We start from the raw sequence: 118,047 nt of genomic DNA on the forward strand, positions 1-118,047 counted from the left end.
AGCTATAGGCTAGAAGCAAATATTCATAAATCATGTATCTAATGAAGGACTTGTCTTCAGAATATAGTTTAAAAACTTACTGGAAAAATAACCAGGCCTGAACTGCTCACCCACTAGGATTGCACATTCACCAGAGAAGAGTGATGGTCAGAGGAAAGAATTTCTTCCAAGAAGCCAGCACCTTGGACCAACAGGTTTGGCTAAACACAAAATGTGCTCTTTCCAACTAACTAGCCGGCCCTAGGGGTTTCTAAAAGCGACTGGGATAGTGGCACAGTATGGTTGGAGATAAGACAATAAGTCTATTCAGTTGATAATTATGCAGATGCGCAGGCTTTGTTCTGAAGACGAAGGGGTCCATCCGGCTCAGGGCCTGGGCCAGGTGCTGGCCAGGTGCTGGACTGTGGGGCTAGGCTGCAGGTTGGGAGCTGGCCAGCCACTCCAAACTATTGCTGTGCTGCAAGCTTCTGAAATTCTTATTCAAATGTTACTGTTCACCAGACTTGGAGCAGGTAATTCACAATATCTGTAGTTGATTTTTTCGTTCGTTCTTTCTTTTTTTTAGATAGATTACTTTACTTGAAAGCAGAATTGCTGAGAGATCTTCCATCTACTCGTTCACTCCTCAATTGGCCATGACAACCAGAACTGCTGATCCAATGACAAGGTACTTTTTCCGGGTCGCCCATGGAGGGGGCTAGGGCCCAAGCTGGAGGTCTCACTACACAACTCCAGCCCCAGTAGCTGGTGTTTTTATATAAGATACAAAAAGAAGGGAAAGGTAATGAAGATTCTTTATTATGATTATACTAACTCCGTAAGAAAACAACCAACCAATAGAATGAACAAGATATTTTTTTTGCATACTAGATATTTTTAAATACATTTCTGACATGAAAAAAAAAAAGATCTTGTTAGGATTTATTTTATTTTCATTTAAAATGCAGAATTACAGACAGAGAAATTTTCTTTCTGTTGGATCACGCCCCAAATAGCCACAACGGCCAGAGTTGAGGCAGTCCAAAGCGAGAAGCCAGGTGGTCCTTCCAGGTCTCCCACGTGGGCACAGGGGCCAAGGAGTTGAACAATTTTCCGCTGCTTGCCCAGTTAGACTAGCAGGGAGCTGGTTCAGAAGTGGAGCAGCCAGGACTCCAATATCTGCGCAATGGAGTCCATAAAGGTTATGCCAGTTCATAGCGTCACCAGCATGGTGTGACCCCAAGCATTTTGCTATGAAATTGCAGAAATAACAAGCACTATTTTAACTACCAGGCCAAATGCCTGTGCTGGCTTGCATTATTAAAAAAAAAAAAAAAAAAAGTTATGTTGACAACAGCACTGTTGCACAGTGGGTTAAGCTGCTGCCTGCAATGGTGGCATCCCATACTGGGATGCCAGTTCCCCAGTCCTGGTTGTTCCATTTCTGATCCAGTTCCCTGCTAGTCTACTTGGGAAAGCAGCAGAAGATGGTCCCAAGTATTTGGGCACCTGCCATTGGCATACATGACCCTGATGGAGTCGCTGGAGTTTGACTTTGGCCTGGCACAAATATCTTCTACCAGCAGAAGAAAGGAGGTGGAAAGTTCTCCCACCTTCTCTCTCAGTCTCTTCATCTCTCTGTCACTTGACTTTCAAAGAAATAATTCTTTATAACAATAACAGAAGAAAGTACTTATTGAATACTTCATTAGCTGAGCGTTAGGCTGAGTGAAACAGAAGTGTCTCCAGGATGATCATTCTGCTGAAGGCGCTGTCACCCTGACCTTGTATCAGCGTGAAGAGGCTGACACCCTGTGCTGCAAATCACATGCCTGTGCAAACTGAAGAGCACAACCCAATGCATAAAATGTTTAAAACCCCAGTGCCATATACCCTAGACCCTAGGCGACTTTTTTTCTCCTGCAGACACCTGACCTCCTCTGGCCTTCCATGGAAGCGGTCCTGGGCTGTCTTCTGTGAGGAAGTGGTCAGACTCTCCCAACAATAAAGCCTTTTACTAGACTGAGCTGTGTCTGAGCACCTCCCAACCTAACACTTAGTACTTTGCTATGTAAGCAACCAACAGTGCCTCTTGCCCTGCTCAAACCATTCTCTAAACCTACTCATGTCTTGCTTAGATTTTCTTAGTTTTTAGTTGTTGCTATGCTGTCATAGCTTGATTAAACATTCTTTTTCTTTCTGGAAACAAATTTATGCAACTATGTTTCACAATAATTATATTTCAAAAATTATATTTGAAAAAATATATAGTTCAAATACAATTCAATTATACTTCAAAAACACTTAGAGCATACAGTTTAATGGCTTTCAATATATTAACAAAGTTCTGTAACCACCATCACAACCAATTTTAGAACATTTTATCATAGCAAAAAGCAATTCTGGAGCAATTAGCAGTCATTCCTCATTCTACCCCAAATCCACAAACCCTAGGCAACCAACCACTAATGTACTTTCTGTCTCCATAGATTTTTTTTTAAAGATTTATTTCTTTTTATCAGAAAGACAAATTTACAGAAAGGAGAGACAGAAAGAAAAAGGTACCATCTGCTGGTTCAGTCCCCAAATGGCCACAATGGCCAGAGCTGAGCCGATCCAAAACCAGGAGCTCTTCTGGGTCTCCCACACAGGTGCAGAGTCCCAAAGCCTTGGATCATCCTCTACTGCTTTCCCAGGCCATGAGCAGGGAGCTGGATGGGAAGTGGAACAGCTGGGACACGAACCAGTGCCTGTATGAGATGAGGGCACTTGCAGACAGGATTTTAGGCAGTTGGGCTATTGCACCAACCCTGTCTATAGATTGTTGAGCACTTTACATAAATGGAATCAGTATAGATTGTGATCTATGACTGGATTCTTAGCATATTTTCAGAATTCATCCATGTTGTAGCATGCATCAGTACTTTCTTCCTTTTAACACAAAATAATCTATAGTTTGATATGCCTGGATTGGCAATTCAATGGAGAGAGACCAGATTACTCAACAAATAGCATTAGCAGAATTGGACATTCATATGCAAAACGGTCAACCTAGATCTTAATCTCACACCTTCTCTAAAATTTAACACAAATAGATTTGATAGCTAAATGAAAACCTTAAAACTGTAAACCTTTTTAAAAAACAGGAGAAAATAGTCATCATTGGTGTGTAGGTGAAAGTTTCATAGACATGGCATCAAAAGTATGATCCATTAAAACAAAAAGTAAGAAAACTGCCCCATTTTAAAACTGGGCAAGGATTTGGTGTTTGGTAAGGCACTAAAGGCCCACAAACACTCCTGTGTCCCATATCAGTGTCTGAGATCAAGTTCTACTTCCAGCTCCCAATTCTACTTCCTGCTGGTGGTGACCCTGTGAGGCAGCAGTGATGGCCCAAGTAGCTAGGTCTGTGCCATCCATGTGCCACCCTGGGTTGAATTCCTGGCACCCCTCTGTAGCCCAGTCTAATCTCAACCATTCTGGGTATTTGAGAGTGAAACAGAAGATGAGATTAGTCACTTTCTCTCTCTCTCGTGCTTTCTCTCTCTCGTGCTCTCTCAAATAATATATATGTTAAAAATGGACGAAAGCTTAAAAAGTACAACTCAATAGTTTCAGTCCTGAGTGTCACACAAACGATCACAGCGACTTCATTTGCAATGTCCAAACCTTGGAATAAACAGAATGGCCCCTAACAGTTGAAAGTTAAACGTATCGGGCTCGGCAGCGTGGCCTAGTGGCTAAGGTCCTCGCCTTGATCTCATATGGCCGCTGGTTCTAATCCCGGCAGCTCCACTTCCTCTCTATCTCTCCTCCTCTCAGTATATCTGACTTTGTAATAAAAATAAAATAAATCTTTAAAAAAAAAAAAGAAAGTTAAACGTATCATGATATAGCATATCCTGGAACAAATACTCAGCAATAAAAAGCAAAGAACTATTGATGCGTGTAACAATGTGGATGGTACGCTGAATGGAAAAGGCCGATCTCCAAATGTCTCATACTGTGTAAGTCCATTTACGCAGTATTCTCCAAAAAACAAAAGTATACAGACAGGAAACAGGTGACTGCTTTCCCAGGGGTTAGGGATGCTTGGGGGAGGTGTGTGAGTGTGACTATCAAGTGATAGTGGAAGGGAGATAATTTTGATGATAAAATAGTTCTGTATCTGTTTGCTGAGTTAGTTACATAAAGCTACACACATGACAATTTGACACAGAACTGCGCACACACACACACACACACACACACACACATTCTACTGTAATTGCTGCTTTTGGCATTATTCTGTAACTTTGTAAGGTAGAACCCTTAGGGAAAAGTGTAGGAAGGATACCCGAGACTTTCCATCTTGCTCTGAATGTGCAATTATTTCATAATAAGAAGGGTTTTTTTTTTATGGTAAAACACTTGAAGAGACATTCCACCAAGCGAGAATTCCAGACGGCAAAAAAAGCACATGAAAAAATGTTCAGCATCATGAGCCAGGAAGGAGGGAAATGCCAATCAACAGCTTAATGAAATACCAAGACACACCTATCAGAATGGTGAAGACCAAAATTACCGGCAATACCGACAAGACACTGTCAGTTGGAATACTAAAATGGTACAGATACTCTGAAAAATAACTTGGCAATATTTGATACAGTTAAATATAACATACCATATGGCCCAGCAATCCCCACTGCAGGCACAGACCCTAGAGAAGTGAATATCTATATTTATCCAAAAATCTGTACGTGAACATTCACAGCAGCCCTATTTATAGATGACAAAAAACTAGAAACAAATGTCTCATCTGGTTCATGAATGGACAAGTAGATGTTGCCACATCTGCACAATAGAGTTCCACTTAACTTTACAATGGAAATATTGTTACATACAACATGCATGGATGTCGAAGGAAGGGGGCGCTGTAGCACAGCAAGTTAAGCTGCTGCTTGGGTCGACTGTATCTCTACATCAGTGTATCTGGGTTTGAGTCTTGCTTCTGATCCAAATTCCTGCTAATGCACGCTTTGGAAGGAAGCAGATCATGACCCTAGTGCTTGGGTGACTGCCATCCGAGTCAGGAACTTGGATGGAGTTCCAGGCTCCTGGCTTTGGCCCAGCCCAGCTCTAAGCCGTTGCAGGCATTTGAGGAAGGGAACAATGAGTGGCTAGAAAATCTCTCTCTCTCTGTCTCTCATTCTGCCTTTCAAATAAATTAATCTTTTCTTTTTTAATAATATGACTTCTATTTGATTTATAAAAATTGGTGTAGCAATTCCTTTTATTAAAATGGCAGCCCTGTAAGAATGAGATAACGAGTTCAGTTGTAACAGCTTATGATGATGACAATTATTTCATTGATTAAAGGAAAGGCACGTGTTCATGATGTTGTTCTAAGGATACAAACGTACCACATACAATGGAGTCAGTTCATTAGCTGAGCAATGCACATTGGAGCTCAAAGCAGTGTCTGTTTCAGCCTTTAACTAGCAATCCAATCTGTATTGTTTTCAAATAAGTCATCCTTGTCAGTATCAGAAAGTATCACATACTTCCAAGAATATGCCTTTTCTTCAGTTTTCTAAGCTAAAGAAGAAAATCTGATCTTTGCTTCAATGCTCTGGATAAGAGGGTCCCTGGGCCACACCAGCTTCACTTTTCACCAGGACATCAGAGGGGATGCTCAGTCAAATGTATAAAAAACATTGGGCCCAGCGCGGTGGCCCAGCAGCTAAAGTACTCAACTTGAACGCTCCGGGATCCCATATGGGCACTGGTTCTAATCCCGGCAGCCCCGCTCCCCATCCAGCTCCCTGCCTGTGGCCTGGGAAAGCAGTCGAGGACGGCCCAAAGCCTTGGAACCCTGCACCTGCATGGGAGACCCGGAAAAAGCTCCTGGCTCCTGGCTTCAGATCGGCTCAGCTCCAACCATTGCGGCCGCTTGGGGAGTGAATCAGCGGATGAAGATCTTCCTCTGTCCCTCCTCTCTGTGTATCTGACTTTGCAATACAAATTTTTTTAAAAATCTAAAAAAAACCCAAGGCGGGTAGGCATTATTGTGCAGTGGGCTAAGTGCTGCTTGCAACGCTCACATCCCAGCTTAGAGTGCCTGGTTCAAATCCTGGCTACTCTGTGCTTCTGATCTAGCTTTTTCCTAATACATCCTGGGAGACAACAGGCTCGGGGACTTTGCTGGTTGCCACTCCTGTGGGAGACCCACTTGGAGACCTTGGCTAACTGGCTTCTGCTTAGCCAAGCCCCAGTGACTGCGGCAATTTGGGGAGTAAACCAGATGATGAATGATCTTTCTCTCTCTCCCCTTTTCCCTCCTTCCCTCACCTCCTGTCTTACTCTCCATTTTCCTCTTCCCTGTCACCTTGGTTTTTTTTAATTAATTGTATTTTTTATATTGATTACATGGTTAATCAGCGTGGGAAGGGTCGAGGTTGAGGGAAAACTATGTGAACTCCTTGTTTCCAATTTTGCTACTTTTTTCTTTTTATTTCTGGGGGAAAGGGAGAGAAAAAGGGGGAAGCCACACATGACTTTCCAAATGTCCCAGTACGCAGGGATGACGAACCGCCATCTTTTATCAACCCTGAGTCTCAATGTGTACATATTCCGACAGTTCTGCCCAAGTGATCTTGTGTTCAAACACATACACACACACACACACACACACACACACACACAGGCAGTGCATGGTATAGTAAGCTAACCCACTGCTTGCAGCACTAAATTCCCATGTGAGTCCTAGTTCAACTCCTGGTTGCTCCACTTCCCATGCAGTTCCCTGTTAATGAACTTGAGAAAGCAGTGAGGATGACTCAAATGCTTGGGCCACTGCACCCATGTGGAAGACCTAGGGAAGGCTCCAGCCTTTGCAACCATTTGCGAGTGAACCAGCACATGGAAGATCTCTGTTTTTGCTTCTCTCTGAAACTCTACTTTTCAAATAAAAAACTTGAAAAAATTGTATACATATATATCCCAAAGCAGTCAATCTAAACTTTAAAAACATAAAATAATTGCTTGATGATGTTACTTGAGACACTGGCACACTAACTTTAGGTTGAATTTGTGAATTATTTGGACATCTTCATTCTGCGATATTTTTCATTCTCTTCAATAAAGCCACTGATCTCATAATTTTAAGCCAGAGACAACTTTCATGTCATTTAATTGGAAGGTATTAGGCAATACAAAATATTTGAAACTAGGTTGATTTACAAATTAATTCTTTAAAAGATATTTTTTAAAAGATTTATTTATTTTTTATTACAAAATCAGATATACAGAGAGGAGGAGAGACAGAGAGGAAGATCTTCTGTCCAATGATTCACTCCCCAAGTGAGCCGCAATGGCCGGTGCTGCATCTATCCGAAGCCCAGAACCTGGAACCTCCTCTGGGTCTCCCACGCGGGTGCAGGGTCCCAAAACAGTGGGCTGTCCTCTACTGCTTTCCCAGGCCACAAGCAGGGAACTGGATGGGAAGTGAAGCTGCCGGGATTAGAACCGGCGCCCATTTGGGATCCCGGCGTGTTCAAGGCGAGGACTTTAGCCACTACACTATTGTGCCAGGCCCAAAGCAATTCTTTTTTAGAAGATTTATTTACTTTTTATTGGAAAGTCAGATATACAGAGAGGAGAGACAAAAATATTCCCTCTGCTGATTCATTCCCCAGGTGGCCGCAACAGTCACAGCTGAACTGATCTGAAGCCATGAGCCTGGAGTTTGCTCAGGGTCTGCCACGTGGGTGTCACAGTCCAAGGAACTTGGGCAATCCTCTACTGCTTTCCCAGGCTGTTAGCAGGGAGCTAGATGGGAAGTGGAGCAGCGGGATACGAACCTGATTTTACATGAGACACCGGAGTTTTCAGGTGTAGGATTAGCCAATTGAGTCATCACACCTGCACCATAAATTATTTTTAAAATAATTTGTTTATTCATTTAAAAATGTTAAACAGAAGGAGAGAAATTCCACCTGCTCATTCACTCTCCAGATGACTACAGCAACCAGAGCTGAGCCAGGCCAAAGCCAGGAGCCAGGAGCTACATCACAGTCTCCCACGTGGGTGGCAGGAGCTACCCTCTGCTATTTTTCCCATACCATTAACAGGGAACTGTATTGCATGTGGAGCAATGAGGCCTTTAACTGGTACACATATTGGATGCCACTGTTACAGGTACAGCTTTACCTACCACACAACTACAGCCTCAAGACTTATTTAGGAATGTACATGCATTTTACATATCTTCAATGTAAGAATTCCTTCTATGTCTTTCCTACATTAAATATAATGATGAAAGAAGCATGTCCCCTACTTTTTAAAATGGCGGCTCAGAATTTAAGGCATTGGTTAATCCTGTTTTATTGTTGCTAAGTTTTTTTTTTTTTTTAAGATTTATCTTATTTTTATTGGAAAACCAGAAATATGGAGAGAAGGAGAGAGATCTTGCATCTGCTGATTCACTCCCCAAGCGGCTGCAATGGCTGGAGCTGAGCTGATCTCCCACACGGGTACAGGGTCCCAAGGCTTTGGGCCATCCTTGACTGCTTTCCCAGGCCACAAGCAGGGAGCTGGATGGGAAGTGGAGCTGCCGGGATTAGAACCAGTGCCCATATGGGATCCCAGGGCATGTGAAAAGCGAGGACTTTAGCTGCTAGGCTACCAAGCCAGGCCCTCTTGTAAAGTTTTCAAAAGTTACTTTCAGTTAACAAGCAGCAGTTAAATTCCCACATTTGGAGTAGTATTGAATTATGCAGTGCACTAGGAATTTTTTTTAAAGTTTCGAAATGCACGATTTTGAACACTTACGGATTCAAAGACAAAAGCCATAAAGTTATTTGTGGAGAAATTTAAGATGTCCCTTGATTGTTGAAGTAAGTCTCAGGGTAAGAATAGTGTGTGTGGAGGAGGGTTTGAAATATCCAAAGACCAACATTATACTTTCAAAAATGGAAAAGCTCTATTTCAGTTGCTGAGAATTCTAATTTGTACATCATAACAGATTTTTAACTGTATGTTTTTACAATTGAATATATATATATACTTTTTTTTTTAAAGATTTTTTTTTTTTTTAATTACAAAGTCAGATATACTGAGAGGAGGAGAGATAGAGAGGAAGTGGAGCTGCCGGGATTAGAACCAGCAGCCATATGGGATCAAGGCAAGGACCTTAGCCACTAGGCCACGCCGCCAAGCCCAATATATATATATATATACTTACAAATCAGTTTATGGTACAAAGGAACTGTTATTTGGATTTCTGAGTGGTTTTTTTAAGGGTTATTTTATTTATTTGGAAGACAGAGTTACAGACTGAAAAAAAGAGAGAGAAAAACAAAGAGAGATCTTGGTATCTGCTCGTGTACCCCTTAAATGGCCACAAAGCCCAGGACTAGGCTATGCTGAAGCCTGAAGCTTCTTCAGGTTCTCCCATATGGGTGCAGGGGCCCAAGGACTTGAGCCATCCTCCACTGCTTGCCCCGTTCATAAAAAGAGAGCTGGATAGGAGATGGAGCAGCATATAGGATGCCAGCACTGCAGACAGTGGCTTAACCAACTATGCCAACAGCACGATCCCCTTCTAGTTTCAAACATATAATGTTAGGCTGTTTATTTGAGATCTCTCTCTCTCTCTCGCTCTCTCGCTCTGTCTTTGTAGAGGGATTTATTGCTTCAAACTTCCCTCTTGAACTTCTCTCTTTAAAAAAAAAATATTTATTGATTTTTTTACTGGAAAGGCAGATATACAGAGAAAAGGACATACAGGGAGAAAGATCTTCTATGTACTGATTCAATCCCCAACTGGCTGCAACAACCGGAGCTGAGCCAATCTGAAGCCAGGAGCCAGGAACTTCTTCCAGGTCTTGAACTGGATCCCAAATCAAAGTTCTGGTTAGGAGTCTTTGCTACCCTGTTTCTGATCTGGTTTTCTGCTAATGTGCTTGGAAAGGCAGTGGAGGATGGCGCAAGTAATTGGGCCTCAGTCACCCATATAGGAGCCTGGCTGGAGTTCCTAGCACCTGGCTTTGCCTTTTTTTTTTTTTTTTAAAGATTTTTTATTGTTATTGGAAAGCCAGATATACAGAGAGGAGGAGAGACAGACAGGAAGATCTTCTGTGCGATGTTTCACTCCCCAAGTGAGCCGCAACGGGCCGGTGCGCGCCCATCCGAAGGCGGGAATCAGGAACCTCTTCCAGGTCTCCCACGCGGGTGCAGGGTCTCAAAGCTTTGGGCTGTCCTCTACTGCTTTCCCAGGCCACAAGCAGGGAGCTGGATGGGAAGTGGAGCTGCCAGGATTAGAACCGGCGCCCATATGGGATCCCTGGGCGTTCAAGGCGAGGACTTAAGCCGCTAGGCCACGCCGCCGGGCCCGGCTTTGCTGGTTTTAACAACCCACTGCTGTGCCATTTGGGAAGCGAACCACCAGGTGGCAAGCCTCTCTTTCCATTCCTTCCTCTTTCTGTTGTTCCATATTTCACATAAGTAATAAATAGACCTTTTGGAAAACTTCTGAACTTCAAAGATACTACTAAAAAAAAAAAAAAAAAAGCAAGAAACTAGGAGAAAATATTTGTAAATGCAATGTTTTGATAGAAGAATTGGGGATTCCAAATATACAAACAGCTCTTACAACTTCATAACAAAAAATCCACTTTTAAATTTTTAAGAATTATTTATTTTTATTGGAAAGGCAGATGTACAGAGAGCAGAGACAGAGAGGAAGATCTTCCATCCAATGTTTCACTCCCCAAGCAGCCACAACGGCTGGAGCTGAGCTGATCCGAAGCCAGCTGCGAGGATCTCTTCCGGGTCTCCCACGCAGGTGCAGGGTCCCAAGGCTTTGGGCCATCCTCGACTGCTTTCCCAGACCACAAGCAGGGAGCTGGATGGGAAGTGGAGCCGAATAGGACACGAACGAGCGCCCATATGGGTTTCCCAGTGCTTGCAGGGTGGGCATTTAGCCACTGGGCAACTGTATCAGACCCTAAAAAGCAATCCAGGTTTATCAATGGACAAAAACTTGGCCTTTTCCCTTTACCTACACAGGACAATGATATGCTAACAAAATAGCCAGAGACTCACAATGTAATACTCAAAAAACGGAAGTTACAGTCCAACCTGATTAATCACACCAAATACAAGGACAATCGTAACAGTTGGCGACACTAAGTGACTCAAATGCCAGACTTTTCTGACATGAATTGTGTGTGTGTGTGTGTATTTAAGATTTATTTTGTTTTTATTGGAAAGTCAGATATACAGAGCTCCCTGCTTGTGGCCTTGGAAAGCAATGGAGGACAGCCCAAAACCTTGGGCTCTGCACCCATGTGGGAGACCCGAAGAAGCTCCTGGTTCCTGGTTTGGGGTCAGCTCTGGCTGTTGCAACCACTTGGGGAGTGAACCAGAAGATCCTTTCTGTGTCATCTGCTTTTCCAAGAGAAAAAAAAAGAATAAATCTTTTTCCAAAAAATCCTGTTATCTCCTAAATAAAAACTACATTCACCCTCTCCCAAATACCTCAAGAGCCTCATTCCATTACTATTGCAATTCAAAGTGCAACCAAGACACCAGGAGGTGGCCATATGGGATCCTAGGGCTTATAAGGAAGGATTAGCCAATTGAGCCAGAGCCCTGGGTCCTGCTCCACTGCTGATCTGGCTCCCTGTTAATCCACCTGGAAGAACAGCAGCAGAGGCTCCAGTTAAGTGCTTGGGTCCCTTCCATCTGTGTGCATCTCCTGGCTGCTGGCTTTGTCCTTGCCCAGCCCTGGCTGTTGTGAGCATTTGGGGTGGGAATCAAATGGAGGGAAAATCTTCTTGTCTCTCCTCTCCTCTGCCTTTCAAATAAACAAATATATTTTATTTTATTTCTTTTTTAAAGGCCAACTAGTTATGAAACTCCCTCAGATTTCCCAACTTGGAAGTGATCCCACGTGACTCGTCGTTCTGCCCTCTAAACTCCTGGCTCTGCTCCCTACCATATCAGTTCCTCCCTCTGAGTCTCAGCTTTTTTATGTCAAAGTTACAGTGTGTTTATAGCTGAGTGGTTTTATCAATCCTCCTGCTGCCACAAAAATTCTGGGGATTAGACAGTATCCTTTCGCTTGAAACTGTTTCTTTCAGGTCAGCCTGGCAGCGTTTCTGCTGATAGAAACTTTCTCAAGAAGTTTGCAGCCTCTGTGTGCTTGCTCTAAGAATTTACTCCGTCAAATGGAAACTATGTTCACAAATCTGCTTGAGTTCATGCCTTTTCTGAGGCTGCTACCCAGAGGTAGCTAAGGGACACACCTTTGAGCTTCTAGGAAGCTAGCTGAAATAAAATGATCTTGGGGGTGGGCTAAGGTGAGGAGCAAGGTGCACACTGTAGCAGCTATATAATCCACCTGGAATCACTGGCCTCCCAGCCCTGGCTGCTTAGGGCCTGGGAAGGCAGTACAGGATGACTCAGGTCTTTTGGCCCCTGAACCCACCTGAGAGACCTGGAGGAAGCTCCTGGCTCCTGGTTTTGGATCAGCTCAACTCTGGCCATTGTGGCCATTTGGGCAGTGAATCAGCAGATGGAAGATCTTTCTCTCTGTGGCTCCTTCGCTCTGTAAATCTGCCTTTCCAATTCTGTATCATGCTCCACAAAATTTTGTTTAAATTGGGCTCCAAAGACACTCCCACATTTTGACTTATTTTTTTAAAGACTTGTCCATTTTTTAAAGATTTGTTTATTTTTATTAGAAAATCAGGGCCCAGCGGCGTGGCCTAGCGGCTGAGGTCCTCGCCTTGAACGCCCCAGGATCCCATATGGGCGCCGGTTCTAATCCCGGCAGCTCCACTTCCCATCCAGCTCCCTGCTTGTGGCCTGGGAAAGCAGTTGAGGACGGCCCAATGCATTGGGACCCTGTACCCGTGTGGGAGACCTGGAAGAGGTTCCTGGTTCCCGGCTTCAGATTGGCACAGCACCGGGTGTTGCGGCTCACTTGGGGAATGAAACATCGCACAGAAGATCTTCCTGTCTGTCTCTCCTCCTCTCTGTATATTTGACTTTGTAATAAAATAAATAAATCTTTAAAAAAAATAAAAAGAAAATCAGTTATACAGAGAGAAGTGACAGAGTGGAAGATCTTCCATCCCCAAGTGGCTGTAATGGCCGGAGCTGAGTCGATTCAAAGCCATGAGCCAAGAGCTTCTTCTGGGTCTCACGCGCAGGGCAGGGTCCCAAGGCTTTGGGCCGTCCTCGACTGCTTTCCCGGGCTACAAGCACGGAGCTGGATGGGAAGCGGGGTCGCCAGGATTAGATCCGGCAACCATATGGGATCCCGGGGTGTTCAAGGCGAGGGCTTTAGCTGCTAGGCCACTGCACCGGGCCCTGAATGGCAGATTTACACAGAGAAGGAGAGACAGAGAGCTAAATCTTCCATCCACTGGTTCATTCCGCAAATGGGGACAAGAGCCAGAGAGCTAAGTTGATCCTAAGCCAGGAGCCAGGAGCTTATTCTGGGTCTCCCATGCAGGTGCAGGGTCCCGAGGCATTGGACCATTCTCTACTTCTTTCCCAGACCACAGGCAGGGAGCTGGATGGGAAGTGGAGCAGCTGGGTTATGATCCAGCACCCATATGAGATCCTGGTGGATGCAAGGCAAGGATTTAGCCACCAGGCTAATGCGTTGGGCCGCGTTACATTTTTAACATACTTGGTGGTTTGAAGCCTACAGTGCATCAATGGCTTTTTCGTCCTTCTGACTAGTGCATGAGCCTTAAAATCCCCTCCTTCCCATTTTACATACTATGGCCAGTATTTTTTTTTTCAATTTTATTTTATAGCCAGTGTTTTAATTGTACTTTGTTTTTCATACACGCAAAGGAATCGTTATTGTCATTGTTTTCATAGTTCATGGCTCTTTTCACACAGTGACGTGTTTGCCAGTTGCTTTCCCACTTGTTTACCAATTGCTACTCAGCATCGCTGCTTGCATCCTCCACTGTCCTTCAGGATTCAAGATCTTGCCAAAGTGTCCTTGGGGTGACAGGCTATGAGTGATAAGTTCCTTCCACCTGTGTCTGGCAATGTCTTCATGTGGCCCTTGTGTTGAATACAAAACGTAGTCCCTTGGTGTGGCAGCTATGCAAATCTGCCACTCAGCTCTCTTGCTACAGGAAGTAGAATTGACAGATGGCCTCAGCTGCTGCTCTCTGTATCTTTCACCACGTTAGCATGGAGACCACACTTTGCACAGTGTATGCCTGACAGAAATAAGAAGGTGGGCCCGTTGCTGCAAGACATGTTACTCCTGGAATGGGCTGTTTGGCTTCAGCACAGCCCAGCAGCTGCCTGAATTTTTTTTTTTTTTAGCCCCACACAGCAGTCTTCAGCTCTGCCTAGGCAACCCTGTTTTCCCAGGTATGACCCCTGCAGGGTGACCCCCAAGCTTTTCCTGTCTCCTGGGGTTGGCTCCTCTTTTGCCTTCTAATCATTTTCCCCCACCAGCCCACGTGCACCAAATCCCACCTTAGTTTTTGCTTGTCAGAAGATACATGGTTTGTAAATTCAATAAACACAAAGCGTGTGCATTCCCACTGGTCTCCACATCTGTTGTTCCTTCCTCCACCATGTGCAAACAGGCACACAGCTTCCTGCCCCCACCATTCTTTTTTCTTTCTTTCTTTTTTTTTTTTTTTGGTGTACCCTTTGTGATGGAGATGCGCATGAACCCAAGGTCTTTTTTTTTTTCCTTTTTCTTACACAAAGAAGCAGTGAGCTGCAAACACTGTTCTGTGACTTGTGTATTTTACCTCTTAAACTTGTTGAGATCTATTTTTTTTAAATTTTAATACTTATTACAAAAGTGGGGGGTTGCAGACCCATGTGGGCCTCTGATTAGGATGGAGAGGGATGGGTGGGGGAGAGAGATGGGTGAGAATAAAGGTTTGGTTCCCCTTCTGTGTTCGTGGAGGGGGCAGGGTGGATGATAGGGAAGGGGAGAAAGTGAGAGTCCTTGCTTTCAGATTACATCAGCACCTGGGGACGGAGTTTGATGTCGCCTTGGAGACCCCGTTATGGAAACGAGTGCAGAGAGTCCTCAAAAAAATTAAAAATAGGGCCCGGCGGCATGGCGTGGCCTAGCGGCTAAAGTCCTCGCCTTGAACGCCCCGGGATCCCATACGGGCGCCGGTTCTTTTTTTTTTTTTAAGATTTATTTTATTTTATTTTATTTTATTTTTTAAAAGATTTATTCATTTTTATTACAGCCAGATATACAGAGAGGAGGAGAGACAGAGAGGAAGATCTTCTGTCCAATGATTCACTCCCCAAGTGAGCCGCAACGGCAGGTGCGCGCCAATCCGATGCCAGGAACCTGGAACCTCTTCCGGGTCTCCCACGCGGGTGCAGGGTCCCAATGCATTGGGGCGTCCTCGACTGCTTTCCCAGGCCACAAGCAGGGAGCTGGATGGGAAGTGGAGCTGCCGGGATTAGAACCGGCGCCCATATGGGATCCAGAGGCGCGTTCAAGGTGAGGACTTCAGCTGCTAGGCCACGCCGCTGGGTCCCAAATGCCTTATTTTTAAAATCCCTACATTACCATGGTTACTTTCTATTAATTGTTCTTTTTCTCCTGGATTTTTACTTGTCTGAAATATACTGATGTTATATATTCTCTTTCAAAGTGCGTTCTATTATCTTCGTTTTTTTTATTATTTTTATTTTAACTATTGAGTTTTATGATACAATTCTGCAGAGTCTGGGTATCTTTGGTTTTGATACAGGGAAACTAGCCAGGGAGTTCGGGTCAGTGAGCTGGATTTTCTCTCATCTGCCACCTTCCCATGCTGCAGTGTGTCTCATCCAGGTCCAGGAAGGAGTAGATGTCACGATGGCCACATTGGAAGTGAAATTCCAATGCAAAGTACCCTGAAAATCCCAGAGGGCTTAGCCGTGCTAAATCCCACCCTGGTTGTGTATTCAATTAAGGCATCACCTTCCACTGTAGCAGAGCCTGGTAATACGGGGCAGGCCCTTCTTTTGCTCTTGAGAGTACTGGAGCATCCTTGTTGGGCATCTCTGCATGTAAGATGGCCTACATTCACACATGAATGTATGCTCTCTCTGTGTCTCTGAAATAAATCTTGCGCTCACTCGTACACTGTGTTATGCCTGAACCCAGCATAAAGATTATGATACCTAGGCCTAAAACCATTTGGGGCAGTGGGGTCTAAACCTCCCACTTCCTCTAGCTGTTGGTTTCTGCGTGCACTGGGCTGTTTTGTAGTGTAGTGAGGTTTCATATGAAGAGTGGCAAGGTGTTGATTTTCCTATGTGAATTCAGTGCAACAGGGGCTCTTTGCATTTTCCTTTGCCCAGTCTATCCATTAGGGTTCAGTGTGGAGACAGAAGCCACGTCCATCATTTGAATATTAATTACTACCTACAAAGGTGATCACTGTCAGTATACAAGAAATATCCACAGAACAGAGGAATAGCATTGGAAGGAGCAGCTTCAGAGCGGAGGGACAGGATCGGAGGCAAAGAAAAAGAAAACCTGAGCCCTTGTGTCTTGCCTTCAGGCAGGCTGAGATTCAGACCTGGCTAGAGAGAGGGTGGTGGCTGCCCTGGGATGGTAGCAAAGCCACAGCTGATCCACAACTGGCAGGCCAGGGCCAAGGAGATGAAGCAGCTGCTCACTGGGTGTATTGGTGTGCAAGGAGATGCCTGTTTAGGTACCAAGAAAAATCACAAGAAAGTGTGTGCCACTGCTGGCCAGGATTGGACCCTGTTCCTGGGACTGCGGTGAGGACTGCCGAACTTTGAGGGGGCCATTGAAGTCTCCCTCACACCATACAGCCAGGCAGAGAAAATACACTGAGCCTGACGGAGAAGCTCCTCTCAGCCACGCTGTGCAGTGTTCCTTCAGCACCCTCACCTGACAAAGTATGACATTGCGCTATCTGGCAAAAAAATTAAAAAAAAAAAAAAAAAAGAAGAAGAAGAAGAAAAGAAAAAAGAAAAAGAGAGAAAAGGGAGATGTGTATAAGGACCAAGCAGGGCGAAGGGTGGATTTGCAGCTGTGAGACAACAAACAGATCATCAGCACATGAGCTTCTCCAGGAACCACCGATGACCCAGGACCAATGTTTCCGGTGCTTTTATAATGTATGGCTACACGTGTGAACCATAAGCGGCTGCTCCCAGGGTGCACCGTCAGCAGAAGCTGGGTCCCCAGTGCAGACGGGACTTGAACCCAGTTTCACTGACACGCAAGGCGGGCATCCGTAGCAGTCCTAACTCCTGTACTAAATACTTGCCCCATGCAAAAATAATAATAATAATGTTATTTGTAAGATTATTATTTTTTTAATTTGAAAGGCAGAATTACAAAACAAAGAGAAAAATCTTTCATCAGCTAGTTCACTCCCCCGAGTTGGGCAAGTCAGAAGCTAGGAGCCAGGAGCTTCTTCTGGGTTTCCCACATGGGTGCAGGGGCCCATGCACTTGAGCCATCCTCTGCTGCTTCCTCAGGCATCCTAGCAGGGAGCTGAATAGGAAATAGAGCAGCTTTGACTTGGAAAGGCACTCGTGGGGGATGCTGGCGCAACAGGCGGAGATTCAGCTTGCTATGCCTTAGCAGTGGCTCCGCCTGTGTTTTATAGCTTGAGATTACTAAACCCCACGGGTAGTATATATTTGGACTTCAGTCTCAGAAGAGGAATCTTCTTGAGATATGGTTTTTGATTTTTCAGGGGAGACTCTTGCTCCTCAAAGTTTTTAATAGAGTGCTGCCTACCTAGAGAGCAGGTCCCCCTCCTATGCAGTATGGTTACATAGCTGAACAAGCTCTGTTAAGAAATCCTAAAGAAATACTGTAGCTATGCAATAGATGAATTCGCAAACCTAAGTAGAATTTATCATTACTAACCACTTCAAAGTCATTACACTGAACAAAAATCTAAGGCAGGATAACTGAGTCTCTCAAGGAAGCATAAGCACAAAACCACGAATAACCATTAAAGGAAGTTAGCAAACTCCAAAAACAGAGGAAATAGCTAGCATAGCAAACAAGATTTTGAAATTAAGTGTAAAATGCCCAGAGATTATTTTACACAGAAAATATCTGAAGATAACGATAAGGCTAGAGTTTTGCGGGCCGGTAATGTGGTGTATAAGTTAAGCCTCTGCCTACAGCGTCAGCATCCCTTATGAATGCCAGCTTAAGCCCTGGCTGCTGCACTTCTGATCCAGCTCCCTGCTAATGCCTGGGAAAGTAGGGAAGAATGGCCCAGGTCCCGGCACGCCCATGGAAGTCCCTGAAGAAGCTCCCGGCTCCTGGCTGTAGACTAGCCCAGTTCTGGCTATTGCAGCTATTTGGGCCATGGGTGAACATCAGTGGATGTAGAGCTGTCTCTTTGTATCTCCTTCTCTAGTTATAACTACCCTTCAAATAAAAAAAAGCTATCTTAAAAAAAACAAAAAACAAAAAACAAACCTAGAACTTTCAGAAATAGAGGTAAGGGGCCCAGCACAATAGCCTAGCAGCTAAAGACCTTGCCTTAACCGTGCCAGGATTCCATATGGGTGTTGGTTCTAATCCTGGCAGCCCCACTTCCCATCCAGCTCCCTGCTTGTGACCTGGGAAAGCAGTCAAGGAAAGTACAAAGCCTTGGGACCCTGCACCCGTGTGGGAGATCCAGAAGAGGCTCCTGGCTCCTCGTTTCAGACTGGTGCAGCTCTGGGTGTTGCAGCCACTTGGGGAATGAATCATTGGACAGAAGATCTTCCTCTTTGTCTCTCCAACTCTCTGTAAATCTGACTTTCCAATAAAAAAATAAACCTTTCCTTTTTAAAAAGAATAAAAGCAGTTTCCAGGTCACTAGTGACTTCTGAGAGCATAGATGAGTTTTACAAAAACCCTCACCTAGATACTTCCACATAAAATTAGTATTATCTTATAATCATAGGAAAAAAAACTGCTCACTTGTAGAGTAAAGCTGCCAATAATGGAAGCAATAAGATAGCATCTTGAAAAATCTGAGATAAAATTATTTTGACCCTAGAATTGTATACTCAGCTTCACTAATATTCAACCTTGAAAGTTAGTTGAAAACATTTTTGCTTGGCAGGACGTCCAAATTGTTTTTTCTAGACCCTGAGAATTGAAAAATAACTCAGCACTCGGATAGTGTAATCTATGTTTGAAAACTATACTAATGCACTGTCACTTTTTCTTTAGCATGCAGTAGCAACAGTAAATGGGGTTTAGAAAGCAGTAATAAAGTGGGATATGTGGTCTCATTTTCATTGAAAAATTTTATTTGTATAAAGTCATAGAAAACAAGAGAGGTAGTTATAACAAGGCGTTAAAAGTGCTTATTTCTTATTTTCACATGACACGAGGAATGTCAGTACATGTAACATGTTTTCCCCCGGAGGGGGGGGAAAGTTAAACTGAGAGAGCTTGCATGCACACAGGGCCAGGTAAACATCAATGGGCTTGGGCACTTTGGGTAGCAAGGTGGCAATCTCTGTGTGCACCATGTTCCTGCTGTGAGGGTGACATGACACAGACAGGAGCAATTCTCTACTCCCACCGTTACTTCACCTTGGTTGAAGCTTTCTTCTTGCTGGGTCCCACCATGCTCTTGATTTGGGCTAAGAGCTGGCAGATATCCAGCAGCAGCAAGAGCCCCAGACAGATGATGGTCGGGATGCAGGTGCTCAGGGGCTCCTGCAGACACATCAAAGTGAAGACAGCTCCGATCATGAGCAGGGTCAAGATCAATTTACTGATTTCTTGAAGTATCGGTGAGCCCACGACCAGCAGGAACCCGGATAGCAGTTCCAGCCAACCCATAGCTTCCCAATAGCTCAGGGGATCTGCCTGGTGGCTGATCAAGTGTGACGGGAACACCTCGGTGAACTGCTTGATCAGGGCTTCCAGGTGCTCTAACTCCACCGGCGGCATCCACATAATCTTGGTTGTCCCGGTGAACATGAAGAAGCCACCCAGCAGAACATGCAGCGTGACCAGCGTGGGTCCCATGGCTCTTCTTGGCCTCTGGGACTTTGTCTTTCAAAGAAGAAGAAAAAGTAAAAAAAAAATAATCAAGAGAGAAGTGAAAGGAAAATAAATATAAGTAAACATTGCTGCAATCTTAAAAGAAGCAACACTGGGCCCCGTATGATGATTCAATGGTTAAATATTTCCCCGGCATATGCTGGGATCCCATTTGGGTACCAGTTTGTGTTCTAGCTGCTGAACTTCCCTTACGGCTCCCTGCTTGTGGCCTGGGAAAGCAGTCGAGGATGGCCCAAAGCCTGGGAACCTGGCACCTGTGTGGGAGATCTCGAAGAGGCTTCAGGCTTTGGATCAGCTCAGCTCTGGCCATTGTGGCCACTTGGGGAGTGAATCAGTGGATGGAAGATCTTTCTTTCTCTCCATAAATCTGATGTATCTTTACAATAAAAAAATAAACAAATACATTTTAAAAAAAAGCAGCAACACCACCACTCTAACTCAATTCCTCTGCAATTTCAGAATGTAAGGGGTGGGCCCGGCACGGTAGCCTAGTGGCTAAAGTCCTTACCTTGTATACTCCGAGATCCCATATGGCCGCCGCTTCTAATCCTGGTGGTCCCACTTCCCATCTAGCTCCCAGCTTGCAGCCTGGGAAAGCAGTTGAGGAAGGCACAGAGCCTTGGGACCCTGCACCCACGTGGGAGACCCGGAAGAAGCTCCAGGCTCCTGGCTTCAGGTTGACTAAGCTCTGGCCGTTGAGGCCACTTGGGGAGTGAATCATCAGATGGAAGATTTACCTGACTTTCTATTGAAAATAAAGATAAAATTTTTTTTAAAAAATTGCAGACTGTTAGGGACATAGGTAGAGTGAAGCCAATGAATGCTAAAGTCCTTTCTTTTATTGTGTAGGATGTGGAAAAATGAGATATTCATTAATCCTAAATGTCAATGAAAATGTCAATAATGTATCAAAACAACTATATGACAGAAACACATCAACTCAGCAAATTATGTGTGCCATTTACATTTACATGAAAGCTGTTATACCTATTTGAGAATGGTCCCAATATTCTTTGGACCTTCAATATCAATTTGAAAAAGCGGTCTGCTGAAAGGGAAGTTTTTAGCTTAGTGATTCATCGCTTCTTGGCCTTTTGGCTAAGGTCAAGTGTAGCCTAGTGATTTAGACACTGGTTGAGACACCTGTGTTTGGACTCCCTACGGTAGGTACCTGCTTCTGGCTCCTGATGGGAGAATCCTGCTCATTCAAACCATGGGAGGAAGCATTAAGGATCTGAGTTTCTACCATCCATCCTAGATTGTTTCTTGCTCCCAGTCGCAGCCTAGCCCAGTCCAGGTCATTGTATGTATCTGTAACACGACACAGCAGACGGAAACTCTGTCTCTTAAATAAAAATTCTAAAAAGGCTGTGGGAAAAGTAAAAGCTCAGGGCTGGGTGGCATCGTGGCTCAAAGGATTAAAATGGAAACATTGTCAACGCCTATCAGAGTGTTTGATTCCTGGCTGCTCTGCTTCTAATCTAGCTCCCTGCTAATCCTCCTGAGGAGGCAGTGGAAGACAGCCCAAACGCTAGGGCCTGAGACCCAATTGAATCTGCGCTCTTGGCTTTGGCCTGGTCCAGCCCCAGCTGTTACAGCCTTTTAGGAAGCAAAAGAGTGGATCTTTTTTTCTCTGTCACACTGCCTTTCAAATACATGAATAAATTCTAATATAAGAAGCTAGCATTTATTAAGCAATTTCTATGTGCCAAAACTGTGCACATTTTGTATTTGATCTTGTCATTTGTCATTTGATTTGGTTTCAACCTAATGAAACAGCTATATGAAATAGCAGAAAGGGTTATTATTCCTACTTGTGTTTTACTGGTGAGAAAAGAGTGCTGTAGTCTAGGTAAATTACTTGTCTTAGGAGTTCAGACAATGATTTCAGAGCTCTTTATCATGTACTCTTTTGCTACCATGTAACAGAGCCTTATTCATTTCTTCGAAATCAGAATACCAAGTCATTGGGTAAGTAAAGGAAGGGAAGAGAGTGGACTAGAGGAGAATAAGATGCTCTTCCTACCTTAATTTACTCATTTTCAGCCTATTATGAAAAAAGCAGTATGGCATACTTTCGTGAATGGATTTTGACATGTAGAGTTCCTGGAGTTGGATCTTCATTCATTCTAGTCCTTACCAGCTGAGTGCTCTTGAACAAAGTGCTAAATCTTTCTATTTATTTATTTATTTATTTTTACAGATTTATTTTTTAATTTTTTATTGGAAAGTCAGATATACAGAGAGGAGGAGAGAAAGTTATACCATTTGTTGATTCACTCCCAAGCGGCCGCAATGGCTAGAGCTTAGCCAATCTGAAGCCAGGAGCCTGGAACCTCTTCCTTCAGGTCTCCCACGCAGGTGCAGGGTCCCAAGGCTTTGGGTCGTCCTCAACTGCTTTCCCAGGCCACAAGCAGGAGAGCTGGATGGGGAGCGGGGCTGCCGGGATTAGAACAGATGCTGACTTAAGACCCTGGCACGTGCAAGGCGAGGACTTTAGGTGCTAGGTTACCACACTGGGCCCTGTATTTTATGTTTTAAAGACTTATGATCCAAAGCTGGGAGTCTGGAGTTTCTTTCAGATCTTCCACATGTGTGCAGGGTCCTAAGAACCCAGGTCATCCTTCGCTGCTTTCTTAGGCCATAAGCTGAGAGCTGGATGGGAAGTGGAGCAGCTGGTACACGAACCAACACCCATATGGGATGCTGGTGCCACAGAGTGGAGGGGTTAGTTTGTTGGACCACAGTACCAACCCCTGCTAAGTGTTTCTAAGCTCTGATTTCAATGGCCATAGAATGGAAACATTAGTATCTACCTCACTGAGTAGTTGTGCTGCCTGCTGCTAAATGTTTCTAAGTTCTGGTTTCAATAGCCATAGAATGGAAACATTAGTAGCTCCCTCACTGAGTAGCTGTGTGACCCCTGCTAAATGCTTCTAAGCTCTGGTTTCACCAGCCATTGAATGGAAACAGTATCTAATTCTCTGAGTAGTTGTGAAGATTGCCATACTCTTGTGAAACACTTGAAGTTGTTGTTACTTAAGACAAAGGTAACCTGCCTTGCCAGTTGATTGATGACTTTTATATAGGGAGATTAGGAAAACTTTCCTGTAAGAGGTAATATTTGAGCTAAGTTGTGGGGAACAACTTGTTTAATGTGTAGAGATGGGGCATAGGTTCGTTCCAGCTAAGAGCATGAGGAAATGTATGGACACCTGAAATCAAATTGGGTCACATGGTACAGTAGACTAAAGCAAGTAAAACTTACACAACGGCTTTGATTTGTACTTTGCAAGATAAATGATATTCTGACTCCCTACAAACTACTTGGATTTCCTCCCTAATATTGCTATCCTGTGCTCCACTGAAAAGTGTTCTGTATGTTTTCGTAATCTAACCTGAGGTCTGTTCACAGCTGTTTCCATGCCCACCTGGTCTCCAATATAGGAGCTAGCAATAAATAAATGAATAAATAAATAAATAAATAAATAAATAAATAAATAAATAAATAAATAAATAAAATAAAAGAAAGAAAGAAAGAAAGAAAAGAAAAAAGCCTTCCCAGCTGCCCTTGCAGTAGTCCTCTGTTGGAGGGCTTCTGGGAAAGGTTTGCTTTACAATGAAAGAACAAATATCCTGTGACAATTTCTTATCCCACTGCTATGTCTGGAGTTGCAGCAATCATCTTGTGCTCATGAAATTGTTAAACATTTCTTCTGAGGTCAGGATTTGGACTGAACACCTGCACTGGACCAAGCAGGCCAAACCAGTATGGAGTTTAATTACAGTAACTGAGCTTTGATTGGTTGCAGGAGGCTCTGTAGCCAATGAACTCATTAGGCTCTAAACAAGAACTACTCACACTGTAACTAGCTGACAAAATGAGGCTGCAGCCATGTGAGCTGTTTTCCTACAAATGCTGTCTGATCACTCTGTTGACTATTGTTCTCAGAATGCCCTGATTCTGGGAGCTACCCAATTTGTGATTCCTTGATTCCTTCCTTCACCCCGTTTTTTTTTTTTTTTTTTTGTAGCTTTAATAAACTGTACTGACTTTAACTGGTCTAAGGAATTTTCCACTTAACAAATTTATACAGCAGAAGATTTGGATATAGCTGAGACCCCAGCAGCCACAAATCTCCAGACACCTTATTAAGCAAGCAAAAAAATGAACGTACTATCCACTGTGAGCCAGCTTTCCTGTCCTGGTGGCCCAAATCACTCCTGAAACAATGGGAGATACTGAAGACATAAAGCAGAAATGCTTTCATTTGGGCAGGACTTTGTTTGTTCTTTTTTTTTTTTTTTTTTATCCCCAAGTCAGAACCCACAGTCCTAATGATTTTGAAACACAATCTAGTATTTGGCTGACGTCAGCCTTGGACTGGGAAAATCTGTAAACAGGCTCTGACAACTTCATACCAGAGACAGGAGGGCTAATATTCAGTGCCATGACTCATCAATATAGGTTTCTGTGTGGTCTCTTAAATCTATTTATTATTTGTTCTGTCTGAAAGCATGTTCTGTCGTCAAAGAGAAAATGCTTTGGCATTAAATAATGACCCTACAATGTCAGAATAATTGGATGCAACATCCATAAAGAGGATAAGGGAATTCATCATGATACAACTGTTACTCTGCTGCCAGATATAAGCAATGTAGTATAAGTTTCTGCAGTGGAAAAAAATTTACACAATGATTCCAGAAGAGGATAAATGATTAACTTAGTGTCAAATTTCAAGGTACAGATTCATTCATATGTATTTTTTCATATCTTGGTGGCCTTCACAGTTCAATCATTTAAATTCAATACAAGAAATATAATTTCAATTGTTTGGTTTGGCACAAAGATAAAACTTTGAAAAATTAAGAAAACATAAATGAAATTGCTGAAGAACTGACTTCACAATATTTAGCAATTGTGGGCTCCTTAGTTTTAATGAATACGCTGCTATGCCACTGTCCATTTCTTGATAGTACCTAAGTCAACAATCTTGATAATATTTAGAAGAGGTAATTTTGACATGTTTCATAAATATCAATGCAAAACTAAAGCTACAATTCATATTGTTCGAGAAGCATTGTTTTGTTTCAATTTTAACTTAGAAAATGGTACTTAGTAACAGTAAGCTCCTAAATTTGCATAGCAATACATGTGACATTTGTCCACTTTCTATGAAGAAAGAAAGGAAGAAAGAGGCACTTCACTTCCTTAGGGCTAATTATTTCTTGTTCAAAAATTTCTACAAATTAGGGTTGGCATTTGGCCTAGCAGTTAAGATGTCAGGATGTCTGCATCTCAGGTCAGAATATCTGTTTTCCATCCCTGGCTGTAACTCCATCTTCCTTCTAATGCACACCCTGGGAGGCAGTGATGATAGCTCAAGCAGCTGGGATCCTACCACCCATGTGGGAGACCTCGATTGAGTTTCTGGATCTCAGCTGTGGCCGCAGTCCAGCTTAGGCTACTGTTGGCATGCAGGGAGTGAACCAGGAATGGTAGTGTTGGATGTTCTCTCTCTCTTTCTCAAGTAACTAAAATAGTCACAATAATGAAAATCACAAAGATCTCTAGAGGCTTGAGGCTTTGGCTGGAGATTTTATCTCCACAATTGTGACAGAACTAATTACATGGCAAAGGCAGAAAGCACATGCACCAAAAACAGCCTCAGTTGTGTTTTTAGTTTCCCTACAAAGGCTGGTTTAAAAGTCAAGGCAGAGGGATGTTAGCCCAGTCACTAAGATGTCTGTGTCCTACATCAGAACATCTGGACTGGATTCCCAGCTCTGGCGTATTGTCTCTATCTTCCTGCTAATACAGACACTAGGAAGCAGCAGTGATGGTTCACGTAATTTGGTTCATATCACGCACGTGGGAAACCTATATTCAATTCATGGCTACTGGCTCCAGCCTGGGGCTTGGCTTGAGCTGTTGCACAAATCTTGGGAGTGAACCAGTGGTTAGGAGCTCACTCTTGTCTTTCTGCTTTGCCAATAAAACCATATATAATGTAAAAGTAGTTCAAAGGATAAGTAAAAGTTAATTTATTTCTGCCTGGAGAAAACGAACATCTCTAGTTGATGTGTTGTTAATCAGCACTAGCAAAATAGGAGAGAGTGGAATCTTCTCTTGGGGGATAGCACAATTAATTTATAAGGACACACTCAAAATTACATGGGGAGTGAAGGACATAGAACAGTGAGGACATCAACCGATTCCAGTACCTTTTGATTCATCTGTTAAAGTATACAGAGTCCATCCCTGGCTGACAAGAAAAGTGAAGCCTAGAGAGAAAATAACTTTGTAGATAGCTATTGTACCAGTCTGTGTTAAAACAGGAGTTTCTTTCCTTTAGCCTGGGAAGTGCACATTCATTACAATCTACATAATTTACACATAAGTAATTTAGGAAGACTGGACTTTCCATTCATCAGTTTTCTGTAACTCCCTTTTCATTCTTCTGTAACTATCTTCACGTTGGGAAACAAAAGAACTGTCACAATAATTTTCAGTTACTTAAATGTGGAGAATGCCAAATAAAATCTAATGACTCTATTATTCTTCCTTTTTACTAATTTGTAAAAGTTCTTATTTATGGCAACCAAAGAAACAAAGAGAGGTCTCCAATCTGAGGATTCACCTCTGAAATGCCTGCAATAATCATGGCTAGGCTAGGCCAAAGCCAGGAATGCAGAACTTGATCCAAGTCTCCCACTTATAGAATAGGAACTCTAGTATTTTAGCCATCACCTGCTTTCCCTCAAGGAGTACATTAGCAGGAAGCAGGAATGCAGAGCAGAGTGAGATGTGAGCATCCTAGGTGGTGGCTTCATTACTGTGCTAAATGCCTGCCCCTGTTCCTCCCCCGTTTATGCTGAAGCAGCAAATCTTTTGACGCCAATCCAGGAAATCCAAAGACAGTTTAGGTAGAAAAGCTATCTCAGTTTTATTATTTCATGGTCTGGATCTGACAAGGCCAAGAAAAAGTCAAGAATTGTGAGAAGACAGATGGCATTAACAGAGCTTTAAAAATCTAACATGTAGCAGAACATTTTAAAACCACACTAAGTAACAGTGATTTTTTTTTAGGAACTTAAAAATGAGAAACTGTTGTCAGGATTATGCCAGAGTTTTCCAAATATACAAGAAAAGGAATATTTTTTTGACTTATTAAATAGGTCCTAAGACATTTAAACAGGTCACCACAGGAACTTGTTATCTAGGTTTAGAATTACTCAGTTTTTCAAAAAGAAAACTCAAATTTAGCTTTTACTTTTTGTATATCACCTACGCAATACTTTTCAGCCAAATATTTATAAGCCTTTTAAAATAAACAGGCCTACACATTGAATATACCTTTATCATTATACTTTTAATTAATCTTAATGTTATTTTACAAGTGAAAATTCACAAAACAAAATTAACTGAAGTATCAAATTCAGTGGCATTTAGTACATCAACAATGTTGTGAATTGTGCAAAAACTTCTCAAATTCACACAGGTTTTCAGAATACTTATTTTCCTTTTGAAGAACTCAAATTCTGGATATTGGAACCTTACAAGATATATGATTTACAAACATTTTATTATATCCTATAAGTTATTTGTTTTTCACCTTTTTTGTAGTGTCCTTTGGTATACAGAAGTTTCTAGATTTAATGTCTGATTTATCTCTTTTACTACTGAACTTTTGGTGTCATATCTAAGAATCTGTTACCAAATCTAAGATATCCTCATATTTTCTTCTAAAACTTTAGTAAAGGTCTAAATTAAAGTTTTAAAGTCAATATCTAATTGTCTAGCACCATTTGTTGAAGAGACATTTTTTTTCCCCTCATCAAGTGATCTTGGCACTCTGATCTACACTTAACCGGCCATAGAATATGGGATCATTTCTGGACTCCGGATGCTATGCCATGAATCTATACTTGTATGTTGCTGTTTGCCTGTCCAGTGATATTTCAAAATGAGTTTTGTTTATGCTTGTATTATCTGAGACAAGTGGCTCCTGAAGTCTCTGTTGTGTTAGCTTGCTAGTCAGTTTTGATAGTGTTTTCTGAAACACCTAGAGGCAGAAACAGGAGAAGAAGGAAGAGAAAAAAAAATAAAGGCCACATCTCTCCATCTCTCATTCTTTGCACATGGGTTCTGTTTTGCGGCACTCCGTCAGTGCTCAGCCGGCCATTTACCGAGCCTGGAGGCCAATCTGTAGTGAACGTTTAGGGTCTCCTCAGCTCTAGGCATGCAAGAGGCATGTGGCAGAGGTTCATACAGGAGCTTTACAAGTCCTTCCCCCTCCTGATAACTCCTTTGCCAATCTTATCTTTCCCAAGTTTGCTAACCAATTTACTGTCTTGACTGTGTCCTGTGCCCTAGGCTGCCATAGCCAATATTTGAAATGCTTTTGGCAAAAACTTCTGGGGAAACTACCTCAGCCCTAGGCACATTCTGGGTTGGATGAAACAAAGCAAAGCCTCATGCCAGCCCTTTAAAGAGCTGCTGGATGAGCCGAAATACCTAACAAGTATTGGGGAGGTGGTGCATGGTGCCCTACTTGGGACCAGCCAGTGCACTAGGAATGTGATGGCCATCCTCCCCATGAAGTGTGGGGCACTGGAGGTGGTTCTCCTATCTCAACACAGCAGCTTTTTGCTTCACTGACCCTTCCCCTGGCTGGTATGTTTGACTAGATTCCAGAGATCTGTAAAAGGTGATTTGGACAGGTGCATTAGTTTCTTTTGCGGAGAGACACAGTTACGCAGTTTTGCTGATGTCATCTTTAATATACTTTTGATTTTAATGTGTTTGGACATAAATATGTGGTTATGTTAAGAAAGGATAACATGGGGCCTGGCACAATGGCTCAATTGGTTAATCCTCCCTCTGCAAGGGCCTGGATCCCATGTGGGCACAGATTCATGTCCTGGCTGCTCCACTTCCCATCCAGCTCTCTGTTTGTGGTGTGGCAAGGCAGTAATGGATGGCCCAAAGCCTTGGGACCCTGAACCTGTGTGGGAGACCTGGGGGAGACTCATGGCTCCTGGCTTCACTTTGGCTCAGTTCTGGCTGCTGTGGCCATTTGGGGAGTGGACCAGTGGATGGAAGATCTTTCTCTCTGTCCCTCTTTTTCTCTGTAAATCTGCCTTTCCAATGAAAATCAATAAATGTTTCAAATGAATGAATGTAAATGACCCATTTATTAATTAAAGCCAGAAAGCTAAGCACCGTGCTTGGTGCTGCGATATCAGCGAGACAGACTTGTACACAGGACAGGAGAAGACAGAACGCCAATCAGTAATTAGGTGAATAAATGCTTGACTTAAAGCTTTGAGATGACAATGATGCCAATATTTATAGATCAGTTGTTGTTTTAAACCCTTGGCAAATGTTAACTCAGTCATTCTTTGCCATCACCCTGAGCTGAACACTATTGGTACACTTGAAGAAAATGAAATGTAGAGAACTAACTTACCCAGGACAGCTGATGGTATGTGGAAGGGCGAGGATGTCAATCTTGGCAGTCTGCTTTCAGGGGCTATGCTGCAGGGCGAGGTGGGGTGGGCAGGTGGGGAGGGGAGATGATTAACATTATGGTTAAAAGCAATGTTTTGTCAATCCATTTTGTTTCCCTCCTGGGCACTAAGAAAATGGTATTTCCCAGGTCCCTGGTGTGACTCATTTGGGTAATGGAATAAGGGTGGACATAAACAAATCTGAAGTGATGGCTTTCTGAGTGACAGTCGCCCCTCCTCAATCAGGTGTGCCTTCATTGAGCCTTGTGAGCCACAGAAATAAACTCTGTGTTGAGTTGCTGAGATTTTAGGGTTAGGGTGAGCTGGAATATACTATATTATCAACAGTATACATCTTAAAATTATAAAACAGTTCAAAATCAGTGACAGTCCTATCTCTCTAAATTTCCAAGTTCTTTAAATTGTTGTATTTCCTTTCGGCATTTCTTCAAGAAATCTATGAATATAACTATGTTCATCTATGGTACAGAGAACTCTAATTCATCTGAAGAGTTACGCAGAAATATAGTAATTGGTACCGGTGCGATAGTGTAGCTAAAGTCCTCGCCTTGAATGCACTGGGATCCCATATGGGCGCCGGTTCTAATCCCGGCCGCCCTGCTTCCCATTCAGCTCCCTGCCTGTGGCCTGGGAAAGCAGTCGAGGACGGCCCAAAGCCTTGGGACCCTGCACCTGTGTGGGAAACCTTTGGATTGGCTTGGCTCCAGCGGTTGCAGCCGCTTGGGGAATGAACCATCAGACAGGGGATCTTTCTCTCTGTCTCTCCTCCTCTCTGTATATCTGCCTTTCCAGTGAAAATAGATAAATCTTTTAAAAATAGAGAAAAAAATTAATAATAATAAAAAATACAGTAATTTACTTATCCTTCCTTCTAGTTGAGAGACTGTTAGGTTTTTTTTTCTTTTTCTTTTTTTGCTTCTATAAACAATGCTGCCATGGGCTACCTTGTAAATGCTTAACACAACAGAGAAAGGCCTCTGAGGGCTTTCTCATTTCAGCTGATTCTTGAAAAATAAGTCAGCCCTGTAGGGGCCAGGAAAAATATTTCAAGTATGTGGGACAATGGACAAGTCACAGGGTGGGAAGGAATGGCATGTTCTAGACCTACTGAGTTACAGTAAGTCAGGATGGGAGTAGGATGAGATGGGTGCACTTGGCAGCAGGAAAGGACCACTGTGCTAAAAATGTCTTTGGGGACCACAGGGATAAGTGTGAGCTTATTTTTGACTCAAAGCTGTTGAAGTATTTTCATCTGTTTCTAGATGGGTGAAACCATGCCCACAGCACTGTGATTTCTTTTTCTCAAATTCACCATGAATGTATCACCTGTTGAATGGATACAGTCATTGTTTTGCTCTCAATTCTGGAGGAACTGATGGCAGGATTTTAGAGAAAATGAAAAATTTCCAGTTCTTTTTCTTGCCTCTTTTCCAAGAAAAAAAGAAAGAATTTATTTATTTATTTGAGTCATTGTTACACAGCAGGGAGGTAGAGATCTTCTATTTGCTGGTTCACTCTCCAAATGGCCCCAATGACCGGAACTGGGCTAGGCTAGACTGAGAAGCCAGGAATCTCTCCTGGTCTCCCAACAGGGGTACAGGGGCCCAAGCATTTGGGTCAGCTTTCACTGCTTCCCCAGGCACATGAGCAGGGAGTATATTGAAAGCAGAGCAGCTGGGATTCCAATTGGTGTCCATATGGGATACCAGCACCGCAGGTGGCCGTTCCCAGCTATATCACAAGTCACAGCACTGGCCCCTTCCCTGCCCTTTTGTGTCTGAGGGTAGCTGTATATTTAAAAATGAAACCAGAGATAGCATATTTTTCCAACAAAGGACCTTGCACCCCTGTGGGAGACCTGCAAGGGACTCCTGGCTTCTGATCTGCTCAGCTCTGGCCACTGTAGCCATTTGGGGAGTGAATGAGCAATGGCAGATTCTCTGTCTGTCCCTCTCTTTGTAAATCTGCCTTTCCAATATAAATAAATTAATCTTTAAAAAGGAATTATTATATTGATCCAGCAATCCCACTGCTAGCTATATATGCGAGGATTTGAAGTCATGCTGCAAAGATGTCTGCATCCCCAATTATATTCCAACATTTTTCAATGTAGCCAGGATATGACAGTCACCTAAGAGCTCATGAAGAGATGAATGGATTTAAAAAGGTGACATACAAGTGTATACACAATGGAATACTATCCAGCCTTATCAAAGGAGGAAAGACTGTCACTCAGGACAACATGGATGATTCTGGAGAACACTAGTAAAATTAGTCAGGCACGGGAAGCTAAAAACCACATGTTACATGTTGGGTGTTACAACACTGAACTTGTAGTAGAGGGTACTAGGATAGTTAGGAAAAACTGGAAGGGATGGGGCTAACAGGGAAAGGAGAAATGCTTTCAAAGGATACAGTTTCAGATCAACAGCCTGGTGACTATACTGAACTCTACACTGCATATTTCAAAATCGCTAAGGACGGTTCTAAAAATGATTTCTTTTCATTGGAAACACAGAATTACAGAGGAGAGAGAGAGATTTTTCCATCCACGAGTTCACTCCCCAAATGGCTGCAGTCACCAGCACTGAGCTGATTCTAAGCCAGGAACCAGGAGTTTCTGGGTCTCCCATGTGGGTGCAGGGTTCCAAGACTTTGGGTTGTCCTCTACTGCCTTCCCAAGGCATGCCCAGGGAGCTGGATGTGAAGTAGGGCATCCTGTACTTGCAGTGGCACCTGTGAGGGATGCCAGCACTGCTGAGCCATGTGTTACCAAGATTTAAAATATTTCCATCACAAAGAAGTCTGGATGTGGGGTTAGCCTGTGGGATAGCAGATAATGCTGTCCCTGTACCGCCTGTGGCTTCTCCCCTTCAGATCCAGTTCCCTATTAACACAGGGAAAATGAAGCAGAGGATCCCCCCCTCCCCTCCCCACCCCCTCAGGTTTGGGTTCATACCACCCATATGGGAGACTCAAATGAAGCTCCTGACTCAGGTCTGGTTTAGCCTAGGACAGCATTTGCCACCATTTGGGGAATGAACCAAGGAACGGAAGATCCCTTTCTCTCCCTCTGTAATTCTTTCAAAATTAATACATCTTTGAAAAAAAAAAAAAGCCCAAGGAAGTAAGAATGTGAGATAAGATACAGTAGCGCATTTTGCACCTGTCACTAAGTATCCTCCTCCCCCTCAAGTGTACTTACAAATAGAAAGGTCAATTGCAAAGTTAAGAAAATGTTCTTCCCTGAGGTAGTTTGCAGAGGATTGCCAGTCCCTGCCCCGCAGCAAAGTCCCTCAGGAGATACAAACAATGCCAATGATGGGATTGTGTGTAAATGTGCTTTAGAAGCACAAAAGAGGGGGAAAATGCTTACAAGCTTTCAGGAACAGTTATTGACAAGGGACAACGGGGAGTGTCCTAGCCTTTAAAGAGCAGCACCAGCACCTCTTTCCAGAGTCAGAAGGCTGAAACCGCCAAATGGTCGCTGCATAGGGGAAGTGCCTGGGACCCAAAGCCAGACTTTCCAGCAGATCTGTCTGAATATCTGTCGGATGGCAGCCACTGTTTGTCAGAACACCCCGGGGGCTTACAAAGTGCCAGCCTAGCCAGAGGATCGCCATTTGGAAAGAGGGGGCAAAGTCTTCCACGGCGGGCGGGGGAGTGGGAGGGGGAGGCATAGAAAGCTCTAGAAGGACAGGGCGATTCATCTGCGTGGAGGGACTAAAACGGAGTGGATTTGGGCGGGATGGGAATGAGATTAACACACACCCAGCTCGCCTGAAAGTTTAGTCTGCCGGTAGCGTTGTCCCTACCCCAATCCTATTTTCTCTCCCTGCCTCCCCTTTTTTCCCACAGTTTAAAAAAAAAGAAAGAAAGGGAGGGGGAGGACTGCGTCGTACGTCCTCCCACGCAAGACGCCGGGGACGTCTGTCTGTGGGAAGGGCAAAGGCTTGAGAAATCACCCGTGGCGAGGCCACTACGGTTTCTTCGCGATTCCAAAGCCACCAGAACTCACGAACACTTAGGGAAGGTTCCCCCCACACACTCCGCCTCTCCGTGGGACCCGTACCCCACTTTCGAGATCGCTGATCGATCCCTCAGGGATAATCGTGACCTTTACAAACGCCTGGGAGGCAGGGAGGGGCTCGGGCGGCGGCGCGGTCAGGGCGGGGCAGCGGGTGACGTCCACGGTGACGAATCGCTCGGTCCTCACCCCGTTTCCGGCGGCTCGCGGGGCGCTCTTCCGTTCACCCCCCTTCCCCCGTCCCCCCCGAATGCCGGCCCCCGCCCCACCCCCCACCTCCACCCTCCGCGAACACTACCGCGCGGGGCGACCGGGCGAACCGGCTCGGGTTGCTCTCGAGAGGCCCCTCTGCGGAGTCTCTCTTTCCGCTGTGCCTAACGACTTCCGCTTTTGCGCCCGTCAACATGGAGACGGCGGCTGCGGGACCGAGCGGCCTCTGAGCAGTCGCGGAGGCGCAGCGCTGCCGGGCTGCGGCCACTCGGCTTCCCCGCCCTCCGTGCCTCCCCCGCCCCTCGCCTCCATCCCCGAGGCCAGGGGCTAGGCGATCCATGGGGGCGGGCCTCTGCGGGCGGAGCGCGGCTTCCTGTTCTGAAGCTTCCCGGCGGTAGGCGGCGGCTCCACTGCCCGCGCCCCGCCGCAGAAGGCGCGGTGACCGACTGCCCGGGAGGCTCCAGGGCTACATCTCGTGCCGCTGCACCGATCCTAGCCCTTTGCCGCCATGGCCCCGGTACAGCTGGAGAATCACCAGCTGGTCCCGCCCGGAGGCGGCGGCGGTAGCGGCGGCGGCGGGGGCAGCGGTGGCCCGGCTTCAGCGCCTGCTCCTCCTCCTCCCGGAGCCGCCGTGGCGGCTGCTGCTGCAGCTGCAGCTAGCCCTGGCTATCGACTGAGCACTCTGATCGAATTTCTGCTTCACCGGGCCTACTCAGAGCTCTTGGTGTTAACGGATCTGTAAGTGCCGCGAAACCCCAGCCTGCTTCCCAGCCATCTCTTCCCGCGCAACCGATTGAGAGGTTTGCGCCTCCCTCCCTACCGTGTTTCTCCCCGGCGCGGCTTAGTCGAGAATTTCGGAACTCAAGGGGTTCGTTCAGTGGAGGTGGCTGAAAAGCTTTGTATTGGAGGGGCTTTCTGGCGTGCAGGCAACGGAGACCTGTTCATTTGGCGTGTTGCTAACACTTGGGTTGAAAATTGTCTTTGGGATTTTCATCCGACTTGGAACCTTTTAAGCTTCCAACATTACAGTTCAGGGTTTAAGAATATTCCACATTTAGAATGAAAAGAAAATCCCAAAGACATGCATTCAGTCTTACAGCCTCTTGACAATATGTTTTGAATGTAGGGTGTGTAATTGCTTCTAAGTTTCAACCTAGGAGATGGTGTATAAAATAACGCAACATTGTATGTTTAAGTACTTTCTTTCCTAGAAGATGGTAAGAGTTGCAAGTCCTCTTGTCGTGTGTATCAAATATTTTTTTTGTAGCCAATCTGTTGTTGTAGGGAGTTTGTAAATTACTTAGTTACCTGTGAAGTGCCTTAGGGCCTGGTTAGGGTGTTAATCCCTCCAGAATATGAACAGAATATACTAATGCTTTTCAGTATATGAAGAAAAGGCTCTGTAAAATTTGGGGGCTGCGTTTTGCACGTTATAAGTCAGGTTCAGAATTAAAATTTAGTCTAGATTAATTTTCTTCCCTAATGGTAAGATTGCAGATCAGGGGTCTTTGTCGAAAAACAGCAGTATGCAAAAATTAGACTGTTCAGTGTCACAGTAATGGTTGCTGGAGACTTAAAATAGTTGCAGGTGACTCCAAAAATTAAAATAGCTTCCATTTCTCTAAACCATTCTTAATGTTGATGTACTGTACTTTACTGAATGAGACAGACATAAATAAGCCCGCCTCTGTCTAATGAGAAATTTAAATAGCTTTCATCACTGAAATGATTTTAGTGGTACACATCTCTGTACTGTTCATTGTTGAGTCTTACAAGAACCTAAGAGTGTCCATGAGAAAGTTTCATGTGTGTGAAGGTAGGTCACCTACCCTGAATAGAGCTATGGGAAAAACATGTTGAGAACTGCTGCTGTTAATGATTGTGGTAATTAGTTTTTCCATAAAGGATTTGTAGAAATTTCTTGAATAATGTTGTGTTAACACTTTAGGATGTGGCTTATGAAGAGAGAAACATCTGTTTTATTATCAGAGGAGAAGTATTAGTTCCATGCCTTTCCATGATTTTGATTTCTATATACCATATAGGAGTATACACACAGTTCATGTACTTTAAAAAGGTTAATGGAAAAACATAATTAAAAGATGAATTTTGAAATCACAATGCTTCTTTTAAAAAAGAAGTTTCTGTTTTTATTGGAAAGTCAGATTTACAGGGTGAAGGAGAGACAGAGAAAGATCCTTTCTCTGGTGGTTCACTCCCCAAGTAGCCACAGTGGCTGGGGCTAAGCCAATCTGAAACCAGGAGCCAGGAGCTTCTTCTGGGTCTCCCAAATGGATGTGGGGGTCCCAAGGCTTTGGGCCGTCCTCCACTGCTTTCCCAGGCCACTAGCAGGGAGCTAGATGGGAAGTGGAGCAGCTGGGACACGAACTGGTGCCCATTTGGGTTCCTGGCACATGCGAGTCTAGGACCTAGCCACTAGGCTACCATGTTGGGCATGCTGCTGTTTTCATACTACACATTTTTCATGGACTTTCTAAGATGCATGCATTTTCAGTATGTTTTCTTCTTCATTCCAATTTCTATATCCAATTGCCTGTATTTTATTATTGAATGGGTGTTTCAACCTCTGTAGCCCAGAACCAAACTCCTGATTCGTCTCAACACTGTTTCTCCCCCAAAAGCCACCTTTCCCATCTCAAAACAGCATGAAGCTACTTCAAAATGTTTGTGGAAAAATTGAATTAAAAGATATTTTATTGTGGTTTAGAAACATTTTGAAATCCATGCAGAATGTTTTTGTAGCATGCATTTTCTCTGAGGTTTTTTTTTTTTTTTTATTTACTTTTATTGGAAAGTCAGATTTACAGAGAGGAGACACAGAATGAAACATCTTCCATCTGCTGGTTTATTCTCCAAGTGGCCGTGACAGCCAGAGCTGAGCCTATCTGAAGCCAGGAGCTTCTTCTAGGTCTCCCACACAGGTGCAGGACCCCCAAAGCTTTGGACTGTCCTCCACTGCTTTTCCAGCGCACAAGCAGGGAACTGGATGGGAAGTGGAGCAGCCGGGACATGAACTGATGCCTATATGGGGTCCTGGCACTTTGCAAGGGGAAGGATTAACCAATTGAGCCAATGACCTGGGCCCCATTTAGGCTTCTTTACTCAGAACTCTCTTATAGCACACAATCTTGCTTAGAAACATTTTATATTCACTTGTATGTACTGTGACCATAAAAGTTATGATCCAAACCAGAACTTTTTTGTGAAGACGGTGCTGTTAATAATGTTGGTTCAACATGAATAAACTGGAACTACTTCGGGCAAACCAGGACATGTAACCATCTTAGTGTTGAAACTGTATGTGATGTGTGCCTAATCGACCTTACTTTTTAAATTTGAAGTCCTGATAGTCTCTTCCTCACTTCTCTTCCACCTTCACTGCCCTTCTTGATGTTTTTGATAGTGTCTGCCACATTCCCACCTTAGAGCTTTCTTGCTCTTCCATTTTCCCTACAGCACTGATTGCCACCTGACATGATTAGTAAATTGTGCCCTATCCCTCATTAGGGTTAAGTTCTGTTAGGACTGGGGTTCTGACTTGTTTGCTATTTTCCCTGGCACATACTTGGAGGTTAACTAGATGCTTATTGACTGAATATATGAATGAACAAATTTTTAGGGCTGTCCTGTAAATCTTTAACAAATTAATGCTTTGGATAAATAGGTATATAAATGAACCTTCCTCACTTTTAGTTTATGGTAACCAAAATTAATTTAGGAATGTACTATGAAAGTTCTTAAGTAGTCTGCTTTTCGTTGTTTCAGGTAGAATCCCCGAAAGTTAACTTTTTCATGTAGAGCTAGTATTGTAGGTAAGCTTTTTATAAGAGTTTCTTAGGGACATGGTTAGTTATTTCAGCTTGTGGTGCTTGTCTGTGGACTATTGAATTTGAAATTTAAGTGCTTTGGTTTTGGTCTCAGATTTGCTTTTTTTTTTTTTTTCCTTCTGCTTATTCAACTTTGCCCTCCCCTAAACATACATGCTTTCATTTTATTTTCTGGGGAAAAAAATAGCAACTTAGTTAAATATCAAATTCCAGGATCTCAGTCATGTAAACTCATTGTACTTCAGTATAACCAAGTTTCTGTGCCTTACTTCTTCTAAACATTTGCGTTTTAGGTTTGTTTGTTGTTTTTAACCTCAAATGATAGGCTTTTTTTTTTTAACCTAAAAAAGATTTGCTTATTTATTTGAAAGGCAGAGTGACAGATCTTCCATCCACTGGTTCATTTCCCAAATGGTTGCAACAGCCTGAGCTGGGCGAGGCTGAAGCCATGAACTCCATTTGAGTCTCCCATCTAAGTAAGTGGCAGGAACTCAAGAACTATAGCCATCAGCCACTGCTTCATTAGCAGGGAACTGGATCACATGCTGAGTAGCTGGGACTCAAACTTGCACTCTTAACCTGCTGTGCCACAATGCCTGCCCTGGATTTTGCATAAAGGGGTTTTATTTATTAATTTTTATTTTATTTTTGATATTGTTTACATAGTCGAGAGGAATGCACACCCATGTGCTTCTCTGATTAGGGTGGGGAGAATTAAGTGTGAAGGAAGGATGGGTGGTGCAAATGTTTCGGTTTTTTTCTCCTCTGCAGAAGGGGTTGGGGAGTCTCCCCCCTCTGCTTTTCAAACTACATCAGCGCCTGGTGATAAGGAACAGTCCTTTAGTGACACCTTAGAGACCCTATGTGGGGAAAAGGGTTCCGAGGGTGTTACTGGAGTGGATTTGATAGTTCTGAGATGCTGTCAGCTTCATTGCACCAGGGTTAAGAAAATCTTTCCAAGATCTATTGGTTGACCAAGTCAACTTCAATGTGCATCCATAGACCAGGAACATGCTGCAAGGGTTAGGCAGGAGAACTGTCCAACCTGTTCTGCTTTTCATCCTCTGATGAGGCACTTGACATTCCCTGCTGGCCTAGATGAACTGGCTGTCATGTCCCCTGTGTGCATCTGGGTGTGCTGTCCACTGCACAGGCATCAGCAACTGATGAGGCGCAGTTCTTATACATGCACTCCAAGGTTGGAGCCCATACCTATCATTCAAGAAGTAATAGTTTGGAGTAGGGAGGCGGAATAAAGAGTGTTGTTCAGACTGTTGAGATGTGGACCATGGAGCAATAGTTAACAAAATGTGGTGATTCAGCAGGCAGATCAGACCTTTCTAAGCATCAGTGGGTATGTTAATGTTATTAGGGAGAAGTTGACATTGGTTGCTGACGATTAATACTAGAAAGCCAGCCAAAATATTAAACTGGAGCTATTTAAGCAAGGGTAGATGTTCAGCCAAGCAGTTAACATGCTCCCTTTTCGCATTGTACTCTTGGGATTCCATTGGCAAAGCCAGCTTCTGCCCATGCAGATCCTGAGAGGCAGCAGTGATGGCTTCAATGATTGGGTTCCTGCCACCCAAATGGGAGACCTGGGTTGAGTTCCTGGATCCCAGTTTCAGCCCTGGCCATTGCAAGCACTTGGGGAGTGAACCAGAAGATGGAAGGAAGCTCTATCTCTGTTTCTCAAATAATATATACAAATTTAAAAGTAATGTATCTTTCCATTTAACCACCATGCAAATTGTAATTACTGTAAAAACCCTTGTCTGACACTGGCCCCTTTGTGTAATTAGCTTCCAGTTTTATCCACAATAACAAAACAGAGATTATTACTTCGAAGTAAGATATGTGTTGGATTTGAGGAGGCTGGTACTCCTTTGAAGACTAAGAGGATGTTTTCTCAGAATTTCTGTAACAGCATGCTGCTGTGAGACTTGGGCTTTTTCAATGTTTGTGGCTCATGCAGTATCTTTTGAAGTATTTTCAATGGAGAGAAATATTCCTTTGCTGATTTTTCCTTTACAGCTGTTTTGCTGGAAGCTCATTAAAAAGTAGGTAGCATCTTCTAGTAACCATTTACTCAGGTTTTTTTTTTTTTTAATGCTGATATGTGGGTCAAAGGAATATTGTCATGCCTTTATGAAAGCATACATATATTTAATTAATATATTATTTTTTTCTTAGATTGCCAAGGAAATCTGATGTGGAAAGGTATGAAAAGCTTTCAATTTGTGTTTTTACTGATGTTTCTTTGAATGTTGATGTGTGAATATGATTAGTGTGGGCTAGGGTGATTGTAAGAAGCACCAGGAAAATGCAGTTGACTCTTAACAATACTTCTGGAGTGAGACCAGTTCTGGACCTTCTATTCTGTGAACTTTGATTGAATGACTAACTGGGTCAAGCCCTGAGGGGTATAGGAAGATGTATACATTTGTAGTGGAAAAAGCTGAGAAGCAGGCTGGCTTTCAAAAGTTGGTAACTAATTTACCAGCTTGTTAGAATGTTGCTAGTAAATATCTTTAGAGGGCTGGCTGGTGTTTGCCTATTGCTGTTACTGTTTTACAGTTGAGAAAATTTTGGTTCAGCTGGAGGTTGAGGCTGAAGACTTAACACTGGTATGATTTTGTAAGCCAAAGGAACAAGCTAAAATAAGACTTCAAAGAGATCATGCGATTGAAATTTATAGTAATGACTGTCTACAAGCTATTTGGCTCTCTCGTTGACACTATGGCTTCTTGATTTTCCCCCCCTCAATACCAAGCCACTGGGAAGGCTTTTAGCATTACTGGTGGCTACACTCCTGCCAAGCCTAAGTGACCTTTTTGATAGAATTAGACAGAAGCCAGAAAGTTAGAGATGGAAGAGATAATTGAAATAAGCTTGTTTTATGGTATAATTGTTCAGTTTTTTTTTTTCCTCCCTCCCCGACTGGGAGGAAAGTGTAACTTCGGGTTTGTTCTTTTGCCTGAGGCGGCTGCTAGATGTTAATATTCCGTTTAACACTTCTGTTGTGTCTCAGTCTCACCCATGCTATGCTGTTTTATCCATTACAGTCTTCCACGGACATTGGAACAGTCGTTATATTGCCCCTAGTCAGGTTGCTGGCTCATGTCTGAGGAAGTCCTGCAGGTTGTTTGTGGGCTGCCTACACTCTCCACAGGAGCTGGGCTCTGCTCTGTAGCCTTCAGCCAGCATTGTACTTCAGCAGGAATTTTTATTTTACCACGCTGCATTGTGGTGGTGTTGGTGAGACAGAGTTGGCTTGGATCAATAGGTCATTGAATAGCTGTGCTAAGATTAGTAGGTCGGAGTCCACGGAGAGGGAGTTTGCGTAGTATCCTTCACCAGTCCTGACCTGTGGAATGTTGTCTTCGGTTCCTCAAGGTAAACCATGAGGTGTAATGATGATCAGTTTTGCAGTTGCTGTGAAGTTGACAAATCTAGCTGAAACACTGGTTGACAGCCTCAAACTTGTAGTCAGGCTTTTAAGGCTCTGTGAGGAAAGGTTCTTATAAGATCAAAATGGGCCATTGTTTTTATAGCAAGGCTTAAGCTTCAAGCTTTGGTCAAGGTCTGTATTCATTCCTTTCCCTTACCAAAAGCATCACTAATTACTAGTTTCAGTTATGAAATTCATATTCTTAACCCCTAATTTGATCCTGTCTATGACTTTGTTAATGTCCATATATCCATGTATTGAGTATATTTTAAGTAAGCTACTTTTATTGTATGTGGTAAGCTACTTTTATAAAATTAATTTAAAAAATATTCATTGCTAGAATATACAGTTGGATTTGTTACTGAGATAAAAAAATAAAACATGCAGATGGTACGAAAGACGTGACAGTAATTCCTACTTAGAAGTGTTTTAGGTGGGTCATTTTGTTGTGGTTATAAGCAAAGGTTAATTTGGTTTTAAGTTCAGATGAAGTAGCTTGTGAAAGACTGTCTGATATTTTGGTCCATTGACAGTTATTTTATTTTATAGGAAAATAGAAATAGTGCAGTTTGCAAGCCGAACACGCCAACTGTTCGTTCGGTTATTAGCTTTAGTAAAATGGGCTGATAATGCTGGCAAAGTGGAAAAATGTGCGGTGAGTTCAACTTTTAACTTTACTTTGTATAAAATAGCTTTTGGAATGTTAATTATAACATAAATATATGTTATGTAAATATGGTTTCCAATTATAGCTTTAACTCATTTGTGATTTGATGATATTACTTATGTAAGTATTCCTATTTCTGTATAATAAGGTATAAAAAATTTCTAGGGAAACAATATTTATGGTTGCCGGCTGAAAAAGACATCATAACACAGAGAGACTTGACATAGGAGACTGGAACACAGAAGGAAAGTGGTTTGTTTCTGTAGGCTTTCATAGAATTTGCAAGGTTCTCTCCTTTAGTTTTGCTTATTGATTCCTGAAAATCCTGTGAAAATGACAATGAATATTTTTCTTGTATCTTATAGGTGAGAAAAGATAAGGTTCCTAGAAAATTCAGGCCTTGTTGAAGGTCACGGACCTTATGGACCTTATCTGATAACACCGTTTGTGTGTGTGCTTGTTCATGTACTCATTCTCTAAATCTCTGTTGAGCACAGGCTGTAGGGCCTGGCAGGTGGCTGCTTGCATAGGAGAAAGTCACTGCAAACATGCATTCTTTTGACATTGAATCACTGAAGTTTATTTATTTTTATTGGAAAGGCAGATTTACAGAGAGACAGATTCTTTTGTTTCACTTTGTAAGTGGCCACAACGGCCAGAGTTGAGCTGATCCAAAACCAGGAGCCTGGAGCTTCTTTTGGGTCTCCCCTATGGGTGCAGGGGTCCAAGAACTTGGGCCTTTTTTCACTGCCATTTCAAGAGTGTTAGCAAGGAGCTGGATCAGAAGTGGAGCAGCCGGGACTCAAACTGGTTCCCCTATGGGATGCCAACATTATAGGTAGAAACGTAAACTATAAAACCATGGTGCTGGCCCCTGAATCATTTTTCTCTTAAGTTTTTTTGTTCTTCACTTCATTTTCCATTTTTTTAAAAGATTCATTTATTTTTATTGGAAAGTCAAATATACATAGAGGAGGAAAGACAGAGAAGAAGATCTTCCATCTGTTGATTCACTCCCCAAGCGGCTGCAATGGTGGGAGCTGAGCCGATCCAAAACTAGGAGCCTGGAACCTCTTCTGGGTCTCCCACAGAGGTACAGGTTCCCAAGGTTTTGGGCTGTCCTTGACTGCTTTCCTAGGCCACAAGCAAAGAACTGGATTGGAAGTGGAACTACTAGGACATGAAACAGTGTCCATATGGGATCCCAGCATATGCAAGGTGAGGATGTTAGCCACTAGGCTACCACGCCAGACCTTGACTCATTCTTTTGAAGTCAAAGAAGTGACGTGCAAGGAAGTGTACCAGAGTTGTTAAAATCTACCAAAATAATTTTTTTCCTTTTAACTGTTTATTTGTTTATTTATTTGAAAAGCAGAGTAACAGAGAGGAAGAGAAAGAGAGAGGCTTTCCATCTGCTAATTTGCTCCCCAAGTGGCCCCAACAGTCAAGGCTGGGCCAAGCTAAAGCTAGGACACAGGAACTCTATCTGGGTCTCCCACATGGGTGGTAGGGGCCCAAGCATTTGGACCGTCTTCCTCTGCCTTAAGTAGGAAACCAAGTCGAAAGTTAACCAGCTATGATTTTTTTTTATTAATTATTTTGCATTATGTGACAGTTTCATAGGCTCTGGGAATCCCCCTACCCCTCCCAACGCCCCTCCCCCCGGTGGATTCCTCCACCTTGATGCAGTATTACAGTTCAAATTCAATCAAGATTCTTTCCTTGCAAACGTATACCAAGCATAGAGTCCAGCTACTTATTGTCCAGATGGGTTGAACAGTTTCTTGGGGAGACCATTTCTGGTCTGAAGTTAGAGCTTAACCAGCTATGATTTGAACCTGTGCTCTGGTGTGAGAAGCTGGGGCTGCAAGTGTTGGTTTAACCAGCTTTGCCACAATGCTGACTCCCCCGTCCCCAGGATTTGAATGTATGTTCAAGGAGCATTAAAGAGGAAAAGCATCAGTTTGGTTCTTGTGTTAGCTCACTGACCTTGTAACTTGGAGGCTGGTGTGTTAATAGATGAGACGCACAATTATTCCTGTTCACCCCAGTTTCCTTTTTTTAAAAGTTTACTTATTTGAGAGGAAGAGAGAGACTCCATCCACTCATGCACTCATCTAATGACCACAGCAGCCAGGACTGGGCCAGGCCAAAAGCAGGAGCCTGGAACTACATATAGGTCTCTCCCGGGAGTGGCAGGGCTGTATGTTAGCAGGAAGCTAATTTGGAAGTGAAGGTGAGACTTGCTGCTAGGTACTCTGATGGAGGATGTGAGTTTAGCTCGCTGTGCCACCGTGCCTGCAGCCTTCATCCGTGTTTGGTGAGAATGGGATCCAGTCAGACAGATTAGAATTATTATCACAGAATGAATCAATTAAAAATGTAAAAGAATTCTAAAGGAGAGTATTATTAGCTACTAATAGCTGGATTGTGAATACTTTAAAAAAGAAAGAATATGGCCCAGTGCGGTAGCCTAGTGTCTGAAGTCCTTGCCTTACACACGCCAGGATCCCATATGGGCACTGGTTCTAATCCTGGTGGCTCCACTTCCCATCCAGCTCCCTGCTGGGAAAGCTGACAAGGACGGCCCAAAGCCTTGGGACCCTGCACCCGTGCAGGAGACCTGGAAGAGGCTTCTGGCTCCTGACTTTGGATCTGCTTTGTTCTGGCCATTGCGGCCACTTGGAGAGTGAATCATCGGATGGAAGATCTTCTCTGTATCCCCTTCTCTCTGTATATCTGACTTTCCAATACAAAAAAAAAAATCTTAAAAAAAAAATGAATATGAGGTGGGCATCATGGCACAGTGGCCTGAATTGCCTCATGGGATGCTTGCTCAGTGCTGCTTCTAGTTTCAAGCTTCTTTGCTTCTGATTCAGCTTCCTGCTAATGCACTCAGAAAGGGAATGAATGAGGCCTCTGCCAGTCACATGGGAGACCCAAGTGGAATTCCAGGCTACTGGCTCCGGCCTGACCAAACCTTGACTGTTGTGGGTGTCTGGGGAGTGAACTAGCAAATGGGAGATCTCCCCCCGCCACCACTAGTTACTTTGGCTTTTATTATTATTTTTTTAAAGATTTATTTATTTTTATTGGAAAGGCAGATATACAGATAGGAGGAGAGACAGAGAGGAAGATCTTCCGTCCAGTGATTTACTCCCCAAGTGGCTGCAGCTGCCAGAGCTGCGCCCATCCGAATCCAGGAGCCCGGATCCTCTTCTGCATCTCCCACACAGGTGCAGGGTCCCAAGGCCTTGGGCTGTCCTCGACTGCTTTTCCAGGCCACAAGCAGGGAGCTGGATGGGAAGCGGGGCTGCCGGGATTAGAACCAGCGCCCTTACGGGATCCCAGTTTGAGCAAGGAGAGAACTTAATGTGCTAGGCCACTGTGCTGGGCCCTACTTTGCATTTCAAATGAAAAAATTAATCTTTTGAAAGAAAAGGGACATGGTGATGATCAGAAACCTACTTAGACTCATTAATAAGGTACTCAAAACTAAAGTTTTATCTTAGGTATATAAGTTGAAGAAATGTAGCTTAAGTTAGTGTATTATGAGTTCAGCAGGGTAGCTTAGAAAGGGTTTCATTAATGATCCATATTTTTTCTTAAAGATTGATTTATTTTTATTACAAAGTCAGATATACAGAGAGGGGGAGAGACAGAGAGGAAGATCTTCCGTCCAATGATTCACTCCCTATGTGTGCTCAACGGCCGGTGCTGCACCGGTCTGAAGCCGGGAACCAGGAGCCTCTTCCGGATCTCCCACACAGGTGCAGGGTCCCAAAGCCCTGGGCCGTCCTCAACTGCTTTCCTAGGCCACAAGCAGGGAGCTGGATGGGAAGTGGAGCTGCCGGGATCAGAACCGGTGCCCACATGGGATCCTGGGGCGTTCAAGGCGAGGACCTCAGCTGCTAGGCCACGCCGCCGGGCCTGATCCATGTTTTTTTAAAAAAAGATTTTATTTTACTTTTATTTGAAAGGTAAAATTTACAGGTAGAGGGCTCGGCAGTGTGGCCTGGTGGCTAAGGTCCTCGCCTTGATCCCATATGGCCGCTGGTTCTAATCCTGGCAGCTCCACTTCCTCTCTATCTCTCCTCCTCTCAGTATATCTGACTTTGTAATAAAAATTAAAAAAAAAAATTTACAGATAGAGAAGGAGAGACACACAGAGAACTTCCATTCACCAGACAGCTGCGGTAGTTGGAATTGGGCTGATCAGAAGCCAGCAGGCAGGAGCCTGGAGCTTGTTCTGGGTGTCCAATGTGGGTGCAGGGGCCTAGGTATTTGCACCATCCTGTACTGCTTTCCCAGGCAAATAGCAGAAAGTTGGATTGGAAGTAGAGCAGCCAGGAGTGGGACAGAAGTCTATATGGGATACCAGCACTGCAGGCAGTGGCTTTACTTGCTACGCCATGTTGCTAATCCCAAAGACCTATGTTCAAGGTGGAGCAGTGTGGACTAGATTAGCTGTGGCCTCCCCATAGGGTTGGTGCAAGTCTTCCTGGATAAAATTGTTTGGTACTGCTGGAGTTTGGTGCTTACTGACTTTGGTCAGAAAACGTTTTTACGGTGAGCTGAATGATGGGAGAGCTGGGCTAGCCTTTATCACAGATGAATACCTGGATATACTCTGGTTTCTCTTCAGATCGTGTAAATCTTTCGCCTTTTACAGATGAATACCTGGGTTTAGTTCTGACTCCAGCTATATGCTGATGCAGAACCCAGGAGTCAGCATTGATGGCTCAAGGAGTTGGGCTTGAAGGGGAGGCTTCGACTGAGGTCCTGGCTTTGGCGCCCTGGTTTCTGTGGATTGAACCAAGGAGTGGGACCCCTCTATATGTCTGTTTCTCTGCCTCTTTAAATTTAAAAGTAAACATATTGGGACCAAGGCAATCTAGGTTCAGGAGTCTCTGCCATTAATTATTTCATTATCAATTAGGTCTAGAAATCTCTATGAGTAAAAAGTATTTTATTGTGTTTACTTTTCCTAACTTTTGGTATTTTATATATACTGTTTGAGATGGAAAAATGAATTGGAAAACCCTTTAAAGTAATAAAAAGTACTTTGTTAATGTCAAATGCAAATGTATTAAATATTGTCTTTCTGCAAGCTCCTGCAAAGTTTTTGAAGAAATATTTTAAAATATGGTAGAATTACTTTAATTCACGCCAGAGATTACTTTGAATAAATGGTAATGAGTGCAGGTAGTTTTCAAATTCAAGGCTGCTTAATACTTTTACCCTTGCTTTGAAGATGATCTCAAGCTTTTTAGACCAGCAAGCCATCCTGTTTGTGGACACTGCTGACCGTCTGGCCTCATTAGCTAGAGATGCTTTGGTCCATGCACGCCTGCCTAGTTTTGCCATTCCATATGCCATTGATGTGCTTACTACCGGGTCTTACCCACGGCTGCCAACCTGCATTAGGGTAAGTGCTTTGTCTCAGTATTCTTAAAAGCTGAAACGGCTTTGGTATTGGATTCTACTGTATCAGGAAGCCCAGTAAAAGACATTTTTAAGACGAATAGTTTGTACAGTTCACTTTTTTTCCGCTACAACCCAGATGGCAGGTTTTTTGATAGGTTGGGGCTAGGATGTGAGTTGTGTTCCTTTTTTTGGTTTGTGAGCAGACGGGAATGTAACAACCTATTATGTCCCTTTGTCCTGTATATAGGACACCTAAAAAGACAAATTGAGCAGTAAACACACCACTCGTGGGACGTTTGAATAAATGTTAGGCACAATTGAAATCCTGGGACTTAATAGGTTAACATCTATTTCAGATGTGAAAATACAGCATGCTAGTAATATTTTGGAAAAATTTAAGAATTTATGGTTGTGGTAGTTTATTGACTTAGTGCAATTGTGTTTTATGCTTTTAAGAAGTGGTGAAAGTCATCTAAATGGCATAGAATTGCTTTCAGAAGTAGAGCTTGAAGATCAGGTTGCAATGGAGTCGTAACTCAGTGACTGGGTTGCAGCTTTGGTTTTGTAATGAATGATAGTAATGGACACTGAATGTGGACCAAAGAAATGGATAAGATTCTCTTGTGTAAAGTGAAAAAAAAAACATTGTCTAAAAACAAACACAGGTAAAAAAAATATGCCTCTTTGAATGTTATTTCTAAATCACTTCAATTTTTTTGTAGGATAAAATTATTCCTCCAGACCCAATTACCAAGATTGAGAAACAAGCCACACTTCATCAGCTGAATCAGATTCTTAGACATCGTCTTGTGACCACAGACCTTCCTCCTCAGTTAGCAAATCTTACAGTTGGTATGTAACTGAAGTTTGTTATTTTAAGAGTTGTTACCATATTTTCTTAAGCAGCTTCTTTGGGTTTCATTTAAAAAAAGCTTCCAGTATGAAGCTTTGGGCCACAGTTTTGGTAGCGGTTGAATCTGATTGTCAGCCATATCATTGCCCTTTAGTATTTACGCAGTGATGATATTTAAAGCTGAAGAATGAGAGAGACCCCCTGGGACTGGAGGCAGGTGGTGGTCCTAGAGTTGAGCCTCCTGAAAATTTTGTTCGTATGTGTTGGAGGATTTGCTTTATGATGGTTTTTTTTTTTTATCTGGAGGCTAGCCATGGCTTATGTGGGAACCACTGAACGATTTGCATGTTTACAAAAGAAGCTTCAACCTATATAAAATTTCTTGTAAGCAAGTCTAGAAATTGTAGGTTAGCAGAAAGTTGCTTGTTTTCTGTCAGAATATACCACTTCTTTTTCTAAAAGCAAATGGCCGGGTCAAGTTCCGAGTTGAAGGAGAATTTGAAGCCACCTTGACTGTGATGGGAGATGACCCTGATGTTCCATGGCGTCTTCTCAAGCTAGAAATTCTAGTTGAGGATAAAGAAACAGGAGGTAAGTTATAAATGCTTATTTATTTATTTTTAATTTTTAAATAAATGCTTATTTAAATCATAAGTATTGCTTTAAGTGTTTTGGCATTTTCATCTTATGAAAATATCCCTGCAGAATGCGAAATGTGTATAATGGAAGGTGATTTTATGACAGTCATTAAACTCACTAACTGAAAGTTTCATTATTTCTCATAGTATAATTTTCTCGAGATTTCCACAGATAATTTCGTTAACAATTCCTTAATAGAAGATGCTTTCTTAGTTGGTACTATGACACACCGAACACCTTTCTGACTAACTGCTTTTCTTTCCTGCCAATGGAAGACGGACGAGCTTTGGTTCACAGTATGCAAATCAATTTCATCCATCAGCTGGTACAGTCTAGGCTCTTTGCTGATGAGAAACCTCTGCAAGACATGTACAACTGCTTACGTATCCTTCTGAAATTAGAGACAAGCATATGTAAGGATTTTGTGTATTTCTCTTTCACATTTGTCCTTAATTATGAGTTACAGCACCCCATCTCTCCCCACCTCATTGCCACTTTTTTGGATGGAAATATGACTGAGTAACTGTCCAGTATGTGGAATAGTGGTGCATATATAATAAACTAAATTTAAAGTTTTACTGTTGACCTTTTAAGTAAAAGCAAAAAAAAAAATGATTAAACATAGTATTGCTTAGAAATAAATACTATTTGATTAATTCTCATTCTCTATACCATGAATGAATTGAAGAGTTTTCTGGATCTGTGGCTTGTTGATATTGGTTCAAAATTAAAGATGAACCTTTTCTCTAAAATTATGCCTCAAGCTGTAACACTTTTTGTGATGAATCATTGGGAAAACATGATCCTGGAACTTTTCTTCGTAGCCAGTTTTTTGGGAACACAGCCTTGTTAAATGTAGTTTGCCTTTACTTGATGGGTTGTTGAGGTAATAAATTAGATTTGCTTAACCAAAGCTATCAGATTCCTTCTGCTTATCACTGCAGTTAGAAGTTTTGCACTCCCAAACTCTAATGTTAATCCGAGAGCGCTGGGGAGACCTTGTGCAAGTGGAAAGGTACCATGCTGGAAAGTGCCTTTCTCTCTCAGTTTGGAAGTAAGTAAAAATGATTCTGTTAGAGTCATGCTATGACTGTAAATGCTTGTTATCTTTTTTTCTCTCATTTAATACGCATCAGAACCAAGTGAGATATCCATGTCTGCCACTTTTCTTAGAACATGGCATATTTTGCATACAAGTACACTTATCTGTGTCGAGACTACTGGCAAATTTGAGAGATTAGTTTACTCTGGGCTCAGACTGAATTGCTCAAGGACCAGTAGGTTAGATTGTTGGGAATAATTTTTTTAAACTATGTTTTTCACAGTTCTTTATTTTTGAATTATGCATAAAAACTTCGTATTATGGAGAAAATTGCTATCAGCCTCTTTAATAATCCCTGTTTCTCTTGTCAAAGTTTACTTTATTCTTGCTTTCCTTAAAGAAGTCAGGTGATTGGGCCCGGCGGCGTGGCCTAGCGGCTAAAGTCCTCGCCTTGAAAGCCCCGGGATCCCATATGGGCGCCGGTTCTAATCCCGGCAGCTCCACTTCCCATCCAGCTCCCTGCTTGTGGCCTGGGAAAGCAGTTGAGGATGGCCCAATGCATTGGGACCCTGCACCCGCGTGGGAGACCCGGAGGAGGTTCCAGGTTCCTGGCTTCGGATCGGCGCACATCGGCCCGTTGCGGCTCACTTGGGGAGTGAATCATCGGACGGAAGATCTTCCTCTCTGTCTCTCCTCTGTATATATCTGGCTGTAATAAAATGAATAAATCTAAAAAAAAAAAAAAAAAAAAGAAGTCATGTGATTAGTGACCATTTAGAATACAAGTTTATTATTATTATTGAAGATTTGTTTATTTTTATTGGAAAGGCATATTTAGAGAAAGAAGGAGACACAGAGAGAAAAATCTTCCATTTGTTGGTTCACTCCCCAAGTGGCCACAATGGCTGGAGCTGAGCCAATCTAAAGCCAGGAGCTAGGAGCTTCTTCCAGGTCTCCCACGCGGGTGCAGGGTCCCAAGGCCTTGTTTCAACCTCTGTTGCTTTCCAAGGCTACAAGCAGGGAGCTGGATGGGAAGTGGGGCAGCCGGGATATGAACTGGCACCCCCATATGGGATCCTGCATTTGCAAGGGGAAAATTAATTTGAGCCATTGTGCCAGGTCCAAGTTGCTTTATCTTGGAGTTTTTTTGTGTGTGTGTAGGTTTGTTTTATTTTTAAATTGTATATGTATTTTCCTTTAAATGTAGTAAATCAAAGGTTGTACTGGGCTACACAGTGGGTATCTTCCTAATATTAACTTAATGCTTCCATAATCATTGAGGACCTATCATATTTCATGTTCTCTGGTAGGCTATACAATAGACTATTTTATTCCAATAGTTAACAATCTCTATTGAAATAACTTACTAATATTTCTTTTTTCCTCTTTAGTCAACAGGTTCTTGGAAGAAAGACAGGGACAGCATCTGTTCACAAAGTTACAATTAAAATTGATGAGAATGATGTTTCCAAGCCTTTACAGATTTTTCATGATCCTCCTTTGCCAGGATCTGATTCCAAATTAGCAGAAAGAGCTATGAGGGTAAAAGATTTCAACATATTTTAATGTTGTTTGATTAATAGTTTTAGCTGATTCTTTAAAATACCTAATTGTTCCTAAGACTTTTTATGAAATTTATATGAATATTATGCTCCCATATCTTTAAAATACTTGACACTAATAAGATGTTCTTTTAAATTTATATATAGCATTTGGATTGAATCACAGCTTTATTTTATATTTGAGCATTTTGTTAACTGACATAAAGTGTTGCTTGTTTTATTTTCTCAAAATGTTAACTATAGTTTTTTAGTTACCAGTATCATATGTTTATTTTTAACTACAAATTTACTCTTTTTCTAGTTAACAGTGTAATTCTAAACAGAATATCTTGAAGTGCAGTAATAGCCTAGGTTTTTAAAGTGACCATATTTAAATTGCACAATGTGCCTTTTTGTCTTGTTTATGCAGATTGAACATTTATCAATAGAAAAACTGTTGATTGACAGTGTTCACGCAAGAGCTCATCAGAAGCTCCAGGAACTGAAGGCTATTCTTAGAGGTTTCAATGCCAATGAAAACTGTATGTTCTTTTAAATTGCCATTTCTGTTTTTATTTGGTTTAAATTGGTGTCCGTATTTATTTTTATAAACTGTATTTATAAAATTTTTTTCCCCCTGATATAGTTTTTGTGGCAGAGAGTGGGCATTGGTGTGTTTTCGCTTGTAAACTTCTCTTAATTTTTCCATATTTTCTTATTTGGTCTCATTTTTGAAATGGAAGGTATTTAAAAATTTTAGTGTGAATCATTGTGGTGATTTTTTTATTGCCCTCTATATATTTTTAAATATTGATTATGTAGTTGAGAGTCTTGCATATTATGTGGATTTCTGATTAGTGTGGAGACTGGTCAAGGTGTGGAGGAAGGTGGGTGAGATAAATGTTTCAGTTATGTTTTTTCCTCCTGTGTCTGGGGGAGGGGTGAAGGGATGGGGTTGGAGTGGGGAAGAGGAGGGACCCAGTCAGTATTGTCAAACTACATGAACATCCTGGATTGGGATGGGGGCAGTCATTTGATGACATCTTAGAGAGCCAAACTTAGGAACCAAACTCGGGCACTTTGATATGGAATAGGGTTTCTTAACTGCTAGACCAAGAAACAATTCTTTTGAATACATTAATAAGATTCAGAATAAGAAAGGCAGATGTAAACACATAATGAAAAGTCTTCCAAATTTAATTACCTAATAAGTATGTCAGAGTCTTTGGGGAATAGTCCATCACTTTCATTTTATGGAATATGGTTTCACAACATTATAGTGAGCATGTTTACTCTTCCTGGCCCAGTTGTTCGTGGTCTTGATTACTTTGTACCCAGAGTGTGCAGTCTTTAATTCAGGTGGTATAGCCTTTTAAGTAGCTCTAAGACTATTAAGACTAAGACAGTATTAAGACTATTAAGTCTTAATAATGCTGGTAGCAGTGGCATAACCTTGCATCATCACCGAGCCCAGCTCATTCCAATATACTCGATAAAAGCAACTTTGATATGTACCAGGAACTCAGGATTAAAATATTTTAGACAAAGTAGATAAAAATACTGCTTGAAGGAAAGAATGTCCAAAAGATAAATTTGTGTTTAGAATATTCGCTCGAAGAAGTTTTGGTATGCTACTGCATCATTGGATACTCCAGTTAATACTGTATATTTCCATATAGCTGTAAGAGAGGCTTTTGAATGTTCTCATTATAAAGAAATGGTAAATGTTTAAGGTGCCAGATATGCTAATTTCATGCTTTGATCATTACCCAACAAATATACATGTATTGAAACATGTACCCAATAAATATGTGCAAGTATGTGTCAATCAAAAGGAAAAGGACATGTAATCATTCCAGGAAAGTGAAAGAATAAAGCTGAAAAGTGGAAATCTGAAACAGCCAAAGTGTTAGCTCTTAAGTTTAGATCTTTGATTCACATTGAGTTATTTTTGTGGTTGGTGAAAAGTAGGATCTGATTGCAATCTTTGCTGTAAAGATTTGCAGTTGTTGTAGTATGTCTGTTTATACCTGGTTGTTTTCCGCTGTTTGTCTTGTTACCCTTGTTGGTGATAGGTTTCTGCAGTCTTAAATTTGAAATTTTTTTATTTCTAATTTTTCCAGAGTAAAATTCTAAAATGTTGTTTTTTGGACTTCCAGAAAATAGATTTCTGTTCTTTCAGGATGCTCTGGCTTACTTCCAGATTATTTGTAAGCAAGACTTAGTAAGTTTAAGGAGTTGGTATGATTGCCCAGGATCTAAATTTCTTAGAAAAATAGACTGTAAGCATATGTTTACATAGAAACAATTTCTGTGTTCGTCTATGTCACGGAGATTTCTCTTTCTAAGCATTTTGTAGATGTCACTGCATTGGTAGCAGAAAGATTCAGTTCCCTTTGTACTCTTGACAAATGGTTCACACACCTTTGACCCCATAGTGTCAACTGTATTTGAGGATGTTGGGAGTCTCCTTCCCCTCTAACCTGCTTAGATCTCTAACTCTAGCAGGAGTATGTCACCTGTGTGGTTTTCAAGCTCTAGGAGTCTTTAGAGTCTTAGGTGTTAAAGTGCCTTGGGGAGGAGCCCAGATTACCTAATGGTTTAAAGTACGTTGAGTACTATGCTTTGCAAGCGAAAGAAGAGTTTCTTTGTGTTGTGGATCTTCCTAGGCCTGCTTCCAATGAGATCAGTTTTGAAAATGAGGACTTGTGGGTCCCCCGCCCGGCAAGGGCCTGCTGGCTCTTTACTGTAAGGCTTGTATTTTAACTTGTTCACTTGGCCATTATCTTCCCTGTCTTTTTGCCTGCCTTCTGTGCTGTAGCTTTAGAGAAACTTGGTAAAAAGGAAAAAAAAAAGAGTATATGTATGTCTTTTTGCAACAAAAGTCTGGTCCACACTCTGAGCTTTTCAGTGCTTTGCTTTTTCAGTTTGTGGGATTAAGGGATAAGTTATTTGGGCCTGGTGGAAATAGCATGAAGGACAAGATCAAGTGTGTTAGCATTTGGGGTTTTCTGTTTAGCTGTTGCCTATAGTCTCACTTCATCTATGATTTGAAAATGAGGTAAATAAATGACGTAAAAATTTTTTTTCTATATGGTCATACTACTTAATAGTTTTCAAATGTTTATTTTATACACCTGAAATCTATCTGATTGTTGAAGAGCTTCTCTTTAGGACATAAATGACATTTATTATTATTATTATTTTGTTTTACTAAAAGTAATTTTCTCCTTAATATTGTTTAAATAAGACCAAAAGGAAGATCCTTAGAAGTTGACTTTTTACTAACTATTGAGTGAAAGTAGAATTTGGCTAGCTCAGTGATGTTATACTAGATGTTTTAATTCTTTTAAAGGAATATTTGATTTTTTTTTTTTTTTTGCTGTAATGTTTGAGATGGATGTATTTGTTTCAAGTCAACTTGAAAACTACATTCTTCCTTTTTAGCTACTAATTAACTTAGTATGATTCCAGATTTCATAGTCATGCTTTACTTCTTACATCTAGAATCTTTCTGTGGTTGATTTGTTTTTATTCATTGAGTGTATTCTTTTTAAACATTCAGATAGAAAAATAATTCAAATTTTTAACCATTCAGCTTTCATAGAGTCAACACTTCCTGCACTTGTTGTGCCCATCTTAGAACCCTGTGGTAATTCGGAATGTCTGCACATTTTTGTCGATTTGCATTCTGGAATGTTCCAATTGATGCTTTATGGACTTGGTAAGTTAAAAAAAAAGTAGCATAAGAAAAATACTTTTAATAAAGGCAAATTTTTTTTTGCCATTAAGTATTGGAAGGGGTGATATGCACAGTATTTAAAGTTGGTGTGGAAGGAATAAGTGGCTTATGTATGATCTTTAGGACCCTATTTTAATTCTAGGCTTTCTTTTATCAGAACATAAGCTTCCCAATATAAAGTACATTTGTGCTGTTTCTTTCATGTGAAAGTTATGTTGATGGTTGGTGTTTTTTAAGATTAACTTGTCAATTCAGCATCTTAGTTAATATTTTATCACTAATAGGTGAGTAACAAGAAAATTACAATACGGATTTCTGCTGTCAGTTGCTACTGAAGGAATTTTTTATGATAGTCCAAATGTCTAAGATCACTTGGCATACTCAGTCTTGGAGAATCAGATTTTTGTTTTCTGGCTTACACACAGTGGAAAGTAAAGTTGACTTCTAGCTCATTTTTCTTGCTGAGTTGATATTCTGAGGTGATAAAAGATTAGGAATTTAGTGTTTTTATGATATTGCTGCAACACTATTCTTGACTATGTATAGTTTCTATTTGAAATTAAGTAAGATAGAATCATACAAATAAGGATTTTCTGGCAATATTATGTGGCTATGAATGTAAAATTCATAAAATTTTTAAAATCATAAAATTTTCTTTTTTTTTTTTTTTAAAATGACATGTTACTAGATATGACAGTCTCCCTGAATGGAGTTTTTTTTTTTTTTTAAAGATTTATTCATTTTTATTACAGCCAGATATACACAGAGGAGGAGAGACAGAGAGAGGAAGATCTTCCGTCCGATGATTCACTCCCCAAGTGAGCCGCAACGGGCCGATACGCGCCTATCCAAAGCCGGGAACCTGGAACCTCCTCCAGGTCTCCCACGCGGGTGCAGTGTCCCAATGCATTGGGCCGTCCTCGACTGCTTTCCCAGGCCACAAGCAGGGAGCTGGATGGGAAGTGGAGCTGCCAGGATTAGAACCGGCGCCCATATGGGATCCCTGGGCTTTCAAGGCGAGGACTTTAGCCGCTAGGCCACGCCGCCGGGCCCAAAATCATAAAATTTTCAAATTTTTACTTATTTATTTGAAAGGCAATGTGAAAGATACTTTCCATTTACTGATTCACTCTCAAAATGGCCACCATGGCTAAATTGGGCCAGGCCGAGGTTAGGTCAGGTGAGACCTGACCCGTTTCAGGGAGTGAACCAGCAGAAGGAAGATCTCTCTCTTTTTTCTTCTCCCCTGTCCTCATTCTGTATGTCAGTAACTTTGCCTTTCAAATAAGTAAATCTTTTTTTTTTAATTTTATTTTTTATTTTATGGCACAATTCTGTATGCTCAGAATTTCCCTTGCCTCCTCCCCAAACTGCCTTCCCCCCATTGATTTTCCCCATACTTTAACAATAGTATAATCTTTCATAAGTAGTCCTAAGTCCATCTTTATGCTATCTAATTGTATCCTGACATTGCTGGTACAGACAGTGGCAGACAGTCCAGCATCCTATTGTCAAGATGTATTTAACAGTTTCATTGGGAATGCATCTTTGGTTTGGAAGTGTTGTTGTATCTTCACATCTGGATATGATGGTCTCTATTACACAGTTGCTATACATTCCCGTAAATGAATAGCCATACAACAGTATCAACAATAGGAGTAAGTTAAAACTTTTAAACCCTAATAATAATAATAATATGTGAATTAACTAGATCAACGATTTGGGGAAATTAACTATAGGTAAAAAGTTAATGTATTTTGGAATTGTTCCTGCCAGTGTACACTTGATATTCGTTATCTGTGAGTCTCCTATGTTAAAGAAGGAGGAGATTGAATTAGGCAGATTGATAGCTAATGATATATTTAGTTTTTTTGTTGTTGTTGTTAAAGTAAAACCATTTTCTTTTTCTTCTTTTTAATTTTGATTAAATTTTCGTTAGTTTTTCACAGATTCAATATGGTTTGTAGATACAGTTGTAAAAACATAATGATATTCCCTTTCTTCTTCATTCACTCTTCCTCACTTCCTCATCCGCATTTCCTTTTCCTGCACATGAAAGAATCGTAAAAATTCAATGGTTTGTAAATAAAGCTTGCCACCAAGAAACATGAGTTACACATTCCATTTCTATTCCTGGACCCTCTGCATGGGTGCTGGACTCTATGCTTGGTATATGCTTGCAATGAAAGAATCTCAACTGAACTTGAACTGTGGTTATGCAACAAGGTGGAGGAATCCACCATGGGGGGAAGGTTTGGGGAGGGGTGGGGGGAATCCCAGTGCCTATAAAATGTGTCACAATGTAATTAATAATAATAATAAAAAAAGGAAACACACAATTCACTAGAAGATAACACAAAAATTGAACTTATCTTTAAGTTGAACATTATAAGAACATTAAAGATAAGTAAAACCATTTTCAACCTGGAGTAATAACTTTTCCTTAAGTTTTGGGTTACCTAGATTGCGTCATGTAAGCAGTCAATGCAATGCTTTCTTCTGTAGACCAGGCCACCTTGGATGACATGGAGAAGTCTGTGAATGATGATATGAAACGGATCATTCCTTGGATTCAACAGCTTAAGTAAGTTTATTTACTTAACTGAAAACTAAAAGTGGAAAGTTATTTTGAAAAGATGTGTTGTTTTCATCATTACTCTTGATCAATCACTGTCTTAAAGGTTTTCGACATGAAGCTGGAGCACCTTTTAGTACCTTATAATCTTAAATTCTCTTGGAATATTTCCAATATGATATGTAGAGCCCAGTGTCAGATTCCCATCTAAAACAAATATAGAAATGAAGGGCATGACATTCAACTTTTATTCCTTGCCATATTTTCTCTTGTGTAAGCACATTACAAATGACCTGCGCAATGGCCTTCATTGTATCAACTGTTCTTTGTAGTGGAGTCCTACTTGTTTTTTATCTAGGATAATATTCACAATATGGATCCGACAGCTGACACTTTCAGTCATTTTTGCTTCTCTAATAGCATCATTCAGTTTGTCTTAAAAATCTTTTCAATGTTTTAAGTTGTTAAACCAAATAAAATTGAAAATGAAGCTAGAGATAATTCTCTGGGGTTTCATTACTACTCTGTTGTATAAAGGCATCATAAAAAAAAGTTGCAGAAATCAAAACCCAAACTTTCAGATGAAGAGTAGGGGTCACATAGAGGTTTCAGGACAAAGACAGACTGGTTGGGGGTAGGGGAGGTCTTTGGATTTTGCAATCTTTTAGCCCATCAATTTTGGTTTTTAAAATATTTAGTGATTTCATTATAACCAAGTGATTTTTTTCATTAATGTGGCATGATTTTTAAATTTAGGAAGTGGATTCAAGTATTTGAGCCTTTTTTGGTGGTGGCTGTTCAGTATATCTGGTGATGGAGAAATTATAGTCTCAGTAACAATTTCTAAAAGTTTTAGTGTTTTAGCATCATTTTGTGTGTTTTGGCTAAATAAGCAAGGTTTAAATATCTGATATGCCCGATAATATATCCTCTATAACTTGGGGTTATTGGTCAGTGCTGGAAATAAAATCTAAACTGGAAAGCTGAGTCTCAAAAGCTTTTTAACAATTATGTGTCTGTACTTTACCCGACAAATTATTTATTAGAAATGTCCCCTGATTGCTACTTTAAATAGTGTTCTGAAATGATCTGGTAAGCATCCAGTATATCACTAATCTATTGGGAAATGCCAAGTTTTTGGAAAATTTTATTGAACTACAACTTAATTGAAGTATTTCTTTAATACTGTAAAATCCACGTTTTAAGTGTGGGAAATTTGCTGAGTTCTAGAACCATCACCACAATCCAGTTGTAAGAAATTTGAAATGTTTCTGTCATCCCCCATGACTCTCACAGTTTGTCCCCAGTTCCCATCCCCAGGCAGCTATGAATATACCTTTTGTTTCTGTAACTTGGCCTTTTCGGGCCATTTCATATGCATGAATTATAAAGTATAGTCCTTTGTGCCTGATGTTTTGTTTAACATCCTGTTTTCAAGTTTTTTTCTCCCGTGTTACAGCAATGTATGAGGGTTTCCATTGCTCTGCATCCTTGCCATGAGTTCTTGCCATCATTGAATATAGACATCCTGATGACAAAAGGTCTATTTGCGATTTTATTTTCATTTCCCTGAGGACTAATGAAGTTGAACAAATGTTCATATGATTGCTTTTTTATAATGTGCAGTCGAAGTGAATTCTAGAAAAAAGTGACAAAAAATTACATACAAAATGTATAACCCCGTTTTGTTGTAGTCAACAGGCAAGATTAAGACTTTAATTTTAAAGAAAGATCTGTTTTGATTGAAGGGCAAAGTGACAGAGAGGGAAAAGTGGAGAAAAGAGATCTTCCATTTACTAATTCTGTCACCAAATGGACACAATCCTGGAGCTCACACCTTCATCTGGGTCTCCGGTGTGGACGCCACCTGTCCAAGTAATTGGGCAGTCTTTTGCCCTTCTGTCTTCAAGGTACATTAACTCGGAACTGGATTAGAAGTAAAAAGCTGACACTTGAACCCGCACTCTAATATGGGATGTCAGTGTCACAGGTGGTGGCTTAAGCCACTGTTCTCTGATGCCAGCCCCTGACTTTATACTTTAATGAATGTAGTTGGAACAAATATAACGTAGGAAAAAAGAAAAGTACAGAAAATGTCAGGAGTAAAATTAATAGTTTGAAAAAAGATTACCTGTGCATATTGATATTTAAATTTTTTAATAGGACAAACGAGCTCCTTTCTCGTAGTTTATGTAGGTCATATTGATGGCAGTGGTTCTCCTGTGAGATAACATGTATCTGAACTGTGTGTTTTTTGTTTGTTTGTTTAATAACATGCACGGCAGAGATAGTGTTCTCACACAGGCCTGTTGATGGGACTGAAAGTCGAGATCTGAAAGCATTTTTAGCAAGTTCAGGATGTTCATTTTGAACTGATTTCCAAAGTGAAGCAAGTAATACAATGTGTTCAAAGCTTACTTCTTAATCAGTAACCACTTTGAAGGATTGATCCTGTAACATTGTATTTACATTTGTCTCAAGAAAAATTGTTTCTAGGTTTTATATAATCCTGAGTAGCAGTTGGCAAAGCTACCGCCAAAGTATCATTTATTAGAGCACATGGTTTTATTGTACATGGCTAATACACAATTTGTACCAGGTGCAATTCACTGTATAAATAGTAAAATACCCTGACTGTTCTGTGCCCTGTTTGTTAGCAAAACAAGCGGGAATGTGGCACTGCTGTGAAAATTTTTCTTTTGTGAAATTAGCTCATTGTACAGCACTGAACATTTGTGAACCAGTCCTCTTGTCCCTGTTTTCATATGTTTAAGTATATGATATTCTAGCCTCCAGAATAGACAATAAAAAGAAAGAGAATACTAGTAAAAGTATCCAGGTGGTGGGTGCTGGTGTTGTAGCTCAGCAGGTTAAAGCTACCACTTGTGACACTGATTACTGGAACACAGATTCGGATGCAGGCTGCTATGTTTCTAATCCAGCTCCTTGTAAATGCAACTGGGAGAGCAGAGGAAGATGGCCCAAGCACCTTGACCTTTGCTATCCATGCTGGAGACCAGGATGGAGTTCCAGGCTCTTGGTTTTGGCCTGGCTCAGCCTGGGATTTTGTCTGCAGTTGGGGAGTAACCAGTGAATGGAAGATCTCACACATTCTGTTTAATCCTCTCTGATGCTTTGCCTTTCAAATAAATAAACTTATTTTTTAAAAAAAGCATCTATGTAACATATGGTGACATACTCAAAAAGGAGAAGGGAAAGAAAATAATTAATGCTGGACCTACTATGTATACTGAGAAATTTATACATTAAAAATATAAAAACTGGGATTTGTATTTCCAGTGATACCAGGAAAATGAATTAATTTTTGTAGTTATTATTTGCTGTTTTGTTTTACGAACACTTTAGACATTTGATACAGAACATTGTATTTTGAATCTCTTAACCTACAAATTAAGAAGCAATAGTTCCATACAACACTGGAGAGAGAGACTCCATCAGTATGGTCTTGTGTCCATCTAGGTCAGTTAAATTTCACTCAGTTTTTGTTATTGGTCTTCATATTATTTATAAAAAAAATCATAAGTAAATCAGAAAAGTATGTTTTTGTGATGTGGACTGTCTCTTTTCAATTAAGATTTTGGCTTGGACAACAGCGGTGCAAACAATCAATAAAGCATCTGCCTACAATAAGCAGTGAAACATTGCAACTTTCCAATTATTCAACTCATCCTATCGGAAACCTATCTAAGAATAAGCTGTTCATTAAACTTACTCGTCTTCCTCAATACTACATTGTAAGTATGTAACTGACTCAAAAGAATCAAATTCAGTGATTAATGTGTAGGACGATTTTTTTTATGTAATTTGCAAATGAATTTTTGAGTTTCATACCATAATTTTTTTATTTTTCAATTTTAATATTTATTATAAGGGTTGCAGATCAGGTGGGAGGGAGGTGGGTGAAAAAAATCTTTCAGTTCCTCCTCCTGTGTTGGGTGGGTGCACAGAGACTGTCTCACACCCACTGCATCAGCCCTGATGTGGGGAAGAATGTTCCGAGGGTGCCACTTGGGTGGTCTTAATTGTTCTGAGAAGTTGTTGGCTTCAGTACACCAGAGGTGAGAATTTCTTTTTAAGGCCTTTAGTCTGATCATGTCTACCTTAGTTTGTCCACGGACCTAGGTGCTTGTTGCCGAGACTGGCCTGGAGTGTTGTTTTATCTTTCCATCATTTGATGAGATACTTGAAATCTTCTCTTGGCTTAGATGAGCCAGCTGTTTTGATTTCTGTGTTCATCTGGGTCTGTTCTCCGTTCTTGCATAAGGGTCAGCAACTGAAGAGGCCCATTCCTGCAACATCTGCACTGGGTTCGGACCATATGTTTGTGATTTTCTCTGCAGTTGGGCATCAAGTGAGGTGGTCTAGTTGGGCAGCTTCCCAAGAAACTTCACCTGTGAGAACCTTAGACTTTGTTCTCATGTGTGCCAGCTGGTGCAGGGTTGGTCTCAGTTCCTCCCCACCTCCCACCCTCCTGCCAGCCATCCCCCATATACCGGCCAATGCATATACCAGTGGATACAGCTGCCTGGTCAGTTTCGCCCTCCAGCCCTCACTCTCACAGGACCAGAAGGTGCTGCAGCCTGGATCAGCCTAGACTGCCTCCAAGCCAGGCTCTCACATGCAGCAGTGGGTGTTGTGGCTTTTTTTTTTTAAGATTCATTTTATTTATTTTTATTGAAAAGTCAGATTTACAGAGAGAAAGATCTTCCATCTCCTGGCTCATTCCTTAAGTGGCTACAATGGCCAGAGCTGAGCCAAACCAAAGCCAGGAGCCAGGAGCTTCCTCTGTGTCTCCCATGCAGGTGGATAGTCCCAAGGCTATGGGCCATCCTGTACTACTTTCTCAAGTCGCAAGCAGGGAGCTGTATAGGAAGTAGGGCAGCCAGGATATGAACTGGCACTGATATGGGATCCTGGTGCATACAAGGTGAGAGGACTTTAGACATTAGGCTACCATGCTAAGCCAGATAATAAAAAAAAAAAAAAAAGATTTTCATTGGAAAGTCAGATATACAGAGAAGAGGAGAGATAGAAAGATCTTACGTCCACTGAATCATTCTCCAAGTGTCCACAATGGCTGGAGCTTAGCTGATCCGAAGCCAGGAGCCAGGAGCTTTCTCCAGGTCTCCCACACGGGTGCAGGGTCCCAAGGCTTTGGGTCATCCTCAACTGCTTTCCCAGGCTGCAAGCAGGGAGCTGGAAGGGAAGCAGGGCTGCTAGGATTAGAACCGGTGCCCATATGGGATCCCAGTGAATACAAGGCGAGGACTTTAGCCACTAGGCTACCGCACCCCTCCCAAATAAATCTTAAATAGAACAGATTCACCTCAACTGATTTTGCCCCTTTTTCACAAGCCTGCCATCCTGCTAGTTAGCTGTTACCTGTTTCCTATCTGTAATTTTGCTTTTACAGTCTGCATTTATTCAGCATAATGAGTTTGATACTCATTCAGCTTTATGTCTAGTAGACCCTTTTATTGTAGAATAGTATTCCATGCTTTGGATTTACCAGAGTTTGTTTAATCAGTTACCCTTTGAAGGATGTCTGGAATGTTTACAGTTTGGAGTTGTTGTGAATCAAGCTGCTATAAACAGATGCATATAGGTTTTATTTGAGCATTAATTTATTTCTTTTGGATAAGAAACCGGGAGTAATATTGTTGGGTTACATAGTTTCCGTGTTTATAAGAAACTTCCAAAGACACTGTGTGGTTTTGCATTCCCACAAGCAACATATGAGAGTTTTAGCTGCTCTCCATTCTGCCTAGCAATTATAATGTATTATAATGATACTTTAACATTTCAAACGTCCTGACAATGTGTACTGGTATTTCAGCATAGTTGTAATGATACTTGTGTGGGGCATCTTTTTTGTGCTTACTTGGTATCCAAATATCATCGTTGGTGAAGTGGCCATTTGAACTCTTCTGTTTCCTGAGGAGCCTCAGGAGTAAGGTGCTTTTCTGAAGAGGGTGTGCAGGGAAGAGGGGTTAGGGGAAGAGGGCAGATGAGATGGAAAGAGTAAATTTTGCTCAGATTTATTTATTTATTTTTTTATTGGAAAGGCAAATTTACAGAAAGATCTTCCATCTACTGGTTTATTCCCCACCTGGCCGTGACAGCCCGAGATGAGCCAATGTGAAGCCAGGTGCTTCTTCCAGGTCTCCCATGCAGGTGAAGGGTCCCAAGGCTTTGGGCCGTCCTCAACTGCTTTCCCAGGCCACAAGTGGGGATCTGGATGGGAAGTGGGACTGCTGGGACACAAAGCGGTGTCCATATGGGATCCGGCATGTGTGAGGCAAGGATTCAGCCAGTGAGCCATTGTGTAGGGCACAGAAGCTTTTTTTAATGGTATTCATTTTTGTCACTAAGGAATTTAGAAGTGTCGATGCTGTTGCCTAGCAGCTGAACCCCTGCTTGTGCTACTGGCATCTCATATGAGTGCTACTTTGAGTCTGGGCTGCTCTACTTCTGATCCAGCTCCCTAGTTATGATCTGGGAAGGCAGTGGAGGATGGCTCAGGTCCTTGAGCCCCTACACCCATGTACGGGGCCTAGAGGAGGTTCCTAGCTTTGGATTGGTTCCTTTGTGGCCACTCTGGCCATTTGGGGAATGAACCAGTAGGATGATTGTCTTCTCTTTCTCTCTGTACTTTTGCCTTTTGAATAAAAATAAAATAAATAATAATAAAAAAAACAAATTTAGAGGACCCAGTGTAGTAGCCTAGTGGCTAAAATACTCATCTTGCACACGCTAGAATCCCATATGGGCACTGGTCCATGTTCCAGTGGACCCACTTCCCAAATAGCTCTCTGCCTGTGGCCTGAGAGCAGTCGAGGACGGCCCAAAACCTTAGGACCCTGCACCCACTTGAGAGACCCAGAATAAGCTCCTGGCTCTTGGCTTCAGATCGGTTCAGCTCTGGCCATTGTGGCTACTTGGGGAGAGAATCAGCAGGTGGAAAAATCTTCCTCTCTGTCTCTCCTTCACTGTGTAAATCTGACTTTCCAATAAAAATAAATAAATCTAAAGAAAAAATGAATTTAGAGACCATTTTTTAAACTTTAGTTGTACCTTGAAAATAATGAACTGGTTAGTAGGTGAGAGCAGGGTGTCTGGGGCCAGACTTCTGGCAGCAGAGTATGTGTATGGCTGTATGACTTGGTACAAATAATTTACTTTTTGGTTCCTTGATTTCCTTATCAGAAAAATAGACAACATTTACCTCACAAAGTTACTGGGATTTAGTGTGTTCACTTCTGTAATTGGCAAAAAGCAGGATCTGTGTTCGGGTTGTTTTGCTCATCCTAACAGTGACCTTATTCTTCAGTTGAAGCAGAGTTACGGCCTCTGAAAAATTATGTTGTTGAAGGACTATACTATTGTAATCGTATGGGAGAAATCAGTAGGGCAGGGAGAATGGAGAAAAGGGAAGAGAAATCCCTAAGGCTATGAAACTATCATAAAAATTTTTAAAAAGGGCCCTGCATAATAACCTAGTGGCTAAGGTCCTTGCCTTGCACTCACTGGGATCCCATATGGGTGCCGGTTCATGTCCTGGCTGCTCCACTTCCCATCCAGCTCCCTTCTTGTGGCCTGGGGAAGCAGTTGAGGACAGCCCAAAGCCTTGGGACCCTGCACCTGTGTGGGAAACCCAGAGGAAGCTCCTGGCTTTGAATTGGCTCAGCTCTGGCCATTGTGGCTACTTGGGGAGAGAATCATCGGACAGAAGATCTTCCTCTCTGTCTCTCTTCTCCTTCTCTCTGTATATCTGCCTTTCCAAATCAAAATAAATAAATCTTTTTTAAAAAATTTTTTAAAAATGAAAAAAATTCTCATTGTGTTTTTACATGTCTGCAAGCATAATAGTTGTCATTTTCCCTAGCCCTAATCAAATTTTTGAAAGATTTATTGGAAAGTCAGATTTACAGAGCAAAGGTGAGACAGAGAGGAAAGATTTTCCATCCACTGGTTCGCTCCCCATGTAGCGGCAGTGGCCGGAGCTGAGCTGATCCGAAGCCAATAGCCAAAAGCTTCCTTTGAGTCTCCCACATGGGTACAGGGTGCCAAGGGTTTGGCCCATCCTGCAGTGCTTTCCCAGGCTACAAGCAGGGAGCTGGAAGGGAAGTGGAGCAGCCAGGATACAAACCATTTCCCATATTGGATCCTGGCACGTGTAAGGCAAGGACTTTAGCCACTAGGCTACTGCGCTGAGCCCCATCATTCTTTTCTATTCTGGTCTGTTATTTTGAAAGCAAATATGTATTTACGGGGAATACTTTGTAATATCATGATTAATTTGTCCTTGTTTTTTTTTTTAAAGAAAGATACTCACGTTCAGTTTATAATTCAAAGCCCTATTTGCTAGGAGGAAAGAAATATCCATCACGTGATCTCTGAGTTTCTGATTTGGGCCTTTGTAGGTTGTGGAGATGCTGGAGGTACCCAATAAACCCACACAACTGTTGTACAAGTACTATTTCCTGTCTGTGAACACCACTGATCGTGAGGACAGCCCTGTTGTGGCGCTGGTGCTACAGCAGTTCAAGGAAGCCCAGGACTTTGTTTTTCAAACAAAAACCGGGAAACAGACCAGAACTGGAACCAAACGGAAGGTATGGAGGCAGCGAGAAATGAGCCCAGGATTTGGGTATACAATGGTTCTTCGAGACTGGGCTGCATAAGGCTTAAGGAACAGTTGTGTGCATTCCTTGAAAATCTTTCTCTTTCAGTTATTAATTGTGTACCATTTCCATGTGGAAACTTGTTAAATGCTGAATGTTTACTACTAAATTACAGTGTTTAGGTCAGAATTTTCTCAGTATACGTCAGTATTTGCTCGGTAAAGACTTGCTGCAAGAGTAACATTTGCTTTGGTTAACCTTGAACTTTATTGTGGTGTTTAACGGCCGGAAGGAATTGCATCACATTTGCTACTCTTTTACTCACCTGTCTTATTTGCTTAAATTCTAGTTATCTGATGATCCATGTCCAGTGGAATCCAAGAAGACCAAACGATCAGGAGAAATGTGTGCCTTCAATAAAGTTCTAGCTCACTATGTTGCTATGTGTGATACAAATATGCCATTTGTAGGACTTCGGTTAGAGGTAATTTTTGAAGTCATTCTGAGAAGAGTGATTATTAAAAACTTATTGCTGAAGTTACGTGGATTTGATTAGACAAACCCAAATGATTGTGATGCTGTCCATCTTGGGAGGATTTCATCCCTTGTATTCACATTCCAGACCTACTGCTCTTTATGGAAATGGAAAGTCAATTCTTCTCAGTTAAAAAGAAATAGGACTATTTATTCAGTCTAAAGAGGTCATTACATAGGGTGATAGTATTTCTGAGTTAAGTGCTCATATTTTGGTTTTTTAATGAGAGCAAGTTGAACCACATGAAATTAAGGTTTCGCGTTTGGGACATGGCAGAATCTGTGGATATACATATAGGTAGTGTCTCTTTAGAATATCTTGTTTGATTCCCTAACATGAAATTAAAGGGAGATAACAAATGAAATTTTTTAGATTTCTAAAAGGGATTTGCCCGAGGATTGGTAGCCCTTCTGAAGTGATACACTAAAACCCTAGTTAGGGAGTAGTACTGTAGTGCAGCAGGTTAAGCCACCTCTTGGAACACTGGTATTCCATATTGGAATGCTGGTTCAGTCCTGACTGCTCATCTTCTGATATAGCTCGCTGCTAATATGTGTAAGAAACAGCAGATAATGGCCCCGTTTTCGAGTCTCTGCCCCCTCTGTGAGAGACCCAGAGAGCATTCTTTAGCCTAGCCAGGGCCACTGATTGTGGAGTAACCAACAGATGGAAGAGATTAGTCTTTCTTCTTTCCTGCCTCTTCCTCTGTCACTTTGCCTTTCAAATAAATAAGTCTTGCATAAATGCAATCCTTATTATTTCCCTCTATTTTAAAGCTTTCTCTTTGTAAGAGTCTCCTCCTTTGTATGAGACTGTGAATGAAGCAGTGACCTGTAAATGGGGAGGCGGAGTTTTTCAGTTGAGCTGATGATGGTTGCTTTGGGATGGCTTGCTGAAAATAGCTTAATGTCTTGGACCAGGAACCAGCAAACTTTTTCTCTCAAGGCCAGATGGGAAATAATTTGGGCTTTATGGATCCTATGATCTCTGTTATAGCTATTTAAATCTACTCTAGTAATGTGAGCCAGCCATAATTGATGTTTAAGCAAATGAGTATGGCTGTGTTTCACATAAAATTTTATTTTGAAGAAGTGGCAGCAGGCAGGATTTGGCCTATGGACTGTGGTTTGCTAATAGAGGGCTTTGGAAGCTGTAAGTGGATGATAGGTGTGAAAATGTGAGCAGCAGCAATAACCGAGAGAACCCCACCCCAGAAACAGGCACCTAAAATGGCAACTCAAGTCTTCGCTGTCTCAGCCTCCAGCTCTAAGAGCCTGATGAGTGTCCTCTTGGCTGGTGATTGGCCATTGCCCCTACACAGTGCAGGAACATCCGTGTTTTCTGTTTGACTGTGTTCTTGGGCTTTTTTTTTTTTAAGGTTTGTTTACTTGTTAGAAGATTTATTTACTTTTATTTGAAACCTTTTACTGAGAGATTAGGAGATCCAGAGAGAAAGGGGGGAGGTCTCCCATCTGCTGGTTCACTCCCCAAGTGGCTGCAGTGGCTGGAGCTGGGCCAATCCGAAGCCAGGAGCCCAGAGCCTCTTCTGGGTCTCCCACATGTGTGCAGGGTCCTAAGGCTTTGTTCCGTCTTCAGCTGCTTTCCCAGGCTACAAGTAGGGAGCTGGAAGGGAATCAGGGCCAGCAGGATTAGAACCAGTGCCCATATGTATCCCGGCGTGTGCAAGGTGAGAGCTTTAGCAACTAGGCTATCGTGCCAGGCCCTGGATTGGTTCTTGAATATCATTTAGCTTTTACTTTTACAGCAGAAAGGAAGGATACATACAGTGTTGGAGCATTGGGATGTTTGTTTCCTATCTCCTCAGTCTGCAGGCCAAAATTTGGGGGTAAAAATGTGCTTTTGTCGCAGTACAGTCTAATGCCTGTTGACATGTCTTCACTGTATTCCTGTATGTGTTGTATACATAGGTCATATAAGAACAGTTAAAGTCAGTATAGGTCTTAAAAAATTGTGGTTTTTTTTCTGTGAACGTTCTAGCTGTGTTAAAAGATGTGTTAAAAATGTGCTTTTGTCGCTGTACAGTCTAATGCCTGTTGACATATCTTCACTGTATACCTGTATGTGTTGTATACATAGGTCATATAAGAACTGTTAAACTCAGTATAGGTCTTAAAAAATTGTGGGTTTTTTTTTTTGTGAACGTTCTAGCTGTGTTAAAAGACAAAACTGATGTTTCTAATTAAAGTAAATTACCTTGAGATGTTATCAGGGATATTTGTGTTTCTGACAGACTAGTGGCAACATTTTTTTAAATTTTGTTTTTAATGTTTACATAGTTGATAGAGATGCATGCCCACATGGGGCTGCAGTTAAGGTGGGAAGGATTGATTTGGAGGAAGGTGAGTGGAACACATGTTTCAGTTCTTTTTATTCTCATGGTCTGCTGATGGGGTGGAGGGAGGAGAACTGTCCCTTGTTGTCAAAGTACATCAGCACCCTGGGGATGGGTGATGGTCATTTGATGCTATCTTAGAGGAAAAATGTTCCAAGAGTGTTAATGTTCTTGATAGTTCTCAGACACTGTTGACTTTGTTGCACCAGGATTGATGAAATCTTTCAAAGATCTATTGGCTCACTAAGTCCACCTGAGTGGGCATCCATAGACCCAGACACTTGCTGTAAACTTGGCCAGGAGAGTTGTCTAACCTGTTCTGCTTTCTATCTTCTGACTTGGCATTCTACATCCTCTGTTAGCCTAGATGAGCTGGCTGTCATGTCCCCCGTGTGCATCTGGGCATGCTGTCACTGCACAGGCATTAGCAGCTGAAGAGGCCCAGTTCTTGCACCAATCAGCACATACCAGTAGATGCAGCTGCCTAGCTAGTTTTGCCTCCAGCTCTACCTCGTGAACTGATGGGTGCTGCAGCCTAGTCCTGCCCACCCCAGCCTGTTACAAGCCCAGTTTTCATGCACACCAGTGGGTGCCATGGCCTATTTGAAGTGACCCCAATAACCTCCGTTAGGCCTGCCCCCAGCACTGCCAGCATGTGCTATGTCCTAGCCCAATCTATCCTGCATTGCATCTGGTTCTCATGCATGTTTATGGATGCTGTAGCTTAGCTTACCCCACCCTGCCCCAGACCTGACCAAAATGTAGGCCGACTGGTGCTGCCATCTTGACCATCCTGGTCCGCCACCAGCCCTAGCTCTCATGCTCACCAGTGGGAGCTGCAGCCCAGCAGGGCAGGGCTCACAGTTTGCCTCCAGGACTACTTCCAGCCCCAGATCTTGAACCTACAGGGACTACTGCAGTCCAACCTGATGTGACTCGCACCAAGTCCCAGCACTTGCCTTCTGGTTTTGCAGCCTATCCCTGCTGTCCATTCTAACCCTTAAATATGCCAGTAGGTGTGGCAGCCTTGCCCAGCCTGGCTTTTTCTTAGGCCCAGCTAAAGTGCTGGTTGATGGGTGCTACAGCCCTACCTGGATCTGCCAGCCCCCAGTTCCAGCTTTCAAGTTTACCAGTGGATGCAGCAGCCCAGTAGGAACCCCAAGCTTCCCCTACCAGATCTACTCCCAGCTCCGGGTCTTGGGTGTGCCAGCAGGTATTGTGGCCCAGTCTGAGAAGGCCCTCCTCCAGTCTTGGTATTCAACAATAGGTGCTATAGCCTGGTTCAGCCCAGTTCTCTCCCAGTCCCAGCTCTTGCCCATCCTGGCCCACACTCAGCCCCAGCCCTCATGTGAACTGATGTGTGTTACGATCTAGCCTGGCCTGGCCTGGCCTGCATCCTATCCTGGCTGTCGCTCCTGACAGTAATGTGTTGTGGATTGGCCCATCTTAGCCCATAGTGGCAACATTTTTTTTCAACTTTTTCTTTATTTTTGACAATCTTTACATGGTTAGTTAGGGCACAAAGGTTCAAGGGCTGCAGGAATGTGGGTAAGACCAATATTTTCACATTCTCTTCTTTTTCTGTATCTGTATTTAAAAAAAAAAAATCATTCAGGTATTTGAAACAGTTTCACAGACTGAGAGGCAGAGAAAAGAGAGATTTCCCAACCAATGGTTTACTCCTCGTATGGCCTCAGCGGCTGGAGCTGGGCCAGGTTGAAGCTAGGAGTTTCATTCAGATTTCCCATATGGGTGCAGAAGCCCAAGCGCTTGAACAATCCTCCAGCTGCTTTCCCAGGCACACTAGCAGGAAGCTGGATCAGAAATGGAACAGCTAGGAGTAAGACTGGGTTATACGGGATGCCAGTATCCCAGGTAGTGGCTTACCCTCTCTGTCACAGCTCTAGCCCAGAGGCAACAGTTTTGCGCTTGCCCCATGCTTTAATTCCTTTTGAGTCTGAACCCTTATTGCCTACATGATCAGGAGTCGTTTTCTAAACTTTTGTTCTTCCCAGCCCCCAAAGCGAAAGGCTAAGTTCCTTCTTAGAGTTGTCTTTGGCCCATTCTGGAATGAAGTGAGTACAAATAGTTTGACATAAAAGCCCTGGCAGTATCTACTAAAAGTATTCTTTTCTTTGGTAAAATCAGGTGACTTTGTTAGTAACTTCCTTGAAAGGGTTTCAGGCTTGTCTGTGCGTTCATCTTTTTAATTTTCTGAATCATCCAATTGGGAAAGAGATATCTGCGTGAATGTATAAATTAAAATCTTGAATTTCACATAGTAAATGGTTTAGTTCAAATGTAGTTTAAAAGTTGTTCACTAAAAATATTTTTGATGATTAGAAATAAGACATGACTATGGTTTAAATCTTTGTTTAGAATAAACATGATAGAGTTACACAAGAAAAAGGTCTTAATTTTTAGTGCCTCATTTAGAAAAACCAGACTTGATTCAGCGTTACTGTTGGCTCACTCCAAAAATTAGAACAGTCTCCTGAATTTGGAAGATTTGCACCTGTGGAAGTGTTTTTATTTGCTGTTGTTTTTGTTTTTTATTAACTGAGGTAGCTTTTAGTTTCATTGGATTTAATATTCAGAAAATCCAGTGATGGGACTAGTTCTCATATGTGGTATGTTGTAACTTTGGGAGAAGAGTGGCTCTAGAATCGATGCAGTAAGAACAGATATCAGTACTTAGAAGTGCTTTGTACAGTTGGCAGTCCAATAACAATTGTGCATTTCTCTTTCCAGTTGTCCAATCTTGAGATTCCACATCAAGGTGTACAAGTGGAAGGGGACGGTTTCAGTCATGCAATTCGCTTGTTAAAGTAAGTTCTGTCATATATCTTACTTGATACTGTACCCTGTTGTCACACTGCCAGAACTGTTCTTCTCCTTCCATGAGACAGTGTAGAGTTCAGAGCTTGTGGGTGTCGTGGACTTCCTGCGAAGAATTACTAGGTTTGGGGAACAAGTGCCTTAAACATGTGAAGCAATGGGCCCAGCGCAGTAGCGTGGCAACTAAAGTCCTCGCTTTGCATGTGCTGGGATCCCATATGGGTGCCAGTTCATGTCCTGGCGGCCCTACTTCCCATCCAGCTCCCTGTTGCGGCCTGGGAAAGCAGTCGAGGACGGCCCAAAGCCTTGGGACCCTGCACCGGCGTGGGAGACCCGGAAGAGGCTTCGGGCTCCTGGCTTTGGATCAGCGCAGCTCCGGCCATTGCGGTCACTTGGGGAGTGAATCATCGGATGGAAGATCTTCCTCTCTGTCTCTTCTCTCTGTATATCTGACTTTGCAATAAAAAAATAAAATAAATCTTGAAAAAAAATAACATGTGGAGCGGCAATCTGGCACCACTGGATGTTTTAGGAGGCCTTTTCTCTGTATCTTTTTAAAAAATCATTCAACTTTTTAAAATAATTTTTTTAATTCTATTTTTTTAAATAAATACATTTTAAATAAAAGTAAATAGAATTTTAAACAAATTCTATTTACTAAGTATGACTGTTTACCAGGCTTGAATTCTGGTTGGTTTTTTAGGATGGGTTCTTACAGGAGGTAGATGTGGGCTTGTTTACAAGTCAGGATGGGTATTCCCCAAAAAGTACCAGTTACACTTGAACTAAAGAAGAGGTGAAGGTTCAGCGGAGGAAAGGGAGCTGGGCTGGGACAAGAGAGTCGAAGCAGAAGGGATAGCTACTGATGCAAAGGTTGGGAGGCATGAGAGAGCTCTGCGGCCTGTGGCTGGAAGGAGCTACTCTGCCTGACAGGCGCCAGGGTGCGGTCCTGCAGGGCTTTTAAGTGTCCAATTTAGACTATTTTAATGGCACTAAGAGACCATCAGATAATTCTAGGCAAGCTAGAGAGGGTTTGGAAAGCTGAGCCTGATAACAGTATGGAGAATTAATTGCAGAGGAACAAGACTGAAGTAGCAAAACCTGATGCTGAAGTGGTTCAAACCAGAGCTCTTGGGAGTTTGGATTATGATAGATTCCATCTGAAGCAGTCAAGGACTGGTGATTCAGTGGTATTGGCATGAGAAGGAGGAGGGTAGCCAAGACGCTGCTTAGTTTTATGTTGGGGAAATAACAGATGGAGACAGGGCTTTCTGAGAGATGAAACCTTGCCGATGTGAGTTTGAAAGGGCTTTGCTAAGTTAGAGGCTCTTTGACATCTTTTTAGCAGATGGGGATGAGTATTAAGTGAGGCTTATTCAGGTAACAGGTATAACAGGTTCAGTCAGGACAAGTCATCACCATGGTGATAGTAATTGAGTTGGTGTAGATCAGTAGGCGTATAGAGAAGAAGATGGGAGGAGGATTTTGTGCAAATGGACAGAGGACAACAAGCCAGAGGTTGTTTAAAAATAAAACAACCTGGGAGACATCTAAAAGATACCAGGTAGTTGGGTCTCGTCCTCGCTGGAGACCTGGAGTAAGTTTTCAGTTCTTGACTTCAGTTTGGCCCAGCAGTGGCTGCTCTACGAATTAACAGGATGAGCCAGATGATGGGAGATGCCCATCTGTCTCTCTCTTACTGTCTGCCTTGCAGATAAAATAGAAATTTAAAAATTTTTTTTAAATAAAAATAAATAAAATGAATGTGCTACATGTGCTTTATAAAGTGATACAGTGTGGACTTGGCAAAACTAGAGGGCCATCCTTGAAGTTTACAATTTGGGTCCAAAATACAGGATTTTGGCAGGAAGGGATGCATTTTGTTGTTTGTTTTTCATTCTAATTGGCATCTGTGAATAAGCCAATAATGTTAATGTTTGTGTTTTTTTTACTTCTTCATAATAAATTTATTCATGAAAAGTAATATAGCATCAGGTCTGGGTGCTGTACATGGGCTGGGCCCTGGTGCGCTTTGAACAGGGAGCTGGGAAACAAGAGAGCCTCCAGGTGGGAAGTGTACTTTTATAAAAAGCTTCTTTATTTTTCCTGATATAGTTTCAAGACTCAGGGATTTCCCCTTCCACCCTGTGCTCCTCCCCCACTCCAGGGTACTTTTTTATTAAAAAAAAAATAGTAATAATAACAGGAGCTACAGCCCCCCCACACACACTTAAAAAATACACAAAAATACAAGTCTCTGAGGTAAATGGGGTGCCTGGGGCTTAAGGGTATTTGAAAAGGTTTCACAGGTGCCAGGGTTTAGAAGGGGCACTCACAGGGCCTGGTGGGCTCCTGCCTCAGTTGGTAGAACAGCATATAGCCCCTCACTGGAGGCCACTTGGTTTTCACTGACAGGGGATACATGAAAGTCATTGGAGCCATGCCAACCAAACCAGGCTGGCACTAGCACAGGGCTGTGTAGTGGCCATGGTAGATGCTGCCCAAGTGTTTGCAAAGGGCATACAGCTGGTATACATGGCTTCTGGGTTTGTTACTGGCAAAGTTCCCAGGTTGAGTTGCTGCAGTTTTAAGTCTACACCTACGCAGTTTTGCTTGATAGAGCCTTGGGAGGTGGCAAATTGATTCAGATGGAGAACCTGAATTCAGGGAAAACTATGTGGTACTCCGTGTTTTGCTGACATTGGTCACACACTAGGGTATACTCCAACTCTACCTCTTCCTCCTTGCTGAAAAGGCTGAAACAGTTCTGCAGACACCTTGACCTCAGCAAATCCTTTCTTGGGGATGGGCAGGGACAGGTCACCAAAAAAAAAAAAACAAACAAAAAAAAACCTCAAAAGGTCGTGGAGCCAAAACTCACAGGCTTGGCCCTTGAGAATTTTCAGCCAGCCCACAGATAGGTTCACAGTCTTACTGACGTCTCATTCCAGGTAGCATTTCCACATCAAATTGGCTCCTTCATGAGCACCTAACTCAGGTTCCTCTAGCAGAGCCCCTCCAGGATTTCAGGACCTCGACAGCCTCGGTGGTTGATTCCAAGGTGCAGTCGCTCCATGAGGAGCTTCAGGAACTCTGCGTATCTTTCTGGCTGTATCCCGAGAAAGAGGGAATATATTTCTGGAAGATGGTTAGGAATCTAGTAGGAGGGGCACAGCTTCGCAGGAGTCATGGTTCAAGAGGCACTGGTCACGTCTGCAAAGGCAGTCAGTGAGTTCCTAAGCTGGACCGCCTCCAGGCACCTGTTGCCGGAAGTCCAAGAGGCCGGATGCTATCCAAACGCTGAAGCATGGCAGTCTGGAAGCACTTGTTCCCAGATTTCGAGGCCAGTGTGACCAGAGCCCAGAGCAGCATGTGATGAGTCATTTTGCATCAGAGTAAGAAAGGCTCAGAGGGCCAGCTAGATACCAGGAGAAGGAGCCGTGGGGAGGAGCGGGCTCTGACCGGAAGCTGAGCAGCGTGGGCGGGACCAGGGACGCCTCTGAGGCGGTGGAGGGAGGTGCTGCACCTCAGAGTGGGAGGTTCCTGCCACAGGACCAGGTGGCTCGGGGCAACCCCGCCGCCACCCCCGCCCAACACCCCAGTACCCTCCTAAGGCAATCCCCATGGGATGCAAGTCCTTATTTCTTTGACTTAAAACGGAGTAAGTTGGGCTTGGATGACAGAGGCAGAGCCTCAGTTGGGCGTGGCAAGCCATGAGGGACAACTCTCAGGTCAGTCCGAGGGCCTAAGGTCCATCCTGGAACCCAGCTCCAGTTTAGGAGCCATTCATCTGGAGGACTTGCCCGGGGAGGCTGAAGTCATAAAATGGGGTTTGGCCCAGGGCTGGGTTGTGGAGCTCCTTGCTGCGGACCCAAGTGATGTATGGTAGTTTATATTCCACTCAGTGCTGGACACTAATAGGTGACTCTTGGGTTTTGGGATCTCGGCAAAGGAGATGTTCAGAGGCCAGGGGCATTGTGGACAATACAGGTTGGACCTGTCCCCCATGAGGTGGCCAGGGAGGCTAATGGGGGCCAGGCTCCAGCTTAGGGACACCTTATTTTGCTCCCGGCTCATCTCCCCGCAGGCCTCCCTGGAGCTTTAGCTGCAGGGGCCGCTGCCATCTTTGTTGGTCCTGCCCAGCCAGCGGCCACTGGCTTCACTGTCTCTCTTGTGTTTTATTCTGTGAGGTGTTATTTTTCCTGGATTGCAAGATATCGGAAATATCTTGTTATTAGTATTTTTACAAGAGGATTTTCAGGATCCCCTTTCTAAACTCATGACTCCTTCATAGGAAGAAAGCATTTGATGTAGTTTAGCTTCTTTTTGCAGTAATCTTAAAGGAAGAATCTGCTCTAATCCTGGATTTTGCTTGCTTTATTTAAAACTTATAGGATCATTTGTAGAAATGAATAAATTAAAATGCAATCTTGTGTACTAAATGCTGTTCATTGTTGATCGGGTGTAGAAATGAAAAAAAAGGTCTCAACATGATTTCATTAAATTTAAATCCTGCATTGGTCTGATTAGTATGTAATTTTTTTTTAAGATTTATTTTTATTACAAAGTCAGATATACAGAGAGAAGGAGAGATAGAGAGGAAGATCTTCCGTCCGAAGATTCACTCCCCAAGTGACCGCAACGGCTGGTGCTGTGCTGATCTGGAGCCAGAAGCCAGGAACTTCCTCCAGGTCTCCCACACGGGTGCAGTATCCCAAAGCATTGGGCCGTCCTTGACTGCCTTCCCAGGCCACAAGCAGGGAGCTGGATGGGAAGTGGGGCTGCCGGGATTAGAACCGGCGCCCATATGGGATCCCGGGGCATTCAAGGCAAGGACTTTAGCCGTTAGGCCACGGCGCTGGGCCTGTAATTGCTAAAATGTACTTTATCTTTTTTTCAGATTTATTTATTTTTATTGTAAAGTCAAGTTTATAGAAAGAAGGAGCGATAGATCTTTCGTCCGATGATTCACTCCCCAAGTGAGCCGCAACGGCCGGTGCTGTGCCGATCTGAAACCAGGAGCCAGGAGGAGCCTCTTCCAGGTCTCCCACATGGGTGCAGGATCCTATGGCTTTGGGCCATCCTCTGCTGCTTTCCCAAGCCACAAGCAGGGAGCTGGATGGGAAATGGAGCAGCTGGGATACGAACTGGAGTGCATATGGGATCCTGGTGCATGCAAGGCGAGAACTTTAGCCACTAGGCTAATGCACTGAGTACATATGGCCGCCTAGATATATTAAGTAATATGAGTTGATTTTGAATTTAATATATTAAGGAATATGAGTTGATGTTTAAACTGCTTTAAAGTTGGGCACCTTTTCCTAAAGTTCTTTTTGTTTTTCAAATAAATGTGTTTGATATACTTCTGAAGTCATAGTGCTGGTTGAAAAGAACCTTAATCCTATGGTTTAAAAGAGCCTTGAAACCAGGGCCTGGCGCAATAGCCTAGCAGCTAAAGTCCTGGCCTTACACGTGCCAGGATCTCATATGAGCACCAGTTCTTGTTCCAGTGACCTCACTTCCCATCCAGCTTCCTACATGTGGCCTGGGAAAGCAGTCGATGACGACCCAAAGCCTTGGGACCCTGCACCTGCGTGGGAGACCTGGAGTAGGGTCTTGGCTCCTGGCTTTGGATTGGCTCAGCTGTGGCCGTTGTGGGTCGCTTGGGGAGTGAATCAGCAGACAGAAGATCTTCCTCTCTGTCTCTACTCCTCCTCTCTGTATATCTGACTTTCCAGTAAAAATAAATGTGTTTAAGAAAAAAAAGAGCCTTGAAACCAAAGTTTTGAGGACAGCCCATAGCTCCTGATACTTGGTTTTGAGCTCTGAAGTAAACTTTTCATTCTCCTGAGTTCACATTGCCGACAGAGGCAGCGGTCTGGGGACCATATCCACAGGGGTTTTCCAGCTCATCCATTGTATTTCTTTGCCTCCTCTGACATGATGTTTATGATGTACAGGCACGGCTTATTTATTTCAATACTGAAATTATGTTACTTATCTTGTAATATTTTGTGATAAATAAGATCCTTTATAAAATTATGGAAGAAAAATGCAGAGATAGGTAATTTTAGGACAGCAAAGGTGGGGCCAGCACATTCACAGGAAGCTGGATTGGAAGTAGAGCAGTTGGGACATGAACCAGTACCCGTAATGGGATGTCAACATTGCAGGCAGTCCCTTAACCGGTGGTGACAACTGCAGCCCCTCAGTAAGCTTTACGAATAACCTTTGTGTGTTTTTCTGACAATGCACCTGTTAAATGGGTTAATTCATGTGAGGCTCCATCACACACAGGGTTACTTCTACAGAGGAGCAGGCTGACTTTAGGCAGCTGAAATTTTGTCGTGGGAGTTCAATAAATAAGCAGGGTTTGGTTTTACTTCAGAGTAGACTTAACATACTTGCCATATCAGCTACCATTAGTGATTTTCCTTTGTTTAAAGAAAAGTCAGTGACTTATGAAGTAATGTTTTTTTATATATATAGTTGGGAAGCTGAATTAAGAGAGGTAAATGAGGCCAAATCAGAATTCAAATACAGATTTTTTTTTTTTTTAACTTTAAAGCCTCTCTTCTTTGTGCTGTATCACTCTGTCTTCAAACAGTGATTTTAGAGTATTTTGTTCACATTAGCTTCTCCTTGAGGCTGTTCTGGGCAGATTTTGTAGGAAACCACTATTCTTGATTGCCATTCTGTAAAGCTGTGGTCTTTTTAAATAACAAGAATATGGGTAAAGACAGATATTTTGTGAAAGTGAGAGTACTAACTATTTTTATGTGAAAACAAATGGGTAAAGTAGTATTAATTGTGAATTCTTCCTTCCTTTGCAGACTTTGTCTAGAAGTATAATTTGAGACTCCAGTGTCACCCCCCTGCCTGGTAGCATGTGCTTTGTGCTTTGTCTTTGCTGTGTGAAATCCATTTAATGTGCTCTCCTTTGTCACCAGAATTCCTCCCTGTAAAGGTGTCAGTGAGGAAACACAAAAGGCTTTGGACCGCTCTCTTCTTGATTGTACTTTCCGATTGCAAGGTAGAAATAATCGCACATGGGTGGCAGAGTTGGTGTTTGCAAATTGTCCACTAAATGGCACTTCTACCAGGGAGCAAGGTAAGGTGTTTCTCACACTGTCTTCACATGTTCCTTGGTTTCTTTAGTTTAAAGTATTGACTTCTATCAGTCTTCCCTTTTAATCCTGTAGGACCATCCCGGCATGTTTATCTGACATATGAAAATTCATTGTCCGAACCTGTTGGAGGTAGAAAAGTGGTTGAAATGTTCCTTAACGACTGGAATAGCATTGCCCGACTCTACGAGTGTGTGTTGGAATTTGCACGTTCTCTGCCAGGTATGCGTGAGAATCTTTAATTTTTCTCTGATGAATTAAGAAAACAAAAAAGGTAGGGGAAGTAGAGCCACATCGTGGCGCAGTGCGTAAAGCTGTTGATTGTGATTCCAACATCCCATATGGACACCTGTTCAAATCCCAGCTGCTCCAATTCTGATCCAGTTCCCTAATAATTACCTGTGAAAGCAGCAGATGATCCAAGTGTTTGAGTCCCTGCACTCATGTGGGAGATGCTGATGAAGCTCTGGATTCCAGCCTGGCCCGGCGTGGCCCAGCCTTGGTCGTTGTGGCCACCTGGGGAGTGAAACATTGGATGGAAGATCTCTATGTGTCTTTCCTTGTATCTCTGTAACTCAGACTCAAAACACACACGCACACACCCCAAAAACAACTAACAACCTGAAGAAATGTAGCTAATGAAAGTAAGTGGCCATTAAAATTTTTTATTTTATTATTTTTTTAAAGATTTCTTTATTACAAAGTCAGATATACAGAGAGCAGGAGAGAGACAGAGAGGAAGATCTTCCATCTGATGATTCACTCCCCAAGTGAGCCACAACGGGCCGTTGCACGCCGATCCGAAGCCGGGAACCTGGAATCTCTTCCGGATCTCCCACGCGGGTGCAGGATCCCAAAGCTTTGGGCTGTCCTCAACTGCTTTCCCAGGCCACAAGCAGGGAGCTGGATGGGAAGTGGATCCGCCGGGATTAGAACCGGCGCCCATATGGGATCCCGGGGCTTTCAAGGCGAGGACTTTAGCCGCTAGGCCACGCTGCCGGGCCCCAAAGTTTTTTATTTTAAGGTTTATTTTCATCCTATGTGTTCACTCCACTGATATACACATTGGCCAGAGGAGCCTGGAACTCTCTCAGGGTCGGCTACATGGGTGCAGAGGCTCAAGTATTTGGGCCATCTTTCACTGCGTTACAGGTGCATTAGCAGGGAGCTGGACTGGAGGTGGAGCAGCAAGGATTTGGATGCAAACTGGTGACTTGACCTGCTGAGCTACAATGTCAGCCTCAACGTATCCATTTCACCTCAGACTTCAGTTGCTTTCCCCTAGAGAAAAACCACTGTTATTTTTCCAAAAACTTTTATACACAGATAATATACACCTATACACACATACTTATAATATACCGTATAGTATTATGAACAATTTGTGTTAACTTATTTAATCTTCATAATTATGTACAAGATAGGGATCATTCCCTTCCCCCTCCATTTTTTTTTTAAAAATTTCCTTCTTTTTATTGGAAAGGCAGATTTACAGAGAGGAGAGACAGAGAGAAAGATCTTCAGTCCACTTGTTTGCTCCCTAAATGGCTGCAATGATATACAGAGAGATATACAGAGAGAAGGACAGAGAAAAAGATCCTCTATCCTTGGTTCATGCCCCAAGTACTTGCAGTGGCCAGAGGTGAGCCAATCTGAAGCCAGGAGCCAGGAGCTTCCTCTGGGTCTCCCAGGCGGGTGCAGGGTTCCAAGACTTTGGGCTGTCTTCTCCTGCTTTCCCAGGCCACAAGTAGTGAGCTAGATGGGAAGTGGAGCAGAGAGGTCATGAACCACTGGGATCCCAGTGCTTGCAAGGGGAGGATTAGCTAATTGAACCCTCCTGCTGTGCCTTCATTCTTTATAAACGAGGAAAGCATGCCGCAGACAGAGTCAGTGAGTTTCACCAAAGGTCACATAGCTAAAAGGTGGCAGAGCTAGAAGTATGGCTCATTCGCTGTTACGCTTGACTGCTACATTTTGCCTCCTTCTCTGTCCTCTTGTAGAAATGAAAGTAGACTCTTGTGTCGGTGGGTATTTTTTTTAAAGACTTACTATGTTGAGAACTTTCTCTCTAGACATATAATACTGCAGCAATGAACTTGTCAAGTTTATATTTTAAAACTTTGTTTATGAATATCCTTTTTTGTTTGTTTCCTTTTGTTTAGACATACCTGCTCATTTAAATATTTTCTCAGAAGTTCGTGTTTATAATTATCGAAAGCTCATCTTGTGCTATGGGACCACCAAAGGGAGCTCAGTAAGTCTGTGGAGTTTCTCATTAACTTTTTAAAGATTCAAGTAAAAAAAAATAAAAACTACCTTGAAATAAGAGCTCAAAAATTAAGGATAAAATGATAAATTTCAGGGCTTTTTTTCCCCCCAAGATTTATTTGTTTTTATTCGAAAGATAGATATGCAAAGAAAAGGAGATAGAGGGTGAATGATCTTCCATCCTCTTATTTACTCCCCAAGAGGCCATAAAGGCAGGAACTGAGCTGATCTGAAGCCAGGAGCCAGGAGCCACCTCTGGGTGGCCCATGTGGGAACAGGGTCCCAAGGCTATCCTCCACTGCTTTCCCAGGCCACAAGCAGGGAGCTGGATGGAAAATGGAGCAGCCAGGACACGAACTGCCGCCCGTGTGGGATCCCTGTGTGTGTAAGGCAAAGAATTTAGCCACTAGGCTACTGCGCCATACAATTTTCAGAGCTTTTTAAAAGAAATATGCTGTGGGCCCGGCGTGGTGGCCTAGTGGCTAAAGTCCTCGCCTTCAACATGCCGGGATCCCATATGGGCGCTGATTCTAATCCCAGCAGTTCTTCCCATCCAGCTCCCTGCTTGAGCAGTCGGGGAAAACAGTCGAGGACGGCCCAAAGCTTTGGGACCCTGCACCCGCGTGGAAGACCTGGAAGAGGCTCCTCCTAGCTCCTGGCTTCGGATTGGCGCAGCACAGGCCGTTGTGGTCATTTTGGGGAGTGAATCATCAGACGGAAGATCTTCCTCTCTTTCTCCTCCTCTCTATATATCTGACTTTGCAATAAAAATAAATAAATCTTTAAAAAAATATGCCTTGATTCTTAACTTTTTCATGCCCTTCTTTGATGGGGCATACAATCTTGAAAAGTTTTGGATGAGATAATGTACTTTGAGGGTTTGTACTTTTTTCTTCACTGATCCCAAATCACAATATGATTATTACATTGTGAGTAGTTATGAACACTGTGGTATGTCTGCTATGGGTCAATGAATGTTAACACAGTTTGGTCTTTTTCTTAATCTTGAAGGTATTCCTTATAATCTACAATTCCTTATTTTTTCTCTTCCATGTATGTAAAATGATAAAATTTTAATATGGAAATTCAGCCAGGTTGCTTCTGTTTGGGTTGTTTTGTTACTTAGGTAATGTCACATTTCCCAAAGTGTTTTAAGATCTAGTAACCAAATGCTTTCTTGATGGGTGTCTTTCTGCATTGTGATAGTGCTCCTTGGTCAATAGAGCTAAGATTGCTGTTAATCTTCATTTCACAAGAAAAATAGAAAATACAAAACACTAAATGAGTTTGAGCAAGTTACGTTTTATCAGTGTTCTCTCTGTAGTATCTTTGTGCTCTGTTGAGTCAAAGGTTGCTAATACATGTGTTCAGGAAATATCCTAGCTCCATATTAGCACATCTGGAATTTGCGTCAAGTCTTATTTTAAAGCTAGTGTTCAAAAGCTAATCTCAATTAAATAGGTTGTTATTTTGCCTGTTAACTTTTTTTTAAACTTAATATGTTGCTTTCTTAGTTTCTGTAATTTTTCTTTGATTTAGATTAGTATCCAATGGAATTCCATCCACCAGAAGTTTCACATTTCATTGGGAACTGTTGGCCCTAACTCAGGTTGCAGTAATTGTCATAATACCATTCTCCATCAGCTTCAAGAAATGTTCAATAAAACACCAAATGTGGTTCAGCTATTACAGGTAATTCAGTTTATTTTCTGTCTAAAAATGAGATGTGTTTCCGTTGAACTTATCTGGACAATAAGATGCTGGACTTTATGCTTGGTAGATGCTTGCAATGAAAGAATCTCAACTGAATTTGAACTGTGGTAATGCAACGAGCTGGAGGAATCCACTATGGGGGAGTTGGGGGAATCCCAGTGCCTATAAAACTGTGTCACATAATGCAATGTAATCAATAAAAAAAAAAATGAGCTTCAAAAAAAAAGAAAAATGTGATGTGTTTCAGGCAAAAACCGCTAAAAGAAAAATGCGTACTTACTTGTGTCTAATAACAATGATGGGTACCTTTATCTTTTATATCTTCAAAGCTTCTTAGAAAATTTTCCTAAGATTCAAAGTGGATACAGTGACCTACCTTATCTTCTTTTCAAGAAACTGGAATGTGCCAGAAGGATATTATCTCTTTTGTGCTGTTTGTTTATATATTGAGAAGTCTGAGATTTTAACAACTGTACAAAAACTGGCTGCTTTCTCTGTGTGTTTCCTTACAGGTACTATTTGATACTCAGGCTCCACTAAATGCCATCAACAAACTCCCCACTGTGCCAATGTTAGGCTTGACGCAGAGAACCAACACTGCCTACCAGTGCTTCTCCATTCTGCCACAATCTTCCACCCACATCAGACTGGCCTTCAGGAACATGTATTGCATTGACATATACTGCCGGAGTCGAGGTGTTGTGGCAATACGAGATGGTGCATATAGTCTTTTTGATAACAGCAAGTTAGTTGAAGGTTTTTATCCTGCACCAGGACTAAAGGTAACAGATTTTAGCGTCTTAGCATGAGTAGTTATAAAAATTATCTCAAACAATTCCTTTGAGGTGAAACTAATGGGAAAGTAATGCATTCTTTTTTAAAACTTAATTAATTAATTAATTAATTTTTGACAATCTTTGCATAATTAGGGTAAAAAGGTTCAAGCACTACAGGAAAATGGGTAAGACAATTAGTTCCATATGGTTTCCTTCATATATCTGAGGTAAAAGGGGATTTTTTTTTTTAAGATTTTTTATTTTTATTACAAAGTCAGATATACAGAGAGGAGGAGAGACAGAGAGGAAGATCTTCCGTCCGATGATTCACTCCCCAAGTGAGCCGCAACGGGCCGGTGAGCGCCGATCTGATGCCGGGAACCAGGAACCTCTTCCGGGTCTCCCACACGGGTGCAATGTCCCAAGGCATTGGGCCGTCCTCAACTGCTTTCCCAGGCCACAAGCAGGCCACAAGCAGGCCACAAGCAGGGAGCTGGATGGGAAGTGGATCCGCCGGGATTAGAACCGGCGTCCATATGGGATCCCGGGGCTTTCAAGGCGAGGACTTTAGCTGCTAAGCCATGCTGCCGGGCCCGGTAAAAGGGGATTTTAAGGGAGAAGCCCCATCCAGTCTGCCACCCACCCCATGTCCCAGATGTGGGGCATGCTCCAAGGGTCTTGTTGAAGTGGTTTTGATAGTTCAGAGTCTCCATTTGCCCAGTTTTTCACTGCCAACATATAGCTGAGGTGGTTGATTGACTTGTTCTGTCCTCTGTCTTTTGATGGTTAGGGTTCTGAGACTGGCAGTTCGATTGGGGGGATCCCCAAAGAAGCTTTGTCTGAGGTGTTCCCAGATCAGATTCTTGTATGTACTAGAAAGCACAGGGCCCGGCACAGTCCATTGCCCTGATCAACTGGTAGTTGCAATTGCTGGGTTGGTTCTGTTTCCAGCCCTGTCTTCTTCCACTGGAACCAATGTGTGCTGCAGTCGAGCCTGGTTCTGCCCAGCACATACTTGGCCCTCACACAAACCAGTGTGTGCTGCAGCCTAGTTGGAGCGACCCACAATAACCCTCACCAGGTGCGCCCCCTGCCCTGGTTTGCCAGTATGTACAGCAGACTAGTCCAGTCTGTCCCATATCCCCTTTGGGTCTCATACATGTCAATGGGTATTAAAGCCTAGTTCCATCTAATCAGCTCAACTATCCAGCCTTCACGGATGTTGTTGGGTGTCTCTCTGTTTAGCCACCCCAGGCCCTGTCCTAGTTTTCGTGCCCTTCCATGGGGGTGGTAACCCAAGAGGGAGGAGCCTACTGTTTCCATCCCAGGTCACTCCCACTCCCGGATTATGCACTCTCCAGGTGATTCTGTGGTTTAAGTTGACAGAACTAGCCCCCAGTGCTAGCCTCTACCAGCTGATGCTGCAGCAAAGCTCCCAGAACCCTCACCCACTCTAATTGTAGATTGTACCAGTAGGATCAATCAGCCCAGCCTGGCTTTTCCCTGATCTAGCTCACATGAGGCCCACAGGTGTTGTAGCCCTGCCTTGTCTGGTCTGCCCCCAACCCAGCTCACGCTCTCCAGTGGGAGTAGCTGTCCAGCAAGGGAACCAACCCTTAATCCCCCTGCCAATTCTGCCCCCTCCCTTCCTGGTTCTCACATGTGCTGTTGGGCACTGCGGTCACATCTGGCACAGGTAACCTCACCTTGGCATTCCGTGTTGTGTACTGCTTTTGTCGTGACCGAACCTGGCCTGACCCGCACTCTATTCCAGTGCTTAGATTTGCCAGTGGATGACATGAACTGGTTCAGCGTGGTCTACCCCGGACCCATGCGAAATGTATGCCAGTGGGACACTTTCCATGGCCTTCTCTGGGCTGTTTCCTTTCATGCTTCTTGTGCTTACCTGCAGGGTCTGTGTCCTGCCAGAGGAGTTGCCCAGGCTCCTCCATCAGAACCCCTCCTAGTGCCAGATTTCACGCATACCGGGGGGTCCATGAGCCAGCCCTACTCAGTTCACCTCCTGTCCTAGCAGGAACAGTGGCTTTTCCTGACTGACCTTCAACCCAATCTGGTTCTTGCTGTTGGATGTTTCAGCCCAGCCACGGCTCGTCCATACCCACATACGTGGCTCAGTAGGGCATGAGACCTAGCCTAGTCTGCCCCACTTCTACCCTGGTCCTCTAAAACAGCAGAAGGTGTTGGAGTCTGGCCCGGTTTGGTGCGTCCAATCCCAGTCCACACTTGTGCCAAGGGAGACTACAACTGTATCCTGACCAGAACACAGCCCCCATTCCAGCCCCATGCCCCTTGGTGCGAACCTCAACCCAGCTAGGGTGTCCCCTTAGCTCCCCAACTGAGCCTGTTCCCAGCCAGTGTTCAGCAAAAACAATGCATTCTAATTTAAATTTTTCATGAAAGGGCTTCAAACAGTTAATGGAAAATGCATGTTATCAATTAATGCCATTTTTGCCTTGGAGTTTTTCAAGCCACCTTGTAAGCAACAGTGTTTATCTATTTACTGTGCAGCTTCGAGTTCTGATTAAGTTCTGTGCCAATGTGTACAGAATGATAGAAAATCCTTTCCTTTTTTTCCTACCCTGTAGTGGATAATTTAGGTGAAAGTTACTGAAGAGAGTCAAGCTCGCTCTTTGGAACTCTAAGGAACTTTGAAAGTAGTCTTTATCATTGATTATCGAAAAGTTTTGGTCATCAGCTTGACTCTGATGCTTTTCTAAAATGTAAGGTCATGGGCCAGAGCTGCTAGATTTTCTGGTGAGATTCTATAGTGCATGTGTATATATTTATAGTTTGTGATTAAATCATTCTAGGAGGCTTTTGAAAAATAGTCCTCTGCAGCCATTCTTGTCGTTGTCCTGCTCCTTAGACACACATGTTTTCAGCTCTCAAATAGCTGATTCTCTTGGTAGTTCTATCTGTATCTCTAAATAGCAAGCTCCTACCACTATTGGCTCTCATTTTGGTTGAGTGAATTATCTGATTCTCAGAATGGAAATGACAATTTTATTTTTGAAGGATATAGTTTATTTATTTGAAAGGTAGAATGACAGAGAGGGAGAGATAGAGAGACCTTCCATCTGCTGGTTGACTCCTCTAAAGGCTGCAACAGCCGGGAATGGGCCAGGAGCCTGGAGCTCCATCTGGGTCTCTCATGTAGCTTCAGGGACTCAAGGACTTTGGCCATCTTCCATAGCTTTCCCAGGCATGTTGGGGAGCTGGGTCAGAAGTGGAACAGCCAGGACTTGAACCTGTGATTTCATATGGGCTTAGGCAGCAGGTTAACATACTGTGCCACAATATCACTGGTCCTGACAATAATTTTTCTTTTTTCCAATTTTCTTTATTTTAGTGCATTTCTTCACACATTCAGGCTGCTCCTAGTATATCAACATATTCTTCTTTCCTCCTCTCTTGGCAATATGGTTAGATACCAATTTGGTTAGGTAATTTTTTTTTTTTAAAGATTTATTCATTTTATTACAGCCAGATATACAGAGGAGGAGAGACAGAGAGGAAGATCTTCCGTCCGATGATTCACTCCCCAAGTGAGCTGCAACGGGCCGGTGCACGCCGATCCAATGCCGGGAACCTGGAACCTCTTCCAGGTCTCCTACGCGGGTGCAGGGTCCCAATGCATTGGGCCGTCCTCAACTGCTTTCCCAGGCCACAAGCAGGGAGCTGGATGGGAAGTGGAGCTGTCGGGATTAGAACCGGCGCCCATATGGGATCCCAGGGCGTTCAAGGCGAGGACTTTAGCCACTAGGCCATGCCGCCAGGCCCCTGGTTAGGTAATTTTTTAGTGTTTGCGTTACGATGAATATGGAAACGCCATTGCATTTAGTTTACTATAATTACTTTTATTTCTTTAAATTATTTATTTTTCCATTTTATTTGAAAGACAGACAGATAAAAGAGATCTCCCATCTGCTGGTCCACTCCCCAAATGCCCACAACAGCCAGGGTTGGGCCAGGCTGAAGTCAAGAGCCTGGAACTCCAACTGGGTCTCCCACCTAGGTGGCAGGGACCCAAGCATTCAACCTGTCACCTGCTGCCTCCAAGAATGCGCATTAGCAGGAATCTCAATCAGAAGTGGAGGAGCAGGACTTGAACCAGGCACTCCAATGTGGGATGTGGGGTGTGGGTATCCCCAAGCTGCAACCTAATGCTGCACCGTATGTTTTCCCCTTCTTTTCCTTTTTTTGCTCAACACTTCTTGGGAATTATTAACTGTTTTTTTTTTTGTTTTTTTTTTTTAGCATTGCTTTTTCTGTACTTCACTAACTCAGCCTTACCCCCCTCTCATTATGTAACTCTTCTCTAAGTACATTCAAGCATATCTGATGCCGTATCAGCCTCATCTTAAATATCTTCCCTGGACCTCTCATCTGCTCCCTTTTGGACTGCTAGTGCTCCAGGCCTTTTGTACAATGTTGACTTGAGACTCTTCAGCAGGATGAAGGGGAGGTTCCTTCACTTCTCTGGTGGCACATGGCCTGTATCCTATGACTTGGAACTCATATCTTGTTCTTGGTTTACTTCATTGTTTTGTTGGAATGCCTTCTAGGACATTTGTTTCATGGAGATGAGGTTGAGACTTTGTGTATCAAAAAGTAAGGTTGAGACTTTGTATCTAAAAGTGTCCTTAGTTTACCCTAATCTGAGGATGTCTAAGTGGAATCATTTATTGTAACAATTTTGAAAGTATCACTTCGTTGTCTTCAATGTTCCCCTGTGATTGCTGCGCCCTTTAATGTTCTAGTTCTTGAATCTTACATGATTGTGCTTTCAGTGTGGAAATTTGCATCCTCTTGTTCTGGGGGATTTTTCTACATATTATATCATGATTCCTTTGCTTTGTTTTCTCTGTTAGCCCATTTAGATACCTCTGCTGTTTTTATGTTTAATGTCATGGCCTTGTCCTTTAATTTTTTTAATTTTTGATTTTTGTCTGCTGTTTTCTCTGTGTCTCTGTTTTTGGGAGTTTTCTTCTGCTTTTCTAATCCTTCTGTTTTTTGTTTTCTTTTTTGCTAAGATCTTTTTGTGTATAAATATTTCATTTTATAGTATCCCTTTATGACATCCTGTTAGGCTACATTGTCTTCCCTTACCTTTCTTTCTGAGTAATCTCCGTTTCTGCCACTGTGCTTCCCACAGTGGGGAGTTGACCCCGTTCATTTTGGTGTCCTTTGTGAAATATTAAGTGTTAGTTTACTTTTATTTAAAGGAAAACTATATTGACTGTGGTCTTCATTGCAGGATTATTTACTTGGGCTTGGTGGTGGTGGTGGTTAACTCCAGATGTCCGTAGCTTTTGGTCTTCTGTTGGGATGATGCGAGTACCAAGAAAGAGTGTGCAAGCTTTCCGTACAGGTAGCATGCATCTGTTTCCCAGTTCAGGTGAAGTTAAGTGAAAGCAGAAAACTGTTTTCCAACTTTTAGTATGTGAGATATTAGTCCTCATTTTTCATTCGATACTTTTCTCAGTTGATTTTGCATCCCCCCTGGGTGGTGTAGATGTTCCTCCAGGGTGGCGGGGAAGATCTGGTGAGTTCAGTGAAAGTGGCAAAGGATCTGAGAGGAGTTCTGTGTCCATTGAAGAGCTTTTCTTTTTTTTTTTTCCCACCCAATCCTTCTGTTATTAGTCTCACGCTCATCCTGCTGCAAGGGTATCTGCCAGTTTCAAAGTGTCTTGGGATCTGGATGGAAATGGCTTTGTGTCTTGGCTTTCCCCACAGCTTACTTAGGATGCAGTTTTCTTGCATCAGATGGTTTAATTTCCACTCGTCCATCAGCTGTGCTGCCTCCAATATAGATTACCATTTTCTGCCTTCCTTTTTGTCTTTGTGACTTAGTGCCTTAATTTTCTTTTCAGTAGTTTTTGTGAGGTATCGGAAAATGGTGAAGCATATGTTGTGTTATAAAGCAACATGGAAGTTGGATGATTCACTTTGAATAGGTCTCTAGTGATTCTGATGAAGTAATGATAGACAATTTTTTAGGAGTGTGAAGGTGGGAAATATTAAAGAATCTGTGCCTGAGATGCAAACTAGGTGATCTTGCTCAGTTTTTGGATGACGTTCTGTAAAACAAGGCTGTCCCACTCTGGTGTTTCAAGATGTAATCAGATATAATAAAAACAAGAAAGTTCCTTAGGTTTCTTACTCAGTTTTCTTGTCATATTTTCTAGTTTGACAGTGAGAAATCTAAATGGAAAATTTGCCGAGTCATTGTGGTTACATGGCCATTCATTTGTTCCCCCATTTCCGGTCAGAAGTTAATTTCTTTTTCTACTTTCTTTTTTCTTTTCTTCTTCTTCTTTTTAAAAGATTTATTTATTTTTATTGGAAAGGCAGATATATGGAGAAGAGGAGAGACAGAGAGGAAGATCTTCCACCTGATGGTTCACTCCCCAAGTGAGTGCAACGGCCGGTGCTGCGCCGATCTGGAACCAGGAGCCAGGAGCTCTTCTAGGTCTCCCATGTGGGTGCAGGGTCCCAAGGCTTTGGGCCGTCCTCGACTGCTTTCCCAGGCCACAGGCAGGGAGCTGGATGGGAAGTGAGGCAGCCGGGATTAGAACCATTTCCCATATGGGATCCTGGTGCATGTAAGGCAATGACCTTAACCACTACACTGTCGCACCGGGCCCTCGGTCAGAGGTTAATAAGAAATATTTTGACCTGGCGTTAAGAGGTGCCAGGGTGTGCTTTTTTCTTCAGTGCTTTGCTTGTGTAATTCTTCTTAGTTGAGAAAGATTTTGTACTTAGCTGTTTTTTATTACCCTCCTCAATTACCCTCCTTCACAATGTGCACTGTCTCTTTTAGGTTGTCCTAATAATCTCAGGGATGGACATATGTTTATTTCTGTTTTCCTTCAGCTAGGTAGTAACCTGCATTTTATCTGTTTCTGTTTGTAGACGTTCCTGAATATGTTTGTTGACAGCAACCAGGATGCTCGGAGAAGGTCTGTGAATGAGGATGATAATCCACCGTCTCCTATAGGAGGAGATATGATGGATTCGTTAATATCACAACTGCAGCCACCACCCCAGCAACAGGTACTAAATATCAAGTCAAAGTTCCATATAGTGTCACATTGGTGTAACTTCACAGGTTCTAGGAGTGTCGGAGCTTATTTGTTGAAAGACCAAGATGTCTGTGGTGGGCCCACGGTGCTTAGGAAATTTCTTTTTCTTTCTTTCTTTCTTTCTTTCTTTCTTTCTTTCTTTCTTTCTTTCTTTCTTTCTTTTCTTTCTTTCTTTCTTTCTTTCTTTCTTTCTTTCTTTCGCTCTCTCTCTTTCTTTCTTTCTTTTTTATTTTTTTAAGATTTATTTATTAGGAAGGCAGGTTTACAGAGAGAGGAGAGACAGAAAGATCTTCCATTTTCTGGTTCACTCCCCAAATGGCTGCAATGGCTGGAGCTGAGCTGACCTGGAGCCAGGAGCTTCTTTCAGGTCTCCTGTATGGGTACAGGGCCCCAAAGAACATGGGCCATCCTCCACTGTTTTCCCAGGCTATAGGCAGAGAACTGGATGGGAAGTGGAGCAGCCAGGTGTTTGGAGGTGAAAGATTAGCCAGTTGAGCTGTTGTGCCAACCCCTCAGGAAATTATTAGGAAGGGGAACATGGCTTCCAGTGGTAGAAAGTGAATAGTGCCTGAGATAGCATGAATCTCAGACATTGTGATCACCTGTGTGCTTAAGATGGTGTTATTTGCTTGCTGCAGTGGAAACATCAGCTGTGGGATTTGAGATCTTTAGGAGAGCGTCCTTACCACGTCCTGAAAGGCCCATGTTATTAGAGTAGGTAGTATGCTGTGGGGTAGTGAGCTAAACCTCTGCCCACAGCAGTATCCCATATGGCTGCTAGTTTGAGTCCTGGCAGCTCCACTTCCCATCCTGCTCCCTGCTCATGGCTTGGAAAGGTAACAGAAAATGGCCTTGGGATCCTGTATCCATGTGGGAAACCTGGAGCAAGCTCTTGACTCCTGGCTTCGAACCAGCCCCTCTCTGAGCGATGCAACTGTTTGGAGAGTGAACCAGCAGATAGAAGATTTCTCTCTCTTGCTCTCTCCCCTTCTCTCTTTGTAACTCTGTATCTTTCAAAGAAAATAATAAGTATGTGTGTATACATATATATGTATATATATTTAATAGCAATCCATTTTATTTCTGATGTTTACCGAGTTGAGGGGGATTCATGCTCCTGTGGACCATCGATTATGGTAGAGAGGGTCAAGGATGGCGGAAAGTGATGAGACAGCTGCCTCCAGTCTCCTTCCTGTATCTGGGGAAAGTGGAGAGAAGGGCAGGTGGCCACTCCCAGCGGCTCAATCACATCAGAACCTGGGATGAAAAATGGCACCCAGTGTCATCCCAGATACATTATTTTAAAGAGATGTAAAGTTGTATTGAAAAGCCCATGTTATTAAAGTAGAGCAACATGAACCAAATGTCTAGTGATTTGTACACATTTCAGGCCATTTGGATGAGCCCATTGGAGAGCCTTATGCTCTGTCATCTTTGCATCTTGATGCTTCTGATAATTGAACAGGCCCCCAGGTGAGCCTTTGTTTCTCCACTTAGGCTTCTGGACTAGCAGGCAACCGGTCATCCTTCATTCCTCCTTGTCTCCTTCACCCCTTCTCCAGTCCTTTGGCTCTGGAAAGGCGTCTATCTCTGGCCTGAAATCTCCCATGGCTCCATTTTTGCTGCATGAGTATGCTATATGCAAAGGTGTCTTTGACACAACCTTCAGATTTGGTCTGTAAAAGAGCTCACTGCTTCTCTTTGAGAAGCTTTCATAAAGTAGCATTGCATGGAGCTAGCATCCTACAGTGTCCACTTAGCTTGTTTGGATGCCCAGCTTTGGCTGTGGTGGCTTGGTAACTGTAACTTTTCAGTGTCAACATTTTTGGTAAAATAACAGACTTACCTGAAGGAAGGTTGTTTGGCAGGTATGTTGTCCCTGAATTTCTGGCCTCCTTATTGTTTGCTTCCCTCTTTGGCCTTCATGAAGATGAAGGAAGAAGTTCAGTAAAATTCCACCTGTCTCTGTGTATCCAGGCTACGGGACTGTAATGACAGATGTTGACTAGAATATAATACTCTTGCTCTAACAAAGCTGGGCCACCACTGGGGCAAAGTGCGTTGATCAGCAGGTGCCACAGCAGGAGTTTTCTTGTAGAAGCCCCCTTACTTGTGTTATACATTTCTCTTACACCTGTGTGGAACAGGGGAGGAGCCACATCCATGAGCTCTATATACCTGTAGCATTTCATACCGAACATGAGATTGATAATTAAGAAATTTGTTCCAAGTTAAGACAGAAAGATGGACGTACATAGATGGAAGACAAAAATAAGGCATTCCGTAAAAGTTGTAATTTAGCATTAGTGACAATTTGGGAAATTTTCTGCTTTTAAGGTCTCATTAAACCTTGTTTTTAAACATGAAAGTTTGATTTTTTAAATGCTAGTCGGAATGTTTTAAAAATAGTATTTGCTAGCTTTGGCTAAATGTCTTCAGACAGTGGCTTCAATGTTAGGGACTCTTGAGGGCTGAGTATTTTTTATTAAACAGTTTCAATTTTATTTCCTTTCTTTTTATTGCATAGTTATGCTATATACTGCCTTGTAAGCTATCAATCTCTTTGATAAGGTACTTGTGTAGAAAAAATATTCAGTAAGGGATTTATGTACATTTTACTTGATGTTAGCAAATAGCCTTATTTCCTTTTTTAATAAAATGATCAGTTTTAGTTGATAAGCCAGTCCATTGGAAAAAAGCAGCTTGGGAATGTCACAAGTTTAATTAGAATGTAACATAGCTTAAGTGTGCAAAAGAGAGCACTTTTAGGCCGTGCGCCCAGCACTGTGGTTTGGCTGAAAAGGAGGTGGTGGGTGAAGTTGGGGTGCTCTGCAGCCCGCTGTCCACCCTGCAGCTGGGAGCACCTTGGCCAAAGTGGAAGCCTGAAAAAGAAGAACAGATTCCTCCTCCTGAGCCATGGCATATCCGTTATACAGAAGTACCACTTTGGGGAACAGTCTTCAGGAGAGCCCAGATGAGCTCACAGTCTCAACAGATCACCCCCGATTTGCATTTCAAGTTCTACTTCAGTTTGATAAGGCTAGAAACTCAGCATTGGCTCAGAGGGTCAGGAACAGAGTCAGTTTCAGGATATTGGCTCCAATACTACAGAATGAATGGGAAAAAAATGGCTTTTTAATGCCATCTTCTGTTATTACTCATCACTTTTTGAAGAAGCACATGGAAGAGACTTTATTTATTCTAGCATTGCAGAAATGACTACACTGTGCTATATCAGAATCCCAGCAGAAGGAAGCTTGTTTCTCTGCAGCCTCTTAAATTATCTTTATTACACAGCATGAAGAAAATATAGCTTTTTAAAAAATGACAAAGCAGAAGTTGTTGTCTTCCTAAGAACATTCTTTAATAAACTCATTTTAAAATAAAAAAAAAATGTGCAAAAAGAAAGGTGCATGCTACATTATTGGGTAGAAGAGTATACTTGAATATGTGATTTTGTAGCTGTGAATTTAAAACTTGAATTCTATAATTTCTTTAAAGTAGGACAAGTCAGTCACAAAAAAGAAACTGCAATTTTTAAGATCCAAGGTATTTTACAAAAGAGGGTATCCTAATGGCCAGTAAGCACAGAAAAAATGTTCTGACATTTCACATCAGAAAACTGTACGACTAAAACCACCGTGAGATTACACTAAGTACTTGCCTGATAACTCCTGCCAACTTTTGGTATTAGGAACAACTGAAACTCTTCATTTACTACTGCAAGGTGTGTCACATGATACGGTTACTTTGCAATAGTGTTGAGCAGTACTCCAGCTGAATGTCACACATGCCTATGAGTCAACAGTTCTGCTCCTAGGTATGTATGCAATAGAAATGTGTCAAAAGCCCACAAAGGTTGGTGGCAGCATTATTTTTCCATAAAATTATAAACAACCCAAATGTTCATTAACAGTACTATAAATGAATAAGTTGGGAATAGTTATATATGGAGGATTTTATAGAAGTGAAGAAACAAAGTAACGCTACAAGCACTCCCCTGGGTGAATTTTACTAAGACAATGTTAAGCAAGAGAAGCCAGACACCATAAAAAGTAACTCAGCATTTACAGAAGATGCAGAAACAGGGAAAACTAAGCTTGTGTGATAGAGGTGGCTCCAGTGCTTATCTTTGGCGAGATGGGAGAGATGTGGAAGGCGCACGAGGGCCTTTGGGCTGCTGGTAATATTAGCTTGTCTGTGTCCAGTGGTAGCTACCTTTACAGAAGAGTCACCAAACTGGACATTTAAGATTTCTGCGTTTGTTGTGAATTAGACTTCAGTTTTGAAGAATACAGACTAATAAGATTATCCTTGGTTTTCATTACTAGAGATGAAGATAAACATGACAGAGATCAGGCTGAACTACCATCTTTTATTCACTCAGAACTCCACTAAATACAAGATGCACTTTCTTTATGTACTGCTAAGAAAGTAAACATATGGTCAGTTCAAGTAACAAAACATGACTGCGCTCTGATTGCAGTGATGTTGGAGTGTGGGGAAGTAAGTCTTAGAATCAGTGAAATAGTGGATAAATGATATAGAAAAATCAGTGATATGGTATACAAAATGAGGATAAAACATTTAGAAGATTGAAAAGCAATTATTTTGGGTGTGTCAATATTGTGTAGTGGGTTAAGCCTCCACCTGTGGTGCCAGTATTACATATGGGTGCCAGTCAAGTTCCAGCTGCTCCACTTCCCATCCAGCTCCCTGCTAATGTATCTGGGAAATTAACAAAAGATGGCCCAAATCCTTGTGCCCTTTCACCCACGTAGGAGACCTAGAAGAAACTCCAGGCTCCTGGCTTTGCACCAGCTCAGCTCTAGGCATTGTAGTTGTTTAGGGAGTGATCCAGTGGATGTAAGGTCTCTTTCTCTCTGTGTAAATATGCCTTTCCAATGAAGAATATATCTTTAAAAAAAGAGAGAGAAAGAATGATGTTTCAAGATCAGAAACAAGGAAGATGCGGTCTTGACACATTTTAAAAGAGTTTACTTTTTTTTTTTTTTTAAGATTTATTTATTTTCATTATAAAGTCAGATATACAGAGAGGAGGAGAGACAGAGAGGAAGATCTTCCGTCCGATGATTCACTCCCCAAGTGAGCCGCAACGGCCGGTTCTGTGCCTATCCAAAACCAGGAACTTCTTCCAGGTCTCCCACGCGGGTGCAGGGTCCCAAAGCTTTGGGCCGTCCTCGACTGCTTTCCCAGGCCACAAGAAGAGAGCTGGACGGGAAGTGGAGCTGCCAGGATTAGAACCGGCGCTCATATGGGATCCTGGGGCATTCAAGGCGAGGACTTTAGCCGCTAGGCCACGCCGCTGGGCCCAAAAGAGTTTACTTTTAAGAAAAGATTTTTTTTTTTTAAAGATTTTGGCGGTTGCAAGGTGAGGGTTTAGCTACTAGGCTACCACGCCAGGCCCTTGAAAGAGTGTTTAAAGGACTGCTTTATTGATATCTGTTTTGCACATTTTCTTAACTCATGTTTCCTATTTGGTAACCAGTTTAGTGCATAGATGCTAACAATGTAGCCTTCATTAGGTAAAGTCTTTAGTCTGTTGATGGTTGGCCAAGTTTAATGTTTCGTTCTGTTCTTTCAGCCGTTTCCAAAGCAGCCAGGAACATCAGGCGCTTACCCTCTTACTTCACCCCCTACGTCTTATCACAGCACAGTTAATCAGTCTCCCTCTATGATGCACACACAGTCTCCAGGTAAGATCTTACTCTCTTGTCATGTACAGCTTTCAAATCTAGCACACACACGTATGGATGGGAGCCACTGTGCATCCCGGTCTGTGGCTACTTACTTGCTGTTTCTTCATTATGTCAGAGTTGGGTGTAATTTGTGCTAATGGCTCAGGAACACTTGAAAAGATTTCAATTAAGTGGCACCATTGTCCCCCTACAACCTGACCTGTAGCACATCCGAGGAATTCTAATCACAGCAACCTGTTACAGGTTGGCCAGCTAAAGCCTGAGGGTCAAAGCCTGTCCTCTTTGTAAATAAAATTGCATTGGAAATCAGTCCCCATCTGTTTATGTAGTATCTATGGGTGCCTTCCTACTGTGTCAGTGCTTTATACAAACAGGGGGGCTCAGCTTTGGTGGATATGAAGGTTAGCCGACTCCCCAGCATCCAGATCAGGTCATGTACTGTCTAGACAAGATGGCCTTGCTGGTTGCTTCGTGAAGTACCTCGTCAAAGTGCATTTGGGCTGAACAGAAGACAGGACACATTATGAAACTGTAAAAAATTCTGATTTATGCCAACAGATATATTTGGCTTTAGATGTTCACACTGAAAATTGAAATTTGCAGGGCCTACTTTTTTTTTTAAGATTTATTTTATTTTTATTACAAAGTCAGATATACAAGAGAGGAGGAGAGACAGAGAGGAAGATCTTCCGTCCGATGATTCACTCCCCAAGTGACCGCAACAGCTGGTGCTGCGCCGATCGGAAGCCGGGAACCAGGAACTTCTTCCGGGTCTCCCACGCGGGTGCAGGGTCCCAAAGCTTTGGGTCATCCTCGACTGCTTTCCCAGGCCACAGGCAGGAAGCTGGATGAGAAGTGGAGCTGCCGGGAGTAGAACCATTTCCCATATGGGATCCCGGCGCGTTGAAGATGAGGACTTTAGCCGCTAGGCCACGGAGCCGGGCCCAGGGCCTACTTTTCATTTATAGAATAAAGAAATTTGTGCATCTGTGTTAGCAACTTTTGTGGACTAACAGAACCTGTTAATCTATAGATGAGAAAAGTAGGGACATCACTTGTTAACCAGTTACTTATATTGTAAAGTAGGAATATCTAAAGCCTTTTATTTAGTGAGGTTATGAGAACTGGATGAAAGAATTCCCATAAAATATTTAGTTGTGGTGCTTGGCATATGAAGGACCCCTCTTCTGACCAGCAGCTTATCTGCTTTGTTGCCCCGACGGGGGCTCTTGACATCCAAAGCTGCACAGGTGTTAGAGCTGAGTTCCTGGGTCCGGCGCTGTGACTTTGTGGCTAAATCCTCACCTTATATGCGTCGGAATCTATTATGGGTGCCGATTTGTGTCCTGGCTGCCCTGCCTCGTATGCAGCTCCCTGCTTGTGGCCTGGACAAGCACTGGAAGATGGCTCAGTGCCATGGGACCCTGCAACCCTGTGGCAGACCCAGAGGAAGCTCCTGGCTCCTGGCACTGAATTGGCTCAGCCCCAGTTGTTGCAGTCATTTGGCAAGTAAACTAGCAGATGGAGAATGTTTTTCTCTCCTCAAATCTGCCTTTCCAATACAAATAAATAATGATGAGAGAGAGAGAACTGAGTTCCGATGCTCTCGCTCTCAGTGTTCTTTCCCCCTGCCCCCCAAACACACACACACCCCAGCTCAGTAGGTGGGAACCCTCCTTTCTGGCTGACATGAGCTTGTAGTCATGCACAAACTGGCTTTCCATGCCTTCAGAATTTACCTCGAATCCAACCACTTGCTGTTGCTGCAGCCTTCCTCTACGCTCCTAGTGCGCTCTCACTAAAACACGTCTCTAACTGGTGGTGTCTGTCTCTTCCCTTTCCCTTGCCCTGCATTGATTTTTCCAGAGCAGCTGAAGTCCTCTAGTGGCATGGATGTTAGCTCATGGCTCCTGCTCCAAACCCAGCACTGGTTTCCTACTCATTCAGGGTGAACCCTAAGGCCCTACAGTGACCCACAAGACCTCATGTGATCTGGCACTCACTCCTGTCTTGTGAACATTTCTCTCTCTTTTGAAAGATTTGTTTCTTTTTATTGGAAAGTCAGATTTATGGAGAAAAGGAGAGAGAGAAAAAGGCCTTCCATCTGCTGGTTCCTTCCCAGGCAACAAGCGGGGAGCTGGATGGGGAAATGAGGCAGCTGGGATACAAACTAGCTCCCATATGGGATACTGGTACTTGCAAGGGGAGGAAACACTTCCCACTCCCTCCGCGGTGAATACCTCTGATGGCTTCTCCCATGCACCCTGTTCCAGCCACATTGCCTCATACATGTTAAGGATACTGCTTTTCCATTTTTGGGCTTTCTCAATGGCTCCTCTGTTTGCTTTGACTATCTTATCCCCTGAATACCTTTTTGCCTTATCCTTCACTTTCTTCTTGTCCTTTCAGCTTTGCGAGGTCTTATGATATGCAAAGGATATCCACCTCTACCACTACACCAAATTGCCCACTTATCTTGTTCTCATTTACTCTGTTATTTGGCAGATAATTGTATTTCTCATTCTACTAAAATATAAACTCCCCAAGGCCTGGAATTGTTATGTCTTTTGTTAACTACTGCATCCCCAGATGCCTAGAATAGTGCTCAGCATGAAGCATGTTTATACCTGCTTTTGAATGACTGAAAGTGTAAAGGACAAAGTGCACCAGATTTTTAAAAAGTTTCATCGATGTAAGAGTTAGAATTACGGACCCATGGATTTGAGCCCTCTCTTTTTAAATAATGAAATCTTTTTAGTTTTTCCTTGCGTTACTTACGGGCACTTTACTAATTATTCATTAAACCTGTAGGGAGATTTTAGCTTGGGCTCTTTGGACAAGGCATAGTTTGTGTCCTGCAAGATCATCTGTAATTATTTTCCCTTACTAGGAAATCTGCACGCTGCCAGCTCCCCCAGTGGGGCTTTGAGAGCCCCATCACCTGCGTCCTTTGTTGCCACTCCTCCCCCATCCTCGCATGGAATCTCCATAGGACCAGGGGCCAGTTTTGCTAGTCCACATGGTGAGTCCGTACATGGAGGTTGCTATAGTTTAAGAGCTTAATGTGATAGTAACTTTTTTTGTTTAACAAATGCCCTTATTGCAAAATTAGTTTGTTTATTATTGAGGAAATAGTCAAAGTATTGCTGGAACAAATAGAAATGTTTCCTGACCCCACCATGCAGAGGTGATGAATGACTAGTTCGATTCCTTGGCTTTTGTTTGCGTCTTTTGTGCTCGCGCTTCCTCTCACTCACTGCTTGCATGCTCGCTCATATCCCTATTGCTCTCACTTGCTCACTACCCATCGTCTTGTCCTCTCTAACAGCACCCTCACGGGGCACTCTAACATATGAATTATTTTGAAATTTGAAATGTTAACATTTTATCTAAAAAAAAAAAAAACCCCGAATCTTGAGAACTGATTCAAACAGATGAAAATCTATTCTTCAAATAGATAAAGGATAGAAGAGCTAGTGATTTTGCCTTTTTATTCCACCAATCACTTCCTCTTCCCAGAGCCATTTCATGTTATTAATTCTGTATTCTTGCAGTGTTGTTTCATAGATACACATGTCATATATGTGTTTGCCTTCTACACACATGCAGCATATTGTACGTTGTGTTCAGTGCTGTTTTCATTTAATATATCATGAATTCTATACCATCTCCTAGCATAAAAAGTTTTGTTTATAGACTGTGTAGCCCCTGTAATTTTGCTTTGTTCTATTACTATTTGTAGGAACATCTGTCAGTAAAAAACTCTGTATATCATACTAAATAGCTTTGTGTTATCCCTTTGTCAGTATTACACATTTTAAATGTTTCCCTTTAAAAATGGTGCTGTCTCTATTGACATGCGTTATTATTTCTTTAGATAAGTTCCAAGAAATGGAATAGCTGTCAAAGGATTTGAGAAATTCTAAAACTTTCAAAACATACTGTGAATTGCTCACCTGAAAAGCTGTGCCAGTTTCCTATAGCATCATACAAGAATATATGTTTTCTTGCATGAATGCCAGCACAGGCTATTAAGAGTTTTAGAAATCTTGGCCGTTTTGATAGGTGGAGATTGATATTGTTAAATATGTGTTTCTTTGATTATTAGTGAAGTTGAACCCATTTTTTATGTTTATTGGTCTTTGGTTGGTATATCTTAATTTGTGCCTGCCAGTTTTTATACTTTGCCAATGTCCTTGTGTGTGGGTTTTTTTTGTTTGTTTTTTTTATTGGAAAGTCAGATTTTCAGAGAGGAGGATCTTTTGTCTGCTAGTTCACTCCCCAATTAGCTGCAGTGGTCAGGCTGAGCCAATCTGAAGCCTGGAGCCGGGAGCTTCCTCAGGGTCTCCCATGGCAGGCGCAGGGTCCCAAGGCTTTAGCCTGTCTGGACTGCTGTCCCAGGCTGCAAGCAAGGAGCTGGATGGGAAGTGGAGCAGCCAGGATGTGAACCAGTGCCCATATGGGATCCTGGTGATGCAAGGCGAGGACTTTAGCCACTGGTGCTACCACATTGGGCCCTTTTGTATGTGTGTGTTTTTTCTTACTGATTCTTAAGACTTCTTTTTGCAAGTAAAGACCATTTGCTGTCTGATATATTTGGTAGAAGTGTTTCCTCAGTTTGTTTTAGAGGGCATAAATAATATGTTGAACATGTTTGAAAGCTGAAATTTAAATCTCAAATTGTTTATGAAATCATTGCTGTCTCTTTTTTTTGTTTTAAAAATTTATGTATAGGAGCCCAGTATGATGGCTCAGTGGCTGAAGCCTCACCTTGCCAGCGCTGGAATCCCATCTGGGCGCTGGCTCATGTTGCGCCTGCTGCACTTCTCATTCAGCTCCCTGCTTATGGCCTGGGAAAGCAGTGGAGGATGGGCCAAAGCCTTGACACCCTGAACCTGTGTGGGAGACCCAGAAGAGGCTCCTTTCTTCAGATCAGCTCAGCTGTGGTCGTTGTGGCCATTTGGGGAGTGAACCAGCAGATGCGAAAATCTTTTCCCTTCTGTTTTTGCTTCTCTCTGTGAATCTTCCTTTCCAATAAAAACAAATCTTTAAAGAAAAAAAAAAGGATTTATTCACTTGGGAAGAGTTGGAGGAAGAGGGAGAGAGAGAGAGAAAGAGATCTTCCTTCTGCTGGTTTACTTCCCAGATAGCTGTAAGGGCCAGTGCTGTGCTGGGCTGAAGCCAGGAGCCTGGAGCTTCATCTGGGTCTCCTTACGTGGATAGCAGGGTCCAAACATTGCTTTTCTCAGGCCATTAGCAGGGAGCTGGAGTGGAAGTTAAGCAACCAAGATACAAATTGGCAGCCATATGGGATGCTGGCATCGCAGGAGGCAACCTTAGCAGTCACAGAAAACCACTGCTCTCAAAACTTGATTCTTGATCATTTCTTTGTCAATGTAGCTTTTCCTAGATAAATAAAATGGGGCATTTCCTTCTTCACATTCTTCTCTGAATAAAATGAAAAATTATCTTATCAGGGTTTTAAAGTACAGTATTTCAGCCGTTAAAAGAGCTTTGAGGTTGTTGCTGTCTGTTTCTCAGCATGTGATTGCATTGATTGACATGTATTGCATATGTGGAAGCTTGTGTGAACGTAAATTTTATCCTTTCTCTGTCTTTTCTGATTCTTGTATCACATTAGAAAGCACATAAACTACACAACATAAAGGCTGAAGCTTGATATGTTACGAAGCATCAGGCTTCAGTGAGCTACCTTACCAAAAGAAAATGAAATTATCACCATGTAAGGTTTTGAGTACTGTCAAATAACTTTGGGTTATTAAAATGTAGAGTTGGAGAACCATTTGTTTACTTTTTTATAGGAGCTCTTGACCCTAGTTCCCCTTACACTATGGTGTCACCAAGTGGCCGAGCAGGGAATTGGCCAGGGTCTCCACAAGTGTCTGGCCCCTCACCAGCAACGCGCATGCCAGGAATGTCACCCGCTAACCCATCCCTACATTCTCCAGTTCCAGATGCTTCTCATTCCCCTCGTGCTGGAACAAGTGAGTGCTGTTAGCATTTTTATATTCTTTTTAAAATATAACCACTAAATGGTCTATTTTATTCCATCCTATCATTTGAAAAGAATGACCTACTTTTTGAATAGGGATCCTTTTTTATTTATTTATTTTTTATTGCAAAGTCAGATATACAGAGAGGAAGATCTGTCTGCTGTTTCACTCCCCAAGTGGCCACAATGGCCGGAGCTGAGCCGATCCAAAGCCAGGAGCTTTTTCCAGATCTCCCATGCGGGTGCAGGGTCCCAAGTCTTTGGACCATCCTCCACTACTTTCTCAGGCCACAAGCAGGCAGCTAGAAGCAAAGTGGGGCCGCTGGGATTGGAACCGGCGCCCATATGGGATCCTGGTGTGTGCAAGGCAAGGACCTTAGCCACTTGGCTACCACGCTGGACCCAGGGATACTTTTTAAATAACTGAAATTGTTATCCTAAGTCAGTTAAGTTGAGAAGTAAGCCACATTTTAAGGCAAATATCTTTTCCAGAAGTCCTATGAATATCTGCCATGATTGCTAACTTCTGGTCACCATATTGGACCTTGAAGTACATTCTGGTAGATGACAGAGAACTAACACATAAGAGAAGACCTGTAACTTTTAGTGTCTTAAAACAAACGTCATATGCTCACACTGGCTCAAAATTCTGTGGGTTTGCAGGCTCTGATGCACTTGCTTGTGTGTGGGTTGGATAGGGGCTGCTTGTTCTAACATGGCCTCAGTTGGCATGTTTTCTTCTCTCTCCACTGTGTCATCCTGCCTAATCCTGTACTTGTTCTCATGATGGCTGAGCAGGGTCCCAAGAGAGTGAGTAGAAAGAAAGCTAGGCTTGCAACTAACCCCGTGTCACTTCCTCCACCTTTTCTTGACCACCAGCAAGTTACAGGGCCAGCCAGATACCTGGTGGTAAAAACTGTCCCTTCTTCCTGATGGAGCTGCAGCATTGTCACATTGCAAGGGGATTGAATTGTGCGTATGTGTGTGTGTGTAACTATGGCACTTCCTGCTACCAAGGAAGTAGTATATGATTATCGCATCATCAAAGTTACTGAAGTAGTGCAGATTGATTTAGTATATCAGATAACTGTAATGCCAGCACAAGAGTGAGGTAGCATGTGATTGTCAATGAAATGACGTGTTTTCCTTTCTAAAAGGTTCCCAAACAATGCCAACGAACATGCCTCCACCTCGTAAACTACCTCAGCGCTCCTGGGCGGCATCCATACCCACCATCCTCACGCACAGTGCCTTGAACATTTTACTGCTGCCCTCTCCAACGCCAGGCCTCGTGCCCGGCCTGGCAGGTAGTTACCTTTGTTCGCCACTTGAGAGATTTCTTGGATCAGTCATCATGAGACGACATCTTCAAAGAATTATTCAACAAGAAACGGTATGGATATCTCGTGATCTTCTAAGTAGTGATTGTCAAAGACAGGATGCTAACTTGTCCTGCAGCTTATGTCAGAACTCAAGTGACATCCCATTACTTCTTTTAGTCAGCTGGATAGAGTTGTGCTTTTCACCTGTCCTGTCCTTTAAAATGGACTCCACTGTTCTTCTCTATTCAAATGTTAGCATATTTCTGCACTTTGTAGTTTGTTGTGCTGTGGCTTGCACACATGCTGTGTGGCTAACATGGGTGTGGAGATGGTTCAGCAAGGTACATAGAATCAGTGTATTGGAATAAAATGCTTTATGATCATGAAGGTGAAAGCTGCTTTGTAGAAACATTTAACAACCAGAGTTATTTTAAATCTTTATAGAAAAAGAGTTATGACCCATCCTGTGTATGCCTTTGGCAGATAGTTCATAATCAGCAACACTGGGCTTGTAGTTAGGATTACCATATGCTAGTGTGCTTGGGTAAATTTCTTCTCCTTTCTGATAATAGTAGACCTACCTAAAATGTACCTGCCTGATTACAAGTGTTGGAATTTGAGACATTGCTTGTAAAATTCTTACCATAATGCCTTTGTTATTTGTTATTTATTAACAATGTATTTGTTATTAACAATATATGCATTAAAGAGGTAATTAACATGGTGAATGCTTAAAATGTTTACTACATGTTTGCTGCATTGTCATTTTGCAACTTTTGTATTCAGACTAGGAAAAAACCCAAAATATTGTAAGTGGAATAAATAAGTTGAATGAATTTCCATTCATAACGACCTGTGACTTAGCCTCTGTTCTGCCCCCTCAGATTCTGTGCAAGCTTTCAACTCTTTGAACCTCATTTTGTTCATCTGTGTAATTAATATATTAGACTAGAACAGGAATCAGTGAACAGTGAGTGGCCTCTGGGCCCACATCCTGCCCATCACCTGTTTTCATAAGTGAAGTTTTATTGGACTATAGCCACACCATTTATTTCCAGATTGTCTATGGCTGCTTCAGCTGTAATGGCATCATTGAGGACTAGTGACTGAGACCAGTTAGCCCTTTAAGCCTTTCATTATCCAAGGACCCTTTAATGGAAAGACTTTGTCCATCTGTGGGCTAGAACACAGGCCCAATCCAGATGTAATCTTTGTAACGGTGCTCATTATTATTTGTTTCTAACATGCCATTACAGAAAATGTGTCCCATACAAAAGTACTCAGAGAATAGTAGAATCAACCTCTGTGTTCCCATCACCAACAATTGGCTCACATCAGTGTATCTTTAGCTCATCCATCAGATTGTTTCCTGGTATCTTATACAATTTATTGTGAAACTCGGGTCATTCTCTGGAGTTCTCCATCTGGACTTTACTGATCTTTACATAATTCATTTGACCCTATGTTTTCCATCATCTTGATCAGTCATCTGTGTCAAAATACTCAATTCAAGCTCAAAGTTTTTGTTGTTTCGCACGAATCCTTCACAGAGGCATGCAATGTCTGATTACATCTGTTGGCAGTGCTGCTAGGCAGTGTTGATGCTCTGTGTGTCAGCCTTTGTTTTGGTACTAGTATCAGCTTAGGTGTTTTCTTTGAAATAGTTCTTTCAGTGGCCTGTTCACTTTCTGTTTGTCTTACATGTTAATTGGATGTTGTCTTGTTTTGCAGCTGCAGCTGATAAATTCTAATGAACCTGGAGTGATTATGTTTAAGACTGATGCACTAAAATGTAGAGTAGCCCTTAGTCCCAAAACCAACCAGACCCTTCAGCTAAAAGTGACACCTGAAAATGCAGGCCAGTGGAAACCTGATGAACTTCAGGTTTTGGAAAAGTTCTTTGAAACAAGGGTATGTGTGTGTTAGTGGTAACGTGTGATTTTAAAGCATGTGAAGAAAGAGAAGCATAATGGGGAGTAACTAGATTTACTTACTCTTGTAGGTTGCTGGACCGCCATTTAAAGCCAATACACTAATAGCCTTCACCAAGTTGTTAGGAGCTCCTACACACATCCTCAGGGATTGTGTGCATATTATGAAGCTAGAGCTGGTAAGTTAGCAACTCATACTTTCCTTTTCTTTCTTTCTTTTGTTTTTAAGACTTACTTAATTTACAGAGAGAAGGAGAGAAAAAGATCTTCCATTCACTGGTTCATTCCACTGAACCAGAGAGCTGATCTGAAGTCAGGAGCCAGGAGCCTCTTCTGGGTCTCCCATGTGGGTGCAGGGTCCCAAAACATTGGGCCGTCCTCAACTGCTTTCCCAGGCCTCAAGCAGGGAGCTGGATGGGAAGTGAAGCAGCCGTGACATGAACCAGCACCCATATGGGATCCCAGGACATGTAAGGTGAGGCTTTAGCCACTAGGTTACTGTACTGGGCCTGCAACTCAGACTTTTTTTTTTTTTTTGCGAAAATATATGTTTTTTTCTTTTTAAAAAAAATTTTATTTTTGCAGTGGCTCCTGGAGTGTAGCGGGAGCTGGTGTCACCAAGCTTGAGAGTCCTCCTAACATCCTTAAAAAAAATTTATTTTTGATGCTGTTTACATAGTTGATCAGGGTGGCAAAGGTCAAGGATCAGGGGACTTCTTGTATATGGAGGAGAGGGGGATACAAAAAGAGAAATCACAGGCAGCCTCCCAACCACTACATTACCCAGGGGATGGGGAACTGCCACCTGATGTCATCCCGGGGTCCCCATTGTCCAGCATTTTCTGAGGGTTCTGCTCATGTGTTTTCAATAGTTCTGAGATGCTGCTGATACTGCCACTCCACAGATGAGGGAATCCTTCCAAGGTCAATTTGGCTGTCATAGTCCACCTCTGAGTCTTCATTAGCCCAGATATTTGCTGTCAGGCTTCACTGGGGTAGTTGATCAGTTTGTTCTGCCCTCCATCCTTAGCAATCCACTGGGTGCTGTGGCCCAGCCCAGCCCTGTCACCAGGCTCCTCTATTGAGTCTCCTCTCAGTGGCAGATCTCGCGCACACTGGTGGGTCCTTGGCCCCAGCTTATTCCACTTACTGTCCTGGCAGGAGTAATGTCCTAGCCCAACTGGCCCATACCCAACCCAGTTCTTACTGTTGCGTGTTATAGCTCAGCCAGTCCTGGTCCATGCCCTGATGCAGCTCTCATGTGGCCCAATGGGAGCCAAGACCTAGCCCAGTCCGTCCTGTACTCACTTTGGCTTTCACTAGCACCAGTGGATGCTGGAGTCTAGCCCAGTCTGGCGCACCCCAGAGCCTATCCACACCCATGCCGAGAGAGACTGCAGCCATGTCCAGCCCAGACCACCACCCCCGTTCTAACTCTCGTGTTCACCAGTGGGAACCACAACCTAGCTGGGATATCCCCTTAGCTCCCCAACCAAACCTGTTCCCAGCTCCAGATCTTGCACATCCCAGTGGTTGCTCTGACTCAGCTCTGTATAGCCCGTTCCCTGTTTTGACCTTTGCCATCAGATGCTTCAGCCTGGCCTGACCTAGCCTGAGCTGGCTCCCCAAGTCCTAACTCTCCCTGATGAGTGCTATAACCTGGCCCTGCCCAGTCCACTCCCATCCCTGATTCATGCAAATCAGCAGGTGTGATAGCCTAGCCCGGCATGCCCCATATTCCAGCCTGGCTTCTGCACGTGCCAGTAAGCTAAGGTTGGCTTGGCCCTGCCCGGTCCACCCCTTTCCAAAACCACCCCACACACATGCGGACAGGTGGATCTACCCTGCTCGGTCTGACCAACACCCAGGCCTGAATCACATGCTCACTGGCGGGAGCAATGTCCTATCAGGGGAGTTTTCTTAGTTCCCCCACCAGAGCCACTCCCAGACCCAGATCTCACCCATGCCAGTGGGTGCTAGACCCTTACCAGGTCATAGGCTACCCCATCTGTCCTTCATATGTATGAGTGGTGGCTGTTGTGACTTGGCCCTGCCCATACCATATCCTTGGGTGTATCTGTGGGTGCTGCAACCTGGAACAACCTAGCCTGTACCCAACCCTAGTACCTATGAGTGTCCAGCGGTTCTATGGCCATGCCTAGCTCAGCCTGTCATGACCCCCAGCTCCAAGCAAACCAGCTAAAGTTGCAGATCATAGGGTTGGGCCCACTACTCCCACAGATTTTGCCGCCATACTCAGTTCTCTTGTATACTGGCTAATGCCATGGCCCAGCAAACATTACCATCCCGTTTCGACAGTCATTGATAAGCACTGTGATCTAGCCCTGTCAGGTGGGCCCACTGCCCTAGCTTTAGTGTGCAGTGGTGAGTGGTATTCAGCATTGGTCAGTACTAAACTAACTACCCCAGCTCTGCTATGCCACAAGGGCTGGTGCTTGGGCCTGAACCTTAAAGGTCCTTATGTTTCCCCCCCGTCAAGATCCCACCCCCCAGGTGCCAATAGATGGGCAAAGCCCTTGGGTCACCTGGCCCAAGCCCTGCCACCTAGGAGTTCAGACCTGGGGCTAGCTGGCTCCCTCTGGCTCCAAACACCCAGTAGGTTGATTAGCTCAGGTCTTCAAACCCAAGCCCCTCCCCTGGGACTGACTCACCTGAGTTTGGCAATTCATATTTTTGTTGCAAGTTTTCTTTAAGGACATTAAAGCTGATGGGGCAGTGTTTATTTCATTCATTTATGAGCTTTCATTTTTCTCTTAATTTATCTTTAGGTAACAATTCTCTTGCACCTTTTGAATTTATTTTTTAAAGATTTATTTGAAAAACAGTTACAGAGAAAAAGAGATCTTTCTAAAAAAGATTTATTTTCTTTATTGAAGAGGCAAATAGAGAGAAAGAGACAGAGAAGGAGCTCTTCCGTTCACTGGTTCACTCCCCAAGTGGCCGCAATGACCAGAGCTGAGCTGATCAGGAGCCAGGAGCTTCTTGCAGGTCTGCCACACAGGTGGGATCTCGCATCCAGCTCCCTGCTAATGGCCTATGAAAGCAGTGGAGAATGGCCCAAGTACTTGTTCCTCTGCACCCACATGGGAGACCTGGAGGAAGCTCCTGGTTCCTGCCTTTGGATCAGCCCAGTTCCAACCATTGCAGCCATTTGGAAAGTGAATCAGTGTGTGGAAGATCGCTCTCTGTCTCTCCTCTTTCTGTAACTCTGCCTTTTAAAGGAGTAAATCAGTATTTAAGAACAGAACATTTCCCACCCTCAATATTTGTTAGTATTTGTGGTGACTGTGATTTCCAGGATATTAACCTTCACGTGTTGCTTGAAATTGAGGCGCATCTTGCTTTAGTCACTGGACATATTGTGGAAATCTTTTCACATTATATATGAAAAATATCTTATCCAGAAAATGGCTTAGTATTTTATTCTATGGATGCATTAAAATGGTTGAGAATCCACCTTCTTGATGGATATTTCTGATATTTAGCTATCAGAAACTGTCTAAGTAAAGAGCCTTTTTTATGGATGTACCAGTGTATCTTAGGATAAATTTCTGGAATTAGTTCCTGTGACAAAGGATATGTATGCTTATAATTTGAGTAGATATTCTCAGAATGGTTCTTCATAGAGGTTGTGCCGACTTTATTCCCACCAGTGACTTCTGAGCAGACTTGCTTTCGCCCAGCAGTGCTTTGTTCAATCTTTAGCTTTTGGGTCTATCTCTTATTTATCTGTAGGAACTCTGCGTTTTAAAGAAGTTAACTCCTTGGGATGTGAAGTGTAAATATATTTCCTATTTGTGCTTTGCTTTACTTTTGGATATTTTACTATGCAAAATTTCCTTTTTAATAAATAATGATATTTATCAGTATTGGTGTTGAAGCTTTCCTGGTTTTGTATCATTATCAGAGAGACTGTTCCTAATCCCAGGTTTGGGAAAAAAAAAAAAAAAACCCTTCCTCTAGTTTCTTTAAATGCTGTTTACTCATTTTTTAAAAATCACCTACTAAATTTTTGATCCATTTAAAATTTGTCAGTGTGGAAAGAGAGGTATGGGTGCAACTTTTCAGGTTTTGGGGGGATGTTGAACTCTTTCCTATGACAGTATACAGTTAAATAGGTGGAATCCCAAGAGCTGTCCTCTCGGTCCCCCCTCCCCAATTTCAAATAGTCCTTCTATTTTCATGTTTCTGGTGTTGAGATTTCAATAATTCGAATATCTCCTTTCTTCTTTTCGGTTGGTGTTTTACTGTTAACGATTGTGACAGCTGTGTTCTTTTACTAGTTGTCTCAACCTTTGGCTTCTTTCAACATGATCTGTTGGAAAGAAATCCATTTGTGTTTGTCAAGGAATAGATGTTTATGTGGCTGAAAAGCACCCATGGGCATAATTTTAAATCACTATTATAGTCTGAAAAGTTCATTTAGGAAAGGAACTAGAAGCTTGACTGGAAGGTCTCGATGAACCCCAGTTAAGGACCTCGAATGCCAGGTCTTGGTCCTCAGCTGGGCGAGATCAGGCGTGTCCAAAGTGGCATGGCTGTAGACAGGCAAGTGACAGAGGCTTAAGGATGGACTAGGAAAGGCTGCCACCGCAGGAAACCCTGCAAAAGAGCGGAGAAGAGAGTAGGTATCAGGGCCACTGCCCGAGCTGAATGTGTAGGCTTAGGAATGAATGAAGTAAGCCAGCAGGAAAGGAAACACAGTATATCAATTCAAAGCTTTGTAGTTAGTAACCTCATGTGTATAGTTCTGTGAAAAAATGCGAGTTAGCAATTTTATATTCTACCAATAATTGGGTTTAAAATAGCATTCTAATTTTTCAGACTCCTGAAAATGGTTTTAAATTCTGATATGACTTTTATCGTGATTTTTTTTCCCCTCAAAACAGTTCCCTGACCAGGCAACACAGCTAAAATGGAACGTCCAGTTTTGTCTAACGATCCCTCCCAGTGCACCCCCTATTGCACCTCCTGGGACGCCTGCTGTGGTGCTGAAATCCAAAATGCTATTTTTTGTAAGTGTTACCCAGTATCTCTGTTTGTGTGTGTGTGCGCGCGTGTGTGCCTGCGCAGAGCTTCTGAGGAAGAAGTTGTTTGTGAGGATAATAGTAACAACTTTTGGGTAACTCTGTATCTTCTTGCTAGCTGCCACATACAGGCCCAGATTCCTTGTCAGTTCAGATTTCTTAAGATCCTGGTTCCTTTACCAATAATTGAAATTTGTTGAACCAGGTAATACTGTGGTGCAGTTGCAGCCGAAGTGTAATATCCAGTTGTTTTGTCATTTGCCATATTTTCCTTTGCTTACTGTATATGTCTTAAATCTGAAAGTATAGTAAATCATAGTACCTTTGATACTTTAAGACAGTTATTTTCTTACCGTGTTTTTTTATTCTCTTTGTGTGTCTTGTGTGTCTATAGCTTCAGCTAACACAGAAAACATCGGTCCCTCCCCAAGAACCTGTTAGTATTATAGTTCCCATCATTTATGACATGGCTTCAGGTACAACCCAACAGGCAGATATTCCCAGGCAGCAGAACTCTTCTGTTGCTGCTCCCATGATGGTCAGCAACATCCTGAAGAGGTTTGCAGAGATGAATCCACCACGACAAGGTACATGACCGGTAGACGATGTTTTATTGCATATATGTTATAAAAGTTGTTTATAAAAGTGAGAGACACCCCTTCTCTCCTCTTCTCCTTCCTTAACCCACTCCACCCCAAGCCCTAGTGATAGAGCTGTGGTTGCTGTGACCCTCCTAATGTCTGCCTGTCGCTGTCTTCCTTTCTTACTGGTTCTTAATTTTTGTCCATTTCTCTGCTGCCTGAAATTTATTTTTGTTAGTGCTTTACTATTGGGACTGACCCAGTTGCTAATGCCAGAAGCTTGTATTTATAGCACACCTTGCCACAAAGCCATAGGTTAGGATGATAGAAATTTCCATGGCTGTGAATTCCTGCCGTACCATCAATACCTGCCACTCTGTACATCACAAAGTTGAAATGCATGTTGGTTTCTCATATTTCATGGTTCAATCATGAGTAGAATACTATCATTAAAAGTTCTGTATCTTCTAAATGTTTTGTGAAGAATAAAAGCTGATATAAATGGCATCACTGCTTTTTGGGCTTCTTATATAAGTGTCAGGCGGGTGCAAGTGAGCCTTTTTACCAAGTGCACAATGAAGCTCTCAAACTGCACATTTCCGAGGAAACAAGAATGTTTCTAAAAAAACAAGGTCCCTTCAGTACTGGAGTAGCCTACGCTTAACATGTAAACTCCTGGCAGTGCTAAATTTGGGATTTCAAAACATCAAACTCAGCAAAGAGAATTTTTCTTCTGTTTTGCTCATTTCTGATATCAAGGAAATTTGATTTAAAATTTGCCCATTTCTAATATTAAGGAAGTCCTCTTTAGAATAATTTGGAAATAGCATTTTATTTTTCAATGAGGGAAAAGTTGTTCTCTGAAACTTTTTCAGGTACTACAAGTGTCACAAGTTTACTAGAAATGACAGTTTTAGCTGTTGCAACATATTGCACCTAGACAGCTTGTCACTGTTTATCAGGAATACACTGGGCAGTAGAGTATGCTTCTTTTGTTGTAACACTTCTTCTACTTCTTACAATTTGCTGCTTTCATCCTTTGACTTCCCTCTTCTTTCAGCTAAAAACTAGTCCCTCAGGAATCACAGTTTAACCCTAGCAGAACTGTTGAAGTAGCCGTGCAGTAGGACTTTGCTCACTCGCAGATGATCATCACCGTCTTACAGATGGTTTTGTGTATGATGTCTTGCGGAACTTAAAAGTAATAGAACAATGTTTTGATCCTATTGGGGTTGAGAGTTTTTCTATTTATCAATAATGAACAATTTTTTTTTTTTTTAAGAAGGAACATAAATCACTTCTTATATTGGAGAAACTGGTGAGGTTTGGGGAACGTCGTTTGGTTTCCATCCCTCTCCCCCTCCTTTGAGCTGGGCAAACTTTTAGATTTCCTTTTCTTTCTGTACCTGAATTTTCCAGTGGTTGGAGAGAAGGTTGGCACTTATGTTCACAGGGTCACTGCACATTTCTATCCTTTGCCAGAAGGCTGGGTGTCACAAGAAGTCTTCAGTCCTACCACTTTGAGTACTCTAGGCTTAGACCATGTTCCCAGCAGAAGGGATCTGGCTTTTTGGTTAAAGGCATTTGTAACGATTACAAGAAGTGAGAGAATATTTGGTTCTTTTGCGCAAAGGGGGGAATTGATATGATGGATCATCAGGTTCCCTCACCCACCCCAAACTCTCATAACTGGTGCGCCATTCCCTCCCCCTTTTCCACATGCGTCATATCCCTCCATCCTCTGTGAAGTGCTTCTTAGAAAAATCACTATTTTTTTTCTATTCAGAGATTTTAATATTGAGCTCCAGATGTTGAACCATTTTCTTAAAATTCTTTGGAAAAAACCTCCAGTAGTTGTCATATATCTGCTACTAGCCATATATGGCTATTGAACTCAAGTTGAAGAGTTTTAAATTCAACTTGTTGGTCACACTGGTTGCATTTTAAATGCTTGATATACAACAATTCCATCATCACAAGAAGTTCTATTGGACAGTGCTGTCATGGACATTTTTATCTGGCCTTTAATGCAACATTGGAAGTTAACCACCAACGTTGTAACTAAAGCATAAATATAAACTAGATGTTTTTATTAGATCCCAAATACTTAGGCAGTCAAAAGCCATAAAAAAAGCCCAACTTCAAAGGCTTATCCAACACTACAGTATTTCTACAGAAGTCAAGGTATCTTTTGTCATAAATTCAAACCTAAGTGACATTTGCTCAAAGTTTTCTTGTGAAGAAAAAGCAAAACTGAAACCAAATATAATCTGATTTTAAAAAAACCACAGCTTAATCCTCTGTAGTTTAGGCAGCTCAAATTTAGTGTTTTATTTTGACCTTTAAAGTTCTTACTAATCTTAGATTTAATTCCCTCTTCCCCCACCGGTGTGTTAACATCTTTCCTGTATTGCGAATAGCTAATGACCATTTTTCTCTGTTGCAGGTGAATGCACAATATATGCAGCTGTTCGTGATTTAATGGCTAATCTTACACTGCCCCCTGGTGGGCGTCCATAGACACTATTGTTTTTAAACCAGGAAGGCTGACAGATGAGACAAAACAACACATACAAAAATCTGAATTCAGCCTTCTGTTTAAAAAAGAAAAAGGACTTCTTTTTTTTTTTTTAACTTTAAGAGCTAAATATAAACTGGCAAAAATTTTCAGGGTGCACTTCTTCTTTCATCAAAAAGACCATCAAATTTTTTTGTATAGTGAACTTGTATAGTATGTTCAAATGGGACACAGTTTCAAACTAGGTATTATACGTCAGTGTCCGCTTGCCAGTAATAGATTTAATAATCTGTTTTATACTATAAAGTTATGAAAATGCCAAACTTGTTTATTTAATTGTTTTCTTATGTTTTGGGTGTAATAGTCTTTTTTTTTTTTTTTTTTTTTTTTTTTTTGGTTTTTGTTTTGTTTTAAGGCAGGTCTGTCATTTTTGAATACTGTAAAACTGTGATAAACTTTATATTGAAGCTGTATTTTAATATGACCGCTTTGAATCATTACATGAATATGTTTTGGGAGCTGTTATAAACACATCCCAAAAAAGCAATATTTAATAAAACTAGGTTAAAAAAAAGAAGAAAAAGAAAAAAAAATGACACTCACTTGTGTGTATACAAACTCTATAGCCTCTGAGGGCCTCTGTTCATTTTAACCTGGTTGGGCCAGTAATTCATTTTTATTAATACATGTTATGAAATTTGACCAAAAAACATCTTCTTTGTTGTAAGGTTAATTTATTCAAATGTTCCTAATTTGATTGGTGGTAAACATTTAGTACCTCAATTTTCTTTCAGTATAGGATATGGGTAAAAACACAAAGAACCCAGTCTTTATTAAAATAGAGACAGAAAGTGGTTCTTATTGGTCAAGGATCCCAGATAATGCAGTCATTCTCATCTGTTGAGGATATGAGAACTTTTTTTGCTGGGCAAATTCAGTTTACAGGATACTTCTGCATGTAGCATTAATTAGGAAACAAAGAACTTTAATGCTCTACCTTTGCATGAAGTGTCTGTGATGTTTCTTTATCTTGCTTAACTTCTTGCCTTCCTCACCCAAGTTGGGGTTGTTCATTGTCGACAAAATAATAGACTGTTTTGCTTGGAAGAAAACAGGTCCAGTTCTTGGAGCTTTAAGAATCAAGATCCAGGGCCGGTCCAGGGTCAAATGGAGTTTCTGGTACCGACACATCTCAGCAAGGTTTCTTTTTGGAGCACTCTGCTGTCTCTCCCAGTCAGTCGGGGACTTGTTAAGCTTCAAAGAACATGATCTGAAGTGAAGGTCTTCTGGTGACTTGATGCTGTTGGAAAAATTTTTAAAATGATTATACCATGCTAAATTTTATGGTCACTGTAATAATAGTTCTCCATTAAATTTTGGATGCTTTGTCTAATTCCACTTTAAGCTGATTTAATTGAGCTTCTGTGCCTATCCACTACCCGATTCTAGTTTCAAGCATCTCACTACAACTATATCATGTCTGTTCGCTTGGTTCTCCATTCACTTCCGGTCAGAGTTGAGGCCTTCTTTGCCCTTCTTCTATGTCTTATTTCTGCTTTCATCTGCTGCTTCTCACCCAACTCTGCACTATTAGGAGCAGGTGACTAAACTTTTATCCTTCCTTTATGGCTGCCTTTTTCCTCCTCCTGTTTGCAGTTCTCCTTACAACGGTAATCGCATCAGTTTGGCAATCTAAGATGTCTTTATCAAGGATCAGCCCCTTTTTGTGTGGCGCTGGATCCCGTCTTTCATGTAGAATTCTACATGTATATACAAGAAATGTATTTTTATCTGCAGGATAATATTGTTTCAAATAATTTTATTAATAGAGTTCACTTTTCGGGTATTTTCCCTTGTAAGTGTGGTTTTGAAATGTTAATTGCAGTTTTGGACACCTTTTGTTCTCCTGAGTATAACTCTCCTCGGGATGCATTGTGCAAATGCAAACGAAGATAGGATTCATTAAACAGAATTTGCTTTTGATGCTTATGAACCCCTGAATTTGAATTTTATATCATGCTTGGTACTTGGAATTAATATCCCTTATTAAAGCTTGAAACCATTTAGCGTTTGAGTCCTAAGTTTCATCACACCATGTCTTTTGCCTCTTTTGTTTACTCAGGTTCAATAAAAGGGACTGGCTACCCCTAGCGAGTTTTTTCCTTGTAGGTGGTTTTGGACTTGACTTTAAGATGTTTTCAATGTGATTTTAGCATTTACAATGATAAATAAAAGTTATATGCGTTTCAGAGAACTACCAACTCTCTACTTAATTTTGGTGTAGACGTTCTGGATTGTAGTCTGGTTTAGTATTAGTGTATCCTTGAAAGGAAACAATGGGCCTGATTCGCCACCTCCTTTTTTTTCATCCACCAAAATGCCATTTCAGAATGGCTTTTAGAATTAGAAAAGCGAAGGGCAAAAACTTCAGCAAAATGTACCATGTTATTAATAATGGGAGCTGAACTTCACGTTTGATAACTAACTCTGAGTGAGCTGTGTCAGCATCAACTAAAGCCACACATGATTTTCAATGCAAGTAGCACTAATAACTTCACTGTGTTGCAGTTAACAGTCACCTGCTGCGCCACGGGACACCAAATCCTTTTGTGGACTGTGGTTAGTTTAACTTCATGAAGTGTAACTCTGACTTCTTGTCCAATCTTACCATAAAAAGTCATGCCCTTCTTTCATGTTTTTTTTCTCCCCACAATGAAATACCTATTATATTTTACTTTTTTTATTTGTCACCCAACTGTTCTTGACATACAACAAGGAAAAATGATAGTGTAGATCTCATTACTTCTTGTGGAATTGACTTTTTACTTCCTCTTGTGGGAACAGTGTGTCTCGGGGTGTGATCTCAATGTGCTTAGGATGGATTCCGTGTTACTGTGACATTTACACAGGTGCTGCCCCGCTCTAGGGACACTGTGATCACACAACTTCCTGTCGGATTGCCTCCACTTGCAAATGGCCTGTGAGTTCTTTCAGGAAAGTGACTGATGGAAGGGCATGTTTAGTCCACGCAGAGTAACAGCTATTGCTTGCTGAGAGCTTACCAGGTGCTAGGCACTGTTCTAACTGCGGGCATTTCAATGTGTATTCAGTCCTCACAGCCATCCTATGCGGTATCAATATCCTCATTTTAATAGATGGTAAACAGAGGCCCAGAAAAAGAAAATGATTAGCTTCAATCGGATTAAACTAAGATTGCTTAAACTCAAGGCACTAAGGAGCAGCTCATGTCCACAGCCAGTCAGCGGAGCCTCTTGGTGGTGAACCAGGAAGTCAGGGGGAAACCCTGCAATGTGTTGGGTTTAAAAAGTACTTGAGAGAGTTCCTTCCCATCTGCTGGTTTTCGCTAAATGCCTGAAACGACCAAGGGCCAAAGCCAGGAGGACCATCGGCCTCTCCTGTGGGTGGCAGGAACCCAGTCACTTGTTCTACCTCCCCTGCCAAACAGGGTCTGCATTGGCAGGAAGCTGGAGTCAAGGGTCAGGGCCCAGCATTGCAACGGGGGAAGGGGCTATCCCACAGGGGACCTGGGAGACTAGGCTTCGAGCCCGTTACCTGCTGCAGATCCACCAGGTAAGACTTCCTTGAGGGCTTTCTGCCTACAAACAAGCTTGCCATGTTTTCTGAGCTCGAGCAGCTCCTCAAACTGAAGCTGACTGGACTGCCTGTCATTCAGTGACAATCCAATGCCTTCTGACCCCTGGCTCCTGCTTTCTGTACCTTCTTTCAACGCCTTGCGTAAGGAGTGGGAATCCTGTAATATTTTCTGAGCTTTGCCCGATGCTTCAAAGGCTCCACAATACAGGTGACACACTGCCCTATTTGTTTTTGCTAGGTGGTCCCTTGGCAGAGGCTTTTGAATTTTGTGTTCGCTTACACACCCAAGACACACAACAGCTGCGAGGTATAGGCAGCCAGCAGGTAGATTTCACTAGTACTTC

The 118,047-nt window shown here is 42.4% G+C and overlaps 2 protein-coding genes and 1 pseudogene across 5 annotated transcripts; 1 reads left to right on the top strand and 2 right to left on the bottom strand.

The window, feature by feature from the left end:
- Positions 1–19,251: 19,251 nt before the first annotated feature.
- On the bottom strand, positions 19,252–30,081 carry LOC101536338 (transmembrane protein 35B-like). The gene is made up of 2 exons (XM_058659017.1): positions 29,512–30,081; positions 19,252–20,029 (listed from the first exon to the last, which is right to left on the bottom strand). Exon 2 carries the CDS (start codon positions 20,000–20,002, stop codon positions 19,553–19,555), a length of 450 nt encoding a protein of 149 aa, XP_058515000.1. The 5' UTR covers positions 20,003–20,029; positions 29,512–30,081; the 3' UTR covers positions 19,252–19,552.
- A 3,822-nt stretch (positions 30,082–33,903) lies between these two features.
- On the top strand, positions 33,904–116,175 carry MED14 (mediator complex subunit 14). Of its 4 annotated transcripts, XM_058659010.1 has the most exons (31): positions 33,904–34,547; positions 39,851–39,877; positions 41,658–41,763; positions 47,030–47,203; positions 47,925–48,054; positions 48,518–48,646; positions 48,970–49,077; positions 49,616–49,748; positions 51,128–51,278; positions 51,708–51,819; positions 54,876–55,001; positions 57,525–57,603; positions 61,190–61,349; positions 66,039–66,230; positions 66,589–66,723; positions 71,879–71,955; positions 78,916–79,076; positions 79,168–79,314; positions 81,255–81,346; positions 82,900–83,052; positions 83,586–83,855; positions 90,786–90,926; positions 96,561–96,672; positions 99,566–99,697; positions 102,498–102,680; positions 103,846–104,081; positions 105,742–105,921; positions 106,013–106,120; positions 110,852–110,977; positions 111,384–111,576; positions 114,017–116,175. In XM_058659010.1, exons 1-31 carry the CDS (start codon positions 34,318–34,320, stop codon positions 114,088–114,090), a joined length of 4,377 nt encoding a protein of 1,458 aa, XP_058514993.1. In that variant the 5' UTR covers positions 33,904–34,317; the 3' UTR covers positions 114,091–116,175. The 4 variants fall into 4 exon arrangements, with proteins under 4 accessions (XP_058514993.1, XP_058514995.1, XP_058514994.1 ...); XM_058659012.1 differs by lacking the exon at positions 102,498–102,680 and having other exon boundaries at positions 114,017–114,399; XM_058659011.1 differs by lacking the exon at positions 99,566–99,697 and having other exon boundaries at positions 114,017–114,399.
- Positions 74,285–78,388, bottom strand: LOC118760434 (ubiquitin carboxyl-terminal hydrolase 21-like; annotated as a pseudogene).
- Positions 116,176–118,047: the final 1,872 nt, after the last annotated feature.

Source organism: Ochotona princeps, chromosome X, assembly GCF_030435755.1.
Source record: "Ochotona princeps isolate mOchPri1 chromosome X, mOchPri1.hap1, whole genome shotgun sequence".
Taxonomy (NCBI): Eukaryota; Metazoa; Chordata; class Mammalia; order Lagomorpha; family Ochotonidae; genus Ochotona; species Ochotona princeps.

Coding starts and splice junctions, on each gene's coding strand:
- LOC101536338 (XM_058659017.1), bottom strand. CDS start 20,002: ATGGGACCCACGCTGGTCACGCTGCATGTTCTGCTGGGTGGCTTCTTC.
- MED14 (XM_058659010.1), top strand. CDS start 34,318: ATGGCCCCGGTACAGCTGGAGAATCACCAGCTGGTCCCGCCCGGAGGC. Junction 51,279..51,707: donor TAGCAGAAAGAGCTATGAGG/GTAAAAGATTTC, acceptor TTGTTTATGCAG/ATTGAACATTTATCAATAGA. Junction 102,681..103,845: donor TTCCCCTCGTGCTGGAACAA/GTGAGTGCTGTT, acceptor CCTTTCTAAAAG/GTTCCCAAACAATGCCAACG.